We start from the raw sequence: 144179 nt of genomic DNA, 5'->3' as shown, positions 1-144179 counted from the left end.
CTGAATGAAACACATGCTGCTGTGAGCAGTGTGTGATACTGAGCATATATTATTCTATTTTGCAGGTGAGACGGTTATACTGGGAAAAAATAAATAAAAACAAAATAAAACACTTCTCTCTCCCCTGACTTTTCCTAAAACGCAGGGGAAACGCAACTGCTTTAGAGAATTCCACAAGTGAATCTTTATGTGGAATTATCTAAATCACCACTCTGATATAACCAGTAATTTCTTTCTGGCCACTGAAGCAATTTTAGCTGCCACAATGGGGTGGTGGGGGCGCTATATAATCTTTGAGTCATTATAATACTAATGCTAGATAAAAAGCAGGCTTGTTTCTATTCCATGCCAGCTTGGAAAAAAACAATTGTGGACAATGATGTGTTGGGCTCTTTTATTTGATATATACACAGTACGTTAACAGGAATTAGGGAGAGAGATGGTGGGGAAGGCACGCAGAAAAGTTTGTCTGGAGCCGGTCAATTTGACATATGTTTCTTCACAATACTGTGTTGAAATATAAACATTCGAATTTTGGAAACATGACCGTGTTGAGAAGCTGAATCTAAAATAAAATAACTGCAGTAATTTCAGCAGTGTTTGAAACTCAGTTTCCCTGATTCATTGTTGGGTGGAATGTGGAATGAGAGTCATTGCATACCTTTACCATTCACATGTAATCAGTCAGTATCAGTCAGTAAAGTAGCTCATATGGATGTGCTATGCATTGGCTCATTGACATGGTTATCTTTGTGTTGTCTGTGAGGGACATTGGTGAATTGATGTGTAATAAGGCCATGGTCATTGTTTGGTCTGTTTACGGTTTACCATTGACATGTAATACTGTCAGGAAGAATAACTTGTACAGAGTGATGGGTCATCGTTGTAGTCCAATTGGTAAGATAATGGATGTTATGTGATACTGTGATCTTATGTGAGGATGTTATATGAATGTTGGGTTATCTAAACAGGGAAGTGGGTTATTTTGGAAGCTAGTTTGTACACTCTTTTAAGTAATGGTTGATGCCCCAAAGGTACACCGAAGGTCTACTTTTTTTACCATCAAACCATAATAGAATAACACTATAATTCTAAAGGTTACTGGCAGAAGCCAGAGGTTATGCAATTTATGTAACAACACAAAGTTGGGCACAAGTTCCAGGTTCTGTTTGAGTGCATTTTGGATTTTAGACAAAAATACCTGACAAAGCATCATTTAACTCACTCATAAATGCAATCTAATAAGCAAAAAGTTATTTGTAACGTGAGTGCTTTTGAGGAAATGAAAGAAAGAAAGAATACTTAAATATGTTGAAAATCAGATTAATATTTGAGGACATTTAACTAATAAACGACTTAATATCAATAAACTCAAATTTTGGCCAACTCCATGTATTACTGTTGGGCTATTGTGACTTGCAGTGATGCAAAGTGATGCAAAGGGTTTACTGGGGGCTGTTAACCAACAGTTGTCCAGTGTCTGTCTATTGTTCTTCTGTCCCGCCCCTCATTACACACCCCCTCTGTGGGTATTTAACAGGGCTCCGTTTTGTTTTGTGTCACTTTAAGCTGTCTTCTTGTTAAGAGCTGAACTTGATCTCGTCTGGACTTGGTGAAGTAATCAGGTATGTAGTTTGTGTTTTGACAAGTGTGTGTTGGACTAGCAGTGATTTGAACTTTTCCAGCCGGCAACAATGGTCTGCATGGTTTCCATATCCTATAGGCTACTGTTGCTCTAATCCAGTGTGTTAATGTAAGAGTGTCCATTTGGTTTGGACTTCCTATGGGTCCCTCCTTTAGTTCCATCAACAGTGTATCAAACTGAGAGTCCTTGGATTGTAATCAGTCACTCTTCTCTTCCCTACCCCATTATCTCACTGGACAGATCGGTGGAGAACTCTAGCATGATTTTGTAGTTAGTTTTAGATATTTTCCAGTTCAGGTGGCAGGCAACACAGCTGAAGGCTGGAGCTAATCCAATAAATGGGCATGTCAGATTTCAATGTGCCAAGAGACAGGGCATATGTGCATAAGTAGTAAACGGTAAGTACATTACACATAACACCTAGATCTAATATAGACACAATTACTTGGTTTCCGTAGTTGTGTTTGTCACAGTGCATCATGTCTTACCCTGCCGTAGTTTTTTACCTGAACTAAAAAACAAACAGCATCAGGGAGGTGTCTGTTTAGTGTGTACTGCTTAATGTTACATTTGCAAATTGAACAACATCAATTTGTGCCCCATAGTAGGCTGCTGCTGCAACTGTTGACGGAGATGACGAAAGTCAATCAGCAAACAAGAGACACCATCCTCAGTATGTTTCAACAAGGTTCTTCCACCCAGAAAATAGCCAAACACCTGGAAGACACGGGACACTGTGTGTGCATGAGAACTGTGCAGCGTTACAAACAGGGACAGCGTGCTCACAAGCCACGGGTGGCCCGGAAATTGACATGGTAGGCTGGACACACAGTAATTCTCGTCCAAATGTGTCCATTTGTACAGACAATTAATTATTCTATTTTGACTCCAGGCAGGCCATTCAAGCAATCGACTCCCTGCTGAGAGAGAACTGCGTAATGACAGCGAGCGACATTAAAGCGACCCAGGAAACCAGCCACAACATTAGCCTGGGGCTGCGAACAATACGGAGAGCTTTGAAAGAACTGAAATGGAGCCACAAGAAGACTTGGTAAGAAAAGACAAAAAACATTCTACTGTAAGTGTGAGAAATGTGATACATTATGTATAGGCTACTGCCAATGAACGGAGAACAGTGTGCATAGTAATGATTGTTGTTTTCGTAACAGCACTGTGTCACAAACACCGGATAAGATCATGGCCTTACGAGTGGAACACGCCCAGGCCTGGTTAGATGCAGGTGAAAACTGGCACGACGTCTTGTTTGCAGACGAAACGACCGTTACGCTTCAAAGTTCCACAGATGCATGAAACGGGAAGACGGACCACAAAGCGGACATTATGTCACAGCTGGAACCTCCCGTCGACCTGCGTGTCTGGGCTGCTATTTCACGTTGTGGGCCAAGGCCTATGCTAGTCTTTGAAGGTAAGATATAAACTTGATTGGATATTAATAATGTTGTTAGCAATCGTATGTCAATTCTGCAGATGACATTTACGTGCAGGTACCATGGATTGGGCGTTCTTTGAAGAGGATGTCATCAGGCAGACCGCAGGGCCCTTTTTCAGACAGGATTGGTGTTTACAGACACATCGCTTTATTCAAGGTAATACTATTTATTTATTTATTTATTTATTTATTTATTTATTTATTTATTTATTTATTTATTTATTTATTTATTTATTTATTTTTTTATTTTATTTTATTATTTTATTTATTTTATTTATTTTATTTATTTTATTTATTTTATTTATTTTATTTATTTTATTTATTTTATTTATTTTATTTATTTTATTTATTTTATTTATTTTATTTATTTTATTTTTTATTTTTATTTTTTTATTTTTATTTTTTTTATTCATTCGTGTGTTTGTTTATTCGTGTGTTTGTTTATTTATGTATTTATTTCCAATGCAGACAATCATCCGTCACACATTGCAGCCAGAGATTGCCTCGAGGACGAAGGAATCAACTGGATTAGGACTCCTGCAAAGTAAGTGGTGGCCGATCACATTCATATAATGTATTGTCACGTATTATTCACAACATATCTTAACATGTATTTTTTTAATCATTATTGTAGGTCGTCCGATTTGAATCCGATGGGGCTGGTCTGGACAGATCTGAAAGCATTTCTGAAAGACGAAGCAAAGCCCACCAATAGACAAGAGCTCATCGATGCAATTGAGAAGTTTTGGTTCGAAGTACTGGACATCGGACACTGTTTCATGTACATTCAGGGCTTACACAATGTTTGCCGTGATATCATTGCCAGAGGTGGGCGACCAACTGGGAAGCAGTCACTAGACCAGGCCATACTGACTTTGATAAAGTGAGTGATGGGACGGACATTGGACTTTTTGGATATTTTTTTTTCTCCAGATATCACTCACATTATGTTGTAAATTATGGACTCTGTTACATTATAAACATTTAACATTTGAATAGGCCTTCATATGGACTGAATATGGAAAGAGGCATGTGGTACACATTAATTACTCAATCATTTGGAGTGAAACTAATCTCCCTCCAAACCATTCCAGTGAAATATTGTAAAAAGTGTCTAAATTGTAAATACTGAGGGAAATTTGTAGAAGACAAACCATACTCTTCCTTAACCTCTGAAAGTGATTTGATGTTTGTATATCTTAATAGACAACCTAAATTGTCAACGCCTTTGCTAGTCAAAGTACAATAATGTACAATACATTAAAAACAAGAACATAATGATTTGTTTGTTTGTGTTGGGCTCTTTTATTTGCCTTTATTGATAGATACACAGTAAGTTGACAGGAAATAGGGAGAGAGATGGTGGGGAAGGCATGCAGAAAAGTTTGTTTGGAGTGGGACTCAAACCTGCAACACAATGACAGAACATTATGACAGCGTCTTTAGCATCAGGGTCAAATGTGCAAAACTAATTGAAAAAGGCACACACGTTGCAAAATATATACAGTAATCTTGGTTTGACTGCTTCACAGTTGGTCTGCCAACTCTGGCACGAGTACGTCTATAAGTCTATTCCCCCATATGAGTCATCATGTGTATTATTAGGTGACTTGTGTTAATACATCCTTTGACACACAGTACAATTAATGGGCTTTCCCCCTGTATGAGTCCTCATATGTATTTTTTTGATTACCCATGCGACTACAGCCTTTGCCACAAACTGTACAAGTACATGGTCTTTCCCCCGTATGAGTTGTCATGTGTGTTTTTAGATCACACTTTAGATTAAACCTTTTGTCACAAACTACAGGCCTTCCCCTTGTATGGGACATCATGTGTAATTTTAACATACTCCTGCCACTACAACCTTTGCTACAAACTGTATGAATCATGGTGTGCATATTCCAAGTTCCCTTCCCATTAAACATTTTGCCACCGTATGTGCAACTGAAGCTGCCACCATGAGGCCGACCGATAACATAAAAAGTTGATTAATGTACAGAGTGATGGGTCATCGTTGTAGTTCAATTGGTCTGCAATTCATTCACATATAAAAAGTTGATTAATGTACAGAGTGATGGGTCATCGTTGTAGTTCAATTGGTCTGCAATTCATTCACATATGCAAATGACCCCACAGGCACACTGTCTGTTTCACAACAAACAAGTATGTGTGGCGCAACCATAGTTGCTGACAATTTAAAAGTTTGATTTTGTCATACATGTTGTGGGTGTGAAGGTTTTCTATATATTTTTGTGATGGAAAAGGTATTTTTGTGTTGGGTTCATTATTGCAGAAGTGTTAAAAACAGTACCAGTATATTACCAATAGGTGGCGAAGTTTCACCAGGGGAACAGAGTGTGTGAGGTGTGTCAAGTTTCATGTGGACTGAACTCTCACGTGATCCCATGAGAGTTTGTTCATACAATGAAACCTGAATGAAACACATGCTGCTGTGAGCAGTGTGTGATACTGAGCATATATTATTCTATTTTGCAGGTGAGACGGTTATACTGGGAAAAAATAAATAAAAACAAAATAAAACACTTCTCTCTCCCCTGACTTTTCCTAAAACGCAGGGGAAACGCAACTGCTTTAGAGAATTCCACAAGTGAATCTTTATGTGGAATTATCTAAATCACCACTCTGATATAACCAGTAATTTCTTTCTGGCCACTGAAGCAATTTTAGCTGCCACAATGGGGTGGTGGGGGCGCTATATAATCTTTGAGTCATTATAATACTAATGCTAGATAAAAAGCAGGCTTGTTTCTATTCCATGCCAGCTTGGAAAAAAACAATTGTGGACAATGATGTGTTGGGCTCTTTTATTTGATATATACACAGTACGTTAACAGGAATTAGGGAGAGAGATGGTGGGGAAGGCACGCAGAAAAGTTTGTCTGGAGCCGGTCAATTTGACATATGTTTCTTCACAATACTGTGTTGAAATATAAACATTCGAATTTTGGAAACATGACCGTGTTGAGAAGCTGAATCTAAAATAAAATAACTGCAGTAATTTCAGCAGTGTTTGAAACTCAGTTTCCCTGATTCATTGTTGGGTGGAATGTGGAATGAGAGTCATTGCATACCTTTACCATTCACATGTAATCAGTCAGTATCAGTCAGTAAAGTAGCTCATATGGATGTGCTATGCATTGGCTCATTGACATGGTTATCTTTGTGTTGTCTGTGAGGGACATTGGTGAATTGATGTGTAATAAGGCCATGGTCATTGTTTGGTCTGTTTACGGTTTACCATTGACATGTAATACTGTCAGGAAGAATAACTTGTACAGAGTGATGGGTCATCGTTGTAGTCCAATTGGTAAGATAATGGATGTTATGTGATACTGTGATCTTATGTGAGGATGTTATATGAATGTTGGGTTATCTAAACAGGGAAGTGGGTTATTTTGGAAGCTAGTTTGTACACTCTTTTAAGTAATGGTTGATGCCCCAAAGGTACACCGAAGGTCTACTTTTTTTACCATCAAACCATAATAGAATAACACTATAATTCTAAAGGTTACTGGCAGAAGCCAGAGGTTATGCAATTTATGTAACAACACAAAGTTGGGCACAAGTTCCAGGTTCTGTTTGAGTGCATTTTGGATTTTAGACAAAAATACCTGACAAAGCATCATTTAACTCACTCATAAATGCAATCTAATAAGCAAAAAGTTATTTGTAACGTGAGTGCTTTTGAGGAAATGAAAGAAAGAAAGAATACTTAAATATGTTGAAAATCAGATTAATATTTGAGGACATTTAACTAATAAACGACTTAATATCAATAAACTCAAATTTTGGCCAACTCCATGTATTACTGTTGGGCTATTGTGACTTGCAGTGATGCAAAGTGATGCAAAGGGTTTACTGGGGGCTGTTAACCAACAGTTGTCCAGTGTCTGTCTATTGTTCTTCTGTCCCGCCCCTCATTACACACCCCCTCTGTGGGTATTTAACAGGGCTCCGTTTTGTTTTGTGTCACTTTAAGCTGTCTTCTTGTTAAGAGCTGAACTTGATCTCGTCTGGACTTGGTGAAGTAATCAGGTATGTAGTTTGTGTTTTGACAAGTGTGTGTTGGACTAGCAGTGATTTGAACTTTTCCAGCCGGCAACAATGGTCTGCATGGTTTCCATATCCTATAGGCTACTGTTGCTCTAATCCAGTGTGTTAATGTAAGAGTGTCCATTTGGTTTGGACTTCCTATGGGTCCCTCCTTTAGTTCCATCAACAGTGTATCAAACTGAGAGTCCTTGGATTGTAATCAGTCACTCTTCTCTTCCCTACCCCATTATCTCACTGGACAGATCGGTGGAGAACTCTAGCATGATTTTGTAGTTAGTTTTAGATATTTTCCAGTTCAGGTGGCAGGCAACACAGCTGAAGGCTGGAGCTAATCCAATAAATGGGCATGTCAGATTTCAATGTGCCAAGAGACAGGGCATATGTGCATAAGTAGTAAACGGTAAGTACATTACACATAACACCTAGATCTAATATAGACACAATTACTTGGTTTCCGTAGTTGTGTTTGTCACAGTGCATCATGTCTTACCCTGCCGTAGTTTTTTACCTGAACTAAAAAACAAACAGCATCAGGGAGGTGTCTGTTTAGTGTGTACTGCTTAATGTTACATTTGCAAATTGAACAACATCAATTTGTGCCCCATAGTAGGCTGCTGCTGCAACTGTTGACGGAGATGACGAAAGTCAATCAGCAAACAAGAGACACCATCCTCAGTATGTTTCAACAAGGTTCTTCCACCCAGAAAATAGCCAAACACCTGGAAGACACGGGACACTGTGTGTGCATGAGAACTGTGCAGCGTTACAAACAGGGACAGCGTGCTCACAAGCCACGGGTGGCCCGGAAATTGACATGGTAGGCTGGACACACAGTAATTCTCGTCCAAATGTGTCCATTTGTACAGACAATTAATTATTCTATTTTGACTCCAGGCAGGCCATTCAAGCAATCGACTCCCTGCTGAGAGAGAACTGCGTAATGACAGCGAGCGACATTAAAGCGACCCAGGAAACCAGCCACAACATTAGCCTGGGGCTGCGAACAATACGGAGAGCTTTGAAAGAACTGAAATGGAGCCACAAGAAGACTTGGTAAGAAAAGACAAAAAACATTCTACTGTAAGTGTGAGAAATGTGATACATTATGTATAGGCTACTGCCAATGAACGGAGAACAGTGTGCATAGTAATGATTGTTGTTTTCGTAACAGCACTGTGTCACAAACACCGGATAAGATCATGGCCTTACGAGTGGAACACGCCCAGGCCTGGTTAGATGCAGGTGAAAACTGGCACGACGTCTTGTTTGCAGACGAAACGACCGTTACGCTTCAAAGTTCCACAGATGCATGAAACGGGAAGACGGACCACAAAGCGGACATTATGTCACAGCTGGAACCTCCCGTCGACCTGCGTGTCTGGGCTGCTATTTCACGTTGTGGGCCAAGGCCTATGCTAGTCTTTGAAGGTAAGATATAAACTTGATTGGATATTAATAATGTTGTTAGCAATCGTATGTCAATTCTGCAGATGACATTTACGTGCAGGTACCATGGATTGGGCGTTCTTTGAAGAGGATGTCATCAGGCAGACCGCAGGGCCCTTTTTCAGACAGGATTGGTGTTTACAGACACATCGCTTTATTCAAGGTAATACTATTTATTTATTTATTTATTTATTTATTTATTTATTTATTTATTTATTTATTTATTTATTTATTTATTTTTTTTATTTTATTATTTTATTTATTTTATTTATTTTATTTATTTTATTTATTTTATTTATTTTATTTATTTTATTTATTTTATTTATTTTATTTTTTATTTTTATTTTTTTATTTTTATTTTTTTTATTCATTCGTGTGTTTGTTTATTCGTGTGTTTGTTTATTTATGTATTTATTTCCAATGCAGACAATCATCCGTCACACATTGCAGCCAGAGATTGCCTCGAGGACGAAGGAATCAACTGGATTAGGACTCCTGCAAAGTAAGTGGTGGCCGATCACATTCATATAATGTATTGTCACGTATTATTCACAACATATCTTAACATGTATTTTTTTAATCATTATTGTAGGTCGTCCGATTTGAATCCGATGGGGCTGGTCTGGACAGATCTGAAAGCATTTCTGAAAGACGAAGCAAAGCCCACCAATAGACAAGAGCTCATCGATGCAATTGAGAAGTTTTGGTTCGAAGTACTGGACATCGGACACTGTTTCATGTACATTCAGGGCTTACACAATGTTTGCCGTGATATCATTGCCAGAGGTGGGCGACCAACTGGGAAGCAGTCACTAGACCAGGCCATACTGACTTTGATAAAGTGAGTGATGGGACGGACATTGGACTTTTTGGATATTTTTTTTTCTCCAGATATCACTCACATTATGTTGTAAATTATGGACTCTGTTACATTATAAACATTTAACATTTGAATAGGCCTTCATATGGACTGAATATGGAAAGAGGCATGTGGTACACATTAATTACTCAATCATTTGGAGTGAAACTAATCTCCCTCCAAACCATTCCAGTGAAATATTGTAAAAAGTGTCTAAATTGTAAATACTGAGGGAAATTTGTAGAAGACAAACCATACTCTTCCTTAACCTCTGAAAGTGATTTGATGTTTGTATATCTTAATAGACAACCTAAATTGTCAACGCCTTTGCTAGTCAAAGTACAATAATGTACAATACATTAAAAACAAGAACATAATGATTTGTTTGTTTGTGTTGGGCTCTTTTATTTGCCTTTATTGATAGATACACAGTAAGTTGACAGGAAATAGGGAGAGAGATGGTGGGGAAGGCATGCAGAAAAGTTTGTTTGGAGTGGGACTCAAACCTGCAACACAATGACAGAACATTATGACAGCGTCTTTAGCATCAGGGTCAAATGTGCAAAACTAATTGAAAAAGGCACACACGTTGCAAAATATATACAGTAATCTTGGTTTGACTGCTTCACAGTTGGTCTGCCAACTCTGGCACGAGTACGTCTATAAGTCTATTCCCCCATATGAGTCATCATGTGTATTATTAGGTGACTTGTGTTAATACATCCTTTGACACACAGTACAATTAATGGGCTTTCCCCCTGTATGAGTCCTCATATGTATTTTTTTGATTACCCATGCGACTACAGCCTTTGCCACAAACTGTACAAGTACATGGTCTTTCCCCCGTATGAGTTGTCATGTGTGTTTTTAGATCACACTTTAGATTAAACCTTTTGTCACAAACTACAGGCCTTCCCCTTGTATGGGACATCATGTGTAATTTTAACATACTCCTGCCACTACAACCTTTGCTACAAACTGTATGAATCATGGTGTGCATATTCCAAGTTCCCTTCCCATTAAACATTTTGCCACCGTATGTGCAACTGAAGCTGCCACCATGAGGCCGACCGATAACATAAAAAGTTGATTAATGTACAGAGTGATGGGTCATCGTTGTAGTTCAATTGGTCTGCAATTCATTCACATATAAAAAGTTGATTAATGTACAGAGTGATGGGTCATCGTTGTAGTTCAATTGGTCTGCAATTCATTCACATATGCAAATGACCCCACAGGCACACTGTCTGTTTCACAACAAACAAGTATGTGTGGCGCAACCATAGTTGCTGACAATTTAAAAGTTTGATTTTGTCATACATGTTGTGGGTGTGAAGGTTTTCTATATATTTTTGTGATGGAAAAGGTATTTTTGTGTTGGGTTCATTATTGCAGAAGTGTTAAAAACAGTACCAGTATATTACCAATAGGTGGCGAAGTTTCACCAGGGGAACAGAGTGTGTGAGGTGTGTCAAGTTTCATGTGGACTGAACTCTCACGTGATCCCATGAGAGTTTGTTCATACAATGAAACCTGAATGAAACACATGCTGCTGTGAGCAGTGTGTGATACTGAGCATATATTATTCTATTTTGCAGGTGAGACGGTTATACTGGGAAAAAATAAATAAAAACAAAATAAAACACTTCTCTCTCCCCTGACTTTTCCTAAAACGCAGGGGAAACGCAACTGCTTTAGAGAATTCCACAAGTGAATCTTTATGTGGAATTATCTAAATCACCACTCTGATATAACCAGTAATTTCTTTCTGGCCACTGAAGCAATTTTAGCTGCCACAATGGGGTGGTGGGGGCGCTATATAATCTTTGAGTCATTATAATACTAATGCTAGATAAAAAGCAGGCTTGTTTCTATTCCATGCCAGCTTGGAAAAAAACAATTGTGGACAATGATGTGTTGGGCTCTTTTATTTGATATATACACAGTACGTTAACAGGAATTAGGGAGAGAGATGGTGGGGAAGGCACGCAGAAAAGTTTGTCTGGAGCCGGTCAATTTGACATATGTTTCTTCACAATACTGTGTTGAAATATAAACATTCGAATTTTGGAAACATGACCGTGTTGAGAAGCTGAATCTAAAATAAAATAACTGCAGTAATTTCAGCAGTGTTTGAAACTCAGTTTCCCTGATTCATTGTTGGGTGGAATGTGGAATGAGAGTCATTGCATACCTTTACCATTCACATGTAATCAGTCAGTATCAGTCAGTAAAGTAGCTCATATGGATGTGCTATGCATTGGCTCATTGACATGGTTATCTTTGTGTTGTCTGTGAGGGACATTGGTGAATTGATGTGTAATAAGGCCATGGTCATTGTTTGGTCTGTTTACGGTTTACCATTGACATGTAATACTGTCAGGAAGAATAACTTGTACAGAGTGATGGGTCATCGTTGTAGTCCAATTGGTAAGATAATGGATGTTATGTGATACTGTGATCTTATGTGAGGATGTTATATGAATGTTGGGTTATCTAAACAGGGAAGTGGGTTATTTTGGAAGCTAGTTTGTACACTCTTTTAAGTAATGGTTGATGCCCCAAAGGTACACCGAAGGTCTACTTTTTTTACCATCAAACCATAACAGGCCATTTTATTTTAGGGTGAATAACACTATAATTCTAAAGGTTACTGGCAGAAGCCAGAGGTTATGCAATTTATGTAACAACACAAAGTTGGGCACAAGTTCCAGGTTCTGTTTGAGTGCATTTTGGATTTTAGACAAAAATACCTGACAAAGCATCATTTAACTCACTCATAAATGCAATCTAATAAGCAAAAAGTTATTTGTAACGTGAGTGCTTTTGAGGAAATGAAAGAAAGAAAGAATACTTAAATATGTTGAAAATCAGATTAATATTTGAGGACATTTAACTAATAAACGACTTAATATCAATAAACTCAAATTTTGGCCAACTCCATGTATTACTGTTGGGCTATTGTGACTTGCAGTGATGCAAAGTGATGCAAAGGGTTTACTGGGGGCTGTTAACCAACAGTTGTCCAGTGTCTGTCTATTGTTCTTCTGTCCCGCCCCTCATTACACACCCCCTCTGTGGGTATTTAACAGGGCTCCGTTTTGTTTTGTGTCACTTTAAGCTGTCTTCTTGTTAAGAGCTGAACTTGATCTCGTCTGGACTTGGTGAAGTAATCAGGTATGTAGTTTGTGTTTTGACAAGTGTGTGTTGGACTAGCAGTGATTTGAACTTTTCCAGCCGGCAACAATGGTCTGCATGGTTTCCATATCCTATAGGCTACTGTTGCTCTAATCCAGTGTGTTAATGTAAGAGTGTCCATTTGGTTTGGACTTCCTATGGGTCCCTCCTTTAGTTCCATCAACAGTGTATCAAACTGAGAGTCCTTGGATTGTAATCAGTCACTCTTCTCTTCCCTACCCCATTATCTCACTGGACAGATCGGTGGAGAACTCTAGCATGATTTTGTAGTTAGTTTTAGATATTTTCCAGTTCAGGTGGCAGGCAACACAGCTGAAGGCTGGAGCTAATCCAATAAATGGGCATGTCAGATTTCAATGTGCCAAGAGACAGGGCATATGTGCATAAGTAGTAAACGGTAAGTACATTACACATAACACCTAGATCTAATATAGACACAATTACTTGGTTTCCGTAGTTGTGTTTGTCACAGTGCATCATGTCTTACCCTGCCGTAGTTTTTTACCTGAACTAAAAAACAAACAGCATCAGGGAGGTGTCTGTTTAGTGTGTACTGCTTAATGTTACATTTGCAAATTGAACAACATCAATTTGTGCCCCATAGTAGGCTGCTGCTGCAACTGTTGACGGAGATGACGAAAGTCAATCAGCAAACAAGAGACACCATCCTCAGTATGTTTCAACAAGGTTCTTCCACCCAGAAAATAGCCAAACACCTGGAAGACACGGGACACTGTGTGTGCATGAGAACTGTGCAGCGTTACAAACAGGGACAGCGTGCTCACAAGCCACGGGTGGCCCGGAAATTGACATGGTAGGCTGGACACACAGTAATTCTCGTCCAAATGTGTCCATTTGTACAGACAATTAATTATTCTATTTTGACTCCAGGCAGGCCATTCAAGCAATCGACTCCCTGCTGAGAGAGAACTGCGTAATGACAGCGAGCGACATTAAAGCGACCCAGGAAACCAGCCACAACATTAGCCTGGGGCTGCGAACAATACGGAGAGCTTTGAAAGAACTGAAATGGAGCCACAAGAAGACTTGGTAAGAAAAGACAAAAAACATTCTACTGTAAGTGTGAGAAATGTGATACATTATGTATAGGCTACTGCCAATGAACGGAGAACAGTGTGCATAGTAATGATTGTTGTTTTCGTAACAGCACTGTGTCACAAACACCGGATAAGATCATGGCCTTACGAGTGGAACACGCCCAGGCCTGGTTAGATGCAGGTGAAAACTGGCACGACGTCTTGTTTGCAGACGAAACGACCGTTACGCTTCAAAGTTCCACAGATGCATGAAACGGGAAGACGGACCACAAAGCGGACATTATGTCACAGCTGGAACCTCCCGTCGACCTGCGTGTCTGGGCTGCTATTTCACGTTGTGGGCCAAGGCCTATGCTAGTCTTTGAAGGTAAGATATAAACTTGATTGGATATTAATAATGTTGTTAGCAATCGTATGTCAATTCTGCAGATGACATTTACGTGCAGGTACCATGGATTGGGCGTTCTTTGAAGAGGATGTCATCAGGCAGACCGCAGGGCCCTTTTTCAGACAGGATTGGTGTTTACAGACACATCGCTTTATTCAAGGTAATACTATTTATTTATTTATTTATTTATTTATTTATTTATTTATTTATTTATTTATTTATTTATTTATTTATTTATTTATTTATTTATTTATTTATTTATTTATTTATTTTATTTATTTTATTTATTTTATTTATTTTATTTATTTTATTTATTTTATTTATTTTATTTATTTTATTTTTTATTTTTATTTTTATTTTTTTTATTCATTCGTGTGTTTGTTTATTCGTGTGTTTGTTTATTTATGTATTTATTTCCAATGCAGACAATCATCCGTCACACATTGCAGCCAGAGATTGCCTCGAGGACGAAGGAATCAACTGGATTAGGACTCCTGCAAAGTAAGTGGTGGCCGATCACATTCATATAATTTATTGTCACGTATTATTCACAACATATCTTAACATGTATTTTTTTAATCATTATTGTAGGTCGTCCGATTTGAATCCGATGGGACTGGCCTGGACATATCTGAAAGCATTTCTGAAAGACGAAGCAAAGCCCACCAATAGAGCTCATCGATGCAATTGAGAAGTTTTGGTTCGAAGTACTGGACATCGGACACTGTTTCATGTACATTCAGGGCTTACACAATGTTTGCCGTGATATCATTGCCAGAGGTGGGCGACCAACTGGGAAGCAGTCACTAGACCAGGCCATACTGACTTTGATAAAGTGAGTGATGGGACGGACATTGGACTTTTTGGATATTTTGTTTTTTTTCTCCAGATATCACTCACATTATGTTGTAAATTATGGACTCTGTTACATTATAAACGTTTAACATTTCAATAGGCCTTCATATGGACTGAATATGGAAAGAGGCATGTGGTACACATTAATTACTCGATCATTTGGAGTGAAACTAATCTCCCTCCAAACCATTCCAGTGAAATATTGTAAAAAGTGTCTCAATTGTAAATACAATTTAATTCACTAATACATTAATATCAATTAAGCTATACAAGCACATCCTTCCTGATGAAGCCGGTCAATTTGACATATGGTTCAAGTGCGTACAGTCAAAACTGTGGGAGGAGTAGCGGGGAAAAAAGACTACTCCTATAGAATAATATGCATGAATAAAGTGTTACAATTACAATAGTCTGTTTACCAGACTTGTTTTTTATCTGAGACTTTACACAATTTGTAAAGTCTTGTCTCAGATAAAAAAACAGTAATAGGCTGATCTTTCACAGATTACACTAATGTCAGGGTCATGTTTCTTCACAATACTGTGTTGAAATATAAACATTTGGAACCATGACCGTGTTGAGAAGCTGAATCTAAAATAAAATAACTGCAGTAATTTCAGCAGTGTTTGAAACAAGTTACCCTAGCTGATTCTTGTTGGGTGGAATGTGGAATGCAAGACATTGAATACCTTTACCATTCACATGTAATTCAGTCAGTAAAGTAGATCATATGGATGTGCTATGCATTGACTCATTGACATGGTTATCTTTGTGTTGTCTGTGAGGGACATTGGTGTGTAATATGGCCATGGTCATTGTTTGGTCTGTTTACGGTTTACCATTGACATGTAATACTGTCAGGAAGAATAACTTGTACAGAGTGATGGGTCATCGTTGTAGTTCAATTGGTCTGCAATTCATTCACATATGCAAATGACCCCACAGGCACACTGTCTGTTTCACAACAAACAAGTATGTGTGGCGCAACCACATAGTTGCTGACAATTTAAAAGTTTGATTTTGTCATACATGTTGTGGGTATGAAGGTTTTCTATATATTTTTTGTGATGGAAAAGGTTTTTTTTTATGTTCCCTCAGCCCTATGTTCCCTCAGCCCTATGTTCCCTCAACCAAGTGTAATTATCAATTAATTAATTAATTAATTGAACAAACATAATTATATACATACATAAAATATTACATTAAATAAATAAATAAATAAATAAATAAATAAATAAATAAATAAATACATACAATACATACATACATACATACATACATACATACATAAATACATAAAAAAATAAAAAACAAAATTTCAAGAAATTTTACTGGGTGCCTGAAGCTTTTGAGCATTTGAGCCACGGACCACCATTTGATGACATTTAGCCTCTCAGAAGGGTCCATTGTGTTACATGTGAGCCAGGTCTCCCCATTGACTTTCAATGGGGTATTTTGTCTAAGTTTATTGCGCATTACGTTACCACCAACATTCTAATGCTAACATGCTAATACTAACATGCTAGCATGCTAACATTTTAATGCTAACATGCTAATGCTAACATGTTAATGCTAACATGCTAATGCTAACATGCTAATGCTAACATGCTAATGCTATCATGCTAATGCTATCATGCTAACATGCTAATACTAAAAAGGTAATACTAACATGCTAATGCTAACATGTCAATATGCTAACATGCCAATGTTAACATGCTAATGATAATGCTAACATGCTAATGCTAACATGCTAATGCTAACATGTTGATGCTAACATGCTAACAAGCTAATGCCAACATGCTAATGCTAACATCTAATACCAACATGCTAATGCTAACATGCTGATGCTAACATGCTAATGCTAACATGCTAACATGCTAATGTTATCATGCTAACATGCTAATGCTAACATGCTAATGATATCATGCTAACATGCTAATACTAACATGCTGATGCTAACATGCTAATGCTAACATGCTAATGATAACATGCTAATGCTAATATGCTAACATGCTAATGCTAAGATGTCTGAGCTGTAAAGGTCCATTTGGTTTCGTTCAGGGGGGCGGCCCGGTTCCGGCGAGCCGCCCTGCTTCTGAAACGGTCGAGAAATGACAGTTATGTGTTTCCCCGATTTTCTCCATTGACTTTCAATGTGTGTGTGTGCGTGCACATGTGTGCATGTGCGTTCGTGTGTGCGCGAGAGGTGGTCAACTTGGTCTAAGTGCATGGAGCAAGTTTCAAGACTGTAGCTTGTTGCAAACAAAAGTTATAGCTGTGTAAAGGCCAGCCAATAGGAATACAGAGGGGCGGGGCTTAAGCAATTAAGCCATTACAGCTTGTTCCTCTTGATGGTCTACGTCCATGTACCAAAGTTTGAGGCTGTAGCATGTTGTAAACAATAGTTGGAGCTGTGTAAAGGCCAGCCAATAGGAAGACAGGGTTTGTGTGTGTGTGTGCGTGCGCGTGTGTGTGTGTGTGCGCGCTCAGGGGGGCAACCCGGTTCTGGCGAGCCACCCCGCGTCTGAAACGGTTGAGAAATGACAGAGTTACGTGTTTCCCCAATTGTCTCCATTGACTTTCAATGTGTGTGTGTGTGTGCGTGTGCATTCGTGTGCGTGCGTGTGTGAGAGGTGGTCAACTTCACCTTGAATCATTAACAATGTATCATTTTCAGCTGGGCTACGCTATGCAAATGCACCCACTATTGAAAGCAAAAAACACACTGACTCAATGAGAGAATTTGTTCAGACATACGGGCCGAGCCGCACGTTTCGATGTATATATTGTGGGGCTTTGGTAAACCGTGCGGCCGGCCATAGACGTCAACGTTTCGTGTCTTGATTATTCTGGGTGCCTGCCATGCAATGGCAGAAACACAGGTTGAAATCCGCAACCAATACTTAATTATTATCGTCAAGACACGAAACTTTGACGTCTACGGCCGGCCGCACGGTTTACCAAAGCCCCACAATTCTGGGTGCCTGCCATGCAATGGCAGAAACACAGGTTGAAATCCACAACCAATACTTAATTATTATCGTCAAGACACGAAACTTTGACGTCTACGGCCGGCCGCACGGTTTACCAAAGCCCCACAATATATACATCGAAACGTGCGGCTCGGCCGGGAATGGTGTGCTTGTGCTTTTCTTTCCGTTTCAGGTTACCGTGCCGACGTAATTCGCAATAAACTACGCGAAAAATGCCCCATGCAAAGTCAATGGGGAAACGCGGGTAAAAACAGAAAACGACACGTTACTTTGGAGCCACATTGCTCTGGCATACTGTCACCTCAAACAGCACACGAGGCCATCAACTTTGTTGTGGTTCAGACGGAATTCGAATACGTTGCACGGTTTGCCCGCTATCGCAGTTCAAAGTGTGTGTGGTCTGAGCAAAAATCTCGACTCACAGTGTTGCACAGCCAGAGAGAGAGCGGGTCAGAGGGAGAAGCCAATGTGAAAACTGTAGCGAAATTCTCCGAGCAAATCGTCCTCACGGCCAAAATATTCACTTTACACGCATGGGTTTCGGTAATTTTGTAGCCACACTCGTCCTCTTTCACCCAATTTCACAACCACAGCCCAGATTCATACGGTACGTGAACTACAGCCCTGAAAGCGACAGGTGTACCATCATAATGTGTCATAGAACTTCATGTTAACTGCTTGAATGAGTCAGCAATTTTTTCATCACAAACACAATTTATTAACTCGCTCTTATAACCACGTTTATTATCGTACCAATACCACGATCGCACACGGCGTACCTTAATGTCTCGGGTCACTCACGGCGAAAACAAAAATCGCATTCGACTTTTACTTTTTGCGCTAGAGCAATTTGTTCGGACCGTATGTCTGAACAAATTCTCTCATTGAGTCAGTGTGTTTTTTACTTTCAATAGTGGGTGCATTTGCATAGCGTAGCCCAGCTGAAAATGATACATTGTTAATGATTCAAGGTGAAGTTGACCACCTCTCACACACGCACGCACACGAACGCACACGCACGCACATGGTTCAAGGTTCAAGGTTCAAGGTTCAAGGTTGTTTATTAATGTCCCCGAAGGGCAAAAGGTTTTACAGCAGGTCATAAGGCTTGAAACACATATAAATACATCAGTCAGACCAAAGTTATTGCTGCTGGTCGCAAGCGTGCGCTGCGCCCGGCCTACTTGCATCTTCAGAAAAGAAGAAGAAGAATGGGGGTGGGGGGGGGGGGGAAGCATGAATGGGAGACGGGTGTTGACAGAGAGGGAGGGGGGGGGATGGAGACATCACATCACATTACAGTTGCATTGTGCAGGCACGGAAACTTGGGTGCGGGTGAGGGTTGGTTTTGGGTCTGAGGACAAATAAAAAACACTGATTCTCACGCCACGCTTCGATATGAAGGGCTGCCTGAGAGCAGGAAAAAAATGTACACAGCCGGCAGGTGGCGGGTGGGGGGGGGGGGGGGGGGTTGGGTATGTGGGTGAAGGCGGTGTGTGTGTGTGGGTGTGTGTGTGAGTTCATTGTCTGTGAGAGTTCATGTTTATGTTTGCGTATCCTGGGCTTCTCGTATCTGGGCCCCCGGGTCACGTTGTCTCAAAGTCCAGATAGTAGGAGGAATAACAGCCATGCTGTGCAGACTGTGACCTTGATTCCCAGGCGAGGCTCCTCAGTTGGCGGGGACGGGGGGGGTCAAGCGGGGTGGGGGGGGGGCGCGTGCTTTCATTCCTGTCCGCAGTCTATCATCCTTGGGCCAAGTTTCCAGATTGTAGAGAGAAGAATGGTTTTTACTCTTCTCCTCTGTCGAATTTTGCTCGCAATAAAGCCCCTTGCATCGCGGCCTGGCGCTCCAGGCTCACCTCCAGCCTTTGTTCCAAGGCACTGAGCCGTTCTGAAAGTCTCTGCACGTTGGTATCCATCTTGCGAATCAACTCAGACATAGCCATGGAAATGTTCCCGACCACTTTGCAAAGGTCATTCATTACGGTGAGCGGCATAGAGGGCCCGTCGCTGTCGACTGCTCCCCCCTTCGACATCCGAGCAATTTGACGAATTTTCCGGTAGATCAGGGCGCCGCCTATTCCAAAAATCAGCCCCTTTGTCACCATTAAGCCAATGATCCAGATATCTTCAGCGTCTACTACCGTAAGGACGGAGAGACAGAGTATATTCCAATTTTCCCGGTAAAGGTCTCTGACGTAACCCGCAGGGAAAGATCCAGGGGGACACGTGGGCTCCCCAGCACCGGAGTGTTTTTCCGAAAAGATTTTGTCGAAAGCGCTCAAAGACCAGCTAATTAGATCCATGTTTGTTCAGAGATCAGACAAGAGACAGTGCAGACAGTGCAGAAGGACACGCGGAGCAGGGAAGAGAGTAGAGGTGGGAGAGAGGAGGAGAAAATGCGACCGCCCTCTTCAAGAGGCAAGCAGACATGTGCACGCACACACACACACATTGAAAGTCAATGGAGACAATTGGGGAAACACGTAACTCTGTAATTTCTCAACCGTTTCAGACGCGGGGTGGCTCGCCAGAACCGGGTTGCCCCCCTGAGCGCACACACACACACGCGCACGCACACACACAAACCCTGTCTTCCTATTGGCTGGCCTTTACACAGCTCCAACTATTGTTTACAACATGCTACAGCCTCAAACTTTGGTACATGGACGTAGACCATCAAGAGGAACAAGCTGTAATGGCTTAATTGCTTAAGCCCCGCCCCTCTGTATTCATATTGGCTGGCCTTTACACAGCTATAACTTTTGTTTGCAACATGCTACAGTCTTGAAACTTGCTCCATGCACTTAGACCAAGTTGACCACCACTCGCGCACACACGAACGCACATGCACACATGTGCACGCACACACACACACATTGAAAGTCAATGGAGAAAATCGGGGAAACATGTAACTGTCATTTTTCAACCGTTTCAGAAGCAGGACGGCTCGCCGGAACCGGGCCGCCCCCCTGAACGAAACCAAATGGACCCTTACAGCTCAGACATCTTAGCATTAGCATGTTAGCATTAGCATGTTAGCATGTTAGCATTGGCATGTTAGCATTAGCATGTTGTCATGTTAGCATTAGCATGTTAGCATGGTAGCATTAGCATGTTAGCATTAGCATGTTAGCATTAGCATGTTAGCATATTAGCATGTTAACATTAGCATGTTAGCATGATAGCATTAGCATGTTAGCATTAGCATGTTAGCATGTTAACATATTCGCATTAGCATGTTAGCATTAGCATGTTAGCATTAGCATGTTAGCATGATAGCATTAGCATGTTAGCATTAGCATGTTAGCATTAAAATGTTAGCATGCTAGCATGTTAGCATGTTAGTATTAGCATGTTAGCATGTTAGCATTAGAATGTTGGTGGTAACGTAATGCGCAATAAACTCAGACAAAATACCCCATTGAAAGTCAATGGGGAGACCTGGCTCACATGTAACACAATGGACCCTTCTGAGAGGCTAAATGTCATCAAATGGTGGTCCGTGGCTCAAATGCTGCACTGTCTTGGCAAGCTTCAGGCACCCAGTAAAATTTCTTGAAATTTTGTTTCTAGTTATAATTATTACGATTAAGTATGTGTTGCAGATTTCAACCTGTGTTTCTGCCATTGCATGGCAGGCACCCAGAATAATACACTATAGGCCTATGTATTATAATGTCTTACAACTATGACAATTATAAATACAATATAATATAGGCTATTATAACAGTAATTACAATACAATATAATCTATTATTGTGTATTACAACTATATCCTGGTCTAAATAAAAATAAAAAGTCAGTGAGTGATCAGTCATTTTGAAGTGTTTGGCCCAGTTTGGCCTAGCTCAGACCTACTCTAGAGTGGATACTTTTTAGTACCACTTTGACACCGCTCTACCTTGTAGTGGGAAATGGGGCACAAGTGGGCAGTGTGCATGGTGTGGTGCCATGTCAATGGAAAAGTGCCCATATAACCCAAAATACTGTTGGTAAATCTGAAATCTTGCTGGAAAATATAAATAAATAAATAAAAAACACTGAGACACTGACATATCATCTTTTTACAATGCAAGGACATAATGGCACAGCTTTGAGTACTAAATCAGGCCTTACTGTGGTCTGTGGTGAACAGTCAAAAGGACCAACCCCGGACTATATGTCTAAATAATGTCTTGAGCAAGACACTTACACCCCAAGCGCCCAGCGTAACTATTTGAGCAGCCATCAGCTGTAGCTGGAACTGAATTTCCCTTGTGAGACTATAATGTCTCCTTCCTTTTATCCTAAAGCAAACTAAGAACAAATTATTGATGATTAGTGTTGCCATGAATGGCTACCTCACTGTCGGTCACACTCCTTTCAGATGCAGCTGGCTGATCTCTGACAACATCTGCCACGTGGTAGATATAATGTTGCCTTGGCAAATAAACCCTGTATCCGTCTCTCACATACAGTCCCAGGTTCACTAGGCTGTTGGCATTTGCCTGAGCAACTTGATTGGCATTTGTCTGAAATAAATATCTGTGCAATTGAGTCTCAAGTCAAATTAATTTATCTGGAAAAGGCTGAGGGTTATACTGTACAACCATGTATTCTGGGCCATATTGGTCCTTTAGCCCTGGAAGAGTTGTACCACAGGTGATCATGAAACAGCTACAAATTGCTGTGGTTGGACTTGCGGGTTAAACTGATTATTACACTACACAGCCTTCAGCCAAATACTGTCCATATATTCTACATCCAGATTATGTTGGATTCTCATTAGGTAACAGCAACATAACCAACAAAATATCATCATGTTAGTGTCGTGTCCAGGGAAATGACAGGAAATGTACAGTTGGAATGAACTGGTAGACTCAATACAGAGTCACAAGGTTCAAGCTTAACATAGGTACATTTATTGCAGAATGTAATACATGGAGGAATAGGGAAAGAGTAAGAGGATAACAGGGTCAGGTAGGATAAAGGATTGGGGAAAAGGATTGGTGGAAAAGGGTGCGGTTCTTTCCTTTGTCTGTCACTTTATACTGGGGCAATACATTGCTGTAAATGTATGTGCACGTACCCTTAATGTGTGTATGTACCCCAGTGGTGTGTGTTCAAACAAGATACCTTCCAATCAACAGTCTGCGTTGGCCCAAAATGTTACATATTAGGGAAAGCCGCGTGCTTGTGACGTGCGTGTGGAACGTGAGTGAAATATGCGGGGGTGTACTTGTATATGGTCAGTGAAGGATGATTCCCTTCAAATTGTTTGTCTGTGCTTAACTATGCTATCAGTGTGTGGCTGGGAGTGTGTGGGTGCCGTGCATGTGTGTGCATGTGACCCTATGAGTCCGTGTGTATATGTGCTGTACTGTATGGCCTGTGTGTGTGTGTGTGTGTGTGTGTGTGTGTGTGTGTGTGTGTGTGTTGGGTGCTGTAGATGGCCTGTATGGTTGTTCTGAGATCCCACAGAATGTAACGTTGTGTTAACTTTATTATGTCTATAAGATGTTTGCTTGTAGTCAAAATACCCGACAACAGCATGTCAGTATTCTACGTCAATCTGACGTTGGGATAATACGTTGAACAGACGTTGGATTATGGTTACTTACCAACACAACTAAAGACCAACTAAATATCAACGTCTAATGATGTAAGACCTTAACGTTGCATGAACGTTGGCATTATAACGTTAGGCATACATTGAGGCTTGGTCAAAATCCCGACAACAGCATGTCAGTATTCTACGTCAATCTGACGTTGGGATAATAGTGTAACAGATGTTGGATCCTGGTTACTTAACAACACATCTAAAAACCAACCAGATACCAACGTCTAACGATGTAAGACTTTAACGTTGTGTGGACATTGGCATCATAGCGTTAGGCAGACATTGAGGTTTGGTCAAAATCCCGACAACAGCATGTCAGTATTCTACGTCAATCTGACGTTGGGATAATACGTTGAACAGACGTTGGATTTCGGTCACTTAACAACACAACTAAAAACCAACCAAATACCAACGTCATTTGACGTCAGATTAATACGTAACTAATGACGTTGGAATTCGACGTTGTCCTGACGTTGGATTTTGGTTGTCTGACGGTCCAACCTAAATCCAACCCAAAAAAAACGTCAACTGACGTCTTGTGCCAGCTGGGTTAGTATAGGATGGATGTTTGAGTATTGATCTTGAAGTGAATTTGTTCTGGCTAAGGCTATTATATGTGTGTTTGACTGTCTGGTTCAGGCTCAGATAGGAGCAGACCTTCCACCCACGAGGTCTGTGGAATCATTGGCAGTCCACCCATTGATTCTAGAAAGGGGAGATGTGGTGTGATTGTGATATGAGAGAAAGACTACAGAGTCGAGAGGTGATGACATCACAGGGGGCGACCGAGCGGGAGTTGGGCTCGTGAGACAGGAACAGACAGACAGGTTGTTTACATGCAGAGAGAGTTAATAAATACTATCCACGTTAAAGTACAGTCGGACTCACGCGTATGTTATTCACTAACACGACAACATCATGCTTTGACTAAAAGCTGATCTACAATGTGATGCGTTGTGAGCTTGTAGATCTGCTGGAAATGCGTGAGTATATCCATTTTCATTACTTTTTATCCACTCCACTACATGTTAGATATTAGTTACATTTTGAGTTAAGAAAGACCATTTAAGATCAAAACCTCTGCACCTAACTACTTCTACACACTTTCATTTAGAAACTCTGTTCAAACTTTGACATGTTCAACTTACTGTGGACTCGCATGGGTGTACATGAATATTTGAAATATTTTGTAGTTTTAGAAATATTTTACTTTAAATGTATAATGGAAGTCAATGGAGGATTTTGGTACATCACAACGTCTTCATGCTTTCACCTGGAAACTCAATTCACAATTAAACATAGAATAAAGATCAGCTTAGTCTGGACACACAGGTCTGAACTTTTACTTTTGTCATTTCTTTAGATATTTAACTTTTAAAACGTAAGTGATAAAACTTTGGACCCTTCCTTCATACTTCCACTGAGAAACTCAATTCACAATTTAAAAAACCCACCTTACTGTGGACATTGAAATAATTTGCAGTTTTCGAAATATTGAACCTCAACCTCACTACTCACTACATCATGCTTTGACTAAAAGCTGATCTACAATGTGATACGTTGTGAGCTTGTAGATCTGATGGAAAAAACTTGAGTAGCCTATATCCATTTTCATTCATTTTTATCCACTCCACTACATGTTAGATATTAGTTACATTTTGAGTTAAGAAAGACCATTCATATATTCCATGTCACTCTGCACTCTTATTGCCTATACTGTACAATCACAGTACCGCTTTGAGATACTTTTACTTTACTGTCCATTTTTGTTACTTCTACTCTACTACAATTACAGCATTTGACAGCTTTAGTTTTTTCGTACATTACAGATTGTATTAATACAAAACTTCAATTGACTATTTATATACTTACTTTTACTTTGGTACTCAAAGTATATTTTCATAATAAAACATTTGTACATACCCTCCTCTGTCATACTTTGACTATTAAAAAACAAAAAACAAAGTTTATCTACAATGTGATGCGCTGTGAGTATGAGTTTGTAGATCTGCTCTTTTGGAAAAGAAAAGCTTGACAATCTTTGGAAAATGTAATGGTGTGTAGGCCTATTGGTCTTCATAACCCCACACATATCTTTCAGTTTTAGTTTCCTTCAAGTTCACCTCCCGCGCGGTACAGAGACAGGAAGGACGATGATTTACAATTCTGTCTTTATCGGTACATAACTCAGACGGCCTGGGTCACTTGCTCGCTTTAGCTTGCTCGCCTAGCTTGCCTCTCGTGGCTCAAGTCATCTTCAGGCGGCGCACCTCTGTCGAAGAAACCGAGTGCTCCTTTTTCTTTTAATTTATATTTTTTGTCCCACGATTTTGTAACCCATTTTTCACCCCTGTGCCAATCATCCTGTGATGTGATCCTGGGCTCTACACACCCTCCGCCAACCTAGGGAGAGCAACGGACTTAACTCATGCTTCCTTCCTTTATGAGTTCAGGAGTTTCCCTGGTTGGACGTAGCGCGTGGAAGGAGCACGTTATTCCAACCAGTTCCTTTCCCCTCCATCAGGCGTCCCGGCTGGCCAGGGGGAGGCAGTTTAGAGACCAGGATTACTGCATGTTTTTTGTGAGGGTACCTACCCTAGGGGACACGGGGAGAACATGCAAACTCCACACAGAAAGGCCCTTTCGCCAACCCCGCCTTCGGGTATGGGCACTGATGACGCGGAGGAGGAAACACGCCGCCAGCACCCACAGCGCCCCCAGCGGGAATCGAACCCAGGACCTTCTAGCTGTGAGGCGACAGCACTACCAACTGTGCCACGAGTGCTCCTTTTTCAATCGGACTGTGACATATATTTCCAAAGATGAAAAGAAAAATCAATCATTTTGTCAATTTAAAAACAATTGTGGCCATTTTCTTAAGATCAAGTAGTTTCCATAAAGAAAAAAATATATAATAATCTGCGCGAAAGATGAAAGCCTGGAAAAAGCCGTGGGCTGAACCAGTCTAAAAGTGGGAGTCAACCCTTCCGGGTGGGCGTCACTCTAAATGATGTGACGTAGCGCTGCACTAGGGGGGAGAGGAGGGGCCGGGGGTGACGGACAGATCGATGAGATCCAATCAGGGTGCGCGCATTTCTGAGGCGCGACCCGCCCCTCTAGACCAGAAATGTCTCTGCTTAGGTCAGGCTAGGGTGGATGGAACACGACTGAACACGACAACATAATAATTAAGACTTATTTTCTTATTTTTACCTCCTCTCTTCCATGTCCATTTCAACCAACATAGACAGTTGTTTAGACAAGTGTTTTTTTTTTCTTCTTCCATCATTTCAGAAATAGCGACTATCACTCATCTACATAAAATATACCAATTTTGGGTGCGGACGCTATATGCGTTGTGAGCCTGTTGATCAGCTACTTTCACTATTCACCATAGGACAAAGGTACACATAGGGCTGAGCTGGTTCAATAAACAAGAGATTTAAACTACTTTGCCTTTTTTACTATTTTGAAAAACATTTTTGAATAGTTTAAATAGCCTATCTACAAACTCACAACGTGTCAATGTAGATCGGCTGGTTGAACTATTCAAAATGTATTTTCAAAATATTAAAAAGGCAAAGTAGTTTAAGGGTTTAAGGGATAAGGGGAGAAAAACAGAGCCCTGGTAACAAAAAGCCATCCTTGCAAAGGTATTATATAATACATTGAATGTTCCTGCTTCTCCAGGTATTGGCTCTGATGACCAAGGACACTATTTTTTATCCCGAAGAAGACTGTATTGAGTTCTACAATGGGCTGATATCAGAACAAGAGGATGGAACGACACGATCGTGCTATGAAAATAACCAGTAACCACTCTCCACATTATTGTTTTCGCCAGCTCACAACGCGTTACATTTTTTAAAGCCTTTGTCTCGAGTTTGACCTTGGACCTTGGATCCATTTGAGGTAGTGATGTTGCCCCAGAATTGGCCCTGCATTAAGTACAAATATTATTATTATTATTATTATTATTATTATTATTAATACTACTACTACTACTACTACTACTACTAATAATAATAATAATAGTAATATATTTCAACATTTTATGAACGTGAGCTGACGGGGTCCTTAAAGATACCATGTTTATAGAGGGTATGTATTTATTGGACTGTTATGAATGAATTAATGAATGAATGAATGACTTTTATTCATAATAGCACATTTCCAAACATATAGTTACAATTAAGTGCTTATGTGTTTATAACATTTCTGTAAAAGGTTATAAACAGCAGTCATCAAAAACAACAACAAAACGTTGAAACAACACATATAAAAACAATAAAACATGAAAAGGCAACAATCAACAACAATTTAAACATAATAGTAGGTAAAACACTTGACATAGGCCTATATACAAATGTGTTTTTAAAATGTTTGGGACAAAACTGTTTTTAAGGTAAACCACACCAATGCAACTCATTGACCAACCCTTTGGTGTGGTTTGGGCTTAAGAGCCAATTAAGGGCAGGGAGTGCCCAGAGCAAAGGTGAACGACTCCGAGCCACAATGGCCCGGTCCCCTCGAGTGACAAGGCGAGTTGAGGGAGGATCGGGAGGGCTATCCGAGGATCTGAGGTTGCGCACAGGCTTATGGGTTTCCAGCAAGTCTGTTATAACTGGACTGACCATAGGGCTTTAAAAGTAATCAATACATAAGATCTTGAAATAAATAATGTAGCTCGCAGGGAGCCAGTGAAGGGTGGCCAGAATGGGTGTGATATGTTTTCTAGTATTTTGAGTAGGCAGCAGTTTTGCACCATCTGACTGGAGGCAAGATGTTTATTTTTTTAGTTTGTTGCTCACACCTGAATACTAACCAGAGTGAAACAGCAGTGAGGCATTGAGGCCACAAGAGGGCAGCAAAAGACTGACTCTCAACCATAACCCAACGCTGCAGAATGTTGAAGACATGTGTCGATGTACAGTGTTGGACAATTTGGCTTTTGGCAAACATTGGCATGGACGCCAAACATAGATCAGATTTTGGTAGATCTGCAAATAGTTGATGCAATATGTAGCCTATGCTTTTAGGCTGTAAGGTTTATATCGCTTAATAGGCTAGTTGTTTTTGGGCTTTTTTTTTTTTTTTTTGCACAGACCTGGTTTCTATAGTTTCCCCCACACTGCCACACAATCTGGCAACACTGCGCTGAAGTCAGTGACTTCAAGACAGTCACAGAAGTGTATAAGTCACAGGCTTGCGTGTAACACAACAGCAGCACTCTCCAGCCAGCCAGCCAGCCAGGCAGCGGGCGTTCGGGCTCCAGCAAGCCGCTCACACATGCTTCTCCTCCGGCACATCAGCGTCGCTCTCACCGCCGTGGTGGCTGCCTTCGGCTCGGCTCTCTTCATCGCCCTGAGTTACTTCTACCGGAGGCGACAATGGTCCCCCGTGGCACAGTACTGCCCCATCAAAGAGGTGACAAATTTGTAATCTTTCATTATTTATTGCTTTGATTTGATAATCAAAGCAATAAATAGACTCTCTCTCTCTCTCTCTCTCTCTCTCTCTCTCTCTCAGTCTCTCTCTCTCTCGCTCTCTCGCGCTGTCATTAAGTGCCGTGTTGCATACGCAGCCTAGAATGTAATCTGACTGTCGCTTGCCGAATGCCGACAGAAGAGCGCTGGCTATAAAGCTGCCATTGTCGATCAGCTCAGTCTCTTTATTTATTTGTCCTTGTATGTAGGCCTAATTGTATTTTTTTTCTGTAAGCCAGTGACATTGTTAAAGTTCTGACGGGGCTGTAGCCTATAGGAATTTAGGTGTGGACTGGAGGAGCAGTGGTTCTCTCTTCTCAACGCGGGGGGTCCGACCCCAGAGAGAGAATGTACAAGAATATGTCTATTTTCATCACCGTTTTCACTGTTGAATCTCTAAACCTATACAGCATATACGCACGCACACACACACACACACACACACACACACACACACACACACACACACACACACTCACACACACACACACACACACACACACACACACACACACACACACACACACACACACACACCTCCTCCCAGGGCCCCTGGGGGTCCCCGGACCGCACTTTGAGAACCAATTTGCTCTAGAGACAGACTGCTAATGGCATGGTTACGACATGTTATTGTGGCAAAACTGAGAGCCTGACTGAAGAAAGATGATGATGATGATGATGATGATGGTAGCACGCCATACATATTATGGTACATAATGATGGGCCAATCACATTAGTTTGTAATAACAATGTTGAATTGTTATTAAAGGTTCATATTGTTTTTTCTCTCTCCAAAAAATAGCATAAATGCCGATCAACAAGCTTATGGATAGTCTAGGTCTGCTATATTTAAAATATTTTGACAGTACAATTATTACATGTCAGTAATGTCTTTGTATATTGACAAATATATTTTGTATCTGCATTTTTTTATTTGGGTAGGTGAAATAGTCAAACCCCCAAAAAGCATGTGTCATATCAGACATAGACTGCATGGCATCACAACAACAGTGCAACTGTGTGTGTGTGTGTGTGTGTGTGTGTGTGTGTGTGTGTGTGTGTGTGTGTGTGTGTGTGTGTGTGTGTGTGTGTGTGTGTGTGTGTGTGTGTGTGTGTGCGTGCGTGCGTGCAAGCGTGCAGTGTTGGACATCAGCTGATAAAACTTACGACAGACTGTTTGAACAGGCAAACTGCTTATTGGTGAAAGAAGAATGGATTAGTATGGAGGACTTTGACCTTCCTGCAAAGTCCACAATGATTAATGGACATACTGTGCCTATATTATGCTCATTGGTGGAAAAAGTACTCAAAGTTTTTACCGAAGTAAAAGTATCAATACTGCAATATAGAAGTAAAACTCAAAATATACTTGAGTATTGTACTTGAGGATTTATGGCATCAAAATGTACCAAAAGTAAAAATACTCTTTATTCAGAATGTCCCATTTCAAGTTTTCAAATGTATAAAGATATTCTTCGCGACATTGTGAGCTTGTAGATCACCTATTTTCAAATGGCCAAAATGTATATGGGGCTGAAGTGTTTAATGTATGTTGCGTAATAATCAAAATCTACAGATTAACTATATAGTAACTAAAGTTTTCAAATAAATGTAGTGGAGTAAAAGTACAATGTTTACTTCTGAGATGTAGTGGAGTAGAAGTAAGATATTGGAATTACTCAAGAAAAATACCTCAGAATTGTACATAAGTAGGCTTCGGTACTTAAGCAAATTACTACATTTACTTAGTTACTTTACACCACTGATTTACAGTGTGCGCTTACACCAGAACTCACACACACACACACACACACACACACGCACGCACGCACGCAGTGGCGAGAAAGTTCCTATAAGGACAGTGGGCGCCCCCCACCACTGCAGGGGGGGGAGAGTTTTTTTGGTACTTTATTTACAGTTTGCTAATAAACACAGTGGTGTGCTTTCAGTTCACAACAAACACATTGTTTCAACATTTCAGCATGATCAATGATCAACAGTAAAGATTTAAATTGTTTCAGCCATAAGCGGCCGGTGGATTTTACCTTTAGGTAGGCTAGATTTGCGTGGGACGACGACGACGACGACGCAGGTTTATTTATTTATTTCCCCCAGATGGTCTAACAATGTCATGATTTGACCAATTTATTACCAATCTCGTACACCATTGTACAAGAGCAAGATCCTTGACCTGCAATTACAGCCACTGCATCTTACCTGTTAATTAAAGTAAAAGTAGTCTGAGGAAAAGGAACAGTTCTGTTCCCGGGACATTGTTTTGGGATATTTTGGCTGATATGGCTCTGTTTGTCAGTGTGGAGATTACCCGGGCGGTGTTGCTTCCCCTCCCCTCCCTCCCGCATCATGGCTCTTTACAGACGGGCCCACGGTACACAGACAGCAGCCTCTGCACTGACCGTGTCAGTGTTTCTGCAGGAGTGTGAATGAACCGTGAGGTCACTGGAACAAAGCCACCTTATTAGCATTTGAATACCTGTTCTGTGAACACCGTAAAGGTGTGTGCCTACGTGACAAACTGACCAGGGGGAGGGGAGCTTCAGCCTTCAGTCAGTGGGTGCTATTTGGCTTACAATTGTGTCAGTGGGTGCTTCAGCCCTCAAGCACTTCCGGGAGTTGACGCCGTTGCACGCACACACGCATGCACTGAACTCATAGAGCAGTAGCGTTTCCAGGATTTACATCTTGGGCAGGCAAGGTGTCTCCCCCCCCCCCCCCTGCACAATCGGAAACACTAAAGGTTTTCAAAGAGATATACCTGCCAGACGAGTATAGGCTACAAAGGCTGAAAGGCATGCTTTTTCATTCCAACAGGTGATTGAGGGTTGCACTCTACGCGCAACCGGCCAATCCGCTGTCCACTAATAGTTCTCAGGTCTGGTGTTGGTCCTCTCTTTTTTGTGTCGTGTTTTCAAATGGACTTGGCCAAACGCCCACCTGGCCACGCCTTATTGTAGGCACGCCACAGTCATAGAGGATAAACAAGTGGAATTAGAAGTGACGAAAGAAAGAAATTAATTGGATGAAATTGGTATCCGTCTTGTTTACCAAAGAGCTGGAGAGTAACCTCTGTTACTGAACAAACACTATAGATTTAGAAATGATTGCTATCTGAACACCATATCTGAACACCGTAACAAAAACAACAACATATCTATATTTTTGTATGTGTACATCACATGTAATTTACACCATTTTTAATATATCGTTGATGTTGGTGGATTCCTTGTAAGTTTGTAAGATTTGTAATAGTGAAAACAGCTGATTTTCACAGCTTTTGTGCGACATTCTTGTATGATAAAGTAGGAAATGTAATCACAAAATCAAGCTTGCTGCCTGAACTGTGACGATATAGTGCATGGCAGGATGGCTTCCCCGGAAAGATCAGATCTTGCCAAGCGACACTATCAATCTACCGATTCATCTTTAAATTCTTCTTTGTGGTGAGCTCTCAACTTTTAAGCTTTTATTTAAAGGAAGAAGTTGAAATGGGGAAGAGAGCACAGAACAGTGGAAGGAACAGATCAAAACGCACTTGCAACAGTCTATGAAGTAGGTTTTAAAAGACTGCTCAATTTTAACCATTCCGATTCCTTAATCTTTCCCTTTCATAATTCATGTATGCATGTGTGATAAACACAAAATCATACATAAGCGTACATGTTATTGTAACAATACAGAGTAATGGAGAAAAAAAGCAAGGCATAAAACATTACAATAATAGCAGTAATGCAATACAGAGAGGACATGAGCAACAAAAAAATAATTTAAAAGATCAACTAAAAGCAAGAGTGTAGAAGTACGTCTTGAGCTGTGCTTTAAAATAATAGCAGTAATGCAATACAGAGAGGACATGAGTAACAAAAAAAATAATTTAAAAGATCAACTAAAAGCAAGAGTGTAGAAGTACGTCTTGAGCTGTGCTTTAAAAATGTCTATACAGAGGTTGCCTGTAGAAGGTATAGTGGGAGTTTGTTCCATGCCGTCGGCCCGTAGGCCTAGTGATTCTCAAAGCGAGGTCCAGGGCAGTGTTGTTTTCCTCGACTAATACGAAAAATGTTCGTTGACAATATAAACCACCATGACTAAAACTATTTTGTCAACAAATAAAAAACTAGACTAAAATGATAGAAAGGTACTAGTGGACAAGAGATCCAGTATGAGTAAAAGACAAGTCATTTGGTTGCATGCTGAAAATAGCCGATCTACAAGCTCACAACGCGTCACAGCGTGACGCATTGTGAGCTTGTAGATCGGCTATCATGAAGGCATCATGAAGGCCCGCCAAAACACATTTAAGATAAAATCGTATGACATATTGGGTGCCATTTAGGACTTCAAATAATATTACTAATCATATTACAGTTTTATGAGCTGGGGGCGTGTTGTATGTCATATTGCAATTTTGGGCATGTTAAGAAGCGCTTTCGACACCCCGTGGATTGCGCAAAACGGCCTTGAATTAGTCATGGGTGTGTTTAAGGCGTGTTTGAGACGTACCCAATCAACATGTCCGTACTATTCTCTTTACCAGTCAGCTGATGTCACATACGGAATGCGCACTTTGGGGATTGTGGTATTACATTTCTTCAGGCTGGCACCATAGAAGACATGACATGACTTTGTCACATTTGGGTTAATTATTCCTATTGCACTGCATGCTGTCACCTTTATGCCTCAAAATATTTTGTTTCTATTGAAAAACACCAGTAAAATAACATTTATTATATTTTATTTAATTCAAGTCATGATGAAGGAATGAGTTGAATGCTGCTGCTTAATGCTGTGCCTGTGGCCCCGATGGTATATGGTCTTCGCTCTTAGCATTTTATTGAAGAAGACTTGAATCGGGTGTGATACAGCATATAAAAGCAAACTTCCCACGGATTATGGAGATGTTTTTATTTATTTTTAAGGTTGAGAAATGAATGAATTATGGCCGTTTCTAATCTCAACATTTTACAAAAAAGAACACGCAAAAAAAGGCAGTTGCCATGTCTCATAGAAACAAGTAAATAGGTCTATAAAAATAAGCGCATATAACAGGGGTCTGCAACCTATTTTAAATGAAGTGCCATGTTTTTATTTTCTAGATAGTGAGTCTGCCATATCCAGATTCATTTTAATGACACCACATTAAAATAACAAAACATATTTTGATTGTCCACAAATATAAGTTCTTCCTTCTTTTTAAATATGTTCTTGCACATTGTTATAATGATCATTATATATATCCCCCTGCAGTCAGAGTTCATAGTTTTAATGAATGAATGTGATGCATTGTGAGCTGGTATAGATCTGCTATTTTCAAAAGTAATCTTGGAAATTCTTTATTTAATTTTTGGATTAGCCGTCCTTAGTTGGGCAAATGCATTCATCTGGGGATCCTTGACATGGGAATGTGCTGTGTGAGGATCACTGGTTTAAACAACATTAGGAGAAAAGCCCAAATAACCACTTTAGAAACAAGAAAAGCAAAATAGTACAACTGCCAATATTTACAAGCAACTTTACAGAAAAAGAAGCCGCTTATAATAAACAGACATGGCAACACTCTAGCAGCCTCCCAGAGCCTCTCAAGTGTAAAATCAAACAGGGCTTGTTGCGTTTATGAGGTGGTCAGACCCACGTCTAATCGTTATGCGCTGAGTGTTTCTAGGTCAAGGGGCTTAATAGCAAATTGCGCAAAGCGAAAATAATTAACATATGGACACTCCCACAATGCTAAAATATTCAGGAACGCCGTATGCCATATTTGGGAACCCCTGATGTAGTTGATTAACAATAATTGTAACTCTTGAGAGTTAATAAGGGTCCATTTGGTTACTAACTCCATCTTTTAAATGAGGACCACTGGTGGTCCCTGGACCACTGTTGATCCAATTGATCACCATAGCAACCCCATCCTAGGCCTGATTAGGTAAATTCCCAACACCTGCTAAATCCTCCAAACCTGTATCTTGATTGGAATCAATCTCCACTCACACTCCTCTCAGTCATGCAGCTACACAGACACATCCCAGGCACACTTTGGTAGGCCTATAGCCCTGTCCTGTTTGGATGACAATATTGCCTTTCCAACAGATTTTCATTAAAAAAAAAAAAGATTATCAATTATTAATTTTCATAATAAATTTCGGGTCCTATCAACGATAATCGATTAATCGATTAATCGGACCCATCCCTATGCCTTTCATAATACCATTGTGCGCAGAGCGAGGGCAATTTCTGTATTACCCCATTGTAAAACGGATCTTCAAAATGGCACCCATTGTCCACTTAAACTAGACACTAATACATTCCAGGTGACAAAAATGTGAGTAAAACTAAATGAAAATGATTCAAAAGACTGACTAAAAATTAAAAAATTCTGTCAAAAACAACACTGCTGGTGCAGGTATCTTGGTGGTGATCGGAGTCGTATCTTGTAGACCAGGCCCATTGCATTGATTCTACAAATGCCTTCTAAATCCTGATAGTTTACTGAAAAACCTATGTTTCTATGTCAGTGGTTCTCAAGGTCAAGCAAGGTCAAGGTCAAGCACCCCAAACATTATATGAATTTGGCCACTGACCCCCATCTGAATATATGTTGTTCTAGGGACCCCCAGAAGCACGATTTCTAAAAATATCAGATCTACAAGCTCGTAGTGCGGCACTCGGTGCCGCACTAGGAGCTTGTAGATCTGCTATTTATCAATAGTTAAAGTATAACATAATCCTTAAAACACCAAAAGGTGTTCCCGTCCAGAATGTGAACATACCCCATAGAAAAAGCTATGTTTTTTAAAATGCCTGTGCATGGACACTCACTCATGCACACTCTGTATTCTAATGTTCAGTTATTTTATAATGACTTTTGTTGCGTGGTATTAAGTCAGTTATCTTCAGTGAGTCATGATTCTTTTGGTTTGGTGATTGTGTTTTGCTTTCTGGGTTGTGTGACTCAACAAAGATGCTCTCTCTCTCTCTCTCTCTCTCTCTCTCCTGCTCTGTCCTTCATTCTTTCTTGTTGTTCTCTTGCGCGTTTCTTTCACTTTCTTTTTAACTGACCTTACATGAACCGTTGTTGCCTAGCATCAATTCTTTCTCCATTCTCTCTCCCCTCCCCTCCTCTCTCTTTCTCTGTATATCTCCCTCCCTGCCATCCACTATATCCTTCTCCCTCTTGCTAACCAACATCTCTCTCTCTCACTCTCTCTCTCTCTCTCTCTCTCTCTCTCTCTCTCTCTCTCTCTCTCTCTCTCTCTCTCTCTCTCTCTCTCTCTCTCTGCCTCTAGTATTAAACAGAGCTAAGCTGCAGTCAGGAGACTATATTTTATAGGCATAGTGAACGAACACGTCTCCTTGGCTCTGGCTGTTATCTGTCAGAGCAGACAGATGAGAGCACAATCATTTATTATACAGACACATCACACTGTCAGGTGTCCCTGCTGGCCTAGCTTGGTTGCATCAGCTATTCCTAAATGCATTACTCTTCACTGTTTTTTTGTTTTTTTGTTTTTTTTACTAAGATTGTGTGTCTAAAGCCCTATTCGGAATGGACTTGTATTACCCCTGGACCTAAGGGGATTTAGAAGAGCGACTTACGCCAGGGCTCCACTGGGCGCGTTGCGTCTCCGTCGCGTCCTGCTCGTGTCATGACAACGTCAACGTCACGCTAGAGGTGCTCCACCGCGGGCATTTGAAAACTGCGCGTCAGCAACATTCTTTTATGTTGCTGTCAACGCGTGCGTGCGTCAAATAACGAACCGGGGCAATTTTTTAGTCACCGAACGCAGCACAACGCAACCAAACGCGGGCAGTGGAGCCACCCTCCATTGATTAAAAGGGAACATTCCCGACGCTGACGGAGACGCGACGCAGACGCGCCCAGTGGAGCCCTGGCGTTACATTAAGCAAGAACAAAAAGCATGGCAATACATCACATACTGTACATAAAAAGTAGTTATCATGAAACATGCGTAAGCTAAGAACGTAACAGTGGAATATCTATATAATTAAACTAAACTATACATATATACTGTACTATGCTATACATATGTACTATGAAGTGCTATGACTACATACAATGCAATTCTAGTGCCGTCTACATAACATGCTATAAGTCTGTATCAAATGCTATCTAATTCTACAAAAGTGCTATCTAAGGGGGTATTGTAAGAACAATCAGAACTGCAGCCTCACTCCCAATCTTCCGCCGTAGTCCATGGACGTAGCACTTGCCCTAGCCATGACATTTTTATGTAGACTTAGATAGCATTTGATGTAGACATAGCACTATAAAGTATTGTATGCATAGTTTCATTATATAGATATTCTACTATTACGTTCTTAGCTTGCGTATGATTTATGATAACTACTTTTTATGTGTATACATATTGCCATGCTTCTTTGTTCTTGCTTAATGTAAATCGCTCTGGATTAAAAGCATCTGCTAAATGCCTGTAAATTGTAAACCTGTCTATCACAAACCATGACATGAGACGTAGTAGAGCTGTGGTTCCCAAAGTTGGGTCCAGGGACCCCCAGGGGTCCTTGAGGGAGTTCCAGGGGGTCCCCAGCTAAATGATAGTTAGGAACCAAATGGACCCTTTTGGGTCTGTAACTCAGAGAGTGTACCAAATGGGTGTTTTTTACAATATAAATTGGGGTCCCAGAGATAGAAATGCCATTAAATGGGGGTCCGTAGCCTAATGCATATCAAACTGGGGGTCCTTGAAATTAAACAGGCTGAGAATCACTGCTAGAGCCGTGAAAATCTTCTCTTAGGGGCTTAGGGAGGTCCCTGCAGGCATATCTCTTCAAATGGGGGTCCGCAGGGCTAATAAGTGTCAATTTGGGGGTCCTTGACATGAAAAAAGTTTGGGAACCCCTGTAGTAGAAGACTATGGGTGTATGGATTATATGGAGTATGAACATGTCTGCATGCAATCAGAACGTCTTTGGCTACTTAGCTAATTAATGGAAAACAAGAGCACCATGATCTGAGAATTGGACAAACACTTGACTAGGGTTTAATGGGTTATATTTTAGAAAGTTGTATTTGCAAAAACAACACCATAGATAGAGCTAAAGCAACCATTTCTGAACCATTTTGTTGAGTATAAGCCATTAAGAACGTCGCAATGTGTTGCAGGAAGCGTCACTATTTATGTATTTATTCATTATTATGCTATCCTAATGAAAACACATGAAAACACATGTCCCTGCTTCTGGTGACTGGCATTGTTCCTTCGAATGCACTGGTTCTCAAAGTGGTCCATGGACCCTCAATAAGTTATAATAATAATATTAATAATAATAAATATAGTTGCAAGCGGCGATAAGGCGGGACCAAGAAAGAAGACAATACGCCATAAGAACAATATGCACAAATAAGAATCACAGGCTGAGTTGTCGCTACCTGGATTTGAACCAGTGACCCTGTGGTCCAAAGGTGAGAGCTCTACCGACTGAGCTATGCAGACACAGTCAGTTGACTCATTCTAAACAGTAACATCATTCAGTATTTTTGGTAACAACTGTCCTGGTCTTTATCCATTACTACAGTGTTTTCACGTACAAACTTCTCTTTGTATGCTTTCAGTGCTATTTGGCATGACCCTCTACCATACTGTACAGTTGCAAAAGCATATGACGCTGCATGCATGTATTAGGGACAATAAGTGACTAAAAACAATAAGTGACTAAAGTCACTTTGTGACTTCTTGGTCCCTTAATAATCTCTATTGTCCCTGAAGGGGATATTTGTCTTCACAGTCTCTTCAATACCAACAGAAAATGCAACAGCACAGAACAACATATCACCAAGACAAACCATACATCCCCACTGTACACTCTCCTATGGACATTCTGCAGTTATTTTAATGCTGCGAAGGCAGAGGGACAAAACTCCTACTAAAACTGACCCTTTTCTACCTCAAGGTTATTTGGACATCCTTTTTTGTTGTTGAAAGTGCTAAGTGTGTGATGGCCTTGTTCATATCAGAAAGTGTAGGAAGTCTGGTTATCTTGGAAGAAAATACGAAAAATACTGCAAAGTGTCTTTCTGTTGACAGTATAGTGTAATAACGTGCAGAACAATACAGGACAGGTTGAATAATTATGCTTTTGTACATAGTAATAAGATTAGGGGCAACAGAATTAATGATCTTAATTCATGGATTACAGTCTTTGCTGAAAACGTATATGATAGATGCAATGTGTTGATCAAACCTAAGTCTATTCTTGTCCATAGTGAGTCCAATTAAGATATGTTAAACTGTCAATCAGTTTTGCCATGATTGAGGAGAGGGTTAAGGCCAGTGTAGGTTGTTTCAATGACCAGTTATTTTGTTTTGTCCACATTCAACTCTAGGTATAGTTCAGTCAGACAACTCACGAATAGATTAAACAATATTTATTGAAGAATGAGTAATGAGTGTGCATATGATATTTGACTTGGCGTTCGGCTCTGCTGGATTTCTCCCTGCTCGGCATGATTAAGCAACATCATAAAACATAAGAGCAGGGAGATAGATATACAATAACCCCCCCATGGGGAGCATAGATAGCAGAGCCCACCGGTGGTGCTGGGGTGGTGGTGGGAGAAAACATCACATACAACCGGGAACCATGAGCAGAGGAAGGCAGGAAGAGCATGGAGTCTAGTGAGCTTAAGTAGCCTGCCCACTTAGTCAGCTGACTGCCGCATCAGCGAATGACGTGAGAGACTTGCACACACGTATACTCCCACATAGTAATGCAGCATGTTAACCCCTTGAGCATAGTATGGGCCTTTGAGCAAGCAAGAACCTCCCTTGAGGTTGACTGACTGAACTGACTCCGCCGCTCCGCGTGCTGCGTTTGATTTCAGTCAGACAACTCACGAATAGATTAAACAATATTTATTGAAGAATGAGTAATGAGTGTGCATATGATATTTGACTTGGCGTTCGGCTCTGCTGGATTTCTCCCTGCTCGGCATGATTAAGCAACATCATAAAACATAAGAGCAGGGAGATAGATATACAATAACCCCCCAACACACATACCTTCGGTGAACTCTCACCGTCGATCCGGGCAGGTGACCCACTATGAATGCACAGTGACAAAATGCAAATATGCATTTCTGGAGCCTGCACGGATTGCTAACCCCCCCCAACAAAGCAGAACCGAGAACGCCCTACGGGCACATCCGGGCAGAAGTCCCACGCATCCGGGCAGATATCCCACTCGATAGTGACGAAATGCAACGGCTATGCATTTCTGGATCTTGCGCGGATATTTTAACTTTACGTGAGCTATGTGTAGCCATGACTGCAAGCCGTGAGGCTTATCTGTGAGAAAGTAATGTGTGGGGTGAAAGCCGGACTCAAAACCCATTTGGTTTGGAGTACAAGCATATACTAACCTTAAGCTTAAGCTGAAAAAGGCCTGCATGGCTGCGCTCGCCGATAGGCCATTCCTCTATGCCACTATAGAGGAATATTCTACGCTGCTTTCGCAGGGCTTACGTGTAGTGCAACGCCAATGTTCCTCTACTGCCAGTATGAGGACACACCATTGGCCCAATTACGCCGACGTTCCTTATGAGGAAACGCCATCAGCCTACGGGAATTCTCAACCGATACACATCCGGGCAGATGTCCCACTCGATAGTGACGAAATGCAAGCTATGCATTTCTGGATCCTGCACGGATACACGTGAGCTACGCGTAGCTATGGCGCATGCCATAGCCGTGAGGCTTACCTGAACTATTTCACAGATCTTACATGTAGTGCAACCATTTATGTTACTCCAACGTTCCTCTAACGCCAGAGTGAGGAAACCACAATTACCCCGATGTTCCTTTAATGCCACTGTAGAGGAACATCAACGAACCATTATTAACATTAGCTTGTGACATGCCACCAATTGAACTACCCCCAGCGACCACCGTATATGAAGGTAATAAGATTACCATTCCTGATCGAATACAGCACTTGCACTCATTACATCCTGAATAAACAACTGAAAGCTCTTCCGATTAGATGCACATGATGATGATTCATGGGCAGATGAGGACCATGGCCTGAGTTTCAGGTGGCGACTGGTGCATCAGCGTGGCAGTAGAATCGGGAGTAGCCAGGGAATGTGCTGAGGAGACCGATAGCTGATTAAGCAGGGCTTACGCCACCTTACGGAATCCGGAACGCAGCCGGAGCAGGTTGCCCAATGTAGAACTAAAAGACACGAGCAGAGACAGAGTTACTTATACTTCATCCTGACTGAATGAATTAAAGAGTGAATAGGGGATCCTAAGCACGGAGAGACTTCCCACACCCACGAGCCGAGATACCAATACTTAAAGAGAAGCCTTAGATCTTAATCCTAAACTATTTAAACACCCAAGTGATAATAATAATAATAATAACTTTATTTGTATAGCACCTTTCATACATAAATGCAGCTCAAAGTGCTTCACAGGGCAGGACACAAAAATATAATACAATAAAACACAAGTAGTTAAAATGATAGAACAATGGCAAAGAACAAAATTGAATATAAGAACATAAAATAAATAAAAACAAATAAAAACACCACATGCAGCAAATCAGTCAGGGCAGGGTAGGAACGTGCATAGTAAAACTCAAGTAAAAGCAAGAGTGAAGAGGTGAGACTTGAGTTGAGATTTAAAAATGTCTACAGAGGGTGCGTGTCTGAGCTCGAATGGAAGTTTATTCCAGGCTGTTGGGCCGTAAAAGCAAAAGCTGCCTCTTTTTGTGCACATTCTTTTAGGCACTTCAAGTAGGCCAGCATTGGAGGACCTGATAGAGACCCTTATGAATTAACTTACATGAGCGTCTTCAGTCCCACGAAGCAACTGCCATTACCTAATCCCACTCAAGGACTGATCAACAGAACATACAATATGAATCTGAGACATTAAAAGTGACAAATGGGCAATGGGACGCACGGTGACAAGACGCTATATACGTATACATATATATTGATCTGAACTTCTGACCTCAAAGAAAGTGAGGAGGGTATACACTAGAAGACTAGACCGACAGCTAGATAGGCTTGAGGGGCGGACGGAGGCAGCAGTTTGTTAAGGCTTTCAGCTCTTCTCCAAGACAGCTCAACCCCTATAGAGAAGCTGAGACATGATACCACGACAGAGGAAGCACTAATTAGATGCCCATTAAGAAATACATCCAAAATAAACAGCTAGAAACAAATCTTACAGAAGTAAATAAACTAGACAGAAGGCTATGACACTTGACATGAGATTACTGCAAATGCAATTTGCAATCTTAACCTACTTTAATATGACACTGCACATAACTGAATCGATTGAGATGAATTAACAATAACTTATGTTATGATACTGTCCTGAATGGAAACATGGACAACTTTAAGAATAATAACTATGCCACATATAAATTCAACTGAAACATAATAAATCACATGGAGAAAGGGTGCTAGCTTTAGCATTAGTTTAGCATGAACAAACCCTCATGGCAATGAGGAAACCTCAACAACCACATGGCTACAAAGCAGTAAGCACCAAATCTATAGAGATTGCCATTAAGGTAGTTAACTCACGGCAATACTTTCAAAGCACATATAAAAAGTGTTAAGTAATACTAGAGTAGCAGAGTGTGACTGAAGTCTTGCTTCAAAATTAATGAACTGGAGACAAACAGGCAGCAGAGTTGCCAGATCTTGAGAAAGAAAGCAACTAGGTGTAGAACCTTCCCATACCTAGGACTCACCACGTGAGAACTTAGTTTACAATATATATACCCTAATGACTACAATGACTTGAAACAATACATTTCATGGACAAGGTCATTTGGATCTATGACAGAACCCCAGAACAACGATTAACTACAGAAAACAAGCCCAAAGTTGCTTATAAAAGCGCATGTGGCAACCACTGCACATGAGTTGAGGACCCATAGCTGGAGGGGACAAACACTGCACCTGAGCTGACTTGGCAAAACATCAGCAAAATGAAAGCGTGGCTTTGACTGTAGACACTAGACACGTACCACATTACAATAGAAGCTGCAGCACTGTCTGTGCATCCGGCTTAATTACCAGAACAGGCTATTATGAAGCTTGATGAAGCCACATAATCGAGCTCAGCAGCATTAGCAGAATCATATCAAACTTAATATTTTGCATACAACCTGCAGGCCCTTATCACAGCATGGACAGAAGCTGAGAAGCATAATTTAAGCAGCAGTAGCTGCACACACGGACAGCAAAGGCAGCAGCAATAACCACGAGGAACAGAAAACATCACATACAACCGGGAACCATGAGCAGAGGAAGGCAGGAAGAGCATGGAGTCTAGTGAGCTTAAGTAGCCTGCCCACTTAGTCAGCTGACTGCCGCATCAGCGAATGACGTGAGAGACTTGCACACACGTATACTCCCACATAGTAATGCAGCATGTTAACCCCTTGAGCATAGTATGGGCCTTTGAGCAAGCAAGAACCTCCCTTGAGGTTGACTGACTGAACTGACTCCGCCGCTCCGCGTGCTGCGTTTGATTTGTCAGTGCACCACTGTGTCAAATGAGAAATGGTGTTCTGGGTGCGGCACTGTGGCACAGTCGGTAGTGCTGTCGCCTCACAGCTATAAGGTCCTGGGTTCGATTACCGCTGGGGACGCTGTGGGCACTGGGGGCGTGTTCTCTCCTCCGCGTCATCAGTGCCCATACCCGAGGCGGGGTTGGCGAAAGGGCCTTTCTGTGTGGAGTTTGCATGTTCTCCCCATGTCCCCTAGGGTAGGTACCCTCACAAAAAACATGCAGTAATCCTGGTCTCTAAACTACCTCCCCCCTGGCCAGCCACTGGTTGGAATAACGTGTTCCTTCCATGCGCTACGTCCAACCAGGGAAACTCCCCCCTGTCAGGTGAAAAGGAGCAACTTGGACACTCATGCATGAAGGAAGCACGAGTTCAAGTCCATTGCTTGATTAATCGACGTTCAATCGATACGCACGGGAATCGATTTTGAAATTTTGAATCGAATAGTCATTAAAAAAGCGTCCCCTTTTGGTCCGCGAGACGGCCCATTTTGGTCCGCGAGCCATGCTCGCGCCTCGCAGAGCCTCCTCCGTCCTCACGTGTTAAACAAGGAAGTCAAGCAGCTACAGTCATGCCGTCCAGCGGTCCACGCAGGAAAAATAAGTCAAAAGTGACATGGTTGCATTTTAAAATATGCAAAGAGGTCTACGACCACTGTGAATAATGTGCCACGTTAAGCAAAGTTGGCACCTATATAGCGAAGAGGATTCTATCCGTCCCTGATTCCCTGCCACTACAAACCCTTCGGAGCGCATCTTCTCCAAAGCGGGATTTATTGTCTCTTTTCTGCACTAATATAAGTACGGTAACTAAACTATAATATTGCACTCAGAGACAGAGCCGCTTTTTTGGTTGTGCGAACACACACGTTTTCTCTCTGCTATATCGTTGTTTAAGCCAAATTCAATGTGAGTCAGAGTCACTGCTCGCCTCGCATCGCGCATCGCACCTTGCATCGCCTTGAATGCTATACTCATTTGAAAACACACGTCCCTGCTTCTCGTGACTGATATTGTCCTTCTAATGCATGTTAGATTCATTGAAAACACACAACCCTGCTTCTCGTGACTTATATTGTCCTTCTAATGACTGTTCGATTCAGTGAAAACACACGTCCCTGTTTCTCGTGAGTGATATTGTCCTTCTAATGCATGTTTTGACTCATTTGAAAATTCACGCCCCTGCTTGAAATAATCCTCACCGTGTCTTCGGTGTCCCTTGTGCAGGAGGACGAGGATGCTGGGAAGAGGCAGGTGTTGGTGCTGGGTCTGGACGGAGCAGGGAAGAGCAGCATGCTGCAGGGCCTGACCCCGGGCCAGCCCCCCGCTGAGGCCCACGGCTGCGGACCCACCCGGGGCTTCAACTTCATGAGCCTCAGCGTGCCCCGGCGTGCCACCCAGCTGCACTTCCTGGAGAGTGAGTCCAGCTGATTGCCTTTAGGAATCAATCTAGCATCAATAATTGACCCATTCTGGTGGGAACCCCTTTTGGTGTTTTAAGCATTATGTTATACTTTAGCTATTCAAAAATAGCAGATCTACAAGTTCATAGCGCTGCACCGAGTGACGTGCTTACGAGCTTGTAGATCTGCTATTTTTGAAAAATCGTGAAAATGTGGCGCAAACCTTTGAATATATATTCTATCAGAGCGGACATTTTTAACTCAAACTTTGCTTCTGGAAGGTCCCTGGAACAACATATTTTCAGATGGGGTTCGGCGGCCATATTTTTGGGGGTCCTTGACATGATGACATAGAAACAAAGGTTTTTCAGAAAACTGTCATTTGTATTCAGGAAACTCCTCAGGCTAGGAGAGAGAGCTGTGGCTACCTTATGGTATACAGGTGGATTTTGAATTTCAACTCCACTGGGCTAACTTTTCGTTCAGCTAGGGGGTGGAGGAGTGAAATCAACATGATATGCAACATCATTATTGCTGGGCATAGATGTTCTCAGGCAGACAGGCATTGTACAGTTTAAGATTTATACAATTATTAACTCAATACATAGTTTCTACTGAACATTAGACTCAAACATATTATTTTCTTAACCCATTAAGATCTTTGGCCGATTCCACAAATGACTTTTAAATCAGTAGTTCTCAAACTTTGTTGTGACAAGGAGGACCCCAAAAATGTATGTATTTGGTCATGGACCCGATCTGAAAAGGTTTTGTACCAGTGGAGCCCCAGAAGAGATTGATTTTTTATTCAAAAATAGCCATGTACAAGCTTGCAGCACAGCACAAAGCTCACTGTGAGCTTATCTTCCATTTGAGAACCCGATGCTTTCCCGGTTTTAATATGTTAAGCCCAAGCCCCCAGTAAGGCTATCCAACGTTGAAGCTGCCACTACCTACTGGCAAAAAGAGGAACTGCAGCACTTTCATGGAGGTGGACGGTGTGTGACGTTTGAGGTCCGGGCTTTGAGGTCCCGGCTTAACTTCCGCTCACTCGAGCCATTGAGTTATAATTGTACTTCCGGCAGTCTTCCGGGTGCTTCAAAACGCCACTGAGCAACTCCCATCGAAATGAATAGCGGGGGACGGGGCTAATGCTCCGGTTCGGTCTCTATCCTTTTATTACTCTATGGTTAAGCCCCTGTTATTGGATGGGACCAAGCTCCTGTTACTACCTGGCTGGCACACCTGCTACTTGAATTACCACAAAGTAAACAATAATACAAAATATCAGCACTGTATTCTATTACCTCTTTCACAGTCGCACTGTCTCCATCCTGGATCACACACCCCTTCAGCAGGGTTTTTTTTTTTTTTTTTTTTTTGCGGCTTACGCCTTTTATTGATTTTTTTGAAGGGACAGACAGTAGGCTGACAGGAAACGGGAGAGAGATGGGGGGATGACATGCAGTAAAGGCCGTGTCGGGTCCGGGAGTCGAACCCGCGGCACACTGCGACTGGATTACCAGTCCGGTGCCCAGACCGTTACGCTACGGCCTGGGCCCCCTTCAGCAGGGTTGCCTTGGACGGGAGGACAAATTGAAGGGTAGGCGACATCTCAGCCGAGGTGCCTGGTAGCCTCATCAAAAGGGTTCAGGAGTTTGATGATCTCTTCAAGAAGTTCGGGATCTATGTTGTTGACAAAGCAGAGCTCTTTTCGTCGAAGGAGGATGCTTTTTTTTTTTGTAGCGGACGTCAGAGCATCACTTATAGATCAGAGCATTGCAAGTCTGGTATTCCACCTCGTCTCCACTGCTTGCTTCAGTGACAGGCCCAGCTCCTTTTGTAATCTGAGATACAAAGAGACAGTACACAAGAAACATAGGGCTACAGTGATTACAAATTCTACTTTCCTAAATAATGATTCAATATATATATATATTTTTACTTCAGGACCAGGTTGATAAATGCTACCACCATGTTCGAACCATTACCAGTCACGTATACATTGTCTTTGCTCTGGATGCCAAATTCCTATGATATGAAAAAACAAACAAAGACAAACTCAAAAGCTTAGCAAATAGAAGCCCAGACATAATATATTAAAACAGAATGATGATTAACAATAATTGAATTTCACTTAAAACAGAATAATGATTAACAATAATTTAATTTCACTTTGACAGCACTTTACAATAAAGAATAGCACTATAGTAGGACAATACACACAGTTTACACATGCAGTATGATTTGCTTAACACATACATTAATACAGGACAATTTGCTTAACACATACATTAATACAGGGCAACACCAATAGACAGATACCTGAAGGATTTCCTCCACTGTAGTCTTGGTGCGGTCATGCAATTTGACCCCCTCCATCATCCTTGTGGCCAGGATGCGGTTTTGTATCTCCCAGTTAAAGATGTAATGGACTGTAACGGTGATGTAGTTGGTGTTTGTCTTCTCCTCTGTCCACAGGTCCATGGTGACAGCATAGTCTCTGCACTAAACGAATTAAGTAGGCTACATTCATTTTAAGTTCCAAAATTATCCATTTCTGTACACTTTATACTGCGTGAGATAAACATGCATTTACAATTACATATACAATTGTGCAACATAACGTACCTGTTTGAGCTCTTCCAAGAGGAGTGTTTCCAATTTGTCGTCATACTCTCCTTCAACATGTCTACTGACAGTGCGAGCACAGGGTAGCGGTTCCTCTGCTTGAATGGCTCCTCTGTATCTTGAACCAATATCAAGCAGCTCCTGGGCAACCGTAATAAATCCCTGCCCCTCTACGGTTGAAAAAGGTTGCAAGTCCTGGCTACACATCCAAGCTAGTTTGTTGGTTAAGGAAGACCAACAGGCAATTTACGTTTGACAAACGAAGACATCTTTGGCTGGTTCTCAGCAGTATTTGATTTGCATGTGTGTCTACCACTTGTCCCTCCCTCCGTCGTGCATTTTACTAGCACTACGCAATTTGTACAGGCTGCATACACAGTATTGTTACCATTATGCTCAAGTCTCATGAACCTTGTCAACCCCCGACAAGTTCTCAGAGTCTAACAGACTGATCATTATTCCCCACCCGCCATCCATTTTAGTTGTTGTGCTTCTCGTTGTTGTTGTTGTGTGTGTGTTCAGTTTTCGCTTCTTTCCGGGGTCTCCGCATTTAAGTTCCGGCTACAAGCACTGATGGATTATGGGTATGTAGTACAGTGTTGGCTCATTGAAAGATGACTACAAACATGGGTGCTTCTGTTCTTTTGGTTGGCGCCGCGACCAGCTGAACATGATCATTATGATCTACAGTAGGCCTATAGGCTGTAGATAGATGTCATTCCCGCTCCTGCACGCTCCCGTTGACTTTCATTCCCGTCCCATCCCGATCACGGGATTCATAAAAATGTTAATCCCATCCCGCGGGAGTCACATGACCCACGGAATGTCACTCTCTAGTGTGAATTTAACCCATTCTGACCTGAGATCAGATTCTAGAAATGTCAGTCGCTCTTCGATTTTTCAAAAATAGCAGACCTACAAGCTCATATCGCGCCACTCGGTGGCGCGATATGAGCTTGTAGATCTGCTATTTTTGAAAAAAACATGACATGATGCCGACACCAAAATGGGTGCCCGGTCAGAATGGGTTAACGTTGTCTGGAAATGCGTCTATGTATTCAATTCATCAACGTAGCATGAAAAGTTATCACACCAATCTGCAAAGCTCACAACGTGTCGATGTAGATCAGCTAGTTGAACATTTTAAAATGTTTTTCAAAATGGTAAATAAATAAATAAAAGGCAAATTGACATTGACCCCCCCCCTCTCCTGCTATAGTGTTCCGTGGGAGGCTTGCAGAGTGAGCTGCTATAGCCCAGTCTGTGTCTGTGCTAATCAGATACACCTCACTGGACTCCGGCTGGCTTCTGACAGCCTGCCTGCTTTCTTTTTAACCGCTGGGAAAAGTCACGCTTCATTGCTTTTCACCGTTTGTCGTGTGGAAAGCTCGTATGTCCATAACTATTACTTGTCAGGAAATGGGGGAGAAAAAAAAAAAACAATAACCTGTGTTCCGATCAAATGGATCCGTTTGACCACTTGAATTGACAAAAAAAACGGAAATGGTGAAATTAGCAGATCTACAGGCCTGAATGCAGTTTCTTTGTGTTTTTTTGGCCACAGAATGGCCATCATCATGCTTCCATTTACAACATAACACTTTGTCTAGCTTTTAACCCATTGATGACAGGAACCCCTTTTGGTGTTTTAAGAATTATGTTATACTTTAGCTATTGAAAAATAGCAGCTCTACAAGCTCATAGCGCGAGTGCCGCGCTAGGAACTGCTGTTTTTGAAAAATCGTGAAAATGTGGCTCAAATCTTTGAATAAATCCCCTCAGAGCGAACGTTTTTTAACTCAAATCTTTGCTTCCGGAGGGGTCCCTGGAACAACATATTTTCAGATGGGGGTCGGCTGCCAATTACATATGTGTTTGGGGGTCCTTGACATGAAAATGTTTGAGAATGACTGACATGAAAACATGGGTTTTTCAGAAAACTGTCAGGATTTAGAAGACATTTGTAGAATTGTCTAAATGGGTTAAACCATTGTAAATGCATAAAGTGGAAAAAGCCTCTGCCAGGCTAGACGCCAACGTATACATTATTTGTATACATTTTGAAAATGTGCTAAATGGGACATTCTGCGTAATGACTACTTGTATTGTTGGTACTTGTAATTTAACAAGTAGATGTTGACCTTTACAGTCCCACTTCAATGAAGTTAGGAGTCATATTTTGTCATTTTTACAAATTGCAGCATTTATAGCATACTCCTTCATCTTAAATGGTTAATATTCATGTCGAAAATGTATCTGAAAGAAATTAACACTATTCCAAATCTGAATATTTGCAAAGTTATTATGCAAACATGAACAGTGCACAGGCATATAACACATATTTGCACTGTTATATATTGCAAAAATGATTGTGTCCGTGGATTTATTATGATTCCTTTACCACAATTTATTTTCAACATGGATTCTGTTACAGTACAGTACTGAGTACAGCATTGCATCACAGGACACCCGGAGGGTAACATGATGCATCCTTTCTCAATTTAGTGCGTCTAAGGCCTGACTCACACGTGCACAACAGATTGATGTATGCTTGTTGTATGAGACTTATTTACTGATGCAAGCTCGCAATTAATTTCCAATGGGAGTCACATGGTTTAACACAACATTTTTGTTGTATGAGGGGGAGGGGGGCAGTCGAAACACAGCCGAAAGCCCTACAACAAAAATGTTGTCAAACCATGTGACTTCCATTGGAAATGCATTGACACTTACCCTTTAGCATGCATCAACGTTGTATGCTAGATCGAAAGGTGTGAGTGAGGCCGGAGGCGTGACTCACACCTTTACAACACAGACTGATGTATGCTTATTGTATGAGACTTATTGACTGATGCTCACAAGGCATTTCCAATGGGAGTCACATGGTTTGACACAACATTTGTGTTGTATGAGGGGGTGGGGGGCAGTCGAAACACAGGCCTAAGGCCTGACTCACACCTTTCGATCTAGCATACAACATTGATGCATGCTAGAGGTATGATACTTGTTTACTGATGCAAGCTCCCAATACATTTCCAATGGAAGTCACATGGGTTGACACAACATTTTTGTTGTACGGCTTTCGGCTGATGATTAAAACAAAACAAAAACAAACACGAAACATACACAATTTGGAGATGTGGGATTTCACTTTTGGTATTGATCCTTTTACTTTAGTAAGAGTACTTCTTCCACCATTGTCTGTGACCAGATTTGACTGAGAGCCTGTCATCGTGCAATCCAAAATGTGTTAATAGCACATTTCACATACTAGCTCTGAAATAAATGTCAGAACTGAATTTGTAAATATGAAATAAATTTAGCTAGGTGTAATCTCTGCAAGACATATGTATAAGCCATATCTCCAAAACTGGTTGGTCAAACTGAACAAACAATGAATAATAATTCAATGACTCAATGTCTCCCATAGTCCCATTCACGGTGGGTCACGTCTGTCGGCTTGGCTTGCCGGCAGACTTGGAAGTGCATGCTGTCGTTCGCTCCAGTGAAGGAGGAACACGTTCTCCCATAACTCCCCACTGCCCAGGCTTGTTGGCATGACTCTCCACTGCAGTGGCTGTCAAACTATATGATTTTGAATATTTTTAACGATCCTGAAGGACCACTCAATGTCCTCAAGGACCACAACAATATATTGTTTCTGTCGGGCCAGCAATCTCTTATCTCCATATTCTAATGTTTTTCCGTAAATGAATGTCCTACTTGATCACACTAGAGCGTTACACAAAACACATCAAATACATTAATGTGGAGGTCATGCCCAAAATGACGACAGCAAGTTGAACAGCAGTGGTGGAAAAAGTACTCAATTGTTTTCACTGCTGGAAGAAACTGCAGCCAGTCACTCAATGTTAATAGTATTTGTAGTAGCACAATTTGAATTGTGGCACCCTATGGCCAGAAAAATACTGAAGTCTGTGTGTTTGACCAGGGTTTGACTGGATTGCTGAATTCCTACAATGCCCATAATGCATTAGTGCACTTCCCCTCCTGAGGGGGAGTCTGCATGGAGGTGTGACTTTGTAGTCCAGGAAGGAAGTGAGACTTTTTCACGACAAGTTTTTGGTCATGAACATGGCATCATGACTAAAATATAAAAAAATAAAAAAATCAGACCCGTCTGAAATGAGTGGTACTGTACTGTACTGTACTGTACTGTACTGTACAAGCCCTCCTCCCTTGCCTGTGTGTGTCTGTGTTAGGCTGTGCAACAGTGACACTTGGTGGTGAACAAACGCTATAATGCTATTTTCATGCTCGGACACAGGGACACAGCCATACACATACAGTATCTGTCTATAGAGGTGGTTGCACCACTCAAAAAAAACATATTACATAGTGAAAGAGTGGTGGCACTCGGAAATACTTCGTATAGGTATAGGTGTAATGGACAAATGGTGAGCAGGCTGGCCACCGGCCAGGCTGACGGGAAGCACCCTATGATCCGACGGACCATTGCTCCGAAGAAGCATTGGTCCGAGGTGCGCTGGGGGTCGGGAGAGGGTTGGGGTTAGGTTTAGGTGTCTGCCCCGGGGGAGGTTAGGGTTAGGGTGAGGGTTTGAGGTAGGTTGTCGATCGGACCAATGGACCGTCGGCATATTGACTCTTGATGAGTAGCCTGGTCGATGGGTGTCTGGAGTCAAGGACGATGGGATGAATAGCATCGGGGTCCAAGTCCTCAGCCTGCCTCAATCTTCCGCCAACTCTGATCAGCTCAAGGGCTTGGTCGTACTCAGGAGCCAGAGAGATGAGACGGCTATCCTTCCCCTCCTTTAGAGCTTTCAAGTCTTCAGGGAAGCTGCTCGCCTGAGACTGCTGGAACTGGATTGTCTCTGCAGTGATAGAGGTTGAGGGAGCCACCCCGTCAACACTCCCGTGTAGCAGCAATCAGCTCTTCCCAAGTTTGGGTGACTGGGTTCAGTGAGTTGTTGGAGTGTTTTCCCACGCGTGATGTCATCAGCGGGATTCTGTGGGCTGTTGACGTATTTCCAGTCATCGACGTTCGTCAACTCCTGAATGTCTGCGATACGTGTCCCAACGAATACTTTATACCGGCAGGATTCGGACTTGAGCCAGGTGAGTACGGTGGTAGAGTAAGTGACCTTCTCTATTGGCAAGGTAAGTTCGGCCATTAATGTAGTGGCCAACTGGGCACCCGACAGGGCGGCACTGAGCTCTAGTCGGGGCATGGATGTTTGGTACTTTGGGGCGACCCGAGACCTTGCCATGATGAAGGAGACATGAAGGTTGCCATCTTCATCTGTCACATGGAGGTACGAGACGGCGCAATATGCCCGTTCAGATGCGTCACAGAACACGTGGAGTTCATACCTGGACTCGGGTCGGTCAGCACCAACACCTCGGCATCTGTACCTTCTCGATCTCGGGTAGCTCCGACTTCCAAGATGTCCATCGCTCCACAATCGCAGCCAGGTGGATGGGTTCATCCCATTCTCTCTTGGTGTGCCACAAGTCCTGGACTAGGACTTTGGCTCGAGTTGTATAGGGGAGAAGATAGCCGAGTGGGTCATATTGGCTGGCTAGGGTCCGGTATATGCCACGTAGCGTGGGGGTCTCAGTATCCAGAGTGGAGCGGTTCCGGTAGCCCAGAGTATCTGGAAGGCAGCTCCAGCTCAGTCCTAGAGTGGACTCTTGAGGGTCAGTGCCCGATTGGGAGAGCCATAGGTCAGTACTGCTCGACCGGGCTTCTGGTGGAAGGTGTTGGACAACTTCTGCCGCATTGCTAGCCCACTGGAGCACCTCAAAGCCTCCTTTGGCCAGGATACAGCGGACTTTGTCCAGGAGGGCTTTGGAGTCAGCCGTGGACGGTAGGCTCTTTAGGCAATTGTCCACATAGAATGCCTTCTCTACAGTGTCCTGGATTTCAGGACAACTGTCCGGATGCTCTCTGGCATGTTTCTGGAGAGCATATATTGCGCAGCAAGGGCTGCAGGTGGTGCCAAAGGGAAGCACATGCCATTCATAGATGGTGGGATTGGACTCTTTCCCTTCTCTCCAGATGAAACGCAGCAGTGCCGTGTCCGAAGGCAGCAGGCGTATCTGGTGGAACATGGATTTTATGTCCCCACTGATTGCCGTGGAGTGCTGCCGGAACCGGATGAGGACCCCAAGCGGTTGGACCAGGAAGCAAACAGTCATTTAGTCTTTGTCCAGCAACCCGAAAGGAGCAATTGAAGACAAGACGGTTCTTCCCACCATGCTGTCGGACAATATGGTGAGGAAGATGCCAGCTCTCACCCTGAGGTTTCTCCGCATCGTCTTCCGGTGCCACCTCAGACACATATCCTGCCTTCACCAACTTCCGGATTTCGTTGTTGTGGATTTCAGCCAGTTCCGGATCCCTTTCCAGCCTACGCTCGGTTCCACGGAGTAGGGGAAGGACGACCCTTGGTGTCGTGGAGAGAGGAGGATGGTTTGGAACTCTCAACAGTGGAGTTGCGTACCGTTGGACTCCCTCACCCTCCGGGACAATGGCAGTCCTCCTTTCCAGAAGGTCCAGGGCATAAGTGTCATGTTTGGAACGGGTTACTTCCTTGAGCTTTCGATGTGGGAAAGTGTCCATCTGCCACAGTAACACAGTAACACTAAAGTGTCCATCTGCCACAGGCTGGGCTGGACCCTGGACTGCCCAACCCAGGGATGTGTGAATAGCAACAGGCCCTCCGGTAGGCCCTGCCACCACTGGCTCAATCGGGGTAATGAGGGTCTCTGGAGTCCCCTTGAGGCTAAGCTGCCGGATGGCAGCTGGGAGGATGATGGTTCTTTCAGATCCATCATCTAAGACGGCGAATGCTTCCATGCTCCTTTGTCCATTTCTTAAGGTGACCTTCACCACTTTCAACATGACCTTGGATGAGTAGCTTGGTTGGTCAACGTACAGCCTCTTAGGGGCTGCTCCCACCATCAGTACGCTCTGCTCCCTCTGGAAGTGGGGGACGACATCGTGCAGAACGGTGAGATGAATGTCTTTGCATCGATTCCAGGGTTTCTTTAAAGTGCAGGTCTCCACTTTGTGGGTCCAGGCACACTTGTAACAGCGGTCACCGGCGGTTATCCAGGCTTTGAGCTGTGGTTGAGTGAACTCTCTGGCTTTGGGACAGGAGCCCATGAAGTGGCCTGTAGCATTGCAGTAAGGGCAATATGCCTGGAATTTGGGGTTCTTGCCTTTCTGAGGAGAAGCTTTCTTCCCATCCTCAGTGCTGAAGTACATAGTGGTTGGGTTAGCCTTGCGGGGAGCTTTCCTGTCCTCCGACTCCTTCCTCACCTCCGCATCATTGGCTGAGACGGTGGCCTGTTGGGCAATGATCTTTGCTTTGGCTTTAACTTCCAGCCAACTGGCCAGATCTTTGAGGACATATGTGCGGCTGGAGCCCTCCTTCAGAATGCCTTGGCTCAAGCAATGTTCAATGAAATTGTCTCTGATGGAAGGTGGAAGCTTGCAGAGCAGTTTGTCAACGTGGGAACCAGCTCGTTACAGTTCTCTCCCTCGACCGGCCACCAGAAATTCCATAAGGCCTGGTGACTGACCTTCCTGGGCAAACAGTGGACCAACAGCTGTTGGGGCGTTGCTCTGCACCACATTGGTGGGTCCACAGTTACGGTCCGACTGAACTGTCACATCGGCGGGCCCGGATTCTGGTCGAGAGGGCCTCTGACCAGTAGTTGGTGGTAACTGGCGGTACGGAGATGGGCTGGATAGATCCCTACATTGGGGAGGAGTCCTTTCCATCGCAGAGCGAAAGGTTTGGTGCGGCAGCCCCCTCTCCTCCTCCCGCGACGACTCTGCATTGAATGCGACAGGGCCCAGTGTTGCACTCTGTCTGCCCTGGAAGGCTGCGTAGGCATGGCGGTCAAGGGAGACCTGTTGGGCTGCGCCCCCTGCCGGGTGGACAGACTCTGTGCCTTCATCTGCCTGCTCGTTCTGCTCAAGGAAAGACGAGACAATCTGGGCCTCCTCCAATCTCTGCCTGGCCTGTCTCAGCCGCCGCTGTTGTGGCATGTGCTTGGCGATGTACTCCTTCTCCTGCAGGTCCCGCTGAGTCCGCTACTCCAGGATCCGACATCGCTCGTCTGCGATTCTGTCCCCCTTGATCTGCTGTTCGATCTCCAACAGAGCCATGGCCCTCTTCCGCTCGTTGAGGGCGGCCACTTGGGTGTCATGCAGGCCTATCGAGTGTCCGCTGTGCCGACTTCTCTGGCTGGATGCTCTGGAGCCGTGTCCAGAAGCCGCCTGGCTGGCAGCTCTGGAATGGTGAGCCGAACCAAATCATAAATAGCAGTTAAATCCAATAACTTCAATAGTAAATAATATTCATATCATGAAATAATTAATATCCCAATAAGTCATGATCATCAATAATGTAGGCCTAATGTGTAGGATGAAAGCATCAAGGGCAGCCTATATATACACAATATCAAACACCTACACAATACACACATATATCTAAATATATATGAATACAATATGTCGAATACACAGTATATATGTATACACATATATACACACATATACATATATACATATACATAAAAACGCAGTTAGGCAGGCCAAACACTAGGTCTATTAGTCCACAGTTCATTTCAATTAACCATTAAGGAAATAAACAAAGAACTGCTGGTCATAGTATAAACTAGAACTGCACTCTGTCGAGTGCATACTTGCTTGTTGCACACTAGTAGGCCATAAATGGCCAACTAGTGCGCAAGCAGAGCGCGCAAGTACTTTCGACCGCTGTAAACTGTCAAATCTCAGTATCTCTGTGAAGGAACGTTTGAAATGATTAATGTTTAGATGTAACTATTTTCTACCTACCTACTTTATGCATATAAACACCTAGTATTATGAAGTATGGTTCAAGTTTCTATCTATATAAGAAATACAGTTTTATCGATGTAGATATATTCTGGATCCCTTTTTAGTTTTTTAAAGAAAAATAAATCATTGATATGTGATGAAAAAAAAGGTATATAAACTGAATTAAAATATGTTATACAGTATAATTATTCTGTAAACTGTGGAATCTCAGTATCTCTGTGAAGGAACGTTTGAAATGTCTAATTATTAGGTGTAACTATTTGCTACCTATCTACTATCTACACCTAGTATTATTAACTATGGTTGACTAGCTCTAAATGATGACGTAAGACATACGTATACATATACATATACTATATAGAGTATGTAGTTGTAAGTTGATTAGCGGTATACTGTGGTTACTTTGCGCCAAAAACCGTGACAGCCAACCCGCCATTTGATGCGTATGCAAATAAAACAGCAGATTTGTGCCTGGTTTGCTGGGACCAGATTACATAAATGACCATATTTCTTACGTCATCATTAAGAGCTAGTCATACATATACACACCACGTACTCTGGTCCCAGCAGATCAGACACAATTTGCTATTTTATTTGACTGATTATGTATATAGTATACGTATGACTAACTCTAAATGATGACGTAAGACATACGTATATACATATACTATATAGAGTATGTAGTTGTAAGTTGATTAGCGGTATACTGTGGTTACTTTGCGCCAAAAACCGTGCCAGCCAACCCACCATTTGATGCATATGCAAATAAAACAGCAGATTTGTGCCTGGTTTGCTGGGACCAGATTACATAAATGACCATATTTCTTACGTCATCATTGAGAGCTAGTCATACATATACATACCACGTACTCTGGTCCCAGCAGATCAGGCACAATTTGCTATTTTATTTTGCTGATTATAGTATACATATGACTAACTCTAAATGATGACGTAAGACATACGCAAGTACATATACTATATAGAGTATGTAGTTGTAAGTTTATTAGCGGTATACTGTGGTTACTTTGCGCCAAAAACCGTGACAGCCAACCCGCCATTTGATGCGTATGCAAATAAAACAGCAGATTTGTGCCTGGTTTGCTGGGACCAGATTACATAAATGACCATATTTCTTACGTCATCATTGAGAGCTAGTCATACATATACATACACACCACGTACTCTGGTCCCAGCAGATCATTCCCTGCCTCCCCAGTGTCCCCCTGAGTGCCTCCCCATGCTCCCCAGTGCCTCCCCAGTGTCCCCTCAGTGCCTTCCCAGTGCCTTCCCAGTGCCTCCCCAGTGCCTCCCCAGTGTCCCCTCAGTGCCTTCCCAGTGCCTCCCCAGTGTCTCCCCAGTGCCTGCCCAGTGTCCCCCAGTGTCCCCCCAGTGTCTCCAATAGCAATACAAGAGCAATAATACGAAGTAATCTTAATTTATTAATCTTATTAATTATTGAATCAAATTAATTAATTAATCAAAAAGTTCGACGCAAGAAGGCCCCCCTGCGGCCTGCGCCCAGCACCATACCAAAGCTTTTTCCTGCAGGAAACACTGCTTGTGGTTGTAAATATATTGTTATCTGTGTTGGGAGGATGAGGGGGTACCTGGAAAAATATCTACCCCAAAAGGGTTACCTGGTCCAAAAAAGTTTGGGAACCCCTGATTTATGTTATCTGGTCCCAGCAAACCAGGCACGGATTTGCTGTTTTTTTTGCATACACATCAAATGGCGGGTTGGCTGTCACGGTGAACGAAGACCGGGCGAAATTATTACTTGCGCGCTCTGCTTGCGCAAGTAACAATATACACAGTGAGTCCATGATCAGTGATTATGGCAATGAATAACAGTTGGGTTTCCAGAGGCTTTCTGACTCACGTTTGGTTAGTGGACGCACACAGTTGGAGGGTGAAGAGAGAGATGGTGCTGGAGGTTGGTAGACAACAAGCCGGTGTGGTGAAGCATGCATGAATGAGTGAGTGCAGCTAGTCCTATTTGTAGCCTCCCACACCTGTGTGCAGTGAGCAAGCTGCCAGCCACTCAGCCTTGATTGCAGGATTGGCAGGGAGGCTCCATGGGCCTTTTCACACATAGCCTACATATAAACCCCAGGAAAGTGTTTCTTGTGTCCTAAACATCATTCAAATTACCTCTGGTTGCAAAAGGGGTGAAGTGGCCCTTCAAGTAAAAGTATCAATCTCTCTACGTCGTCCTCAGACGAGCCTTCCATCGGCATCTCCAGTCATCTCGGTTCTCCATACATCTGGCCAGCTCATTTGTGCTTTCTGCACCAGCATCTTTCTTTAGTACGTCCCATAGACTGTAAAAAATATGGACAAAGCGTTCCCCGGGTCTAACATGAACGTAAAATGAAGCCTGTAATAATATGCTAATTCCTGATGTAAGTCGCCATCTTTGGTACCAGCTGGCCATTGGCTGGCTCCGTTTTGTATACCAGCTGGTCATTGGCTGCCCAGACAACGAGGCGGGACTTCCCCCCTTCTTCTCCGTTGGTTTTTATTTTGACTCGAGTGGGAGGGGAATCCCGATCATAGACTGTAATGGTAGCCACGCCCCTCAGAACATACGCGATGGTTTTTTTTCTTTATGGTCATTTCTTTAATTAATGGGACCATAATTTTCCAAAAATAATATTATGACATTAGAAATGAGACTTTAAACTAGTGACTGGAAGAAGAAAGTATTCATGACCATGTTTATTAAGGTAATACAGTCTAGGTGAAGTTGGGCCAAAATACATGGGCCTCTATGGAGCTATGGGCTTTTTGGGTCCGGTCCAGCGCCACAACAGGCCATTATATGAACTACCGGTTTCAAATGAGGCTTCACGAAATATCTGGCTGACTGCCCCCCTGGTACGTCCACGTAGGTAGGTGTGGGACGTCCTCTCGATCGATGCCAGTGTGTTGGTTCCCACAGTACAAGCTTTTTGGCCGGGAGTTATTGGTGTCGGTCTCAGTCTCATCCTCCTCACTGCTATCTTCTCTGTTACACTTGGTAATGCCCCGTACAGTCGCTTGTTGGTGATGTGCTCGTCCGTGTTGATAAGTACCACACGTAACATTCATCAATACTGCATAGAAATAGAATTCAAAATGTACTTGACTAAAAGTACAAAAGTATTGGCATCAAAAGATCCCTTACTTTCAAGGACATCTCACACATTTCTTTTAAATATTTACTGAAGAAAATTAGCATTTCTACTTTGTTTTTGTACTTTTTGTAACAGGCACTCATGGATTAAAGCAATAATACAATTTAAGTGAAAGTCTTTGTATGGAGACAAAGAAAACAGCAATTCTCCTGAATGCTGCCTTTTGGCATGGCATGGAAAGGAGTGGCATTTGCATTATTTCACCATAGTAAATGCTGCACTCGTGATCTGGAAAGGGCAGTTGTTTTACAGACTGGTAAAAGGGCAGGGGCTGAAGCCCCCTTTGATGTCTATGTGTGCATGTACCACGATTCAAATTCAAAAGCAGCAAAAGAGCTTGCAGATGTGCTACTTTGAATGGGTTTTTTGTATAGGAACATATGAGGATTCCACCCGTCAGAGACCTCTAGCACAACACAATGAATTACTCACCTAATGCTGCCTGCAGGTTCCATTCCAGCATGTGTAACCTACATTATATGTCTAAGTAAAAGCTTTCATATTGTAAATTTGATCGCTAACGTGGTTTAGCGACTATAGTACTTTGACAGCTCGTTCATCGTAGCTTGTTTACAAGTCAAACGGACTTCTTGTGCAGAAACAAAATAAGAGCCACTTGTATTGATTAGTCAACACTAGTTTTATTTCTAAGTCTACCTACAGGACATTAACATCTCATTTAAGTGCCTGTCAGCATTCTCTCAATCTGAGTATCATATCCTCAAATATTCGGTTAAACAGTGCCTCCCCGAGGCAACAGGCTGTCTTGAGAGACTAGCATTCTCTAAATCCCTGTCTCTCAGCTGGTGCGCAAATGGCTAGGCTGTGGCAATAATAATAATTTAAAAGAAAAAACTAAAAAAAACTAAAACCGTTCATTTTTTGGAACCATGAACTTTAGTTCAAAATGTTGAATTATGAACTGAATTAGTTCCTTTAAAAATAATTAACTGTGAACTGAACTATAGTTAATAAAAAAAATAACTTTCCCAACACTGAACACATGAATCAGCCGGCTCCTGACACCGCAAGGTACATTAATACATGTGTAAATGTGAAAAAGTTGACACCAAAAGCCAGACAGAGGGCTTGTTTCCAGTTTGTTTTTTAATAAAGAATCAAACTCAGCATTTTTGCCTGCCTATTAGGCTATTTGTTCGGTGGAAACTTGATCATGAAGTTGATAAAAAATATTAAAAAAAAAAAGTAGTGTCCATGTAGCTAGCTACTTTTGCCATGTAGCTTATAGTGTAGCTTGCTACAATTATCTGGGGATAGCTTCGTTGTAGTTGAGCTATATTTAATAGAGAGTAACTGGTAGTGTAGCTTACTACATTTTCCAAGTAGCTTGCCCATCACTGCTAAACATCAATAGCCACCTCAACAGTATGATGAAGAAGGCACCTCATCTGCTTGCTTTAGTGAAAGCACTACAGAAGTCCCTCAAAGAACGCTTTCAGGGGATATTTGTAAATGTCAAAATGGATGACACAGACAAACCTGCTGGAGAGCTTCCCTTTGGAGATGTGATCTATATGATGTCTGCACTACTGGACTCAACATTCTGCTTCTTTTGTCTGGAAGAGGATTTCCTCGCACCAGATGATGTCAAGAAAGATCTTAAGGAGATGATAATGGGTAGGTAAAAAAAAAAAAAGCACACTATCTTCATTATTATCACAGTATATGCACCAATAATATCAAATCAAGTCTTATCATAGCTTAATTAACTTATAGATTCATCATTCATTTAACCATAAACTGTGTGTCTTTGTGGATATTTTTCAGATCTTGTCTTGGGTGAGGCCTGTCAAGTCACCATACGACAAGAGAGCAGCAGTGGAGAAGATAAGGAGCCTTCATCAACACCTGTAAAATTTCCACGCCTTTTCTCTGGCTACCGGAAGAAAAGCAGCAAGAAAGAAACAGACCCACGCTCATCTGTCAAGGCTGAACTCAAACGCTACATCCAGGTGTCTGAGTCCTCTGAAGAAGAGTGTCTGGATTTCTGGTTTAGTCATGCAAAGGTCTTCCCCAGAATCTATTCTGTGGCTATGAGAGTGCTTAGTGTCCCTGCTACCAGTGCACCAGTGGAGAGGATATTTAGCCACGGCGGTATTATAATGCGCCCGCACAGAGCTAGGCTTAGTGCAACAAACATGGCAAGCTTGATCTTTTTGAAATGTAACGAGCATATTCTTGCATAAATCATTCCAAGGTCTTTCAAGACCTACTGTATGAGCCTAGTAGTAGTACAGAGCCTAGTACACCTTTACCATTAACCATTCTAATTGCTTTCTTAAAGGACATTTATTTTATTTGTATGTACCCACTACCCACACATGTTCTATAATTCAAGGTCTGCTGCCTGCCACTAGAGGTCACCAGAATCACCAGAATTACTCAAAACCAGTTTGTTTCATAGTAGTATGTATTACAGAATGATTGAATGATGAATACTGTGATTCTATTGAAATTGAAAACTTTAGTGTATCAAGATTAAGAGTCAAGAGAAGGTCTGACATTATTGTGGGTGTTTAATTTATTGTATTAGTGTATCAAGATTAAGAGTCAAGAGAAGGTCTGACATTATTGTGGGTGTTTCATTTATTTAGGAATAAAGATGATACTGCTATACAAGGTTTAAGTGTTTTTTATATGTATGTATGTATAATAATATATGTATATTTTTTAAATATCATATTGCTATAGAAAGTTAAGAACTGATAATCATAATTACAGTACATGTTCTGTGCTTAAGCCGTGTGTTAATAGATATATAGGGGGGGGGGGTCTAATTTGACCCTCTGACAGTGTACAAATGGACACTAACGGGTCTATTTGGTTCCATCTGTACACTGAGAGACAGTTGCGACATTGCGTTTTACGTTACTGCCACAAAGCAGTTGTTTGTTTTTACCGGCTCCATGTGTTTTACCAGCTGACCAGTACAGTTATGTCTAGTTCGGTTCTCGTTAGAAAAAACATCTTGGCAATCTGTACACTGAGAGACAGTTAAGGCTGGGGAGACCCTGATGTAAAAGTTTAAGAACTATGGATTTGTTTTTAGTAACGTAACGTGACGTTTACGACATTGCATTTTATGTTACTGCCACAAAGCAGTTGTTTGTTTTCGCCGGCTCCATGTGTTTTACCAGCTGACCAGTAAAGTTATGTCTAGTTCGGTTCTCGTTAGAAAAAACATCTTGCCAACCAAGTGTCACTGTTTGGCCAGACTACGGATAAGCGGTTGAAGATGGATGGACGGATGGATGGATGGACTTAAGTAAAAAACTTTGTCCACCACTGCTTGAGACGATCTTGAGGTGATCCTGTTTAGCACAGTCACAGCAGCTGGGTCAGTGGGCCTCCCATGGGGCTGTCCACTCAGCTGTGTGTGAGCTGCATAACGATTGGCTGGAAATCGCTGTATATTATGTTTCAATATGACACTGCTGCCGCCTGGCAGCATGACCAGCCTTCAATCCTCATCCAACACACACTTCACCCCCACTTCAGCCAAGGACACAGGCCTACACAATAATGTTGTGTCAGTCATGATGACCTTACAGGCGAATGCAAAAGCTCAACTTATGTAACTTGGATAGCATTTTATGTAGACATAACGCTATAGTAGTGTATATGCATTTCTTAGGTTCTTAGCTTATTTATGAGTCTTGATGACTTTTTAAAATCTTACCCCCTATGCCAAAGTGCCAGTGCTCAACCAGCAGTTGGCTGACACTCAGGCGTCTTACTGGTATGTATTTGATGTATTACCATGTTTTGTTCTTGCTTACTGTATGTCGCTCTGGATTAAGAGCGTCTGCTATATGCCTAAATTGTAAATTGAACGAACGGCTCAAATTAACTAGCCAGGTCACTTCTGTGAAAGATCCCCTTCTGTCTGTTCAGTTGCAAGTGTGATTATTATTATATATTTTTTATTGGCTGCAGTTCACCGTTCCTCTTTCCTCATTGTCAGTGCACCCAGGCAGATAGTACATGACAAGGGGCGGCAAAATGCCGCGAGTGGCAGGAGTCTCTCAGGAGTCTGGTTTTTAGACAGCTGGTGGATGGAAATTAATCTCCACCCACGCTGCAACTTGCGCGCGCGTCGGCCACAAACCAAGAAAGCTAGAGAAGGAAAAGACGCCAACGTCATTTTCTCTACCATGCAATTCAAGCCGGCAGATTCGTCACAGTGGTGGCAATCTGCTGCCGAAACTGCGGGGAATACATTGGTGTCAATGGAGCCGAGTGGACAAGCACACGAACAAACTCTATTTCTGAACGATTGAGACCCTTGTAAAATAATCACTTCTGGAAACTAAAAGAAGACATATAACACATTATTGTCTGCTGTGTTGCTTCTCGATGTGTACACTGTGTAATTGTATAGAGCTATCCAAAGAGCACAAATACGTTTCTGAACGTGAAGACTGTCTGCAATTCCAGCTGGCAGATTCGTCACAATGGGTGGCAGAGTAGCAAACTGAAGCAGACACTGACTGCGGTGGAATATTGGAGTCAATGGAGCAAAGTATAGACAACCATATAAATAAACACTTTCTGAATGATTGAGACCATTGTAAAATAATCACTTCTGTAACATAACAGAAGACATCACACATTACTTACTTTGTCTTGGTTTTTTCGATGTACACACTATATCATTTTATTTAGGTATCGATATAAACAGCAGACATTGTAAGTTTCTCACTGCTCAACAGGTGTTGATAGACAGTCAGTCACCAATTGACAAACAAATTAAGTAGGCTATGCTACCCCTAATATCTTGCTAATGTTATTTCTACTGAAGCTCACTTTAAATTAAATTGTTATGGAAATATTTTTAAATATAAATGCATACATATAATATTATAAATTTAAATTAATATTTTTTTTGTCAAATAAGTTTGAACAGGTTAAACATTATTATATAATTGGTATGGTACAGTATACATTTTTGCTTTTATGAAAAACAAAAAGGATGAAAGACAAAAAAGACAAAAAGAAAAGCCTCAATCCCAAAACATCTGAAATGAAGATGATGTATACAGTCAACCACATCAGTGGCATCCAGTGGTGTCATGCTTGTAGAACGCAGTACCACTCCGTGGTGTCAGTAATTCTTTGACGTGCACGCACAGGGACGGAACGGTGCACGTGCATGCACGCTAGAACGCGTCCCCCTAGATTCAAGAAAAGTCACCACCAAGACGCACCAAGTACCCAGTGGTCTAGGTTTACTGGCGCCCACCTCTCCCTATTATCACACCGTGTCAAGTACCGTGCTGAATTCAAATGGCCACTACTTTGCATATTGCATAACAACAGCTTTAACTGTTTATACCTGAGCGGTGACTGTGAGCGCACGTAGCCGGTAAGCATGCACACTTGACTTACAGCAGTGTGGACTGCTATGGCTCCAGTAGGCTACTGCTGCTGTGTGGTGTTCTCCTCCATCAAAGAACAGTTACAGATTCATTCGTCCAAAGCAAACTTTTTAGTTTCGCTAGTGTGCAGTAAAGATGTTTGTCTGACCATTTTAAGTCTACTTTTGTGTTTTGTTTGTGTCTAAAACTCATACACTATTTAACAATAGGCTATGCAGCTGTTCTGTGTGCATGTCGCGATGCGATGCGCACATGCACGCGTGTGCATGTGCGTGCGCATGCATGTAAAAAAAATCACCACGACACCACTGTTGGCATCCTGTCCATTAGGTGCTTCTATACTCAAATGACCGAGGGGCAGCCAAACCTTATCAAAATGCTTCTTTGTTTTTCAAGAAATACTTATTCTCTCAAGATTCATTCATATTTAACTCGAAACTGAATAAGGCAATTTCTGGAGTTGATAGAGCAAGAATTAACTAAGGTATGCATTGCCTAGGCCTACTATATTTTGAGGGACACATGACATGAAATTAATCGTTTAATATTACCTCTACATTTGAACATTTCACATGCAAATATTATATGTTCACTACAATTATTAGTTATTACTAGACTACTATTATGTTGTACTACTTAAAACTACTGTTGTATTATACTAGGCGGGTTGGTCCTAAGGCTACTGTTAATTTGCGTATTTATTCTGAAACTTAACCACTTGTAGAGCATATTACATTGTGATACTGCTAGGCAACTTTTACTTGAGTGAAAAAAATGTATTTCATCAAACACCACTGACTTGTACTATTGCAAAATCCTTTATTTTCAACTTTTTAGTTTGTAATGTTGATGAATTAAAAACAATATAGGCATAGGCCTATGGGCTTTTGAAGGCAGGATTGTGAACCCAATAGTGCCACCAGTTGGCGGAGTCAGGTTAAGCCCATGCAGCCCAGAGCCGTACTCTGTGCTCTTTAGATTCCTGAATCAAATTAAACAGTTTGCAAGTCGAAAAACACCCAGTCGGAAAACAATCTGTGATATGTCTTCTATTATATTCCTGGACCGATTATATGACAAAGGTTGCTATCGTTCATAAATAATGTTTACAAGATGTCCAGCTTCCATCCACTGCCATGTATTCATCGAACTTCCGGTGCGAGTTTTGCCACCTGGGGGCCGGCGTCCAGTCACGTGACCATGACACTTCCTTCTCTAGCTTTCTTGCCACAAACCCGCAAACGCTTTGTCCACGCGGCAAGTTGCAGCGTAGGTGGAGCTTAATTTCCATCCACCAGCTGTCTAAACATCAGGAATTATTTAACTAATTAGACCAATGTTGAATTATTTAGCCCAACTCATATGTGTGTGTCTGACTCTGTCACGGTGGCAAAAATGTACTGAACCCAAGTGCAGAGTCACGACCAGCAAGGCAGAGTCTAATCAAAGGATTTATTAAATAATGCAGAGAAAGGCAAACTTATACAAGGTTAACTACTGGCAGAAACTAAGCAGTCCAAAAATACAGAAACAAAGAGGTACAAGAAAATTACCAGAAGCTTCAAAGCATAGTCCAGGAACAAGGAACAAGGCAAGAACTCCCAGGTACAACAACATGACATAAATGTATGATCCGACAAGGTGTGTGTGCAATGAGTTCAGTCTTATAGGTGGTGGGTTGATTGCAGTAGTGTTCACAGGTTTGTAATGGGCTGGGCTGATGAGAGTGGAACCAGGTGTGTGGGATTGAAGTGTGGAATGAGATGAGGGAGTGGTCGAAGTGGAATTACAGACAGGGGGAGACTCAAACCATGACAGACTGTCCAAGCTCTGCCCACTGCTGTATTGTGTCAGTTAAAGGGACACTTCACCCTTTTTGCAAAAAAATATATGTTAATGACGTTTAGAAGCTTTAGATCACTTTCCTGGGGGTATTTATGTGTGTAATATGTGGTTTTAGTTATTTTAGATTGTAGCAGTGAGCCTGTTGTCTCTGATGTCATGGACACTGGTCTCACTACCTTCCTGGACTACAATTCCCATAATTCTTTGGTGCACTGCTCCTCCTTGTGGATAGGGGGAGAGCTGTCTTACTGAGACAACATGTAGTCCAGGAAGGAAGTGAGCCCAGTGTCCATGACATCAGAGACAACAGGCTCACTGCTACAATCTAAAATATCTAAAACCACATATTACACACATAAAGATCTCCAGGAAAGTGTTCTAAAGCTTCTAAACGTCATTAACATATATTTTTTTGCAAAAAGGGTGAAGTGTCCCTTTAACACAATACCTCACATGCACGAAATACCAAAGTAGAAGAAGAGATCGTCTGCAACCTAGAAACATTAAAGAGGAATGTGCACAGAGGTGTGACCAGGGCTCGTGCGGGAGGTTTGCACATGTGCAGCGTAAACAGTAACTGCAATGATGGAGTGTTCCAGCAGAGGTGCTAGAGGTGCATGAGAGTTGCTGAAGGATATAAAAAAAAGAGAATAGTACAAAGTTGATTTTGTTTTAAAAAGTCAATTTCATAACTGTGGAAAAAATGTTGTGTATAACAGACTGAAAGATAAAGGACAAGTACATTTACTAAATGTTAATGTTTTTGTATTTTGTGGATTTTCCCTTATCGTCTTTATTTGTCCTAGTCTGCAACAAGGAAGTGCACTATGTCCACACAGTGCAGCGGAGGAACCGTAATGTAGGAGTTTACGACCGCGCGATGTAGGAACAGAGAATAATAAAAAAAAAAAGAAAAAAAAAGATTTTGGCTCATTTTGAGCAGAAAAAGGACTAATGAGCGTGCGTGTGCGTCAGATCCGTATGTAACATGTGAGTAAAAGCCAATAACAAAACAAGCTAAAAAATAACTTATTTCTAATTACCAGATTTAAGACCGATTTTTACATTCTGGCACAGGCGGGGGGTGGAGAAAAGAACGGAATCCCACGTTCCTGGCATTAATACGGTTAAAAGGGGGATGGACCTTTGCATGTAAAACACGTGTTGCATCACTTGTAGTGCGTGTTAGTGCGTGTGTTAGTGGCGTGCGTGTGTGCATGCGTGGGTGCACGCACGCAGAATACATTTTCACTTTTTTGGTGATGTGGTTAAGTGTGTGTGTGCAAGGTTTTATAAATATTATTATTAATAATAAATACTACATTAGATCCATTTGATGTAGTAGTGATTTAGGATATACAAAGTTTCTGCCCCAAGAGTAATGCTATAATTACAGCCCATTGAGGAAACAACACAGCGAGTAAAAATATGTTTATTTGTTTATTTTCTATGTTTAATGCAGCAAAATCACACCCAGCCCAAAGGACCAAATCACTGCTACTGTAGTTACCTAGCAACATTTAAGTTATTTATTTAATTATTGTTACTGCAGGGAGGAACTGTGATTCAGAGGTGGAAGATTCAATAGTAGGCCTACTTAAAGCTGCACCATGTAGGCTAACTTTCCTCTCCTGCCGCAGATTTGAACCCGGTTTCCTGTCCCATTGTTTTACCAATGTGCTAATGAAGCATGCCTGTCTACGGTGAGACATGACTTTAGACACAAGGGGAGACAATACAACCACCGGAATTGTTAAAGTTATATATTAGCAGTTTACCGCCGTCTTTTAGGTTAGACTGCCTAAGTTTAAAGTTACCTTTGAACAGCCACTGCACCTACCGCTGATTTGCTTGTCATGAAAGTCCACTTTAAAACTGTAATGGCTTGTAGTTTCATAGTGGCGATAACAACAGACAGGGCACTTAACCGCTTCCTCCTCCGGCAGTTTCTCCATTGTAAACAATAGGGACTCAATTTCCCATAACCCTTATTTGCACGCCGGAGTGACGGACCTTTTTGCGATGACGTCATCAAAGCGCGTATCATATCCCATTCGCGTCCAAGCGACTCCCAAGCAGTTCCTGACACGAAGCCCCGCCCTCCGTCGCAGCCGCGCTCTGATGGAACACTGTCATGGCGGCCTGCTTGGCGCTCGCATAACAAGCCTTTCTGCGATTGAATAGCAGTTTAATTAAGTTTTAATATGCTTTTAGACTAACGTAAACATGAAATTATATAATGTGTTGTTAAAAAAACATCACGTCTTTTAATACACGCGGAGACGGAGCAGCGTGATGCGTGTGTGTGTGTGTGTGTGTGTGAGTGTGTGAGAGTCTGTGTGTGTGAGAGAGATTCTACTGTACTATTACTATTAGTCTATAGGCCTACTAGACTAATGTTAGGCTATTTATTGTTACTTTAATTGCAGCACCAACAGCAAATATATATATATATATATATATATAAAAGGCATGTAATAAATATGACATGATTCATTAATATATATATATATATATATATTAGTGCTGTCAGGCGATTAACATTTTTAATCGCGATTAATCGCATGATTTGTGTAGTTAATCGCGCGATTAATCACAATTAATCGCAAAACCTTTTTTGCTCTAAATTAAATGATGAACTGAAAGAAAACGCTGTATTGTAGAGATGCTCCGATCAGGTTTGACAACATTAATGTTACTTTTTTATTTACCTTTTTTCCACATGACATATGAAAAGACAAGTGCAATATGCATTATTTTATGGCTTGCCCATTTTCTCTATAATAATATATATTCTGTGAAATGAGCACATTCAACACAAACAACTGTTTCCATGAAACAAACTAACATAGGCTACTTCTCTATAAGCAGAATCATGAATAGGCCTATTTAATTTATACAAAAGGAGAAGAGAGAGAGCAATGTGTTTGTGGCTCAAACTTTGTCTAATATTGTTTTAGAGCAGTGGTTCTCAAACATTTTCATGCCAAGAGCAAAGGACCCCCAATATTTTTTCAATCTACAAAAATAATCCCAAAATCGCTTATAAATTAAATTAAATTAAATGACTTACTAATCGCTTATTTGGCAACACTGGCCAGAAACGACCAGTGTTGCTTCTTTTTGTCTTATTTTGTATAGACCTAGGTGGCTTGTTTCTGCCATAGAGTTATACTGGCAACACCTCTGTCTTCTAGCTAGCTGCTGCTGCTGCTCCGTCTCGTCTCTGTGTGTGTACTGTCAGTCCCTGCTCCGTGACTGGGAGATGGGACTGTCGATAGTCTGGAATAGAACTTTCTGTTACAGTTAAATCAATATAAAAGTACCACACAACTGAAAAGTATCACGACTGTGACGGTGTGACCGCAAGTTAGAAACGTGTGTGGCTATAACGAGGCACAGCTGTTTACAATGCGATGCTAAATTAACAGCGGGGGTTTTGCTTTGGGTCTGGATGGATGAATTCAATTGCACAGGTTTCTCAAGCTTTTTTGGACTGGAACGTACACGAGCAAAACCTTTGTGAAATGTAAATGGAAGGCTGTTACTCCACTTTAAACATCCTAACAAGGGGTCTGGGAAGGGAGTGCATTGCAGGAACCAGTATTCCTCAACATCCCGCCTGCCAATCGCTGTGTTTTTTTTTGTTGCGTTAATGCGATAAAAAAATTAGTGCCGTTAATAAGGTGTTGCGTTAATGCATTAATAACGCGTTAACTTTGACAGCATTAATATATATATATATATATATATATATATATATATATAACAAAAAACATCGCATGGATGCACCTGGGACGTATCCTCAGTGATGTATCCTGAGGTCAACGGGGTTTCGGGTCTCGCAACATCATACCCCTCACTCAGGCGACCCAGCCGGGAGTGATCAAGTCCCGACTTACGTCCCAGTAGCTACCCTCAATCAGACCCATTAGGGAAAAACCAGGGGCACACAATCCGTTGGAACTACTCCAGAACTACTCTGCCAGGGCTTGGAGGTACACTTCTGACACATATATAATATGGCTATCAAATGATTAAAGATTTTAATCAGATTAATCACAGCTTCAAAATTAATTTAATCATGATTAATCACCGTTCAAACTATGTCCAAAATATGCCATGTTTTCCTGTTTATTGTTGTGGAAATGGAAATATAAATGACAGAAAGCAGATATACATTAGTTTTTTAATGTTTTTTGTTTTCTAATGCATTTAGTATAGCCATGATGTGATGTGAGCATTTGTAGGCATAGTCTACACTTTGAATTAAATGATCACTGGCTTTTGGCCATGTAGACTGGGGTCCCCCAGGAGGAAGTCACTAATGTTGTCTGGGAGCTGTTGCCCCCGCAACCCAACTACGGATAAGCGGTTGAAGATGGATGTATGGATGGATGGATGGATGGAGACTGGGGTCCCTGTCCAGAGATGAAAATCATAATGAAATGGCCTAGGCTACTTTCTATCAATTTAATTTGGGGGTCCTTGAAATTAAAATAGCTGAGAATCAACATGGGTTAAACTGTATTTTTAAATGTGCTGTGATAAATCAATTTGATTACAAGTACTAAACGTAGCCAACACTAAATAACCTACCCAACTGTTGTAGCTGCATAGTTGTGATCTATAGTCCTAGATAATTAATGTAGACTTATTATCAACCACTAAGATCATTATAATCTCTATATCCTTGTTAAAAAAGGTTATCCAGCAATATGAAGTAGAATGCTTTATAATGTGTATTTAGGCATCCTTAGTAATAGGCCATTATTATAGGCTAAATGGTTAGACCATGTTTCACCCCAGACTAACATATATAATCTAACATAACAGTGTATAATTATATTATATAAGAACTTATAAATACTTTATGGCAAATAACAATAGACCCCGTGTTTCACCCCAGACTAATAGTGTATTTATTAAACCGTATAAACACTCATACTTTATGGGAAATAAACATAACATTAATCATGCCTAACATTACATGCCTTTTATATTTGTATGATTATCTTAATTTGCTGTTGGTGCAGCAATTAAAGTAACAATACATAGCCTAACATTAGTGTAGTAGGCCTATAGACTTATACAGTAGAATCTCTCTCTCTCTCACACACACACACACACACACACACAAACACAAACACAGACTCACACACACACACGCATCACACTGCTCGGTCTCCGCGTGTATTAAAAGACGTGATGTTCTTTTTTAACAACATATTGGGGGGGGGGGGGGAGTGAACGTGTATGCTGGCACTGGGAACTGGGGTTTATGAAATGGGTGGCCCATTTTAGTTTAACCATGTTCATGTAAATTGGGCCACTAACAACATATTTTATTACAGACAAAATAAGTTAGCTATTATATCTAGTAAAGGGAATTAGAACATGTATTCAAAAAAATAATGTTGTACATTTAATTAAACTTATTAACCTTATCATTGCACAGACACTGATCAAGTGTTCTCCAATGGCAGTCTGGTTTTGAGGCATTGCTCCTCCCACCATTAAAAACATAGATCAATCAAATCAATTGTTTTATGTCAAGTACAGCTGTGGCAATTAAGACATATTATGTGCAGCCATTGGCTGTGAAAACTTAAAGGGCTAGGAGCTAGGAGGCTGAAACCTTAGCTGGCTCATTTTACCTAATGGCCCACTTTACCCCTTTACCATACATATTGTATAAGTTATATTGTATTAACATACTCTACCATACAGATTCTACATACGTTATATTGTATTAATATACTCTACCATACAGATTTAGTAGAAGCCCTAGGAGGGGTCCACGCGCACCCCCCTTATTTATTTTTCTAGTCTGGTTTTTATTCATCCTTAGGACCTCTAAAATAATAATTTTGATGATCCCAAGAACAAAAATGGTCCCTTTGGTGTTTTTTTCACTGTTTTATGAGTCATACAAGTGCTGTGGGATTACTGGCAGGAACGCCTACGAGCCCGCCTTTTAGAGACTGTGGCACGCTCAATAGCCCAGATAGCCCAAAAGTAAACATACCATTTTATTCTAGACAACCTCAGGTTTCCAATGAGACCAACCATGTCATGCTCCCATGTCTGGAAGGGCGGTCAATACGTAATGATTCAAGTTAAAATAACATTTCGTGAGGGGAAAAAAGGCCATCAACCATTTTCCGAATGACCCCTTGACCTGTCACTTCAATATATGTGAATGGAAATGGGCTGCAGGGGTAGCTACAAGCCTCCCCTATACAGACATGCCAAATATATGCCAATTTCATGCAGTTTTGGGCAAGAACCATGCAGCTTTGTGAATGCAGTACAAATCGTGGCTTAATCCCCATAGTGTTGTTGTAGTACGGCAGTTAACCAAACCTATTGTGCATTTTATGACTAAAGCATGAAACTTTCTACAGTGTTTCTATATACTATGAAGTTTGTTTTCAGACGTGGAACCACTTCTGAGTTGATGTCTGTAACTCGTTAGAGGCTGTACACATATCGGGTTGTCAAAAACATGAATTTTTCCCTTTTTTGCAGGCACAAAGACAGTATATCAATAAGAAGGGTTCTGGAACCCACTAGGCATCATTAAATTGCTTTAATAGGTTAAATTAACAGTAGAATATATGTCAATTGGGTTTCATGGGTCATTAGGTCACACAAACACCTCACATAAACTCAGACACAAAAATCGGATTTTCAACCATTTGTGTTCAATTTGATTGAGCATTGGACATCTCTTCTTAACATATCCTATTTGCAGTAAAGAGTGTCTACCATGCAATGACATTATTAGAGAGGCCTAACAGTCTCCTGAGAATGAACAAAGGGCAGACTTTTTGCACTTGCATCGCTTCGTGCACCCTTTCTTGCAACCACAATGTATCAGTTCATAGCAGCTCTGTGAGGCTTCTGGAAGGGTGGTCCACAGTGGCTGCCATCCCAATTCTTCTTTCACCCAGCCCCAATCAGAAGGGCTAGGCTGGATGAAGGGAATGGCATAGAAGCCACATTGATGACCAACAGGGCACAGTGGCACAAGTCCTGTCGAGTAAGATACAATCAAACCAAACTTCAGCGACGGCGGAAGTCGTCAGAAGAGGTGAAACAGTCTGTAGTACCCAAAGTTCACACTCGGTCTACTGACACTGACAGCCATGTCTGTACTAAGGACAGGGTGTGCTTCTTCTGCAACAAGCTAGCAGGCTCTCAAAAAAAAGAAAAACTCAGAAAAGTGCTGAAATGAGGCTTCAACAAAACAGTTGGACTTCAATGTTAGACAAGCTGCTTTGGAAACGGAAGACACTGAGTTACTAGGCAAACTTGCACCTGGGGACATGATAGCCCTCGAGGCAAAGTATCATCAAAACTGCCTCCGGATGCTTTACAACAAAGGCGCATTCAAAGGATGGACATGAGGAAGAGAATCAGGTGCATGGTATTGCTTTCGCAGAGTTATTGGCCTTTATGGAGCAAAGTAGAGGTGATGCGCCCCAGTATTCAAACTGGCAAACCTGGGTAAACTGTACCAAGAACCACTTAAACAGCTTTGTGCTACAGTAGATTATCGTGTCCACACAACCAGACTGAAGAACCGGCTTATGTCTCAGTTACCTGATTTAACGGCTTGTACACAAGGAAGGGAATCACTATTAACATTTCAGGATGATATCGGACATGCTCTCAAGAAGGCCTGTGATCACGACCGTGATGCCATGTATTTAGTGAGAGCAGCACAAGTGGCAGTGATGTAAATAGGTTTCCAATGTAATGAGTCCCAGGATGCAGGGATGGTCTTGTAGATGAGTCCCAGGGACATTTGATGAGTCCCACTTCAGCGACGTTGTCAGTCACATTTTGTCATTTTTACAAATTGCAGCATTAAACTATCATTTCATTTTTGATTGTTATAATGTGGTTATATTCATGTAGAAATGTATGAAAGAAGTGAATACAATTCCAAATCTGAAAACTTTAATATTTGCAAAGATGTTTGCAACAACAGTGCAAATTATGCAAACAGAACAACACAACAGTGCAACGTATGCAGAACAGTAAATAATATAATGGCACCAAAATAATGTAAAATATATAAATAATAATAATAATGTGGTGCAATCAGTGAGCTAAAGTATGGTGCATTTAATGCACTGCAGCACAGCTCATTTAATGTGACTCATTGTCTGTCAGTCATGGAGGAGGTAGGCTGTGCACAAGTAGAGGCAGCAGGTATGGGAACGGGGTTATCAACATCATCAATGTTGATGTCATTAGCAGTTGACTTGGGTTTGGGTTTAGGTTTGGAAAATAGCGTTGCTGATATTTTCTGCTGCCCTGCAGTTGGCTTTGGAAATTTCTTTGGTGCCATTTTAATGTGTGGTGGCACAACACACACGCAACAGAAACAACAATACCGGCGTGTCACTGTTATTGTGAATCGGGTCTGCTTGTCACGCTAAAACATGTTCCCCTAAATATTTCTGTCGGAGGCAGCGCGGTTTAGTTGAGAGAGTTGCGACATCTCCGTTCACTGCTTATTCGTGGGGCTGCAACGGGCTGCAAGCGTCACTGATCACTCAATTGTCGTCACTCTCTCTCTCTAAACGGCTCTAGTCTACTCTAGAGGCTGCGCTCGGAGCGCTCCGCTCCCCGTCCCCGGTCAGAGCTCGCCTGAGCAACATGGCGGCGCGCTGTGTTGACAATGTAGTTACAACAAATTAGTGGTTCTACAACGATTTCTACATGGATTTTATTTTTTATAACATAGGATGAGGTCGGATGTGGGCATACAAAATGATCGTTTCCGTAGATTATTGTTTTACCGCATTCTTTTCCCCCGCAATTTCTTTTCAGTGGGAGTACAGTAGTGCATCCCATGGACGCACAGGTTGATGGTCTATTGCGTCCCAAAACTATAAAGTGCGTTTTTGGACGCAAAACGCACCCTAGTTACATCACTGAAGTGGTACGGAGAGAGATGTTTTCCAAGAAGTTAAACTTTGATGGCTCATTCCATCCTAACTGTCAGAAGGAGTCTGTACCTACATCTCTTTTGGCCTTGGTGAACATGATCCTGGATGGGGCCAACATCAAACACCAGACTCAGCTTCTGGAAAAAGGAACTTCTCTTTCAATCTCACAGCTGTTGGTTCTCAACAGTGTCAAACATACACGAGCAGAAAAGTCATCAGGTACAGTATGTCACAACCGTAACGGTGAAACTCCACTTCCTCTGTATGTGGCAATGAAAGTCCATGCTGTCACACGCAATAGAGGGCTAATTGACACTCTCTTCAGTCTGGGTATGTGTGTGGCATATGATCGCCTGCTGCAGGTGTCAGCTGACATTGCCAATGGAGTCTGCCAGCGTTTCATGGCAGAAGATGTTGTGTGCCCGCAAAAATGCGCAATGGACTCTTTACAACAGCTGCGGAGGACAATATTGACCACAATCCGAGCTCTGGAACAGCAAAGGACTCCTTTCATGGCACTGGGATCTCCTTGATGCAGCACCCTACACATGAAAGTGTAGGCTCTAACCGTGGTGTGCTTGTGATTGACCAGTCCACTCTATCCACTAGGTCATTCATGCCACTGCCACAAGCCTACACCAATGTGCCACCAGTTTCTCGGATGACAAAGACCTTCAGAGCCTCTCCAGTAAAAGGCCCTTTGAAAGTCTTGGAGAAGAAGAAGATGGTGGTTGAGAACTGTGAAGGCAGCCCTGGATGATCCAGAAACCAACCAGGCAACCTGGGTGTCATGGTCTGCCTATCATGCTCACGGTTCACGGTTACGGTTGTGACGTACTGTACTTGATGACTTTTCTGCTCGTGTATGTTTGACACTGTTGAAAACCAACAGCTGTGAGATTGAAAGAGCAGCGGTAGAAGTTCCTTTTTCCAGAAGCTGAGTCTGGTGTTTGATGTTGGCCCCATCCAGGATCATGTTCAGCAAGGCCAAAAGAGATGTAGGTACAGACTCCTTCTGACAGTTAGGATGGAATGAGCCATCAAAGTTTAACTTCTTGGAAAACATCTCTCTCCGTACCACTTGTGCTGCTCTCACTAAATACATGGCATCACGGTCGTGATCACAGGCCTTCTTGAGAGCATGTCCGATATCATCCTGAAATGTTAATAGTGTGTCCCTTCCTTGTGTACAAGCCGTTAAATCAGGTAACTGAGACATAAGCCGGTTCTTCAGTCTGGTTGTGTGGACACGATAATCTACTGTAGCACAAAGCTGTTTAACTGGTTCTTGGTACAGTTTACCCAGGTTTGCCAGTTTGAATACTGGTGGCGCATCACCTCTACTTTGCTCCATAAAGGCCAATAACTCTGCGAAAGCAATACCATGCACCAGATTCTCTTCCTCATGCCCATCCTTTGAATGCGCCTGTCTTGATTTGTTGTAAAGCATCCGGAGGCATTTTTGATGATACTTTGCCTCAAGGGCTATCATGTCCCCAGGTGCAAGTTTGCCTAGTAACTCAGTGTCTTCCGTTTCCAAAGCAGCTTGTCTAACATTGAAGTCCAACTGTTTTGTTGAAGCCTCATTTCAGCACTTTTCTGAGTTTTTCTTTTTTTTGAGAGCCTGCTAGCTTGTTGCAGAAGAAGCACACCCTGTCCTTAGTACAGACATGGCTGTCAGTGTCAGTAGACCGAGTGTGAACTTTGGGTACTACAGACTGTTTCACCTCTTCTGACGACTTCCGCCGTCGCTGAAGTTTGGTTTGATTGTATCTTACTCGACAGGACTTGTGCCACTGTGCCCTGTTGGTCATCAATGTGGCTTCTATGCCATTCCCTTCATCCAGCCTAGCCCTTCTGATTGGGGCTGGGTGAAAGAAGAATTGGGATGGCAGCCACTGTGGACCACCCTTCCAGAAGCCTCACAGAGCTGCTATGAACTGATACATTGTGGTTGCAAGAAAGGGTGCACGAAGCGATGCAAGTGCAAAAAGTCTGCCCTTTGTTCATTCTCAGGAGACTGTTAGGCCTCTCTAATAATGTCATTGCATGGTAGACACTCTTTAGGATATGTTAAGAAGAGATGTCCAATGCTCAATCCAATTGAACACAAATGGTTGATCCGATTTTTGTGTATGTGTTTATGTGAGGTGTTTGTGTGACCTAATGACCCATGAAACCCAATTGACATATCTTCTACTGTTAATTTAACCTATTAAAGCAATTTGATGATGACTAGTGGGTTCCAGAACCCTTCTTATTGATATACTGTCTTTGTGCCTGCAAAAAAGGGAAAAATGCATGTTTTTGACAACCCGATATGTGTACAGCCTCTAACGAGTTACAGACATCAACTCAGAAGTGGTTCCACGTCTGAAAACAAACTTCATAGTATATAGAAACACTGTAGAAAGTTTCATGCTTTAGTCATAAAATGCACAATAGGTTTGGTTAACTGCCGTACTACAACAACACTATGGGGATTAAGCCACGATTTGTACTGCATTCACAAAGCTGCATGGTTCTTGCCCAAAACTGCATGAAATTGGCATATATTTGGCATGTCTGTATAGGGGAGGCTTGTAGCTACCCCTGCAGCCCATTTCCATTCACATATATTGAAGTGACAGGTCAAGGGGTCATTCGGAAAATGGTTGATGGCCTTTTTTCCCCTCACAAAATGTTATTTTAACTTCAATTAAATCATTACGTATTGACCGCCCTTCCCGACATGGGAGCATGACATGGTTGGTCTAATTGAAAACCTGAGGTTGTCTAGAATAAAATGGTATGTTTACTTTTGGGCTATCTGGGCTATTGAGCGTGCCACAGTCTCTAAATTGCGGGCTCGTAGGCGTTCCTGCCAGTAATCCCGCAGCACTTGTATGACTCATAAAACAGTGAAAAAAACACCAAAGGGACCATTTTTGTTCTTGGGATCATCAAAATTATTATTTTAGAGGTCCTAAGGATGAATAAAAACCAGACTAGAAAAAAAAATAAGGGGGGTGCGCGTGGACCCCTCCTAGGGCTTCTACTAATTGTATAAGTTATAATTTGTACTACTAGTCCATTCTCATTTGGAGGTCATATCATGATGACGCGACGTGTCAAAAGATGATAAAATAATCAATTATTATATTATTTCAATAAATCTACGGAATCTGAAGGTAAGATATATTTTCATTCATAGCCTTTCTTACTTTGCACGTGTCAAAAACCTCAACTGAGCAAAAACTTCAACCGAGCAATGAACAAAATTAAGCACTCAATAAATTGGATCATTGTCAAGGATGCAGACAGAGAGTTGAACCCAAGTGTAAAGTCACAACAAACAAGAGTAGATATAAAGTATTTAATAAAGAATAAGCAGATCTTACACGGTAGATGCAGGTAGGAACCAGGCAATCGAGAATGGCATAAAAGTCAACGCAGGAACAGGCTTGGACATCAATGACAACAGGTTATGGACTGACAGTGAGTGTTAGCAAAGAGTCCAGTCTTATAGGCAGCAGGTTGATTAGCAAAGAGTTCACAGGTTGGCTGATGAGAGAGTTGGACACAGTAGACCAGTCCGGAAATGCCAAAAGCATTTTTGAGGAAAAGTACTTCATGTGTTGTTCCTATATGATTTTGATGTGCTGAATCCATTTCTGCCGTATGCCGAGTGATACGGGTCACCGTGTGGTCAGAAATTTTGTAATTAACATAGTAACAAAACTGGAAATGGCTATAATTTTCATAAATAATTCTAAAATCAAGAAATTAATCTTTCAACACATTTTTGTCATTATTTGCACAACTTTATACTAACTGGGCCAAAACTAAGAAATAACAATAACAATAATTGACAAATCTCGATCAAATGTGATACTTTGCAGTACTTTATTTGATGTTTCTGTATGATATAGGTGATGAATCAATTTCTGTTTTAAAGATGCAGACGTTTAGTAATTCATAAGTAATCTTCCATCCCATTATGTTCAGGGGGTGGCAGAACTGGGTGCTGCAAGTGGGCCTGTCGCCAGACCAATGCCTGGAATTGCGAACGCTGAATGTGGAAGTAGAGAGAATCCCTGGTTGGTGGTAGTCTCTCTATTGTCATGCCCTTGATGAACATAGATGTTGTCAGCATTCATCGCAACATACAATCTGCAGAAAAAAACTTCTGCGAATGGTGTGATCACTCCAGGAGGACCTTCACCAAGCCCTTTAAGCAGATGGCTATACTTTACAAACACATTCCAGCATTTCTTCTTTGTATGGCCTGCAATGTAGGATGTTGAGTCACTCACAGTCAAAGCATGGAAACGAGGAAGCAGCTTGAGGACCTGTTCTTCCATCTGCAGCTTTTCGATTATTGCATGAACCGGGATGTACTTTCTTGCCTTTGCTGTACCTGCTTTCATCCAGACTTGTTGGCACGGCATCATGTGGAAGAAGCTGATCAGCAGTAGCAAGACATCAGTGTCTCTTGCAGAGACAACAATGGTCACTGCACTGCTTTTAATGCAGTGAAGAACAATTATTGTGTCTGCTTCTTCATGCTTATCTTCCAAGCTGTCTGTGTCAATGGTTGCATTAGATGCTTCAACTCTCTCTTCATCACTGAAGCCACCTGCAGCAACTACAGTCTTGTTGACTGGTGCTTTCAGAAGCAGCTGCTGAGATAGGAAGTGAGGAAGGTCTGCCTTGTTCTCTTCATGGGCAATGAAGTTCACCCACTTTTCAGGAAGTGGCAAATCCCTGCTTGTAACTGGTCTCCTGATTGCCACTGAGCCTCTTCCACGCCGTTTCCGTGTTCCACTTTTGATAGAATGCTTGTGGTAGTGATCAAACAAGACATCGATTCACTGGAACTGTGCTCCACTTTGGAGAACAGATCCAACAAAGACATCTGCAAAGTCTCCAACGGCCTTAGCTCCTTGTGGCTTTCCTGTGGCAATGACCAGAGCTTGACCATCAATGATATGTGTTGATTCACCCTGCAGGTCTCTGGCTTCAAGATGATTTGGGCATGCAATGTCAGCAGTCATGATCATATCAAGTATTGCCTTTGAGCAATACAGCCAAAGACAGTGGAACAACAAACAGTTCACCATGTTCTTCAGGTCAACTGGCCGTCCTGCTTCATATGCAGCGATGAGGCGCTGCAAGATGTTTCTGTCTGCCTTGACAGCTTTTGCCTTCCCAGTTTTGCCACAATTATTTATCAGTATTATAGCCCATTTCCAGTTTTTAGTGATTCATTATGCTAATTACTCAATTTCTGACCACACGGTGACCCGTATCACTCGGCATACGGCAGAAATGGATTCAGCACATCAAAATCATATAGAAACTACTCATTAAGTACTTTTCCTCAAGAATGCCTGCAGGGTCGTTTTCTAAAGGGTTTTTTCTATTTCAGGACTGGTGTAAGTAAGTGGGACTGCGTGGTGGAAATGAATGTGGGAGTGGCCATGACTGTGACAATCATTCTAATTAAACAAGAGTTCATGCAGGATTCAAATAGAATTTAAGGACCCCTGGGCTTTCTCGTCATAGTGCCTGGGATGCTCAGGTCAGAGCAGCTGTGGGTCAACCTTTGAGAGCGGTGTGTTCTGGTAGGGATGTGGCCAAGACCCTCTCACGCCGGTGTCTGAAACAGCCTTAAATGTTATTTTTTTTCCATCCTCACGTGTGTGTGTGTGCGTAGTTGGAGGTGGTGAGAATCTCCGAGGCTACTGGTCAGAGTATCTGAGGAGGACTCATGTCCTCGTGTACGTGGTCGACTCCTCCGACAGACGGAGGCTCCCACTGGCTAAAGCTGAGCTGCACCGCCTCCTCAGGGTGGAGCCCCGCCTTCCTGTGGTCGTCCTGGGCAACAAGCAGGTGAACACCCAGTTGACATGTCCTCTATTAAAACTACAACACCCAGTTGACATGTCCTTTATTAAAACTACAACACCCAGTGAACATGTCCTCTATTAAAACTACAACACTGCATGCATTTACATGTCCTCTATTAAAACTACAACACCCAGTGAACATGTCCTCTATTAAAAGAACAACACCCAGTGAACATGTCCTCTATTAAAACTACAACACTGCATGCATTTACATGTCCTCTATTAAAACTACAACACCCAGTGACATGTCCTATTAAAACTACAACACCCAGTGACATGTCCTCTATTAAAACTACAACACCCAGTGACATGTCCTCTATTAAAACTACAACACCCAGTGACATGTCCTCTATTAAAACTACAACACCCAGTGACATGTCCTCTATTAAAACTACAACACCCAGTGACATGTCCTCTATTAAAACTACAACACTCAGTGACATGTCCTCTATTAAAACTACAACACCCAGTTGACATATCCTCTATTAAAACTACAACACTGCATGCATTTACATGTCCTCTATTAAAACTACAACACCCAGTGAACATGTCCTCTATTAAAAGAACAACACCCAGTGAACATGTCCTCTATTAAAACTACAACACCCAGTGACATGTCCTATTAAAACTACAACACCCAGTGACATGTCCTCTATTAAAACTACAACACCCAGTGACATGTCCTCTATTAAAACTACAACACCCAGTGACATGTCCTCTATTAAAACTACAACACCCAGTGACATGTCCTCTATTAAAACTACAACACCCAGTGACATGTCCTCTATTAAAACTACAACACTCAGTGACATGTCCTCTATTAAAACTACAACACCCAGTTGACATGTCCTCTATTAAAACTACAACACCAGTGAGAGGAACACACAGGTTTGTCTGTATCATAGTTATATGTGGGTTCATGTGTTTGGTCCGACGGAGCATTGGTCCGAACGACAACCTACCTCAAACCCTCACTCTAACCTCCCCCGGGGCAGCACACCTAAACCTAACCCCAACCCTCTCCCGACCCCCAGTGCACCTCGGACCAATGCTCCTTCGAACCAATGCTCCGTCGGATCATAGTATGCCTCCCGTTATATATACACTAGAGAGTGGACAGTCCCGCCCCCAACTATTAATTTACCATGTTTTTTGGGCTTGATTCTAAAGTGTACAGTATTTGCTTATTTGGGCTTGCTTCCTAATGTTGTTTAAACCATTGGTTTCCACATTTCTTCACGTCAAGGTCAGATTAATATATAATTGTCCACAGACATCCATCTGAAAACCTCCTACCCTGACACACCATTGCAGGGGATAAGTTAATTCACGTGAGGTCTGATTAGGATGTTTTTTTTTAAGGTTTCGTAATATTTCATAATATGCATTCTTACTTTTACAATGCTTCGGCTGCTACAACTAGTGATACAAGGTTAGGTCCAACTTGCCAGTGTGACAGTCTCTCTCTCAATATAAACTGATGGTCACTCGACCATGCTCTAATTAACGAGTGGTGAGAGAAAATAACGAGCAAGTTTGATAGTTGATAGTTTATTATAATGTATTAGACATACATGAAAAAACAGCAACAGAGTAGAGTCAAACACTTACTGTATTCCAAAAGGTATAGCACCAAAAAGTCATTGCGGTCTTGTTTTCATGTAGAAAGAGTTCATATTTTAAGATATGTTTGGAGTGGAATGAAGAGCTCCGTGATAATGTACATATCACATATGTACATAAGGGTCAGTGACGTGACACCCCAAAAAAAGTGTTTTTTTAAAACCTTTAAATAACAGGAATAAAAATGATTTACTTTTGTTCTACTCACTCTCATCTTTATGGAAACATATTTTGTTTTTAGATATTTTATTGGAATCAGAATTTATTCAGCATTTTGTTGTACTTGTGCCTAAAATCGTCATATGGTGTGACATGACAATAATTGTTTATAAAATGAAAATGGAGTACAACTTTCTTAAGTTGCTCACTTTATCAAAGTCCTTTATCATAACTAACCTGTGATCCACTATAGTTTTGTGAAAATGTATTAAATCTGTATATTATTTTCGTAATCAACACTCAATGTGAGGCCCATGTTATCGGTCTTTCAATATATTTTGCATTTATTGTGACAAAACTTTCTCTAAAATTACACAAATATTTGTGACTCTTCCTTAGACTATTTGCTATGTAATCCATAAACATTAATGGTTTCATCATTAATAAAGGTATGATTTTTTCACTATTTGGAACGTCACACCAAATTATTTAGTGTCACACCGTATGATCATATCTTCATTTTTCAAAGCAAACTGTGTTTTAACCTACTTATTAGTGAGTACTGAACTTTACAGATTGATTAAACAATTACTCAGGAAAAACAGCAACAGGAAAATTGCTTTAACATTGAATAACATGGCAATGACTGAATAAAACAAAATTAAACACAATTTATTGTGGATAGTTGCAGATTTTAGGTGAAAATGATTAAAACAAATGTTTAAATGGACAAAAGAAACATGGGACTTTGTTATTTATTGCTATATCTGTAGGAAATTACAGTTTGTATCATATGGTGTGACAAAAAAGTAATATGGCGTGACAGGAAAACAGTCACACCATTATGATAAAGTGTCACACCATATTACGTTTTCTGCACTTAACATAACCTTGAGGCTACTAGCTACACATTAGCATGCTAACAACATGCTAGCTATAACAAAGCAACATAGATTTACATGTAATTATGACCAAAAAATCTAATACCTTAAGCTTTTTTAATGAAAAAGGTGTCACACCCACAGACACTTGGAAGAGTCGCATTTGTCAGCGTTCCAACAAGATCGTATTTTATGAAAATGTTAAAATGATAATTCACCACAGACACCTGTCATGCTATTGTAATGCAAGTGCTGAACAGCCTCACTGAAGAAGTACCTCTCTATCCCAATGGGTGTGTAAACAATTGCCTGTTGAAATTTCCCAAAATGGTGTCACACAATATGATTTTGGTTTGGGGGACAAGATATTTTTGATCAGAAATGACTGAAAACATTATGCTTGGACTTTGAAAAGATTAGGCTCACAAATAGACATCTATATTATATTTATGGATTTTTTAAAAGAATTTTAGCATTTTTTTCCTTAGTTTTATTTAAGTTCCTACTTTGAGAAACAAGGCCAGGACAGTCGCACCATATGAGTTTTGCTGTGTTTGGTTGACAATTCTGAAGAAATGAGGAATGAAATGTTTTAATCTTGAGTATGTTCACATGGACCATAATGTCCTGCATAATATTCAGAAGGTTTTTGACAAATATATTTCTTATTTATACATGAGTGACACTAAGGACAGCCAGGGACACCATGTCACGTCACCCACCCATATATAAGATATTTTGACCTACTTGGTATAAAACACATTTAGAAAGTACATGCATTTCCAAAAATCACCACTTTTCAAGTTATCAGCAATTTCTTTCAGTCTGTGTCTCATATGTGGGCTGTGTGCAGTTAAGAAACCCTCATCATCATTTGATTAATTAAGATTTTTAATTTTTTTTAAATAAGATTTTTATTATCATGAGAACGATGGTTTCAGCATTGCAACTTTTCAGGAATAGAAAGCCTGCAGCTTCTATTATGGTAGCTTGGATTCCCCATCGATGATGTCATACTGGTGGACGGGTTTCTGAACTGCCCGCAGCCCTCCCATGTGACACAGACCGAGTATAAAATAATAGTGGCATTTTATCGTGAACATTTGTGAGGACCAATTATATCCTTTCAGAGTTTCTAATCCTGTACTCAAGCCAACCAGGCGCCTGTTACACACACAGGTACACGGACATTGCTGGTTGTAGGAGTGGACTCAAATTTAAAAAAAAAAAAAAAAAAAAAATATATATATATATATATATATATATATATATATATATATATATATATATATATATACCAGATCCTTCATCACACTAAACAACTTCTGGACATTGTCAGTGAAGGACTTCTGAGACTGTATGGTCTGCTCATGATGCCTGATATCTTCATTTTCTACTTTGACCTGTGATGCCAACTCATACTGGGGTTGTCTGTGGCCAACACATATTTAATTGGGGTTCCTTGACATGAACACATTATAAAATCACTGATCCAAACGTACTTGGATTATAATGGAATGTTAAGGGAAGACAGTAACGTATTGTCTACTGCATAATTGAGCGTGCAGTCGGCTGCAGTGTGTTAAGGAGGTGGACAGCTTCAGTATGGGAGCTATTCTGGAAGCTGGGTGTTCCGATCTTAACCAATTCTGACCTGAGATCAGATTCATACAAGGTTTCCGCCGGACACACACTGGTCTGATGAACCCATTCTGACCTGAGATCAGATTAAAAAAAATGTCAGTCACTCTTCGATTTTTCAAAAATAGCAGACCTACAAGCTCGTATCGCGCCACTCGGTGGCGCGATATGAGCTTGTAGATCTGCTATTTTTAAATAGCTAAAGCATAACATGATGCCAACACCAAAATGGGTGCCCGGTCAGAATGGGTTAATGATGGCAGAGTCTATTGTGAGAAAGAAGTTAATTACAATGTCGTTAGCCGGGTGAGATGACGTGTGCTTTGTAATCTGAAGGTCGTTTTGTAATCTAGCCTCATAGACTTTGGCCGCACTGCAGACAAATCTCATTCCGTTTTTTCAAATCCGATCCTTCAGACTCTCTGTTATGTAATGTTACACGGTTATTAAATGTGATCTTTAGGACAGACTTTCCACAGTATTATTAAAGGAGTAATCCACACCCAAAATGGGTGCAGTCAATGGGTGCAGTTGAATATATATTCAAAGATTTGCGACACACTTTCAAGATTTTTCCAAAATAGCAGATCTACAAGCTCGTAGTGCGGCACTCAGTGACACACTATGAGATTGTAGATCTGCTATTTTTAGCTAAAGTATAACACAATGCTTAAATCACCAATAGCGGTTCCCGACCTGAATGTGTTATTGATTGATTGATTGAAATATGTATTAACAGTTTGCAGAATTACAGTACATTTCAAGCACAAACTCAATACAAAGACTGTTAACTGTGAGTGGACGACCCAATTAAGCATTGAGAACTTCTAGCGAGGAAAATGGAGAATAGGGGGCATCTTATATGAAACAATTCATTGCCAACATGTATGTTGGGACAGGATTATTGGCGGATTCAGGGCACCCAGCAATTACCGGCCCATTTCTAACCTCCTCTTCCTCTCCAAAATCCTGGAACGCACTGTTGCATCTCAGCTTGAATAACACATGGACTCCAATTGTCACGTTTACGCTCCTCTGCCCTTGGACTTTGTCTGTGTTTTGGGACTTATTACTTGTATTTGTGTTCTGTACCTTATTTTGTAATAGTGTTCTGTGATTTCCTATCTGCCTTGTTTTCTGTCGCCTATCCCATTGTGTGTTTCAGTTCACCTGTGTGTAGTTAGTCTTGTCTATATTTATGCCCCAGTGTTTTCAGCTCCTTGTCAGTTCGTCGTCGTGAATGATGTGGTTAAGTCCTAGTTATTCCAAGTCCTAGTTATGTCTAGTTGTTCCACGATGTGCATCTTTTGAGAATTAAAACCCTTTAATTCACTCCTCTGCCTGTGCCTGGTTCGTTCTGCACCTGAGTCCTACACCTCCAGAACCACATTGTGACAGTACGAACTGACCAATTATGGACTCAGCAGAACGGCAGCTTTTTCGGAAGAAGGTACAGGAGTTTGAGTCTGCAGTGAATGGCCTCATCGCTTCACCTCCCAGCCACCATGTGACTGCTGCTGGGGAGGATTTCAGACCAGCATAAATGGTTTGGTGAGAGGCCATGGGTGAGCCACTTCGTTCCTCACCTTGATGTGGTCCGGCAGAGGCTGAATAGTTTTCAGCTGTCCGGTTCTGGTTCTCCCGCTTCCCAGCCTGCTTGTGACCAGCCCATGTTTGTGGGCCTCCAGCCTGTGTCTGTATCTGCCAGCCCCACTCCTGCACCATTGGAAAACCAGCCTATGAGCCTGCTGGCCTACTTTTGTAGCCAGGTAAAAATACCCGTCTATCCTGAGCCGACTGCCATCCAGGACCCAATGAGGGGTCACGCTTGGACCTTTGTGTGGGGAACCGTGGGCCTGCCAGGAGAAGGCGTGGTCACCATGGCTCTCAACATCCTCCCAGTGGTCTCCAAAGCACCCCACTGCCCAGCTCTCCACCTGCAGCCCCGTCTGCAGCCCTGGCTCCCTCGCCTGCAGTCCCGTCGGCAGCCCCGGCTCCTCCGCCTGCAGTCCTGCATCTGCAGCTCGCCTACAAGGCCCCGCCGCTGCAGCTCGCCTTCGAGGCCCTGCAGCTCGCCTTCGAGGCCCCGCCGCTGCAGCTCGCCTTCGAGGCCCTGCAGCTCGCCTTCGAGGCCCCGCCGCTGCAGCTCGCCTTCGAGGCCCCGCCGCTACAGCTCGCCTTCGAGGCCCCGCCGCTGCAGCTCGCCTTCGAGGCCCCGCCGCTGCAGCTCGCCTTCGAGGCCCCGCCGCTGCTGCTCGCCTTCCAGGCCCCGCCGCTGCTGCTCGCCTTCCAGGCCCCGCCGCTGCAGTTCGCCTTCCAGGCCCCGCCGCTGCAGCTCGCCTCCTCCGAAGCCCCGTCGATGCAGTTCGACATCCGGACCCTCCAAAGTGGCTGTGCCGACTTCACTGTTTGCCTGGGTGGCTCCTCCCCTCTGGCCGTCCATCTGACATTCCCCCCAAGTGGCCAGGCCAACTTCACTGTCCTCCTGGGTGGTTCCAACTGCCTGGCCGTCCTCCTGACCAGCTCCACCCTTCAGTTCAACCTGGCCATCCTTCTGGGGTCCTTGTCCCCAGACCCCTTTTCCTCGGTCCGGTTTCCGTTCACTACACAGTACTGAAACTGCACTCACTAAAGTCACCAACGATGTCCTCCTGTCTGCCGACTCTGGTGGTCACCTCTCCATACTCATCCTCCTCGATCTCAGCGCCGCCTTCGACACCATCAACCACTCCATCCTCTTCACCCGTCTCCAGTCTTCCCTCGGTTTAACCGGCACTGCCCTTTCCTGGTTAGCATCCTACCTCTCCGATCGACAACAATTCATCTCCATCAATAACTGCAACTCTTCCACTGCCCCAGTTACCCCAGGGTTCTGTACCTGGTCCCCTCCTCTTCATCATAATTTATGCATCCTCCCATAGTGGAGCAGATTACTGAAACGATCGTTCATTTGGTGATACAAGCACCAAAATTGGCACACAAGTGCTTCAGAACCTACTCTCTCAGAAAAGTACGTTGTCCACTTGAAAAAAACAAAATGGACACCATTGTTCAAGATGGCCACCATTTGAGGTGGTTTTAAACAGAGTTTGAGCTACATTGAGCTCTAAAATCCTATTTTGATGGCCTATACTTCAAAATATATGTTCTTGAGTATGAGAAATCCAATTCTGAATTTTAAAATTTTAAAATATTGAATATTATGACGATACAATGCGAATTAAACGAAAAAACACTCTTGGTGATGTTTCCGATGTGTGACCACCGATGTACACATGTGGTAGGACAGTAAACTGTGCATATTGAATTTCAGCAGTCCTAGAAGTATTTTCTTTTCCAAAATGGCCACCAAATAACTAATGATTGAGCATTTTTCTAAAAGATGCGTTAAATACATTAGTTTCACTTTCGGCTTTTGGACCTGTAAGCTACTTGTAGGGGAGACCACGTAGAGGCTGTCTTTGTCTCCCCCAATGTTTATTTAATAATTTTATATAAACACTTCAGGCCGAAGCGATAGCATTTGCATCATCCTCAGCATTCAGTCTTGCAGCCGCATTTTGTCAACTGCTCACAAGACTGAGCAATGGGTGGAAGGGTTGTCCAGAGAACCTGCCAGACCTCACCATCTTTTTTGCCAGCCCCAGTTGGCAGGGCTTTCAGTTTGCATTTTGCACACTGTTGCCTGGCCCTATATGCAGGCAGCTTTGAAGGCAGACTGCTTCACATGCTGAACGGGTGATGCGCTTGTCGGTGAAATGGCATCATAAGACCTTTGCTTCCGAGCAAACAAGTCCAGTATTGCCTCATCAACCTTGCCTGTAGTGCTGTGCTTGTCATACATGGTGATGACAAACTTCTCAAGGATGTTGAGGTCTGCATATTCTATGATAGGTGGGCATTGACTGAGCTTTTTGAAGACAGGGCTCACTTCAGGGCAAACCTGCCATGCTTGCCATGCAGTTTTCTTGCCTTTACCGCGAAAAGCTGAAACTACATCACAGCCAGTGAAGGCGTCAAAGAACAGCATGCCACTGGATTTCTCTGGGCCAAAATTCACCACCATATCATGAATTGGCAACCACCTAATGGACTGACCCTGACCAAATTCTACCCAAATCATTTCTAAGCCTGCATCCTGAAGAGTTGCAAAAACTGCAACAACAAGAATATCTGTGTCGCATGCCTTAATCAACACAGACTTCATATGTTGCTTGGCTGCATGAAGAGCATGTGTGAAGATTCTCGAGTCAGCTTCTTCATGGTTGCAAGGACTTAAGCCTTCAAGGCTGATGGGTTTGTTTGAAAGAGCCTGCTCTCCCTTGGTCACAACTACGACATTGTCGGGACACAGGGTCACTATCTTGTCAGCTAGGAACCCGAAGAGCTCAGTCTTGTTGTCGTTGTCTCGAAGGAAGCTTTTCCAGTTGGGTGGTAGTTTGGTTTTGTCTGTCACTCTATGTCGTCCTCCCTTACCTCTGTTTGTCCTTGTTTCAGCCTTCAGGCTTGAAGTCCAGTAGACATCAAAAATGATGTATGTTCGCTCATACTTTGATGAGTATGTCAGGATCTTTGGAACTACATCTTGGACAGCATATTCCTCAAAGGTCTTTGATGTCTTTGGAGACAATGAATACACAAGAGAGGAACCATCAATGATAATAGCATCAAATTTTGGTTGTTTGTCAGGAGGAGAAATGGTAGCTTCCAGAATTTTTGCAAGCTGAGACTTTTGACCAAAGTGGAGTTTACCTGTGTCGCTCAGTGCTGCAGGGAAAGACTGATTCTCATGCTTAAAGAACGCAAGCAAGTCACACTCTCGTGATTGGCAGGATATGAAGAGCTGCGAGAACAGTCGTCTTTGAGTACCTGCCTCTTCCCGTCACTGAAAGCTGCAGCTGCCTCTTGGCGACATAAGTCAGTTTGTTCTTTTTAATGGGTCTATAGAAGGAAGCCTCATCACCCAGACCATTGAAAAGTCTCTGAAGGCAACTTGAACTTTCTCAAAGTGAGTTCTTACAAGCTCAGCAGCACTGGGATGTGCTGCGTTCTTTGTGTCCAATGTGAGCAGATCTTTGGACTCTTCCTGGAAAGGATTGCCCAGATCCTTCATCACACTAAACAACTTCTGCACCTTGTCAGTGAAGGACTTCTGAGACTGTATGGTCTGCTCATGATGCCTGATATCTTCATTTGCTACTTTGACCTGTGATGCCAACTCATACTGGTTGACTAACTGGCTAACTTCTGGTCCAGCCACCATCCACTGTCACGGTACCAAGGACTGGCGGACCCAAATGCAGACACAGACAAAAGTTCGACAGTTCAAGGGTGTTTATTGAAAACAAACTGGCAGGCAGAGCAGAGCAAGGTCCAAACAGGCTGGTCAGTGCAGGGGCTGGCAGGCAGGCAGGCAGGTGTGGTCTGAGGAGGAGGAGAGGAGAGCGGTGAGTACAGGCAAAATGCAAACTAGAAAAACACAAGGAAACTGAAGTTCACTGGGAACAAACACTGGCATATACTGGCTAGAAGTATCTACTACCACTGTGGTTGATTTAACAATCAGGCGCTGGTGATGTGGGAAGGCCGGGTCTTTATAGGCTGGAGTTGATGAGCTGATGGCAGGCAGGAGCGTAGATTGGAATGAAGGGACTCATGGGAACAGGTGAGCCAAGAGGTAAATGGAGCCAAGCCTACGCCCACACACACGCCCACACATAGCACAGACACTGACAAGACAGAGACATACAAGAAAACCACAGCCCTGCCTGGGACTGTGACATCCACCACCTCATTGCAGATGGATCCTCAGTAACTCCAATGGCACCACCATCACCTTTAACAACTGCATTGGCCTGCTCGTGAGCTTGGTCAATGGCCTGAGAACTCCCTGTAAGTCTTGTGGACCACAAACTTTCCCATCTTAAATTCATTGAACACCTGAGGATGAGTTTGCTCCAAAGAAACCATGTCTCTGAGGTGGATGGGGAGCCATCGAGCATAGTTCACATTGTTGTTTGCAAAGGAGAAGGGGATTAGAGCAGACAGTGCTTGACAATACAAATTTAAGTTAGCCTCTCTGAAAGATCTGACCAAAGAGAAAACCACCAATTCCATTGACAACACAAGCTCCCAGAATTTAAACTGAGGACTCTCCTCCCTGCGTGTCTCACACCAGTCATTAAAATTCAGGGCTTAGCAGGTGTTGGGAATTCACCTAATCAGGCCTAGGCTGGGGTTGCCATTGCAATAGTTTTTCTACATGTTTTTAAACCACCAGTGGTCCTTGAGGTGCAATTGCAATTGAAGCTTTTTTATGGTACATTTTTTAACGTGACAATTTATTTTCTCGATTAATCGTTAATATTGAATTATACTAATACATTTTATTTTGGACACATTTCCACATCCCTACAATTAATTGTATTTTTATAAAATGATAATCTATTAAAATAAGACAATAGGCTATGTATGCCGTGCATCGTGTGGTCCGTTCAGTTTCATTAATTCATTGTGCATTAAATAATCAATGGATTACAATAATATAACATTACCAGTATGCCCTGGTTGTGCGTTAATTCACTCGTATACAAAAGTGAAAAAATGATCATGGCTGTGATCAGACAACTTCTGAAAACACTACATTTTAGTCACGTAATAGGCGCCATCATGAAAAATAGCGGCCATATTGGAATTAAATTGACACCATTGAGTTTTTACACATCAGAATACATTCATTTTGATATTTGGATCATTTCTGTGCATTCAAGTTCTACATCGAAAACCTTTGTGCATTGACGAGGCGGCCATCTTGAAAACTGGTGGCCATCTTGGATTTTCAGCTGGATAACATACTTTTCTTAGAAAGTACATCATGGACATAATTTGTGCCAGATTTGGTGCTTGTACCACCAAGTGAAGGATTATTATGGAATATTGACTTAATCTGTTATCGTTTAATTCCCATTGTATCATCATAATATTCTTTTTTTTTTTTCTAAATTCAGAATTGGATACTCAAAAACATATATTTTGAAGTAAAGGCCATCAAAATAGGATTTTAGAGCTCAATATAGCTCAAACACAGTTTAAAACCACCTCAAATGGCGGCCATCTTGAAAAATGGTGTCCATTTTGTTTTTTTTTCAGGTGGACAACGTACATTTCTGAGAGAGTAGGTTCCGAAGCACTTGTGTGCCAATTTTGGTGCTTGTATCACCAAATGAACGATTCTTATGATATATTGACTTAATCTGCTGTACTACCACTAGGTCAGATCCTCCGCCACCATGGACTTCAGTTCCACTCCTATGCCGATGACACACAGCTGTACCTCTCCACCAAAGCCGTCACCCAAACCACCCACTCCACTCTCACTGCCTGCCTCACAGACATAAAAACATAGATGCAAAAGAACTTTCTCAAACTCAATTGCAATAAATCGGAAATCATCATCATCGGTCCCAACTCCCTCACCAATTCCACCCAAGGTTTTTCCAAGGAACATCAATGTCGGTGTTGGTTCACCTATGTGACGTTAATGAGCACCAGTATGAGGAGTACCAGTAGGGGTGCTGTTGTGCCAGAAACAGTGTTGCCTATGAGAGAGAGAGAGAGAGAGAGAGAGAGAGAGGGGAGTTGCAACACTTAGTTCACACGGGTGTGATTTTCATTAAACATTGACGGATCCACTGTTACACCCTCCACCCGCATCCGCAAACTGTTTACCAAGTCACCAAAACCGCCTTCTTCCACCTCAAGAACATTGCCCGTCTCCAACCCTCTCTGTCATTTTCCACAGCTGAAACACTCATCCACGCCTTCATCACATCCCGCAGTATCCTCTACGGCACCACCTCCAAAGTCCTCAATATACTGCAATATGTCCAGAACTCCGCTGCCCGTCTGCTCACCAGTACCCGTTCCAGAGACCACATTACACCAGTGCTCCCTGACCTTCACTGGCTACCGGTTAAACAAAGAATCCACTTCAAAACACTCCTGACCACCTACAAAGCACTAAACAACCTGGCTCCCCCATACCTCTGTGACCTCCTCAAACGTCATGTCCCCTCTTGCTCCCTCAGGTCTGGCGATGCATACCTCCTCGACGTCCCCAAAACCAAACTCCGTACGTGGGGTGACAGAGCTTTTGCCTTTGCTGCCCCAACCCTGTGGAATGCCCTCCCTTAGGCACTCAGAGATGCCCCCCACCCTCCAAACTTTCAAAACCGCCCTCAAGACCCACCTCTTCAATATTGCCTTCCCTAGCTAACCCTTTTCAATGTATTTTAATGTTCTTTAGCTTTTAGTGTTTTTCCTTTTTTTTTTATAAAGTTGTTTTTATTTTGTTGTTACCTCTGTAAAGCCCCCCCATGTAAAGCGTCTTTGGGTACTCAGAAAAGCGCTATATAAGTATGAGATATTATTATTATTATTATTATTATTATTACATGTGTGTATTTCTCCTTTAAATGTGATATTTAGGACTGATTGTCATACTGATTGTATGCTTTCTTTGCAATTATATATAATCAAAGTTACCAAATAGTTGTAGTGGAGTAAAAGTACAATATCTGCCTCTGAGATGTAATGGAGTAGAAGTAAAAGTTAAAAGTAGCTAAAAATACCTCAAAATTGCTCTTAATTACTCCGACCTCTACCACCTCCGACCTCTCCCTGTAAAAAAGGTTGTCCAGTCCTCACTTTGTGACCTTGTTCTTGAAAGGTGCTATATAAATAAAGCTTTATTATTATTATTATTATTGTTATTATTATTATTCTCCTATTTGTGATGTACTGTCTTACCCTGTGGGCCACGAGCCTGTAATAAAGTTTATATATATATTACTCTCCATGACACCACTGATATTCAGACATAATTTCTCTCTCTCTCAGGACATGCCCGGTGCAGTGGGGGTGCCAGAGCTCCACGAGGCCCTGTCCCTGGGCTCCGTGTCGGAGGAGCGCAGGCTGTACCTCCTGGCCTCCCAGCTGAGGAATGACTCCTCCTCCTCCTCCCAGCACGGCCTGCAGGCGCTCCAGGACCTGCTGCTGCAGCTGGTGTGAGGAGGAGGAGGAGCCGTCTGTGGAGTCACGCACGTTACAACTTCAGCTCATCCGCCATAGTCTTTTGTTTAAAGTGGGAAATTTGGTAGATAGTATTTTTTTCCATTAACATCCTATGGCAGGCACAATTTGTCCTTTCCTCATGCTGTGACATGTCAAACTAGGGGATTTTCACAATTCTGAATGAGGTCAGCACATTTTGGCAAGTGGCTATGGCTGTTTTTAGCCCAAGGAGTGTATTCTGTGCAAAACTAATGCTTGGAATGGATTCAGAATAATGAAAACCTCCAGTTTGACATGTTACATGCTACTTAAAGCAAAAGAAAAGTTTGACATTTTTGCCTGCCATAGGATATTAATGGTAGGGTCACAAGAAACCCCTAAAATTGCCCAATACCGACAACCCATCAGCAAGCGGATTCATGAATATATTGTATAGACAAAATTTTAGGCCAATAAAAAAGACTATATACCAAATCTCCCACCCGTCGACCTTGACTGCCGGACTACCAGACAAGCTGTACATCGTAGGGTGACAAGATGTCCCCCCTGTTGCGTGGTGCGACAGTCCCTCATTTCCAAGACGTTTTAGGCGTCCCGCAAATTGAGACTCGATCTGTCCCACATTGTGACTGGCAGGCATCTAGTGTTCGAATGCCTTAATAGTTGGCTTTCTGTTTTAAAGATGGAGTGCCACGATTTTTTCCCACCCTAAAACATGATCATCAGGTATTATTATAATATAATGAGCAAGAACTTTTTCCAAAAAGTGTACAGTATTTGTTAAAATCATGCTTTTATGTGGACACGCCCAACAGCTCATTAAGTATGCCTGGTTTGCCTGGTGGGTGGTGATGGGTGGTGATCTACCTGAACTGAAGCCGCACCCACAGCTGTAGTTGTATGATAAAGGGGGAGGGGCTGATAAGTGTGATGTGACTGTCACTATACTATAGGCCTACTGTTTATTTCATTGGCCCGTTTGACTGTCAAGGGTTCAGCCTCCAGGAAGAAACCTTAAATACAAAGTTAATACACGATTGCACATAAAAACGACTCCAGGGTGTCTAATGAAGTACTGTCACCTAGACACATGAAAAACTGGAAAAAAAACTTGTGGCACTCCATCTTTAAAGCTTTCTCTTTTCCAGCAAGATGATGTTTTAGTTTTTTTAGTTTTGTTTAAGCCTTAAAATAACATGAGAAATCCTCTGGTCTAGGCTACAGTACCAAATCGACCATACCACCCCATGACCAAAATTTGCATTTTAAAACAAAATGTGAGACTCCTGAGGGGTTTAATAACAACAATGATAGGAAATGTTAGGCCCACGGTCTAATAATATTATGACATCAAGACATGTAACAGCAACTCAAGTAATAAGTTGCTAACCCCGTGGACAGACGTTAAACTTCAAGCTTATCTCCACACACGCTGTATACGTTTCTCAACGTAGGGTCTGGGGACCACCAAGGGTCCTTGAGGGGCCCCCTGTGTTGATTTTGACAGATAATTTTGATTTTAGACTTTTTTGTGTTGTTGGTCTAGTTTTAGTCGACCAAATACTGTATAATTTCAGTCAACTAAATCTATAGTTTATTTAGTCGACTAAAGTGTATTTTGGCAGGCCTTTGAAATTGTCAATATATTTAGTCATAGTTTAATTCATCATATTCATCAGTTTTTGTCAGTGAAAGATTTTCGTTGTAGTTTTTGTCGACAAAATCAACACTATTGGAGGCTCTTTCAAGATTTTTCAAAAATGTAAAAAAGAAAATCGAAAATATAAAAGCTCACACAAGTTCGCACATCTGCTATTTTTTGATAACCACCGTTCTAAATCGTCCCATGTGTACTGTACACAGAGTGTTAAGGCCTATTCATAGTCTGGATTTTCGGTGATGAGGTGACCACCGCTCCGGTGGTGAGGTGACCACCGGAGCTGAAATAACATTGAGCGGTGGTGAGTAAAAACAGAGAGAAGGGCTGGAGCGGTGGCGGTGGTTTGCTCTTCACCGCGGCTCGTGACGTCATGTTGTAGTTCGGTGGTCACCCCACCACCGTGAATCCAGACTATGTATGAGCCTTTACAGAGCTGTAGCACTTCATGGACCCCTGGGGGTCCCCAGTCCAGAGAGGCCGTCTCACCTGCTCCTCATGGCTTGTCGGGCGAAAAGGAGCAGACGTGAAGACGAAGGAATGCACCTTATTATTATTATTATTAACAGCAGCTATAGTGTTTAATGTTTGTGTTGTCTGAACAAACATTAAAAAATGCCATTGAATGGAGAATTTACGTGTGTGTGTGTGTATGTGTGTGTCTGAACAAATCAGCTGGGTATGTCGGTGGGAACCCTTGGCCAATAAGGGAACACCATTCTTGATGATGATGTACAATGATTAGAGTTCCCCTCACTTCACATAAGTGTGATTTTTCTTACATTTTTAACCCTTTTAGACCGTTGGTTGGCCTCTCCTTCTGCGCCATACTCCTTGCTGTTTACGGCTCAGAAAGAATATCTAGGGAGCTCTCCATGGTTTTGACCAAAAAGGCATACTTCTGTCTTCATTTCGGACTTCAACAAGCCTCTCGTTTGGAATATTAACGCTTCTAGAGAAACTTTAGCGTGACCATCGCGAGGTAAGAATGGAACATTTTGCCTACCGGTTTTGGGGGGCAGAACGGAAGGAGAGAACATGCAAACTCCACACAGAAAGGCCCTTTGGCCAACCCCGCCTCGGGTATGGGCACTGATGACGTGGAGGAGAAACGCCCCCAGTGCCCACAGCGTCCCACTCCCACACCCCACAGCGTCTCCAGTGGGAATCTAACCCAGGACCTTCTAGCTGTGAGGTGACAGCGCTACCGACTGCGCCACCGTGCCCCCCAGCAGCCATTATAACTATGGGAGCAGCGGTGATAGTGCTGGCGGTGCACTGAACGCACGTGCGAATGCAAAAGGTGTCGTTTTTTTTTGCACACAAATCACATGTACGCACGTGTAACGCCAGGGCCCTCGGTGGGTTTGAATCGGCACTGTTGAGGCATCTAACCATTTTCAGCGATCATTTCTGGCTCTGATAATTATTGTCAATCTGTCAATTATTATTTGCAGTTTCCCAAAAGTTCATTAGGACAGAAACATACTCAATGCTCTTTAGATACCCCAATACAATTCACACATTGAAAAGCAACACAGCAGAAAACAACGTGTGATATGTCTTCTTTTATTTTTTTGCTGGACAGATATCTCATAAACGTCTCGATCATTCAGAAATAGTGTTTATCCATAAGCTGGTCCACCATTAGCCCCAATACGTTCCCTCAGTCCCTACGCTCATTCTGTAGCTCCGAGATGAGGTCACAAATCCAAGCATTCCCATTGCATTTCAGAAATGGTTTCCACAATTTACACTGCTTACCCTTTTCTTCAGATTGTATCCAAAAAAGTGAAGGTCCAAGAACGAGCTAAACTAAATTAATTTTTTTCTCTGTCAAGAAAATCCAAGTCTCGGCATGAAACGAGCGTTTAAATCGCTTGTTTAGTCATTCTCTTCCTTGTTTTTCCCATTCTTCTTTGTTCTGTTTATCCCACTGGAAAGTATCATCCCCATTTTGCAGCGGTGCTCCCCCTACCGGTTCGGAAGAATTATTACACCAGGTTTCACTGTCACATCTCCCGGCTTTCTGTAATATGACGTATGCCGCTTATCTCTTAAATTGTTCAGAGTCTGCGCACGTTCACAGTTTCACACGACCACGGTTTATTACCCTGTTGACCTAATCATCACCGATTGTTTCTCTGAGCTCAGTAGAAGAAAAACTACGAGGACAACAGATGTAACAATTGCGTCTGCCAGCCCAGTGACTAAATGTGAAAATTGTGGATTGGTATTCCAAAAAACTTCAAAGGGATACACAAGAGTGCTGCTGAATTTTACAAGTCCGACGACATCAACATTGTTATTTCCACAATTTTCTCCTAATGCAGAAACATATGTAGGCTATGCCACACCTGTACCTATTTTTCAAACTAAGTGCAACGGAAAGAAAAGAAGATGGACAGCAAGCGCTCCTTCAACATCAAGAGGATCACCATCAAAATCAATGGCATCACCCCACAATCACATAAAAAATAATAGTACAGCAGATAATAGGAACGATCTTTCACTTGGTGATACAAGCGTGAAATTTGGCATGAACATGCCTCTGGGTCACCTCTTTAACTTTTTTAACCAAGCCAACGAAAAATCTGGACAACCATGGGTGCGGCCGATTCGAGACCGGGCACTGCACTCCCTGTGGGTGTGTGGAACGTGTGTGTCGAATTTGAAGTCGGTTGGGCGAACGGTTCTCGAGTTACGTGGATTACAGATGTATGATGCCGTGAACATTCCTTTGGTTCAACTCTTTAACTTTTTAAACCAAGCCATCCAAAACTCCAATATGGCGGTGATTTTTCAAGATGGCTCGGTTTAAAAAGTTAAAGAGTTGACCCAAAGGAATGTTCATGGCAAATGTCACGCTTGTATCACCAAGCGAACAACCGTTCCAATGATCTGCTAATTGCACGAATTTTGTGTGTGTCTGCATCTGTAATCCACGTAACTCGAGAACCGTTTGCCCCACCGACTTCAAATTCGACACACACATTCCACACACCCACAGGGAGTGCAGTGCCCGGTCTCGAGTCGGCCGGACCCATGGTTGTCCAGTACCGCCACAAAAGGCCTTTTTCATTTGGCTGCCATCTTGAAAAATGACCACCATATTGGATTTTTCGCTGGCTCGGTTTAAAAAGTTGAAGAGATGACCCAGAGGCATGTTCATGCCAAATTTCATGCTTGTATCACCAAGTGAAAGATCGTTCCTATTATCTGCTGTACTATGCCTCTGTGAATTGTAGTTTTAAGTGTTAGTTTAACATGGCTGTTTGTGCTTTTAGGGCCAGCACCACACCTGCTGCTTTGCTGGGGATTATTTATGGGGAATATCCACAAGCTTCCCCGTTCCACACAGTCCCTCCCCACTCCTTCCACAACGGCCCGGTCGGGAATCGACCACACAGCCACTGGCTGGATAGGCCACCAGGGGGTCGCCAGTATTGCTTGATTTATTATATTACATTATTATTATTGTCTCCACCAGGCCGAAGGCCTAGGGGGAGAGTATGTTTTGCACTCCGTCCGTCCGTCCGTGTGTCCGTGTGTGTGTGTCCGTCCGTCCGTCCGTCCGTCCGTGTGTCCGTGAGCAGCTAATCTCGGCCACCGTTAACCCGGTCGATGCCAAATTTTGCACACACACTCCCTGGATGCCAACGATGAACCTCTGCCCCAAACTTTCCAGAACGGCCTGTTATAGCGCCACCAAGAGGCCGCTTTGTGCAAAACAAGTTTTTGCACAGTACACCTACAGATTTTGTCCAAACATCACGCAAATTGGTACACAGTCTCTCTAGAGCCATTCAACGAAACCAGTCTTTCAGATTTCCAGAACGGCCTGTTATAGCGCCACCAGGAGGCCACTTTGTGCAAAACAAGTTTTTGCACAGTACACCTACAGATTTTGTCCAAACATCACGCAAATTGGTACACAGTCTCTCTAGAGCCATTCAACGAAACCAGTCTTTCAGATTTCCAGAACGGCCTGTTATAGCGCCACCAGGAGGCCGCTTTGTGCAAAACAAGTTTTTGCACAGTACACCTACAGATTTTGTCCAAACATCACGCAAATTGGTACACAGTCTCTCTAGAGCCATTCAACGAAACCAGTCTTTCAGATTTCTCAGACTCCATCCTGATTGGTTAAGATTGGCTTCCAAAGTTCACAGGAGTGCTCAGTTTCAAACAAAATGCTGCAAATCATGAACACATCGCGTGATTTCCGTGAAATTGTGCACCCACATTCCCACTAGGCAGAGGACGAAATGCCACATGAACAATTTCAACTCAGCCTCAAGGTGGCGCTATAACTGGCCGAAAAGTGTTTTTACCTCTAACTGCACGGATCTGTGGATAACTTTGTATGCCAACTCCCTAGAGGCCAAGGAAAAACCTTTGCCTGGAATTCTTCACATCTGCTCATCCTGGTGGAGACCTGTGCCCAGTAGGGCACTTTTTCTAGTTATTATTATTATTATTATTATTATTATTTAGTTGTTGTGTTTATGTTATTGGAAGGCTCATCAGGCCTATAAGCCGACACCCTAGTATCACTACCGGGGAGTGATATGATTTTAATATATTCCACTATGAAGTGTGGAATGGAATACAAGCATTACATCTGAACCTCATCAACCTTTTCTCCATTCTTAATATTATTGCTGAAATGTGTAATGAATGAATTGCTAATTAAACCATTTTTGTACCTTGTACCTTTTGTAACCACGTTTATGCCTGCCCTTTATCCATTGTATAACGAATCTGTGTTGGGGAGTCATTCAGTGCTCCGGATGTTCAGTATTATATTCTAGTAAATATCTCCTGGGGCGCAACTCCCCAGGTGGCGTAGTTGGCTATAGGTTAATTCAGACCATCCTGTCAGCTGTCACACAGGCACAGTGACAGCGGAATGCAGTCAAGGGTGCGCCCTTTATTACCTATAACAGGAGAGAGATGTGCCATATATGCGCACGGCGACCCACTCACTTTCTTCTCACCAACACCAACCACGCTATTTGCGATTGCATTCACACCTCTCTCTCTCTCTCTCTCTCTCTCTCTCTGCACTCTCTCTTCCTCTATAGCATGACCATGAAATGGAGAGCAAAATACAGCACGAGAATATAGTTTCACATGGCTATGCACACACAGACTTGTTGATTGTGTACTGCGCAATGGCATTTGCCTCGGTCCTTTATTGGTAGGTTAATATCCACAGTTTATCTGTAGCGAACTGCAATTAATCTATTGTTCAAGCTTCACACTCGTACAAATTAAATCACCAGTCCGCACTGGACTAGTAGGCTGATATATTTATTATTGGAGGATATGCAGCAGAGCAGAGCCTTTGCTCGCGCTGCAGTCAGTGCAGTTGATGCAACATATGTTGTTAACAGTGTTAACAGTGATATATAAAAATGAACAATCGGAGATATCCGTCCGTGTAGTTTCCATGCAGGCACAAGCTGCATATCTCACCTAAAAAATTATATGCGCTAATAAGCGAATAGCTCAGTTTCGCATGACTACTGCAGCTCCACTGATTCGGATATTTTCTAAAATCTTCACTTATTTATCCGTTTCCAAAAACTTCCGTTCACTCATGAGCTAAATTCCAATTCACACTCGCTCACTCTCCTCTCGTCCTCCACTCGCTCCTCGGCTCCGCCCCCAGCGAGGAGGAGAGGAGGAGGAGAGGATTCTATGCGAGGACAGAGTGGTGGTCGAATTTTCCTCTAGAATCGGAATGTACTACGCTGTCATTTTAAGGGACGGCACATTCCGCGATCACTAATGATGTGTATCAATTCAATTCAATTCAAAGGGCTTTATTGGCATGGGAAAACATACGTTAACATTGCCAAAGCAAAAGTGGTGGAACAATACAGTGTCACACTCACACAGCTGGATCACTGGAACTCCGAACAGAGCCGTACAGTCTATACAGAATAGACAATTCATCATTTTGTACATGTAACCGAGGGTCCGAGGCCAATGTGTATGTATTGGTGCAAGGCACTTGTGCAAGGCAAGGCTATTTATTCCTGAAATAGTGAATAAGCGCCAGGATGCGCACACGTATAAATCACCCCTCCTCCGACAGTCAGTCCTCCTCCGCGGTCTTTGCAAATAACGGACACTATAACAGGAATTAGGTATAGTCTCTCTGACTTACATATTCAGTTCAGTCCACATATAAATAAATACATTTTTGTCACCGTCATTCATAGCAGTCTGTGCATTCAGGCATGCACAGAGACGAATTAACTATAGCTTTTGAGGTGCGCACAATATAGCCGGCCTAATTTATATATCCTACTTTTATTATGCTTATATCACACAACGCAATAAAGCCAGTGGCTTGTTGTGGTCCTTTCACTTTCACATAGGTAGGCTAGATAGGCTACTTTATCATTCTGAAGCTCTATTCATTCATTGAAAATTTGTCTCTTCAACAAACAGTTGAACAGTGCGTGCATGTGTGTTGGCCTTTGGGTCAGCGACTTCAGCCAGTCAGCCGGCCGGCAGCAGCTAGTGGATGGGGTGGCGTGGGGGCGTGCATAGTATCTGGTTTCAAGCAGTGTTTTTGTGCCACATGTGGAGGAGGCGGACTTATGTCACTGGAGAAGGAAAAAAAAACATGTACACGTGATGCGGAAATCCGCTACAAGGAGACAAAATACCCCACCGAGCCTGCACCTGATGTACACTCGCTCTATGCGGTCTCGGAGAGCCCACTCGGCTCCTCCACTCGACTCCACTCTCCTCCTCGATGGAGCACTTTAACAAAATATGTAACGTTAACCATTTCCGGGTCACGCTGGAATGACCCTGAGTGACCGAGTGGGAGTGAGCGAGTGGCCGAGATTTTGGGTATTGGAATTTAGCTATAGTGAGCAATGCGCAAAACTGCCTCCTGGAACTTGGCAGGAATGACAATTTGGAAAATTTGGTTTCCAATGAACCCAGCATTGCCATGTGGCACACATTTGCGCAGTAGGCCTACCCACAATGTTGGGATTTTTTAATTTTTTTGAACTAGTTCAGTTCACAGTTCAGAAATTTAAAAAGGAACTAGTTCAGTTCATAGTTCCTAATTCAACATTTTGAACTAAAGTTCATGGTTCCAACAATTGTAGTTCTCTATCGTATCAGAGACTATCTCTCCACCCAACATATTTCATATGTATGGGGAATGTCCCCACCTCACTTGTGACGTGGATACCTCTTTAAGACACACCAGTGCACTGGCACGCACGGGTATATAAGGCCCAGGTGGTGCGTGATTACACTGCTTTTTTGATCTCCACCGAGCAGTCCAAGACGTGGTCTCCTCAACGGAAGTGCAGAGCAAGTTATCAACAATAACTGCATTTTTTAGACTTTTTGAAAAGCAACTACTCACGAGTTCTGGCAGCCGGATTAATCCACTGCTGGAGGCAGGTTAGAGAGCTGGCGTGGATCGCTCCTCTCTGGATTGCTGTCACACAGCTCGTTTGTAGGTATAGCAAACAAAAACAGGGTAACACCAGCCAAAACACCGTTACAGGCGTATTGCTGACATAGTGTTAGTTTACGCGTCCTGTGGTGTAGCCTGTCTGTCGACCTGTGGGCAGGGACACAGACAGGACCATTGGCTCTGTAATCCTGTAAAGCAGCGGAATAATCGCACTATACGTTTGTATCACTGGCTTGGTGTCAGTTAACGCATCCGTGATGCATATTCCGTGGGCTGGAGTGGACCTGCGGTTGGCGCAGCGAAACATCAGCCCCGCTATAGGCTTATCATTTAACACAGCACACTATACACTAGTGTATAGTATACAGGCGTATTGTCGCTGGGGCGGCTTCCGCGTCTTTGGTGCTGTGTTCTTTTGCTTCGCCTCGTGAGAGACAGAGCTCCCTGGGGTGTATTGCGGCTAAAGCCGTTCACACACCCTGGTGTAGACTGCGTGGTAGAACCCGTACGGACGGGGGAAGCCACGGAGCAAGCTTATCCTCCGAACCGTGGGTCCTGTCAGTCATAGACAGGACGAGCTAATTCCACAACAAACAAAGTTTGGTCTCCAGTGCACGGTGATATATCGTAGGGTAAATTGTTGCCTGGAAAGTCGAGCGGAGACTCTCATAAATCCCTGTTCTAGTGGACCAAACAGTGGAAATTGGTATACGTATATACACTATATAATGCAAAACGTTTGGAGCAGAGTGTTTGTCTCCAACTCAAACACTCTGTGTCTCAGTGCAGCTAGGAAATTCAGGTGCAACCTCCTCCAGAGAGAGAGAGAGAGAGAGACTATAGAACTCAGCTGGCTGTTGTTTAGTTATTTTTCTATTTGGAAAGATCCCCATTAGCTGATGCCATGGCAGTCAGCTATAGTCTTTTGGGGTCCACATGAAACATGTTACCAAGAGAAAAAAAACAAAAAACAACACATGAATATCAATATGTGACTGAGAGACAGCAGTGTAAATTGCACATAGGGTAAATTGTGCCCTCACTTCTCAAGCACATTACTATACTCCCCGTTTTTTGAGCATGTTTAAGCAATTAAATTTGTATATATTTAATATAACATATTCAAATAATAGTGTATATAGGTATTGAATTAAATGGAAACAGCAGGGGTTTCTCTGGGGCTGCGTGGGGCACATATGCCCACAGAGGATGGCCATGACCAGTGGGTTCCCGGGTCATGCTGATAGCAGCTCATGAAGATCCTGACTCCTGTATGTTTTTCTTCCTCTTGCCAGTTGAGGCTAGGAGGAATGAAGGAATCCGACGGCCATATAACACACTATACAGGGGTATTGCTGGCGGGGCGCCAGTTTACGCTCCTGTGGTGTAGCCTGTCTGTCGATCTGAGTGCAGTGACACAGACAGGACCAGTGGCCCGGTAATCCTTAAAGGCAGTGGAATACAACGCACTATATGGGTGTATTATTGGCATGGCGTCAATTCACGCATCCATGCTGCATATTCTGTGGGCTGGAGGGGACCTGCAAGTGCGCAGTGAATATAGTTGTGTATATTCGTACGTCTCTAAATGTTTTGATGAATTGAAGATGGTGGGCCCTATTGTAAACAAGTGTAATGCTTTATGGTATCGCCCACTCTCTGTTAACAGTATTTGTATTGAGTTGTACTCGAAATGTACTGTAATTCTGCAAGCTGTTAGTAAATCAGTAAATCAATCAATCAAAACAACAGCCCGGCCAGGCTATAGCATTAAAACGCACTATACAGGCGTATTGTCGCCGGGGCGACTTCCGCATCTGTAGTGCCGTGTTTTTGCCTCGCCTCGTGAGAGAGAGCTCACTTGAGTGTATTGCGGCTAAAGCCGTTCACGCACTCCGGTGTAGACTGCGTGGTAGAACCCGTGCGACGGGGGACGCCACGGAGCAAGCTCATCCTCCGAACCGTGGGTTCTGTCATAGACAGGATGAGCGTATGGCTGCCGTGGCAGTCAGCTTTCCGCGTTCAGGTGTAGTAGCGCACTATACAGTGTATAGGACGTGCTGAGTCTGCCAGGAGCAAGCCCTGAAATCACAGCCATTTGCACACTACTGTATATACGGCGTATTGCTGACCGTGTCAGCTCACGCGTCCGTGATGTAGTTTCGCCAATGTCGGCAACTCGAGTGTGCCGCGGCTGTCGGGCGGAATACTCTGTACGGTGTATCACGGCAAGGCCGTTCACGCACCTATAGGTGTAAACTTGCATGGTATAATCCGGTTACCGGTTCGAAACCACAAAGTAAGCTCCTTCTCATCCCGAGAATGCACTATGGCTATCTAGGCACAGCTAGTCAACACAGGGTTATTCTGTCACTGCTTCAGCACCGGCTTATATGTGGCACTTATGTGACCATTAGGGCCCGGACCTTATTGAGGAGCTGCAGCGACTGGCTTTCAGGCTCCCCAGGCAGTGGCAGCAGGCATGCTATTGATGCCCTTTGGTGAGGTGCCGTCTGTGGCAGCCCCAGGCCAAGCTGCGATAGGAGGACAAGCTCCCCCACGCTGCCTATTGAGCCACCGGCCATGTTTGGCCAAAAGGCCAGTGCTTTGCTACAGCATCCTAAGGAGGCTGTGGAGGTGCACAGGAGGTGCAGGAATGCTCCGGCAAGGCCATGAGTAGCCTGCCTCGGTCACCCCTCAGGCTGTGCAACCCCAGTCAGGTTTGGCAGTTCCAGGGACCTACGGGTCCGGTTACAGGCCAACCGGCAGGGTATGGCTAAAATGTGCTCGGCGGGCTAAGCCCATACCTCAGTCCTGACAGTTAAGGCCCCAGACCCCACCCGCTGTCTCTCGGGACAGCGGTTGTCCTGGAAGACAATTCAGGTGGACCCCTGGGTGGGTTCCACTATGTCTTCGGGAGGGTGGGGTGCTGCTTACAGCACTCCCGGCAAGGAAGGGCTGAGGGTCTTACAGGCCATCCTCCAAGGCGACTGGCTTGCCATGCTCGACCGGGGATGTTTATTCTCAGATCCCGGGTCTGACGCACTGACCGGCTTGTCTTAGATGACAGAACCTTCGAGTCCCGTGTCCTCCCATTCGGCATATGTCTAGCCCCCCGATTGGACATAGTCCTTGGCGGGAGGGCCTTTGCATCCTAAATTGGATAACTGAATGGTGTGTGCTCGCTCAGAGGTGCAGTGCCACAACAACGTGGCCAGGCACCTGCAGCACTTTGGGCACCTAGGCCGGCACCTCAACAAGAGGCCTTGCAGGCGTCAACTCTCACAGTCCGCAGCGCTCCTCGGCATGTGTTAGAGGGCAAAGCAGGGACTCTGTCCCTTGCTCTAGTGAGTCGGGCCACCCTCAGGTTGTGCCTCCGCCCCTTAGGGCTGAGGGCAATCATGGTGCACTTTGTGCCTCCGGCTCTTCTGAACATGCAGCCAGTGCATTATCTGTCATTCACAGTCATGCACTACGTGGGCGTATCGTTGACAGCGTCAGTTTACACGTTCCACGTTGTTCCAGCGAATTCACACTGCTGTTCACACAGCAGAATGTGACGAGACTGTCAGGGGTGAGCAGAACCGCCATAAGGTTGTATTACGGCATGGCCGTTTAAACACCTGGGTGTAATTCTGTGTGTTGGAGACCGGTTGAGCTCCCTCCTCATCCAGAGGTAATCGTGTGGCTAGGCCAGGGATCTGGCAACATGGCGGGCCGCTGTCCCACACAAGGGCGACACAATAGTCACCCAGTTGGTCCTCATACCGTTCATCCCTCACACAATAGGCCAGCAGTCCCTCCTCGGGGAGTGGTATTGTCTGCCTTACGGCATGAGCCAATTAAGCCCGTGGAGACTTGGGCTGCAATGGCTTCTCACAGGACAGCATTCTTGCTGTTAGCACTGCAGTGTCAGCCACAAGAATGTCTCTGTCAGTGAGGGGTGCTGCCGCTTCCTACATGGCAATGCTTAGGTGTTGTCGCCATCAATCCCTGCATTTTGCCTACGGCCTGATCAGAGTGTGAGCCAGTCAGTCTATTGATTTTCACCCTTCCCACCCTCCTAAGCAGGGTGGTGGAGCAGGGGAAATGGGCCTAACTGTCTTAGGCAGATAGTCTCCAAGACTGGACTTCACTCATTGGCTTGTGAAACAATCCAGCAGGCATATAGGTGGGCAGGCAGGCCAGCCCCAACGGGAACATGTGCACATTCCACACAAGGCCTCGCTGCCGCATGGGTTTACGGCGAGATGCCCTCCAATCTGAGTTCTGTGGGACAGCCTCTTGATCGATGCTGTCAGCATTTATCAGGTTCTACCATTATGTGGTATCAGTGTGGCATCCAGCACCCTTCTCACTGGGTGTGTGCTTAGCTCCGCAGCATAAACGCGATGGGAACTATGCACAAAAACGAAGGCCATCCACTTTTTACTTGTAAAACCGTGATGTGACATAAGGATCATTCCGGTTCAGAGAACAGGGCTTCAACAGTCAGCTGACCGAGTGTTCGGCAGGCTGACTTGAGCGGGAGCGCAGGCCCTGCAGACTGCAGTAACCTCGTTACAAAGAAAGGAAGAGCATTTCCTGAAGGGTGCCCTGAGGCCCAGAGGAGCTCAGGTTAGGGACCCAATCAGGCCCATCTGGGGTTAGCTCCGGAGGCTCTACGACCTTTAGTCAGTGAGCGTGACATGCTCAAGACAGCAGTCTTGTCGGTGTCACATCTGCAAGGAGAAATGGGGGAGTTGCGAGCTCTGTCAATCCATAATGAGCTCTGCAGGCCTATGCCGGATGATGGTATAGTCTTGCCCCAAACCGGCCTTTCTCCCCAATGTTTTCAAAAGGGCACGTCTCAATCAGGTGATTGAGCTCTGTCCTACCATCGTCATACAGACAGTAGACATACAGAGACGGAGTCGGTCCTCACTCTGCCCTATTGGAGCATTAGATTCGTATGCCAGGGCCACACAAGGCCCACAGAGTAACGAACCAGCTCTTTGAGTGCTTCAAGTGAGAGTGCATGGATCACAGAGGTTATCCAGCACACAAACAGGTAGGAGTACCAGTGCCGCCTGGAGGGCAGGCACACTCCACCTGGGGACGCTGTGGAAAGGTGCGTCTCTGACAGACCTGCACAGCAGCGACATAGTCTACTCCGTCTAATGTACATTCACCCGGTTATACCGGCTGAACATGCAGCATTCGCTCCCTTCGGGGAGTTGGTCTCGCATGCTACTCAGCGGTGGGTGTCATTGTCACCTTCACCAGTCAAGCCAGCCTTGCGTCTAGTGGGCTGGCTTGGGCGGCCCTTCACCCCTGTGGTCTCTGGCCTTAGCGTCTTGCAGGGCCGGGCTCTGGGTGGCGCCTAGCGCCTGAGCATTTGGCGGCGGATGGCGTCTGGCTGTCCGGCCGTTCCAGGGGTTGTAAATACATTACATTGAACATACATGATGAATCATTCCAAATTCAGTATGTGCTGGGTCGAAGCCCACTGGTGTTGTCTTTGGGGTTCTGGGACTGCTTCGCTTCCTCACGAGGTGTCTTACAGAGTTCCCCATACATATGAAATATGTTGGGTGGAGAGATAGTCTCTGATACGATAGAGAACGTGTGGTTACGTGGTAACCTATGTTCTCTGAGTGAAGAGACTATCTCTCCACCTCGATGTCGCTCAGAAGCGGTGTCGATCAAGTAAACCAGTGTAATCACGCACCACCTGGGCCTTATATACCCGTGCGTGCCAGTGCACTGGTGTGTCTTAAAGAGGTATCCACGTCACAAGTGAGGTGGGGACATTCCCCATACATATGAAATATGTTGGGTGGAGAGATAGTCTCTTCACTCAGAGAACATAGGTTACCACGTAACCACACGTTATTTTTGTCTCCACCAGGCCGAAGGCATGGGGGGAGAGTATGTTTTGCACTCCGTCCGTGTGTCCTTCCGTCCGTCCGTTATCAGCTAATCTCTGGCACCGTTGGCCCGATCCATGCCACACTTTGCACACACACTCCCTGGATGCCAACGACGAACCTCTGCCACAAATATTCCTCAACGGCCTGTTATAGCGCCACCATGAGGCCGATTTAGGCAAAACACATTTCTGTAGATTACTCGTACACATTTTATCCATACATCACACAATTCGCTATACACTATCTCCATAGTCATGTGATCAACACGGAGCGGCACCATTTCCCATCTTCCATCCTGATTGGCTAAGATTGGCTTCCAAAGCTCACACGATTTATCCGTTTCGAAAAAATGCCACAAATCACAAACACAGTGTGCAATTTCCGTGAAATTATACACGCACATTTCCACTAGGCCGAGGACGACATGCCACAAATTTTCCCCCAAAATCAGCCTCACGGTGGCGCTATAACAGGCCAATTCCTGTTTTTAGCTATAACTTCATCGATCTGTATACAACTCATGGCCATGGAAAAACATTGTCCCTGCATTCCTCCACATCTGCCGGTTATAGCGCCACCATGAGGCCGATTTCTGTAAAACACATTGCTTATGTTAGTCACACATTTCATCCAAATCTCACGCAAATCGGTCCACATGATCTCTGTAGTCATGTGATCAAGACGAGTCTGTTGGATTTCTCAGATTCTACAATGATTGGCTTACACATTATCTCTATAGTCATGTGTTCATGACGGATCTCTGTAGTCATGTGATCAAGACGAGTCTGTTGGATTTCTCAGGTTCTACACTGATTGGCTTACACACTATCTCTATAGTCATGTGTTCATGACGGCTCTGTCCGATATATAATTTTCCATCCTAATTGGCTAACATTGGCTTTCAACGTTTGCAGGATTGGCCCGTTTTGAACAAAAAGCCTCAAATCATCCAATTGCCATCCAAGGCAAGAATAAATGGCACCCTTTTCACATTGGCCTTTTATAGCGCCACTAGCAGGCCACAACCTGACCTGCCCTGGTGGAGACCTGTGCCGATGGGCACTTTATCTAGTTCGTTCTTTTTTCTTTTCTTTTTTTTCTTCATAACTATTGCCACAGCTAGCCCATAGCCATATAGGACCGCATACTTTATTGAATAAAAAAACCCTTGGGGATTAATAAAGTGACAACTTTTACAATATCTCCATTACCATTATCCAAATTAATTCCTTATTATATGTTTTTTTTTACATTTTGGGGAAGAAAATAGCTCTTTGCAATGCAAAGTTATTCACCTCCTGTTTGGGGAGAACCAATTTGAACAGCCCTTTCAGTGTGGGATCAGCTTTCGATCTGCTCCTTCACCAACTCAGCATGAGAAATGGACCTAGAAGGTTAGACAGACATGCAGTTTCCTCCTGGCACTCCATTTAAACCAGGGCTGCCAATCCTCACGCATTGAACGTGAGACTCACGCATTTCACGTCTTTCACACACACTCCCGCCAGGTAACATGCCATTGGTCCGACCTCCCGTTTGTCCGACCTCCCATTTGTCCGACCCCACATTATTTATATAATTATATATATATATATATATATATATATATATATATATATATATATACATATATATACATATATATATGTGTGTATATCTAAAACAATATCTCGTCGGTCATGAAAGGGGAGTTGCGACATGCGGTTTTATTAAAACGACTCGTCAAATTTCTTCAACAACGGCTGCGTCATCTCATCTGTGGTAGCCTAGGTGCAATAGCTATATACAAACTCTGGGAACAGCATGCTATTTAACTTACCTACCGAACCCCAGATGCGCAGCGTGTCCGTGCATTATTAGTTTTTTTTTCCAGAGAGAGATATCAGAAGCAAGAGTGGTAGGTCTACAGAGCGTATTTTGTCACAAGCAGAAATAAAGCAGCCCAATTGACAGTGAAACCAATCATAACAATGAAATAATATCAATATTCACATAGCCTTTAGCCTATGATAGGCTATTATGTATGCTATTATTTATTATGATAATATTGCTATGCGTCGCATTCGCTATACACAGTATAGGCTATAAACATATAGCCTGGCTAATAAGCCAGACTAATATCACACAACACTGTCGCTGATTCGGTCTGGCTTATTAGCCAGGCTAATACACATACGCATGGCCATGGCTCCGTTCAGTTTATTTAATCCATTGCTTATGAAATAAAGAATAGATTAGGCCTACAACAATATTAACATTATCTTTAATCAGTAATATGTGGGCTATAACTATATCAAATATTGTTTTATTCAGAGGCAATAAATGGCTAGACTGTATGAAGTCTCTCAGCCAGCTATGGATATATGGCTATAGGCCCATCACGCACTGTGTGTGCACCGCAGATCTACAAGCTGACTATAAAACATATTATTTTTTCTATAAACTGTCTGTCTGTCCATCCATATCCTATCTAATAATATCCTATTATGATTATAAAATGGGTCACCACGTCATACATGTGTCTATAAAACCAACGGGCAGCATGCAGCAGTAACAGTAACTTATTATGGATGGTGTGTGTGTGCACTCTTAACCCTTGTTGTAGTTTTTGAAGTACAGTACTGTATAACCCTGCAGTACATTGCTACATTTCTTTATTACAGTAAAGTACTTTAGTTTGCATTGCATTCTGGGTAGTTTTGACTAGGCGGGAATATTTTACATTGGTACTGTAACAGGTTGTAAGGTGAATGTATGCTGAATGTAACCTGCCATAGCAAAAATACAGCACTGGTGTAAATGACGAGTTAGCCCCGCCCTCCTGCCTGCACACAGCCATACACATCACAGAAGACATGCACAGACCACACCCACCACCTCACAGCAACTTCCTTGAAGAAGAGAATGGCATGGCTGCTCCATGGGCTTTTGGATATTAATCTGTAAGTTTAATTGTTTACTTTATTACTTGTACATTGTTTTCATCCAGAGATTTATTCGTTTTTAGGACTGTGTGCTCTAGTGAAGTATTGGAGATAGAGTGATAGACACAGCTAGAAAAATCGTTTTTGTGTGTGGTGAACTGAGAAAGCATACATTTCTGTGAGGCTTCACCAAACGATTTTTTGATATTTGCTCATGCTGCTAGTGTTAAACTACTTTAAACATGAATTAAATTATCATTGATTTGTGTTTAGATAGATAACTCTCAGTAAGTTTGCTAAATGCAAACAGTCAGTGTGGTGTTAGAAGCATGCTTTATCATTGTATTTGCAATTTTTTTTGATGATAATAAAAATGTGAGTAGGGGTGTAGGTTAATAATTAATCTAACAATAATATATCCAACTAAGCTCACAATGTGAGTTGTAGATGGCCTTTTCACTATTTCGGAATATTTTAAAATAAATAACTAACATTGCATGTTTTGTTGGTACTGGTATAACGTCTTTGTATATTTAAGTTATTTGGCATTAGTAGTTGGGGCTGCCATTGGATTTTTTTTCTTTTTTTTTGCCATGGTCATGGTTCGTTTTCTCATGTCATATGAAAGCAGGGGATCATTGCTTCAAATTGACATATTGGTTCAATTTGACCCACCAGTTTTGGAGATATGGCTTATAGAGTAATGTCTTGCAGAGAAACAGTGAGTTGAGAAAACAGGCTTGAAAGGTTCACTTCTGTGGACTCTAACATTACACCTAGCTACATGTTTAAGCATTTATTTCATTATTTACATGTTGATTTCAGCTCTGACATTTATTTCAGACATGCTCTAGCCTCTAGTATGCGAGTCTGCCTGTGCTATTAACTCATTTAGAATGAAAAACAGTTTTTCTCTGGTGAAAAGCTGTACTGCATGATGGTAGTCCCTCAGTTAAATCTGGCCACATATTTCCTATAATTGATGATACTATTATTGTATTTTATTTTGTTACAGAATTGTTTCATTCTTGTGATCTGTCATCTCAAGATCATCAACTACTTTGCAGCATCAGAGGAGTGGAGTGGAGTGGAGAGGAGAGGCGAGATCCAGTCTACTGACTGGAACGGAGAACAACTCGACACCATAACATCAAGATGTGATGGCAACTTAAGCTGTCCTGTTCATGCTGGCCGATGTAAGTATGTTTTTCTTTCACAAACAAAGGTACCCATTTGCCAAAATGCTGTTATTCTGCCACAAGGTGATACTAGATCTCTGTGGGATGGATATCAGAAAACGAGTATGAGGAATGTGGGTTCACTTATGGATGGATTGAAGATCTGGACCCATACATGCCATCCATAAATAAACCCACATGTTCTCACTATTATATTGTGTAGTTCGAAAACAAAAATACATCGCATACGCATAGGACGTATCCTCAGTGATGTATCCCAAGGTCTAAAGTAACTAATTCTCTTTTTTTCATATTGTTTGTTTTGTCACAGCAACCCAGACACACCAAGGCTCATTATGCTTGGTAAGTGTAACACACAGACACACACACTCTTGCGCACACGCATGCACGCACACACAGCTACCCTCAGGTAAGCACTGTTAAATGTCTATTTTTTTATTCATAGACAGTCATCAATCTACTTACATACTTGATTCTCGATTCCCTTGTTTTTGTATATGAAGTTTATATTAATTTTACTGATCTTGCACTGAATATGTATTAATGCTATTATGAAATATGCTATGAAAATATTGTAGATAATTGAGTAACAATTTGTCGTTTCATTTTCAGGACATTCGATCCTGTGGTCATGACTCTGGACAGTGGTGCCAACTTCAAAGATGTCCTGGCCGTGCTCTTTGGAAGCTTCTATGTGTTCAATATGGAGTACCAGGAGGCTGTGGCGTGTACACTGGAGCTTGTTCAGAGGCAAGTAAATGCCTTAACATATTACACTACTGTGTTATAATTAAATCAGGTGTACAACCTTAGAATTGTACTGATGGTGAGTACATTACTGTTCTTAGTTTTTTTCACAATACATTTCTTAATCGGTATGATACTGCTTACAGGTTTCTGGACAGGATCAACCCTGGCCTCCGGAACTACTCTGCCGGTACTGGGTATGCGGGAGGATCGCATCAATCTGGCGCATGGAAGGACTAGGCTCTGTGGGTTGACTCCTGTCCGGGCCCCTCCTACGTCTCACCAGGTCCACTCCTGCTCTCACAAGGTACAGCACCTGTGTGTTGCACCAGACTCCAAGCACCAGGCACTTAATTCAGGAGTGTTGGATTCTCAAGCCACAACGGTTCTGCAGGCTCCACCTTGCCCATGGTGGTGCCGCAGGCTCCGCTTGCGGCTTGAATGGCCCTCCTAAAGGCCTCACCGTGGTTTTGTTGGGCTTCTTCCTCACGGAAGACACAGGCTGGGGCGCTAACCCATACTGCTCCCGGGTGCCGTCTACATTTCGGCTGCCACCTGTCTCTCTGGTGGTCACCAGACTATTCCTGGTTGTCATGTAGTCTATTCCTATAACTAGAATAACTAAAACAAAAATGCATCGCATGGATGCACCTGGGACGTATCCTCAGTGATGTATCCCAAGGTCTAAACTAATTTTCTTTTTTTTGTCCTTGTTTCATGTTTTGTTTTGTAACAGCAACCCAGACACACCAAGGCTCATTATGCTCGGTAAGTGTAACACACACACACACACACACACACACACACACACACACACACACTGCTACCCTGACGTAAGCACTGTTAATTGTCAATTTTTGACAGTCATCAATCTACTTACACAATTGATTCTCGATTTTTGTATATGAAGTCCTTTTACTGATCTCGCACTGTATTAATGCTATTATGGAAAATGTTATTATGAAAATATTTTGGGTAATTGAGTAACAATTTGTCGTTTCATTTTCAGGACATTCAATCCTGACAGCATCCTGTATATTGAGGGAAGTGTGGTCATGACTCTGGACAGTGGTGCCAACTTCAAAGATGAAGAAGACCACGAAGGTGGTGCAGAGGAAGGTGACGGACCTCAATCATCAGGTCAACGGTTTAATTCGTTCCTTGTTGGAGTTCGAATGGAAGACGTCAAACCGAGGGCGCTATGAGCTTGTAGATCTGCTATTTTTCAATAGCTAAATTATAACATGTTTGAAACACCAAAAGGGGTTCCCGTCCCAAAATGCGTTAACCATTTAAACCTGATAATTAAGTCATCGGATTCCCAAGGGGCCCCTGAGAAGCCGGTCAACTACACTAAAATATATTCCCCCAAAGTAGCCTAAACACTTCAGAAGTACTACTGACTGTTCACTGACTCTTTAGTGTGCTATCCACTGTATCCAGGCCTCATTCTACATAGTTTGACAACGGGGATAATATTCCATTCAAATTAGAGGACCAGAGTACCTGTTGAAGCGTCTCTCTGTCTGCCTGTGTCACTTTTATGTTCATAATGGAGATCTCTGTCTGCCTTTGTTATGTCACCTTTATGCCCTTATATGGTTTCAGAGAACTTTAAAATGTGTGAAAAGCTATAACTGTTGAACCTGCATGAAAATTAAATCAGATGTGTGCCAGAGGAAGATATGCACTTTTAAAAAGATAGACCTAAACCCCAGAATGTTATGTTGTCATGCCAGGATGATGCTTGTATAGAAGACCTTTTTTTCAAGTCTTCAAGTTCTATTCTTTTCTTTTTCTGAAATGCCATCCACGTCTTTGAAGACCTGTTTTTTCTTTTTTTACAACTGTTCACAACAGGTTATCCAGTTGCCAGCAAAAACTAGGTAAAATATTGAAATACTCTGGCATGAATTAGTTACTGATAAATGTTTACACCATAAAATTAAGTCATGATGCAGCTAACAGCCAGCCAATTCAAACTGGTTGGAAGGATTTTGAATAGTTGGCCTTCTTTCAGGGTAGTCAATATGACTTGTCAATGATCTCTTGTAAAGGTTTAGAAACACTTTACTTCTGGTATGTCCTTTTAAACAGGGGCACAGTTCAAAATTGAATATGGAATTTTATGCTGAATATACTGAAAGTTGTTGCTGTTCTATTTTGTATGGCAGACCGTTTAAACATGCGCTGTTGTTATTGTTGTGTTGTTGACTTGTTGAATACACAATTCATTTGATGTTTTATGTGAACATGTTTCAATGCAATGTTCCAGAACATTTCATTAACTGTTACTGTTAAACGGTGATGTGAGTTTGGAATAAAAGTTTATAAAGAAACTTTTGATTTGAATTCAATGTTGTAGTATAGTAATATTGCAGTACAATATAATAAAAATACAGTAAAATGGGTTAAACTAATGAATACAGTAGTATAGTAATATTACAGTACAATACTGTATAATAGAATACAGTAACATGGGCTACATTAAAAAAAGTAATGTAAAATTACAGTAAATTACTGTTTTGTAGTAATACAGTAGTGTGTCATATGCTGTAAACTGGATTACAGTACTTCATTGTAATTCAAAAATACAGTAACTTGCTGGCCACTGAGCTGCCAGTAATGTACTGTATATATACAACACAAAGGCTTAGAGTGTGTGCGTGTGTGTGTGTGTGTGTGTGTGTGTGTGTGTGTGTGTGTGTGTGTGTGTGTGTGTGTGTGTGTGTGTGTGTGTGTGTGTGTGTGCACACAGGACTTATATGGAACTTATATCTGAATGATGTGAGTTTGACCTGGCTATATCCACGCTTGTCATCGCAGCTTGTTTCATTTTTTTCTGCCTTTAAAGTTGAAACTATATCAGACAAGGTGTACATGTGGTTCCTCATGTGGAGTGCATAGTGGTTGGTCCATCTGAATTGCAAACAGGCAATTTGGAAGGCTCACTCACTTTTGAACGAAGTTGAACGTGAGAAAGTGACGTTCACACACGCCAGAAATGAAATGAACGTGTTCACAATGACGTTCATCAGGCAGAAATACAGTACGTTCAGTTCACGTTCAGCCGAAATAGGAACGTGTTCGTGAACTATCGTTCGTTGAACACCTTCGGTTCGGGTACAACACTGAGTACCCCTGTGTACGATTATTCACCTCCTGTTTGGGTAGAACCAGCTCTTTCAGTGTGGGATCAGCTTTCGATCTGCTCCTTCACCGATCTGCTCCTTCACAGTCCTTTCATATAAGTCCTTAAACGGAAAGGACTTATATGTTCATATATGTGCATATGTGTGACATATATGCAACATATATGTCATATTCAGGTCCATATATGTGCATATATATATATATAAGCATGACATATATGCAACATATATGGCACTTATATAGTGCATATATGCCACATTCAGGTCCATATATGTGCATATATGTCTATAAGTATAGGACATAATTATATGCAACATATATGGGACTTATATAGTGCATACATGCCACATTCAGGTCCATACATGTAAATAAATAACATAATTATGCATAATATATAGCTCTATTGAAATTCAGATTCATAATATTGCATAGCCATAATACACCATGTAAAGCTCATAGACATGTCACAAACATGTTAATAATGCATACATTATGTAAAAATGACAACATGAATAGATTGTGTTTAAAACATTTATTTGCAAGTTAATTCACTCACACAGGCGCGTGTATAATACATGTGACATTCTTGGGACTAACTTTCCTTTTCTTTTTTTAAGCTGTGAAAACATATTTTGACTGTCTACTAAGCAGTCTTCATCAGGGCAATACTGCAGGGCATTATGCCTGTTTGCAATTCAGATGGACCAACCACTATGCACTCCACATGAGGAAACACATGTACACCTTGTCTGATATAGTTTAATAATAATTATAATAATAATGAATAATGAATGAAAGTGCTACAAGGTTAAAAACATATGGTATATCATAAAAGGTTAAAAACAGGGTTAACAAAAACAGTGCAAAGCGACAGTTCAGCACAAAAAGGCCTTCCGAAACAGGAAGGTTTTCAGGCCTGTTTTAAAACATTCCACAGTCTGCGGCACTCTCAGGTCCATGGGGAGGCTATTCCATAGACGTGGTGCTGCTGAGCAAAAGGCCCGGTCCCCCATGGTGCGCAGTTTGTGTCAGGAACATGGAGTAGTAGTTTGTTTCAACTTTAAAGGCAGAAACAAATGCGTGGATATAGCCAGGTATTCTTTTAATATTACCACATGGTTGAGGACAACCTGGAACCCCATCAACTCCTTGTGGCCAATTATGTGTACCATAAATGAACTGCTGCATGACATTAATCTGTTTGGAAGGCATATCTATCTATCTATCTATCTATCTATCTATCTATCTATCTATCTATCTATCTATCTATCTATCTATCTATCTATCTATCTATCTATCTATATTCGATTTATCTCATCGAATGTTGCCGCACAGTCATGCAGCAAAATACTTCTTTCCCTTGTCGAAACACACATTCTGAAAACAACATGGTATTGGGCATCCAAAATATAATCCCCCAAAAAGTGCCATTTTCAAGATGGCATCCCAGATGGCTGTGGGGAGCTTAGAATGGCTATCTCAAATGGAAAAAAATGTTGCAAAGGATTTTTCAATCGATTCTGGTACCTCTGGAAATTGTTAACATACACCTGCCGGAAAGGCGTAATTTCCAAGATGGAATTTAAAATGGCAGCCGGCCAAGCTTAAAATGGCTATACAGTATATTTATATATTAAGAAAAATAATTATACAAATGATAAAAAACCCTAGGAAAATATACCTTCCGGAAAGGCTGTGTGCAAGATGTGCAATGTCAATATGGAGGAACTTCCTCACACTGAAGTGCCATGTTTGTGACCAGGTCAATTCTGAAGTGGACGCACAGAAAGACGTACCATGGTCTTGCAGCAATGTTTTAATTTGACTTTCTAGTGGCAGGTATGGTGGCAGGTATGGAGCCCACCAGAAGTGTGACCTGGACCCGGCCTCACAGAGCTCGACCAGATGTGGACCAGATGTGGACCAGACCCCTCCACGGAGCCCACCTGTCTATTTCTGTCTATTTCTCTCTGTCTATCTCTCTCTCTCTCCCTCTACCCCCCCCCCCCCCCCCCCCCCCCCCCGACACGGTCGAGGCAGATGGCCGCCCACCCCAGAGTCTGGTTCTGCCTGACGTTCTTTTCTCCTCTCCTAAAAGGGGAGTTTTTCGTTGCCACTGTCGCAAATTCGCAATATTGCTTGCTCTGGGTGGATGTTCGTTGTGATTTGACACTATAATAAAATTGAATTGAATTGAAAAACACAGATCTGGGGAAACAGATGGAAACAGTTTATGATGGACGCATCTATCAAAAACTATCACCCCTCGCTTCACCAGACAACCCATCACTGGCTTTCAGCTGTGATGGGAGTGCCAGTCCACAAATCAAGTACGAACTTGGTTTGTGGCCAATTCTGTGTACCATTAATGAACCCCCAGTACATCTACGTGGCAAACATTTCTTTATTATTTTTGCGTCTTGGTATGTGCTCGCACCATTCAACAAACACTGGCTCAGTAATAGATTTGTACTGATGACTCTTAAGTATACTGTCCCCCACGACTATGTTACTACTAACATAGTAGTAACATACTGTAGGATGCATACTTCTGAATAAGGTAATACAAATAAATTAAACAAAATGTTTGCGTTGCTGGTAGTGATGCGTCGGATATTCAGCTGCATGAAATATTCGGCTGAAAATGGCTAAAAATGCATTTTCGGCCTATTCAGCTAGATATTGTGACTAACCGACTTTCTCACTGACAGACTTTCTCTGTCTCTCCTGTCAGCATGTATCGACTCAAATGGCATAATGCTTCTCATTCCCTTGTCCATACCGTCCAGAAACTCCAGCAACTAGGGATGCACCGAAAGGGAAATTCTTGGCCGAAACCGAATATAGGAAACAGTTAGCCAAAAATTGAATAGCCGAATATGATTATTATATATTTTCTCCTACCATTGCTGTCATGGCCGCACCTTAAAGCTACCCGATTATGGCAAAACTTAACTTAAATTATAATCACTATTATGGGTCCATAAAACATTTATTCAGCACTTTTGAATGCATTAATTGCATACACTATTTGTGATAGTGTATGCAATTAATAATTTCATAGTGTATGCAATTATTCAGAATTATGCACAAAGGACCATCCTATGTTACTACCATATTACAACTAGAACTGAATCTCAAACTGAAAACAGGCATGCAAACAGGCCCACGGTAAAAAAGTATTTATTTAAAGACCTTTTAAGCCTCGTGCAAAGCCAATTGTTATCATGACAAATCATGACAACACAATTTTTTTGGGCCGAACAAATAATTAGGAAGAAGAAAAAAACACTTTTTTGTTGTTTTTCTTCTTTGTAATTATTTGTTTGGTCAAAAATGTTGTCATGAGTTGTCACAACTCGAGTTGGCTTTGTCCGCGGCGTAACCGTCTTTAAATAAATACTTTTTGAAATGTCTAAGGGGAAAATGCATTGGGAATTATTTCCTGGGCCTGGCGTCGTCATGAAAGGGGGCGGGACTGTGACGCTCTATAGGACCTTTTCTCTGAGGGGACTAGTTAATGCGCGGGTGGTCCGCCCTCCTGAAACTGTGTAAATGGTACCTACTGAAACTGAATCAGTGTCCTGACAATGCTAAAGCGGAAAATAATAAATATTACACACAGGTATCCTCCAGTCTAAAGTAATGTTGTCATTGTATAATGGTGCCTGCTTGATTGTTCTGTGTAAAGCACGTTGAACTGCCTTGTTGTTGAAATGTGGTCTACATATAAAACCGCCTCGCCTCAACTCAACCCGGTTTGTGGGTGACTATTTCTAGGTATTTGATGTATTACCTTGGATTTACCTGCTTGTCTGCCAAATGCCTATATTGCGTCACGGCACTCACTTGCCAACCGAAAACGAATAGACATTTATGGTATAAGTATGCCTAAATTCATATTTCATATTTAGATACATTTAAATGATTCAGATAATTTTTTTAATAAAGATGATTTGAATTGAATATTTAGGAAAAGCTTCACGGGCAAAGATAAGACATTACAATCTCAAAATGGGTCAGAAAGGCCACAGACACTCAAGTGTTAATACAATGGACCAGAGTTAAACTGTACTTCCTTTTCTTTGTTCAAAAGTGCAGTACACCAAATCTCTCACCGGAAATAGCAGATCTACAAGCTCACAACACGTTATAAGTATTGTTGCTGTCGGGAACTCATTTTTCTTTTTAATAAATCAGTGCTATTGAACACCCTTTACATCTCTGTGTTGGTTAAAACAATAACAAAGAAATGAACCAATGAAACACATTAAAAAGTGCTTCGGACAAAACCAACTCCATTGGGCCACCTCTCTCCGCCTCTCAAACTGACTGCTAAAGCAGCTAACTCCACCACCTCTCCCCCTCTCATGCAAGTAATTGACAACGCATATATTATATAAAGTCACAATACCAACTTTGAGGCAGTATTTATTTGTTATCTAATGGTTTTCTTACTTTCCTGAAAAATGCATATTTTTAATTTCCTGAAAAATGAACATTGTGGAGTTAGGTGGTTTATTCCCGACAGCAGAGATATTTTTCATCATTGTTTCAATCTTCTACACAAATTAAAGTACATTCAAAGATGACCCTAAACCTGACAGGACAGTCTCAAAACCCTAAACCAGTGTCCCAGACAGGGCAGTCTCCTGACGGGTCTTGGGTTCCGGGCGGACCAGTGCTACCCTCTATCTCACACAGGGCAATCATTGGACGGGTGACGTCTGGGTCTGTGGGAGTGTCTGTCTGAGACTGTTCTTCAGTGAAGGCTTCCTCCAGGACCTTTAGGATGGACCTGCGGAACACATCCTTGAAACCCTGACTGAACACGTACAGCAGCGGGTTCAGGCAGCTGTTGAGAAGCGTCAGGGCGTGGGCTATGGGATCCCCGAAGTAGATCACAAGAACCAGTGTGTCACTGGACTCTATCAGACCATTCAGTTAACACCAGGGGGGCAGTCAGACAGATATTTTGTGAAGCCACTAAGGAAATCGGGACATCCTGAAAGTTCATATAATGGCCTGTTGTGGCGCCGCCCAACTTCACCTAGACTGTATTACCTTAATAAACATGGTCATGAATACTTTCTGCTTCCAGTCACTAGTTTAAAGTCTCATTTCTCATGTCATATTATTCTTTTTGGTAAATTATGGTCCCATTTATTTAAAAAAATGACCATAAAGTCGCGTATGTTCTGAGGGGCGTGGCTACCGTTACAGTCTATGATCGGGAGCCACCCCCTGTTCGAGTCAAAATAAAAACCAACTAAGAAGAAGGGGGGAAGTCCCGCCTCGTTGTCTGGGCCAGCCAATGGCCAAGCTGGGCCCAAACGGATCTAGAAAGATGGCGATTTACAATACAAGGACTGACTGGCTTCATCAGACCCGGCGAACGCTTTGTCCATATTTCTTTTTACAGTCTATGGATAACACACATACATCAGCCATATGATGTGATAGGACAAGCACAGGACAAACACGGCGATAAGAGTTGCTATGATTTTGAGCGATTATTCCTGAGCCGGTAGATGATGACAGAATAGCATGAGACGATAACGGAGAAAGGAACCACGAATCCCATGAGGAAGCGAGTGATGACCATGGATGCTGCAACAAAGGATGCAGGGTCTTCAACTCATTCACTTTAACTAGCCACAGTATTTAAAACAGTATAGGACCCTTACACCTCTCAACACCAACTAAAAAAATATGTTTAAAGCTCCCAATTTACCGGTTCATATTCAGTCTATAACATAATTTTGGTTGTTTAAATCAGCACTGTTCTCTCACTATGGGACCACCTGTTCATGCTTTGACTAATCATCATTATAACATAATCATTAACATGTATTTTAAGCAACCAATGATCCATTTAGTACTATGTGTTTTTCTGTTTAGCTGTAAGTATTCTTGCATGTTGTTTTGTTTTGTCTTGTCTTGTCTTCTAAGAGAAATTAGACATTTGACCCTGCGGACCCAAACGAGTGAAACTAGCACACCTACAAGCTCACATGACACGTCACTTATGTGCCACATTGTGAGATTGTAGATCTAATTGATTATTATTACTATTTGGGAAAGTGTTAGAGCAGTGGTTTCCAACCGGCATTTATTAAGCCACGGACCACCAATTGATGACATTTAGCCTCTCAGACCCAACATTAAAGAATAATTTGGATGCGATTTTGTCTACAATTCTAATTGTGTAGACTTCTTGTAAAACAATAATTGAACTCTTGACAGCGTACAATGAAGCCAAATGGACCCGTAAGGGTCCAGACCATTGGTTTAATTTAATGCACTCAAGATTTAAAGATCTATAGCCTAATGGTCCATTTGGTTAGCAACTCTCCATTTTGGGGACCACCTGGAACCCCCTCAAGGACCACTGCTGGTCCCCGGACCACTGGTTGAAAACCGCTGTTAGAGGGTTATGGTGGTGTAGGTTTTAATGCCATGGCGGCGAGACACATTTCACTCCCCCAACAAAATAATTTAGTCCTTTGTTTGTGCCGTTGTGTTGTGAGCATCGGTAAAACACTGTCCATTCAAACATGCTGTATAGGCTATAGGCCTACTGTACGTTACTATTAGATAATGTAAATAAAATCATACCAGATGGATGTTGTTGTTGACAGAACTGTACTTTAAGTTTGAATGTAGTACTTTATTATCTGGATAATAACTCCCTTCCGGGTTTCTTCCTCGAGGCTGAAAACTTGACAGTTAATGAAAAAAACGTTAAAAAAGTGTAATTTTAACAAATGCTGTATACTTTTTTGAGGGGCGCTAGCCCCTCCTATACACAGGTTTAATGTTTGTCTTTAGTTCAAAGTTTGTTTAGTAATCGCATTGACAACGTCATAAATGTGTCGTTTACGTCATATTGTCTCTTTATTGTTAATGGCGTTTAATGGTTGTGTTTGCACCATTTGTTCACCTAATCAACATGGGTTAGACTTTAATATATTAGCGCCACTCACTTCACACAGGTGTGATTTTTTTCCTCCTTATAGAATAACAGTTATAATACCCAATGATCATGTTTTAGCGTAGGGAAAAAATCACGACACTCCATCTTTAACATATTGGTTCATTATGGCGATACGATAACTATTTTGCAAAGAAATTAAATGTGTGAAATGTGGATAGTGCAGGTTTTTTAAGGGAAAATGTATGAATATGGATATGAATAACTAAACAGTGATTCTCTGGCAAATACACAGACATTATATTTGAACACATGGAGGTTTGAGGTACAGACAAGCCTGTACCTTGACATGAACACGGAGAATACACACATTCTTTGATAGCCCAAGTGCAGCGATATTGAATGGAAAAGTAATGAAACCCCTTTTTCTTTTTTTTTAGAGTAGAGAAAAAAGGATCCCGCACAGTCTGCACTTGAATTAGATTTATTAAGCAACATTTCGGTCGTTCAGACCTTCATCAGGCATGATTTTCTCTTCTTCTCTAGTTTCAGTTATCCGACACACCTATATCCACTGTAGGTGTGCAGAAGGACCTTTTTCTTATTTTTTTCTTCTTAAAATTGCTAAATACAACGCCCAAGTACTTACTAGTATTGATACGATTGATTATTTGCATTGCAAAACGATGCAATGTGCCGATTATTTGCATAGCAAAACGATACAATACGCTTTTTTTTAAAGTAAAAGTATCAATACTGCGATATAGAAATACTTTTATACAATTCAAAGTCGGGAATAGAGCAGTGTTGTTGTTGGCAGCACATTTTGATTTTAGTTTTAGTCATAGTCTCTTAGTCTAATAGTTTTCATTTCGTTTTAGTCACATTTTAGTCACCTGGAATGTTTTAGCGTTAGTCTAGTTTTAATCGATTTCAGATTTTAATCGGCTAAATCTACAGTTGATTTAGTCGACTAAAATGTAATTTGGCGGGCCTTGACGCCGTCGAAATGACTGATTTTACACTTGCTGAAAATATCAGATCTACAAACTCACAACGCATCACATCGCAATAGCAGATCTTGTAAATCTGCTATTTTCAGCATGCAACCAAGTGTAAAATGACTTATACCGGATCTCTTGTCCACTAGTCCCTTTTTAACATTTTAGGCTATTTTTTATTTGTTGCCGAAATTGTCTAATGGTCTAAAATAGTCTTAGTTTTAGTCATCATAGCTTAGTTTTCATTTAGTTTTTGTCCGTGAAAAAAGGTAGTCGACGAACATTTTCCGTCTTAGTTTTAGTCGACAAAATCAACACTGGAATAGAGCGCCGGAGTACTGAGTCTGATTGCCTGAGTCACTCGCTCATCCCCTGGTTACAAGGGGTTTATGGAGAATAACATGGGGTCATCTTAAAATCGTCTCATATAAGATTTTGGTCCAAAGAAATGAATAACTGTCTCTGCAATATTGTCGGGGTGGTGTCTCTGTATTGTTTACGACAGTCAGTTGTAAACAAATTCATATTTGATAGTCCGTTTCTAGCAAACAATTACTAATTTGGCAGCAGTAACATTGGCCTTCTTTGTCCCCCTATGGGGATTATAATACAAATAAAAAAGTACACAAACCCGGAATGTCCGGTCAGAATGTCCCATTTCAAGTTTTCCAACTTATTAAGTATTAACATATTTTGAAAAATTCACAACACATAAAATCGGGCTGAAATGTTTTTTTTTTTTTTCCCATTCCTGTCAAATGAGTCAAAAGTACAATATTTGTCTTTGAAATGTAGTGGAGTGAAATTAAGGCACAAGTAGGCTATTTATATACTCGGTTAAAGTACAGATAAAAAATCTGTAGATGATATGGGGTGAGTTTCAAAAGGATCTTAGATGTACAGTCCAACATGTTTGGATATGTACTAGCCTATGTTCATGCCTATATATTTATTATTATTTAGATTTTGTATATTGTGTATTTTGCCCTGCTACTAAAAGAGAAGGTGATTTATTGTATTTATTTCATAGGTACTTTGAGGTGTATTATGGATGGCTGTTCCAAAATGTGACATTTATGATGTAGGCCTGTAGTATTGAAGTGAACATTTCTTTCTGCCTCTTGGCCAGTCTCAATGTGTTTTTACTGGTTAAATACAAATAAATAATATATTACTGTAGTTTTGGGAGTTGAAAGTCATGAAGTGGTTTTCATGTGAAGGATATCAATATATATATATTATTTTTTTTATCACGGTAATCATAAATTATCATCATACTGTACAGGAATTTGAATATTGCCATAGTATTATATCCCATTCTGACCGGGCACCCATTTTGGTGTCGGCATCATGTTATGCTTTAGCTATTGAAAAATAGCAGATCTACAAGCTCATATCGCGCCACCGAGTGGCGCGATACGAGCTTGTAGGTCTGCTATTTTTGAAAAATCGAAGAGCGACTGACATTTTTAGAATCTGATCTCAGGTCAGAATGGGTTCATCAGACCCAGTGTTTGTCCGGCGGAAACCTCGTATGAATCTGATCCCAGGTCAGAAACAATATGAAAAAGAAAGTTTGAAATCTTTGCCAGAAATGGACCAAACATGCCTACTGCTGAGGCAGGTCACTCTCCACTGTCCTCATAGTGCCCTCCTCTGAGATGCATTAGCGAGGAGTGAGACCACTCCTCTGAGATGCATTAGCGAGGAGTGAGACCACTCCTCTGAGATGCATTAGCGAGGAGTGAGACCACTCCTCTGAGATGCATTAGCGAGGAGTGAGACCACTCCTCTGAGATGCATTAGCGAGGAGTGAGACCACTCCTCTGAGATGCATTAGCGAGGAGTGAGACCACTCCTCTGAGATGCATTAGCGAGGAGTGAGACCACATCAGTGTTGTTTTCGTCGACTAAAACTGAGACGACAAATGTATGTCGACTATACCTTTTCTCACTGGCAAAAACTGAATGGAAACTAAATGAAGATATGGTGACTAAAATTAAGACTCAATATATTGACCATTTCGTCAACAAATAAAAACTAGACTAAAATGTTGGTTGACAAGAGATCCAGTAATAAATAAAATACAAGGTTTCATTCTGGAAATAGCCGATCTACAAGCTCACGACACGTTGTGAGCTTGTAGATTGGCTATTTTCAGCAAGTGTAAAATCAGTCATTACGACGGCATCAAAATACATTTTAGTTGTCTAAATAAACTGTAGATTTAGTCGACAAAAACTAGACTAACACTAACACATTCCAGGTGACTAAAACTAAAACTAAATTCATTCCAAAGACTGACTAAACTAATTTGCTGCCAAAAAAAAACACTGGACCACATACTGTACCAGGGATGGGCAACTGGCGGCCCCCACCTTCACTTAATGCGGTTAATTAAGTGAAGGTTAATACAAGAATACTGATACGTAGAGTAGTAGCTCAATGAGTATTCTATGTCTTTTATGTCCAATGCATTTGTATTTACTTCATAAAGTTAACAATCATAATTAAAGGCATTTGAAATTAAATAAAAAGGTTACTTTTCAGGATTCCAATACAAAAATAGCTAAACCTAATTCAGTATTTATATTCAAATAATAGCAAAAATAGCTGATCTACAAGTTCAAAACGCATCACACTGCGACACGTTGTAGATCGGCTATTTTTGCTACGACAGTATTATGCAATGTGGCCCTCTGGAGTGAGTGGGGAAATAGTGTGGCCCTCTACATCGTCAAAGTTGCCTGGGACCCGGGGGCCAACACCAGTTACTAAAGATCTACATCAACAACTTGAATCCTAACTGTATCCCCTATTCTGGGTCAACATTCGCTGAAAATAGCAGCTCTACAAGACCTGAAACAAGAGCTTGTAGATCAGAGGGAGGGAGGGAACAAAAGAACAAACCAAGTACAGGGCCAAACATCAAGTTTAATATGTACTGCAGGTTTAAGTGATTCAATGTCTGAAAATACACATGAACACAACATGTTAATAAGAACAGATTATGGTTAAGCAAACAAACAAACTTGAATTTACACAACAGGGTCCCTGCTTCATCTCTCTCTCAGCTCCTCGGCCTAAAAAACATTGAAGACCCCTGTTGTTGTACAGGGCAAAAGAAACAGAGGGATCTAGTATAGATCCCTGGGGGAACACCAGGGCGAGAGCAGACTCTCCGCCGGGGGGAGGGCGCCCACGTTTCCGCTCCAAGCTGAAAGGACATTGGTTCATATCTGTGTTTCATTGAGCACTGCATGAAGGCTGCATCAGGGCTCACCGCCATGTTGGCTTGTGGTTGACATTTTTGGTCAACATTCCATTTTTGCCACGGACATACAAAATGAGAGGACAACAATATTACCAGAAACATGTGAATGGTTGAATGACCATAACAGCTCTGTAACTCTGAGAGTTTTCGAATGGAACCAAATGGACCCTTAAGGGTCCTTTTGGTTCCATTCAAACACTCTCAGAATTAAGGGGGTCTTAGCAAATAAAACATTTGAGAACCTACTAGTACTAGACTCCTAATGTGCCAATAGTGTCATAGTAAATACAACCTGGAGACTTGACATTCCATATTAAAGTGGGTGTTATGATACAAATAAGATAATGGTTTGTAAAACAAAATTAAAAAAAATGCCACGGGCATGACCAAGTCTTTGCCATTTGTCCGTGTACGGACATGTCGGCGACCCCTGGTTCTTATATCGGTGTTTCATTGAGCAGCCAGAGACTGCTTGAAGGCGGCGTAGTGCTCTGGGTGGAAGCACATGTACTTGTCGATCTTCTTCTTGATCTGCTTGGGCGTGTCCTGGTAGTAGTTCTTCTCGTCTCGGGCCATGGCCTGTGGGAACAACACAGCGTGTCGTCACACAAACAGCAACCTAACGCACCACTATATGGCAAGGGTTCTTAAGGGATGTTAATAGTTAATCGCCGTTAAGACATTCTTCAACAATTAATCGGAAATGCTGCAGTTCCATCATTGGTGCGGTTTTCTGTGAATGTAACGCTGTCTGTGCAGTGTGCACACACATGGCCAAGGGACACACAAGTGGGTTGGTTACAAAAAGACACACACACACACACACACACACACACACACACACACACACACACACACACACACACACACACACACACCTCTGCTTTTGCATGGGATGTGACAAGACTGCACTTTCCATTTAATTTTTTAGCGGACCATGGTTCGTTTCTTTGATCCGCACCAGAGTTCGTATGCACGTTCACACCAACCGAACCAAAGGGGTAAGCGGACCATGGTTCGTTTTAAACGAACCAAACATGTCCGGTGTGAAAGCGCCCTTATACAACGCCTCATGAAGTGACACGCAAGTGTTGTAACTTAAGCCAGTGTTGATTTTGTCGATTAATACCATTACAAAAAATGTCCGTTTACTAAAATACATAAAAACTAAGTCATGATGACTAAAACTCGATTTTGTCAACAAATAAAAACTAGACTAAACGTCGGCTATTTTCAGCAAGTGTAACATCAGTCATTACGACGGCATCAAGGCCCTCCAAAACACATTTTAGTCGACTAAATCACCAGTAGATTTAGTAGACTAAAACTAGACTGACACTAATACATTCCGGGTGACTAAAATATGACTAAGTTTAATTCCAAAGCTTATGACTAAACTAAAATAGAATTTTGCAGCCAAAAACAACACTGGTGTAAATCAGCTATCTTTACATCAATAATTACTTGCGCAAGCAGAACGCGCAAGTAATAGTTTCGCCCGGCTCGTATGCACCGTCCCAGCCAACCCGCCACTTTTGATGCGTATGCACCGTCCCAGCAAATTGTGCCTGATTTGCTGGGACCAGATCACATGGTGTATATGTATAACTAGCTCTCAATGATGACGTAAGAAATATGTGGATTAAAGGACCCAATGCCAGAGTGTAATTGGTTTGGTGACGTAATGACGATATGTTTTAGTGTTGGGAGGATTAAAGTTAATGCTCCTGTGTATACATGTATGTAATCTGGCACCACTGCCGTATCAGGCACAGTTTGCTGGGACGGTGCATACGCATCAAAAGTGGCGGGTTGGCTGGGACTGCGTACGGCGCAAAGTAACCACAGTGTACCGCTAATCAACTTACAAATTACATGTATACATAGTATATATGTATAGCTCTCAATGATGACGTAAGAAATATGTGGATAAAAGGACCCAATGCCAGAGTGTAATTGGTAGTTACACCTAATACTTAGAAATCACAAACGTTCCTTCACAGAGATACTGAGATGTGACAGTTTATAGCGGTCGAAAGTACTTGCGCGCTCTGCTTGCGCACTAGTTGGCCTACTAGTGTGCAACAAGCAAGTATGCACTCCAATCACAAAATGACTTGTCTTTTAGTTCGTTCTACTGGATCTCTTCTTCACTACATTGTAGTCTAGTTTTAATTTGTTGATGAAATTGTCCATAGATTTAGTTGACGAACATTGTGCGTCATAGTTTTAGTCGACAAACTAGAAATGCCCACTGTCGAGATGCCAACTGCTACTAACTAATGTCTATTACAACTGCTGTTCTAAATCCTTTAGACCCTTTATTGACCGTGAAACGTACCTTAGTTACGTCGTTAGAAACTAGAGAAATGGTTGGATGGTACTTACACCCGCCTTCTAATGAGAGCGCAAAATCTGTCTTGCAAGAGCCACCCATCGACTAATCTAATATACGGCAACCTTCCCCGTGTTTCTTCACTAGTCCGATCCAGAAGAACACAGTTTGCCGGCCACTGCTACAGAGCTGACAATGAGGTTATAGATATAACCTCATTGTCAGCTCTGTAGCAGTGGCCCTTCTTCTCTGGAGTCGTGCCTCAAAGCAGACCAGAGCGTGGTAGAAAGCTGTCGTTCCCTGATGTCATCGCTAGGGACACAGGCATCAGTAAGCAGGAACTGGGGATGGCAACGAAGGACCGGAAAGTCTGGTGTGATATTGTGAAATCCACGATCTCGACCGCGGCCGAAAAATTATGACGAGTTACGTCACGATCAACAGCCAATAAGGGACCACCATTCTTACCCCGACATACCCAGCCGATCACCAAACGTACCTTAGTTAAGTCATCAAGAATGGTGGTCCCCGATTGGCCGGCATACGGTGGACAACACCGATGTACACAGCCGATTACAGTAATTGCGTGCTCTGCTTGTGCAAGTAATTCATCGTCAATTTAAACTTGTAATGGTGACAGCACTACTTTAGGGCTTGGAGCGGATAAGAGATTTCAGAGGCCTGGGAAGTGGTTACCTTGTAGTTGTCTTTGTGTTCTCGGACCATGTGCTGGACGTACTCAATGAGGTCAGACGACAGGGACCGAGTGTCTTTACCACGTCGGCCAGCCTCTTCCTCCAACTCTACACACGCACACAGACAGACAGACAGACACCTCATAGTCACTGTCACCGTGCGGCACAAAGTGCCTAACACCATTAGTTTATGTGGCTAACTTAACTTATTTAAATCTTGAAAGATTAAAATAGAAAAACATTGAATAATGTTTTTACACAAAACATTTTCATATGGGGGTCTGCAGACAGACAGATTATGAATTTGGGGATCGAAAAGATTTGAGAACTACTGATTTAGAAGCAATTTGTAGAATTGACCTCAGGTCTTAACCCATTCAGCACGGGAACCCCTTTTGGTGTTTTAAGCATTACATTATACTTTAGCTATTGAAAAATAGCAGATCTACAAGCCCTCCGAGTGCCACGCTACGAGCTTGTAGATCTGCTATTTTTTTTTTTATTGTGAAAATGTGGAGCAAATGTTTGAATATATAAACTTATTCAAATTCACAGCCTCAGCATTGGTTGAAGGGAAATGTAAATATTGTTATAGTGTAGTATATAGTGTTTGTATTAGAAGTGTGCCTTACGGTTGATAAGGTATGGCTTCCTCACGGTGATGGGGGTTCCAAACTGCGCAAAAGAGACAAAAAGAAAAAATACATTGAATACACATTCATTGCTTCTGGAGGGTCCTTGGAACAACACATTGGCGGTTGTTGACATGAGAAAGTTAGGTTTTTCAGGGGAAAAAAGAAAGAATTCCATGCTAGAAGGCTTTCTTACCTTTATTTGTAGTTACGTCTCCACCAAAGAGGTCCAGGTGTTATTTTGTGCAAAAGTGCATTATTGGCTATTTCCCCTAATATAAGCCATCAATGGGGGTTGGGTTTATCAAAATAAGTAGTAAAGTGTGCCGCTTGGGATACTATTTACATTATGAAGATGATATATACAAATAAATATTTATTTTGAGCGATGGAAATAAGTAAATTAGCACAGCACCCCAATGCCCCATTCAATTCAATTCATTGAGGGCTTATGGTAGGGGAAATAGCCAATAATGCGCTTTTGCACAAAATACCAGCTGGACCTCTTTGGTGGGGACGTAACAACTACAAATAAAAGGTAAGAAAGCCTTCTAGCATGGAATTCTCCTTTAATGGGTCAATTAGGAGCGTCAGCGCTTCCCCCGTCGTCAGCCCCGTCCCTTTTGTTCTGCTCCAGGGCATGCTGGATGGCCCAGATGCTCAGAGGCCTCATGTACGCCAGCGAGCGGTAGACGCCCTTCTCGCAGTACGCCTCGGGCGTCTGGAAGGCCATGCCCAGCCTCTCCCACACGGTCCGGTAGCAGCCCTCAGCCGTGCGCAGGCCCTCCTCCCGCATGCCCTCGTGCACCATGGTGGCCGCCAGGCCATATGACACGCCCACCCACACCTCGCCCGACTGGAGGCTGGAGTGGTCGGGTGCGCCGCTGTCGGGGCGCACGCCGTTGACGGCGCCCATCCGCCCTCCGGCGAAGCCCATCACGTTCAGCTCGAAGATGGACCGGAGCGCTCTGCGGACCTTCTCGCGCGGGAACGCCTGGAACTCTCCGCGGCCCAGTCCCGAGGCCCTCAGGAACCAGTGTCCGGCGCACTGGTCCGCCATGACGCTGGTGGCCAGCTCCCGCCCACTGCTGTCGTAGTTGTAGTACCTGCCGTTCCACAGCAGCCGGTCGAAAGCGGCGCCGCCACGCTCCAGGAGGTCTCTGAAGCGGCGGCTGTCCGCCGCCGCGCTGATCTCCGTCAGCTCGGCCATCTTGTGCATGACACAGAGCGCCGCCAGCCACAGCCCGCCGCAGTACGCGCTGGGCCCCGTGGCCGGCCAGCAGTCATAGGTCTGGTCGGCGTAGCCAGAGTTCTCGACGAGCCCGTCGCCGTCCACGTCGAAGCGCATCTGGGACTCCATGACGGCGAGGCAGACGGGCCACATGTCCCGGAGGTACTGGCCGTCGCCCGTCACGTGGAAGTCCCGGTACACCTGCAGGACAAACTTCGGGTTGAGGTCCTTCCAGTCGGCCGTGTCGTGGATGAGGTACGCGTTGAGCCTCCGCCACGGCTCATCGTCGGGGTCGCCCACGTCGTGCGGGACCGCGCCCGCAGCCTTGACGACGCCGCGGCGGCCACTCATCAGGTGGAGCCTCTCGGCGGTGTCGTGGCGGAGCGCGGCGCCCGCGACCTCGTACTGCAGGCTCAGCGCCAGCTTGGGCCAGAGCGCGACAAGCGCAAAGGACGCGTAGAAGTGCACGTCGTACGTGTTGTACATGCGGTACTCCTGGCCCTCGAGGTAGGCAAAGCGGCCGTACTCCCTGACGACGTCGGGCCGGGCGGGCAGCCCGCCGTGCTCGCTGCGCACGCCGCCGCTCACGTCCGCGTCCTCCGGCAGCTCCGTCCACACCGTCCCGCCGTCCGCCACAAAGTACAGCTCGTTGAACAGGGCCGACTTGTACCAGGAGGGCAGCGAGCAGTCTTGCAGGACGGGCGCCTGCCACTGCTCGATGCTGCTCTCCCACTGTCGGTAGTGCGTCAGGGCGTAGTGGCAGAGCGAGGGGGACGCGTCGCCCCGCGTACCAAAGTAGCGCGTGTACCGCCTGACGTGCACGCACTCTCCCGAGCCGAAGGTGATCTTGGGCATGTCCCAGGCCAGACTGAACTCCAGGGCGTTGTGGCCCCGGGCCGGCACCGAGCATCCGGCGGCCAGGGCCGCCGCCACGCTCTGTCCCCGGGGAGAGGGCGGGCTGGGACCCGTGGGCGAGTCCAACCGCCCGTCCGCGGCGAGGTCCCGCCACAGTTCGCCTCCGCCGGTTCCCTTTGGATAGAACGCCGTCTGGTGGCTGATCACGCGCTCGGGCTGTTCTCGGGCCGCCACGCACAGAGTGTAAGGGTTCGCGGCGGTGCAGTGGTGGAGCAGGATCCCGGCCACGGCCTCGCCCTCCTTCGCCAGGCGGAGCGGCTCGTTCCAGTGTCCCCCGCTCTTGTCGTCCTTGTGGCCCGACCCGTTCACCACCGTAAACATGACGGAAACGTCTGTCGCGTAGTCGTTCCTGTTCTCTATGTCCCACACAAACACGGCCACCGGCAGGCTGGAGTCCCGGTAGTCGTGCGGGATGACGGGGGACACCTGCCGGCAGGTCAGGGTGACATTCTGTCCAGGCAGGTGGTACACGGTCCAGGCGCGGGGGTACAGGGCGTGGTAGAAGGCGTGCTCGCCGCGGTAGCCCCAGTTCCAGTCCTGCAGCGTCGCGGGGCTCTCCACCGACAGCACCTGCTGATAGAGCGTCCGGCCGCCTCGGCGCACGCACACCGTGAACTGATTGGCTATGACGGTTTTGTAGTGGTACATGCCGGGCGTCATCTGCCACCGGCAGAACTCGCCCCTCCAGCCCCTCGTGATGGTGCCTCCGCCGATGCCTCCGAGGGGAGCGCCGTAGATCTGGCGCAGGGGCAGCGTGCCGAACATGTCGATGAACGGCGCCTTCTTGTCCACGCGCGTCTTCTTGTACCACCACAGCAGATAGCGGACGCCGAAGCAAAGGTGCTCCAGGATGTTGGCGAGGGAGACGTGTCGCGCTCCCAGAGGCTGCCTCTTCTCTTTGAACTTGTGCGCCAGGCAGATTCTCCAGCCCTCCTTCGGCACGTGATAGCCCGGCTCGTCAGACGCGTAATCGCTCATGAGGTCTGCGGTCGACTTTTCACCCCAGTCCATAGTGTCCTACTTACCTCCCACCCAGGGGGGGGTGGGCACTGGCTAAAGTAAATATTTCAAATGTACCGTTTTCCTCCTGTCACTCTTTACGTCACCCACATGGTGTAAAGAGATATGTCTCGTAGGGGAGTTCTGGTCTATGTGGGGACCTGGATCTCTGCACCGCTGAGTATGATCATTGGACCACACGGATCTGTGTGCAGCACCAAAACCACTTCTATGAACTCGCTGCCATCACAGGCAGAACTGGGAACGGCACAATGTCGGCATTAAAACTGTCAGCGCGGCCCACGCCTTTATATCGCCAAACTCTCCCAAGTTTGTGCGTCAAAGCTGCACGCTGATTGGACAGAAACATCATATCTCCATATATATTCTCATATATAGTATTTGCCATAAATGAACGTTCTACTTCATCGTCCATCAAGGGGGTTGCACTGTCATGAGGATAGCAGATCTAAAAGCTCAAGAATGCCTCACAATGTGAGGCGCTGTGAGCTTGTAGTTCTGTTACTTTGACTATTTTATTGTAATACAAAGCATTAGGTTTCAATCCTGAAAACACACGTTAATAATAATAATAACTAGAACTGCACTCTGTCGAGAGCCTACTTGCTTGTTGCACACAGTGCGCAAGCAGAGCGCGCAAGTACTGTCGACCGCTACAAACTGTCAAATATCAGCTTCTCTGTGAAAGAAGAACATGCATTACCTTCATGTTCTTCTGTTGAAGAACTGTTGAAGAACAGTTCTTTAATTCAGTTCTTAAATTATATTTAAGCATTTCAAATGCATTATCTCGTTACGTAGTTAACAACAATCAATTAATCATGCCAAATCATGACAACAAACACAATTTTTCGGGCCAAACAAAGAATTCGAAAGTAGAAAAAAACGGCAGGTTACAACACTTTTTTGTTGTTTTTCTTCTTTGTAATTATTAGTTTGGTCCAAAATATCATGTGTGTTGTCATGATTTGTCACGACAAGAGTTGGCTTCGTACGACCTTTTACGCTTAAAAGGTCTTTAAATAAATACGTTTTGAAATGCCTATGGGAAAAATGCATTGGGATTAATTTACTCGTTGTTCTGAAAGGGGGAGGGACTGCGACGCTCTATATACCGATATGGCATTTTCATGGCCGATATGGCCAATTCCGATTATGCTACCGATTAATCGTGCATCCCTAAATAGGAGCGTTTTAAATACAGGTTGGAGTGTGGAGATGACGTCACTTATTTTGTTAAGCTGATTGGCTGTTCATGCTGTACTCCCGCACTGACCGCAGCCAACCATGCATTATTTTCAGCAAGTGTCAAATCAGCCATTACGACCGCCAAAATACATTTTAGTCGACTAAATGAACAGCAAATGTAGGCGACTAAAATGTTATGACATTTAGTCGACTAAAGCTAGACTAAACACTAAAACATTCCATGTGACATACTCCTATTTAATTTTAGAGCCGAATAAAAGTCGGTTCGGCTCTGTAGAGCCTACAATGTGACGGCATTTGAGGTTCGGGGGGCGGGTACCGTCTTAAAGTCGGCTCCTCGGTGCTACTGAACATTTCTGACGAGCCAAAATAATTTCGGCACTACAGCGGCAGGTACTACAGCGGAAAAATAGGAGTATGAATCGGCCCTAAAACGTGACTAAATGAATACTATTGAAGAGACTATGGCTAGAACTAAAATCAAAATTTTGCTGCCAAAAACACTGGACAGTATAGCAACGTGGCCCTCCGGAGTCGAGTGTGGAACTACAGTGGGCCCTCTCTCTCTCTCCATCGTCAAAGTCGCCCATACCTGTAATGTGTAGACCATTGCTTACCTTGGTTGTGTGTTTAACGGGCATAGTTCGGTTGGGGTCGAAGGACAGGCCCATCTCAGACAGGTTGGTGGCCATGGACTTCTCGTCGTCCCACGCATTTCGCATGTGCACACTACGGACACAGAGGGTGGTGTTAGCCTTCATTTAGACCTGAGGACGATTCTACAAATGCCTTATAAGACAGTTCTCAGGAAAAAGAAAACATGTTTCTATATCAGTCGTTCTCAAACATTTTCATGTCAAGGACCCCCAAAAGATATATGTAATTGGCCCTTATCTGAAAATATGTTGTTCCATGTACCCCTCCAGAAGCAAAGATTTGAGTTAAACGTTCACTCTGAAAGAATATGTATATACACACTAAGGCTGTCCCCAAACATTCAAGGTTCGAATGTTCGCTCGTTAGGGTTGGCACTCGAATCTTAATTAATGGGTTTGAACCATTCGTTTTTTTTTTCTTCATAAAAATAAATATTATTATTTATTTTTATTTTTTATTAACTCAAAAATATATCTCGGCGAGAATGTGATATGACTATGAGCATGTCAAAAAAAGTAAGTTTCTAGTGCATTCCTGTCAGAAGTTATGTCTATCTCCTTGTTGTGCTGTCCCTCTCCAAAATCCCCTGTGCACATTCATTTGGTGATGGCCTGCAGCCAATCAGCAACAAACAAACACACACACACACACACAGACACACACACAAGTCGTTTTGTTTGTGAGGGAAAGCGGCTGTGCAGTGCACTCAACTACATACATGTGTCCAGCTTGTTTATGTTTGGTTTCCAACTTTCCATCCATTGTGTGTACTGTGTATAATTCGACTGCGTTGCGCGGCGGCGCGGCCGATCTACAAGCTCACAACGCGTCGTGCTGCGCAGCGTTGTGAGCTTGTAGATCTGCTCCAATTCTGCAGCGCACGCCTGCACGACACTGCGCTGCTCAGAGGGGGAAAACAGGGGACCCCACGACAGGACGGCCGGGCGTCGCTTAATGGGAGGATGAAAAAGTGACGCCGGTTGGGAGGAGGAAGCGACGCGCGGCCGTCGGAGGCCCCCCTGGGTGGCCCCCGGCCCCAAACCGACGGCAGCAACAGCGATGGAACGGGCTGCAATATTAGACATTTTTCAGGGAGAACTCTCGGGGCCTCTCCCACGATCGCACAATTTATTATTAATTAGAAACAAATGGTCCGAATGTTCACTCGGAAATTCCTGCCGAAGTTCGAGTCCTAAAATAAGGGCTAGGGTACAGCCTTAATACACACACACACACACACACACGTATTCGAAATTTGCGCCACATTTTCACGATAGAAATATATAAATAGCAGATCTACAAGCTCATGTGCCGTGCTATGAGCTTATATATCTGCTATTTTTCAATAGCTAAAGTATAGCATAATGCTTAAAACACAAAAAGGGGTTCCCGCCCAAAATGGGTTAACAGAGATCTGTATAGAACAGTGGGTTTCAACCACTGGTCCCGGGGACCAGCAGTGGTCCTTGAGGGAGTTCCAGGGGGTCCCCAGCTAAATGATAGTTAGGAACCAAATGGACCCCTGCGGCACAATTTTCCTCATTATGGATATGAAGCGGTGGAAAACGTACAGATGTATTCAAAGCGTAAGAAAATAAATGCATTTTCTCCGAACACAGACGTTATCAAATGGTATGACAACGATGCTAAAATTTGCTTTGACACTCTATTTAACCCATTTAGACCGGACACGAGAACAGTTTTCTGAAAAACCTATGTTTCTATGTCAGTGGTGCTCAACCTTTTTCATGTCAAGGACACCCAGAATTTTCTGTATTTGGCTGCAGACTAAAGTTCTTAACGGGCCCAAAAATTAAGGCCCGGCCCGGCCCTAACTGGGTCGGCCCGAAGCTCGGCCCGACCCTACAAATTACCATGTTAGGCCTGAAGCCAAATAAAGCCAGACTAAAAAAAATGGCCAGCGCAGGGACACGCGCCGTGGTTCAGTGTGTGTCTGTGTGAGTCACTGTGAGAGTGAGAATGGAGTTCAATGGACTTATCGATTTTGGAAATCAAATAGCCTGTAGCCTGCAGTGGACTGTAACATTGCGTGGTCATCATACACTACAGAATTATATCATTTTATGGATCGGTTGGTGACTATATGATGTTGATTATGCCTAATGATTAGATAGCTCAGTGCAACTGCAACATGACGAAAACCTGGCGCTTTTTCAGCTATCGAGTGATAATCCGATTGATTTTATAAAACATTTAGCATATGAACTGAAGCTCATTTGGTGTGCCACAAACCAGAGGCCAGCCAGCGGTATAAACAACCCCACCGTTCACTTCTCTCTGGTCATGCCTGTGCACAGTCAGTATGCGAGTCTGAAATGCCAGCGCGCTGCACCAAGCCCCCCGCCTCCACTCCTCCGTCTTCCTCCTGACATAATTAAGTGAATCGCCGATAGTGCAGCCCGGCCTCTTCATAATAAATACTTACTTGTAGGCTATAGCCTACACATTACACAAATAACAGAATTGCTATTTTAATAAAGAAAAAAGACAAAATCAAGGAAAATCACTGAGCCCGAGGCTCGGCCCGTCTAATTAGCATATTTTTGAATAAAACGTCGGGTCGGTAACGGTCGGGCCAGGACGGGTTCAGGCAGAGTTTGAGAACTTTACTGCAGACCCCCATCTGAATATATGTTGTTCCAGGGACACCCCCCCCCCCCCTCCACAAGCAAAGATTTGAGTTAAAAACGTTCGCTCTAGCTTGTAGAAGATCTACAAACTCGTAGCGTGGCACTAGGTGCCGCGATATGAGCTTGTGGATCTGCTATTTTTCAATAGCTAAATAGCACCAAAGGGGTTTCCGTCCAGAATGGGTTAACGCTGAGAGCTTACAAATGGAATAAAATGGACGTGTGTGTGTGTGTGTGTGTGTGTGTGTGTGTACACTCTGAGTTACAGACCTGTGAAAGACGGGACTGTTTTAGTGATCACTGTACATATAAGTTAGCAGAGCCTTTGACACCTTTTAGACATTGAAGTTATGGAACACAAATTTAATACTAATTAAATATGGATTCATTACCATAGGCATAGGAAAATGGCAAAAGAAAAGTACACAAATTACCTGTCACAAGTCACAATTAGTTCTCACACTTTTTTGGACTGTTTCATCAAAAATGTTCAAAAATAGCAATGTGTAAACTCACAGCCCGCCACTTTGTGCTGTGCTGCGAGCTTGTAGATCTGCTATTTTTTTGAATAGCCATTAGCCAAGGCTAAAAATCAGCCAACAGTCAAAATATAACAATGGGACGGAGTGAGACAAGCATTCAGATTTTAAGTAGTAAACAGCACATTATTTGGAATGTCTCTACATGATCAAACAGATGAATCAATTGGTAGCTGAAATGTTGACAGCTGCCACAAAACATTTCACTTACTCGTACACATGTAATCATGTTATGTGACATAGTGTATTGTGATTACTAAACAATCTAATGGTCCGTTCTGCATTAGTAAATAATGCAATGGTCCCAAATGCATTAATAAACAAATATATTGGACTAGCCTTATACCAAAGACTCAAGACCAAATGTATTTTATCGATCCACATCGACAAAATACATCTGTGTCTTGATCTATACTATACCAACCCAACCCCTTTTGGTGTTTTAAGCATTATGTTATATATGTTATCTTTTTTGAAAAATCGTGAAAGTGCTTCCGGGGGGGGGGGGTCCCTGGAACAACATATTTTCAGATACGGGTCGGAGGCCAATTACATATATTTTTGGGGGGCCTTGACAGGAAAATGTTTGAGAGCGACTGACATACAGGTTAATAGGTCTGGGATACCGCTGGTCAGGGCATTAAACCATAAGATATCCAGGTGTAGGAGTGTGACGACCTCAGGTAACAGGGATATTGCCTACCGCACATAGTGCAGGCTTTCCTTCACAACAACAACACCAAAGCGCCCCCCCCCCCCCCTCCCAATCTGGGATGATATCTGCCTTTTCAAAACAAAAGTCACAAAGTGCTGTACAGTGGTCAACAAGGTAAAAAACAATCAACTTAAAACACAGAGAAGAAAGCAAACAAACAACAAAACAATGGCCTGTACAAAAAGGTCAGGTAGACATATCACAGCTCAAAAATAAAAAAATGCAAACGAAATAAAAACATGTGTCTAGCACCCCTAAATATAACCGATATTCTGCAGTGTGCGCACACCGCAAGTGCCCTTGCCCCTCCAAATCCCTGTGCACGTCCCTGAGATTGAGCTAATGGCAGTTTTTTCTGTACATGCATTGTATAGTTGGGGCATGGGGGAGCTCACACTGTACTTTGTCTGCTATGCCGTTTTGCCTGGCAGTCTGCTATACCGTTGTGCACGCACGCGCAAAGCACACACGGTCAATATTTCGCGCACGCAGCAAGGGCCCCCTGACAATCCTTTGCTTAGAGCCCTTTGATTGCTAAATCCAGCCCTGCATGTCTACGGTGGATTCGTATGAAACAAAAGCTTTGCAGATTGAAAGAGGATAATTCAAGCTTGGCCAGCTGCAATGCTGGTGAATTTAATGTCGTTTAATACAAGCAGATCGCAAACGCAAATCGGATGAGTGGGGAGTCAATGGAGGGTACTCTAGACGTCATCCCATTAATAAACAAAATCAAAAGAAAAGTTGCGAATTGCAGCTACATCTTGTTACTAAGCAGTAAGCGACACGGTCGTACAGAGGAATGTAAATGCACCGCAATAAATTATAATAAACAACACTAAATACAAATAGTGACATACCTTTCTATGGTGGGAGCTAGTTTCTTCATCATCTTCCTCTTGGCTTTCTTTCTGTCTTTACTGTAGTCGAACGTCTTCCTCGCATTGGCCCTCCTGGTTTTCGGCATGATGTCTGTTTGACAGGTCTGTTGTTATTATTAGTGATAGTTAACGTTGGATCGTTTTATAGCTGATACGTTAATGTTGTTTAAATATTGTTTATCCAAGACGCTGATGCTATGTTTTCTTCCTTCACGTGTGGTGTGGGATGAACCCGGATGAACAAGGGAGTGAACTATACAACGTGGTTCCGGGTCAGTGTTGCCAGACTTTGTTAGAGAAATATGTGACCAGGTCCAGGAAAACATTATTTTGGTGGTGGGAATCGAGGTTTGGCTGCCGCCCTGTGTGGTAAGGAAAATAATAATTTGTATATCCTTGACATGGAAGTATTAGAGAACCACTGATTTAAATAATAATTAAAACATGTGGAAACAAGCCCAAATAAACGACACTATATAACCAAGACCGAAAATCCAACTACCAATAAACAAGCAACTTTACAGGAATAACAAGCCAAAGGTCACTTATAATGAGCGGACATGGCAACCCTGGTTTCGTTCTTTTTTTGTTTTGTTTTTGTTATTTTTCTTCTATTTTTTTCCCTTTAAACTAGTCTATAATTTTACATATATTTATAAAAAATACACTGTGTCAATTAATTAAAGTAACGGACTTAAACGGAATTAATAATAATGAAATTACAAAATTAATTAAGAATACATGGTTATAAATGGTTTCTGTGGCAACCATCTTACCAGCCAATCCCGAGCGAGCGTTCGCTCCTCCGGGCCATGGGATCTAGTTGACGCTGCAGCAGGAAAGCTGCCATCTGTCTACGGGGAGTAAAATCACATGTTCACTAAACGTTTATATTAACGCATGTCTGTAAACATGTTATAAACTTTTAAACATATTTACAAAACAAACATATTGTTTATGAACATGTTCTCACATAGCCTAATATTTTAACTCTCGCTACATAGAGAATATAACGAGTTTGTTGGTTTGTTTGTTTGTTTATTGATTGATTGATTGATTGATTGATTGATTGATTGATTGATTAAAACAATTATTTCACAGTATGTAGAATGGGAAGGCATACATTTCAAACTAAGGCACATGTCAATACAACAATTGCTATTTTGTTCCGTGGACGAAACCATGACAAGCACCAAGACTTGTTAACATGGGTCCCCATTTCCAATTCATCAGAACATTTAAGGTATAA

The 144179-nt window shown here is 42.6% G+C and overlaps 3 protein-coding genes across 3 annotated transcripts; 1 reads left to right on the top strand and 2 right to left on the bottom strand.

Annotated features, from left to right (window-relative positions):
• Positions 1 to 28817: 28817 nt before the first annotated feature.
• Positions 28818 to 95308, top strand: arl10 (ADP-ribosylation factor-like 10). The gene is made up of 4 exons (XM_083784381.1): positions 28818 to 28998; positions 44870 to 45059; positions 81618 to 81793; positions 95013 to 95308. Exons 1-4 carry the CDS (start codon positions 28861 to 28863, stop codon positions 95181 to 95183), a joined length of 675 nt encoding a protein of 224 aa, XP_083640507.1. The 5' UTR covers positions 28818 to 28860; the 3' UTR covers positions 95184 to 95308.
• A 33782-nt stretch (positions 95309 to 129090) lies between these two features.
• Positions 129091 to 143151, bottom strand: nop16 (NOP16 nucleolar protein homolog (yeast)). Its single transcript, XM_083765200.1, has 5 exons — positions 142910 to 143151; positions 138105 to 138216; positions 133113 to 133155; positions 132482 to 132588; positions 129091 to 130029 (listed from the first exon to the last, which is right to left on the bottom strand). The coding sequence occupies exons 1-5, from the start codon at positions 143014 to 143016 to the stop codon at positions 129901 to 129903; spliced, it is 498 nt and encodes a 165-aa protein (XP_083621326.1). The 5' UTR covers positions 143017 to 143151; the 3' UTR covers positions 129091 to 129900.
• LOC310869013 (non-lysosomal glucosylceramidase-like) lies at positions 133690 to 136269 on the bottom strand (the record flags this gene model as incomplete). Its single annotated transcript, XM_083779582.1, has 1 exon — positions 133690 to 136269. The coding sequence occupies one exon, from the start codon at positions 136267 to 136269 to the stop codon at positions 133690 to 133692; it is 2580 nt and encodes an 859-aa protein (XP_083635708.1).
• Positions 143152 to 144179: the final 1028 nt, after the last annotated feature.

Source organism: Protomyctophum parallelum (genome assembly GCF_964188405.1).
Source record: "Protomyctophum parallelum genome assembly, chromosome: 1".
Classification (NCBI taxonomy): Eukaryota; Metazoa; Chordata; class Actinopteri; order Myctophiformes; family Myctophidae; genus Protomyctophum; species Protomyctophum parallelum.
Note: the sequence above shows the minus strand (reverse complement) of the source record. Positions and strands in the feature narration are given on the sequence as shown.

Excerpts from the sequence above, each read along its gene's own strand:
- arl10 (XM_083784381.1), top strand. The coding sequence starts at position 28,861 with ATGCTTCTCCTCCGGCACATCAGCGTCGCTCTCACCGCCGTGGTGGCT. Across the intron at positions 28,999-44,869 it reads AGTACTGCCCCATCAAAGAG|GAGGACGAGGATGCTGGGAA; the intron begins GTGACAAATTTG and ends TCCCTTGTGCAG. Across the intron at positions 81,794-95,012 it reads TCGTCCTGGGCAACAAGCAG|GACATGCCCGGTGCAGTGGG; the intron begins GTGAACACCCAG and ends TCTCTCTCTCAG.
- nop16 (XM_083765200.1), bottom strand. The coding sequence starts at position 143,016 with ATGCCGAAAACCAGGAGGGCCAATGCGAGGAAGACGTTCGACTACAGT. Across the intron at positions 133,156-138,104 it reads CCGTTAAACACACAACCAAG|TTTGGAACCCCCATCACCGT; the intron begins GTAAGCAATGGT and ends TCTTTTGCGCAG. Across the intron at positions 130,030-132,481 it reads AACACAAAGACAACTACAAG|GCCATGGCCCGAGACGAGAA; the intron begins GTAACCACTTCC and ends TTGTTCCCACAG.